We start from the raw sequence: 121,432 nt of genomic DNA, 5'->3' as shown, positions 1-121,432 counted from the left end.
GCCGGAAAGCCTCCGTACGCGCACGAATCCCTCTAATTTTACATTCGTGATCTCCTCGAGATGTATAAATTGTTGTTCTTGTTGTGGTCTTCAGTCCCGAGACTGGTTTGATGCAGCTCTCCATGCTACTCTATCCTGAGCAAGCTTCTTCATCTCCCAGCTGCAACATACATCCTTCTGAATCTGCTTAGTGTATTCATCTCTATGATTTTTACCCTCCACGCTGCCCTCCAATACTAAATTGGTGATCTCTTGATGCCTCAGAACATGTCCTACCAACTGATCCCTTCTTCTGGTCAAGTTGTGCCACAAACTTCTCTTCTTCCCAATCCTATTCAAAACTTCCTCATTAGTTATGTGATCTATCCATCTAATCTTCAGCATTCTTCTGTAGCACCACATTTAAAAAGCTTGTATTCTTTTCTTGACTAAACTATTAATCGTCCATGTTTCACTCCCATACATGGCTACACTCCACACAAATACTTTCAGAAACGACTTCCTGACACTTAAATCTATACCCGATGTTAACAAATTTCTCTTCTTCAGAAACGCTTTCCTTGCCATTGCCAGTCTACATTTTATATCCTCTCTACTTCGACCATCATCAGTTATTTTGCTCCCCAAATAGCAACACTCCTTTACTACTTTAAGTGTCTCATTTCCTAATCTAATTCCCTCAGCATCACACGACTTAATTCGACTACATTCCATTATCTTCGTTTTGCTTTTGTTGATGTTCATCTTCTATACTCCTCTCAAGACACTGTCCATTCCATTCAACTGCTCTTCCAAGTCCTTTGCTGTCTCTGACAGAATTACAATGTCATCGGTGAACCTCAAGGTTTTTATTTCTTCTCCATGGATTTTAATACCTACTCCGAATTTTTCTTTTGTTTCCTTTACTGCTTGCTCAATATACAGATTGAATAACATTGGGGAGAGGCTACAACCCTGTCTTACTCCCTTCCCAACAACTGCTTCCCTTTCATGTCCCTCGACTCTTATAACTGCCATCTGCTTTCTATACAAACTGTAAATATTCTTTCGCTCCCTGTATTTTATCCCTGCAACCTTCAGAATTTGAAAGAGGGTGTTCCAGTCAACATTGTCAAAAGCTTTCTCTAAGTCTACAAATGCTAGAAACGTAGGCTTGCCTTTCCTTAATCTTTCTTCTAAGATAAGTCGTAAAGTCAGTATTGCCTCACGTGTTCCAGTATTTCTAAGGAATCCAAACTGGTCTTCCCCGAGGTCGGCTACTGCTAGTTTTTCCATTCGTCTGTAAAGAATTCGTGTTAGTATTTTGCAGCTATGGCTTATTAAACTGATTGTTTGGCAATTTTCACATCTGCCAACACCTGCTTTCTTTGGGATTGGAATTATTATATTCTTCTTGAAGTCTGAGGGTATTTCGCCTATTTCATACATCTTGTTCACCAGACGGTAGAGTTTTGTCAGGAATGGCTCTCCCAAGGCCGTCAGTAGTTCGAATGGAATGTTGTCTACTCCGGGGGCCTTGTTTTGACTCAGGTCTTTCAGTGCTCTGTCAAACTCTTCACGCAGTATCGTATCTCCCATTTCATCTTCATCTACATCCTCTTCCATTTCCATAATATTGTCCTCAAGTACATCGCCCTTGTATAGACCCTCTATATACTCCTTCCACCTTTCTGCTTTTCCTTCTTTGCTTAGAACTGGGTTTCCATCTGAGCTCTTGATGTTCTTGCAAGTGGTTCTCTTATCTCCAAAGGTCTCTTTAATTTTCCTGTAGGCAGTATCTATCTTACCTCTAGTGAGATAAGCCTCTACATCATTATATTTGTCTTCTTGCCATCCCTGCTTAGCCATTTTGCACTTCCTGTCCATCTCATTTTTGAGACGTTTGTATTCCTTTATGCCTGCTTCATTTACTGAATTTTTATATTTTCTCCTTTCATCAATTAAATTCAATATTTCTTCTGTTACCCAAGGATTTCTACTATACCTCGTCTTTTTACCTACTTCATCCTCTGCTGCCTTCACTACCTCATCCCTCAACGCTACCCATTCTTCTTCTACTGTACTTCTTTCCCCCACTGCTGTCAATTGTTCCCTTGTGCTCTCCCTAAAACTCTGTACAACCTCTGGTTCTTTCAGTTTATCCAGGTCCCATCCCCTTAAATTCCCACCTTTTTGCAGTTTCTTCAGTTTTAATCTACAGGTCATAACCAATAGATTGTGGTCAGAGTCCACATCTGCCCCTGAAAATGTCTTACAATTTAAAACCTGGTTCCTAAATCTCTGTCTTACCATTATATAATCTATCTGATACCTTTTAGTATCTCCATGGTTCTTCCATGTATACAACCTTCTTTTATGATTCTTAAACCAAGTGTTAGCTATGATTAAGTTGTGCTCTGTGCAAAATTCTACCAGGCGGCTTCCTCTTTCATTTCTTAGCCCCAATCCATATTCACCTACTACGTTTCCTTCTCTCACATTTCCTACACTCGAATTCCAGTCATACATGACTATTAAATTTTCATCTCCCTTCACTATCTGAATAATTTCTTTTATTTGATCATACATTTCTTCAATTTCTTCGTCATCTGCAGAGCTAGTTGGTATATAAACTTGTACTACTGTAGTAGGTGTGGTATTCACATTTATCTTGGCCACAATAATGTGTTCACTATGCTGTTTGTGGTAGCTTATCCGCATTCCTATTTTCCTATTCATTATTAAACCTACTTCTGCATTACCCCTATTTGAATTTGTGTTTATAACCCTGTAGTCACCTGACCAGAGGTCTTGTTCCTCCGGCCACCGAACTTCACTAATTCCCACTATATCTAACTTTAACCTGTCCGTTTCCCTTTTTAAATTTTTTAACCTACCTGCCCGATTAAGGGATCTGACATTCCACGCTCCGATCCGTAGAACGCCAATTTTCTTTCTCCTGACAACGACATCCTCTTGAGTAGTCCCCGCCGGAGATCCGAATGGGGTACTATTTTACCCCCGGAATATTTTACCCAAGAGGACGCCATCATCATTTAATCATACAGTAAAGCTGCATGCCCTCGGCAATAATTGCAGCCGTAGTTTACCGTTGCTTTCAGCCGTTCGCAGTACCAGCACAGCAAGGCCGTGTTGGTTATTGTTTCAAGGCCGGATCAGTCAATCATCCAGACTGTTGCCCTTGCAACTACTGAAGTGGCTGCTGCCCCTCTTCCGGAACCACACGTTTATCTGGCCTCTCAACAGTAACCCTTCCGCTGTGGTTGTACCTACGATACGGCTATCTGTATCGCCGAGGCACGCAAGCATCCCTACCAACGACAAGGTCCATGGTTCATGGGGGTGGGGGTGGGGGGGTATCAGTAGGGGAAGCAATATATTCGATACCTCATCCAGAAACGCACCCTCTCGAAACCTGGACAGCAAGCTACACCGCGATGTAGAGCGCTTCTCGTAGAAGGTCTGCCACTTGAGTTTGCTAAACATCTCCGTAACGCTATCACGCTTACCAAATAACCCTGTGACGAAACGCGCCGCTCTTCTTTGGATCTTCTCTATCTCCTCCGTCAACCCGACCTGGTACAGATCCCACACTCATGACCAATACTCAAGTATAGGTCGAACGAGTGTTTTGTAAGCCACCTCCTTTGTTGATGGACTACATTTTCTAAGGACTCTCCCAATGAATCTCAACCTGGCACGAGCCTTACTAACAATTAATTTTATATGACCATTCCACTTCAACTAGTCCCGTACGCATACTCCCAGATATTTTACGGAAGTACCTGCTACCAGTGTTTGTTCCATTATCATATAATCAATCAAAATAGGATCCTTCTTTCTATGTATTAGCAATACATTACATTTGTCTATGTTAAGGGTCAGTTGCCACTCCCTGCACCAAGTGCCTATCCGCTGCAGATCTTCCTGCACTTCGCTACAATTTTCTAATGCTGCAACTTCTCTGTATGCTACAGCATCATCCGCGAAAAGCCTCATGGAACTTCCGACACTATCTAATAATATATTGTGAAAAGCAATGGTCCCATAACACTCCCCTGTGGCACGCCAGAGGTTACTTTAACGTCTGTAGATGTCTCTCCATTGATATCAACATGCTGTGTTCTGTTTGCTAAAAACTCTTCAATCCAGCCACACAGATGGTCTGATTTCCTTAGGCTCTTATTTTGTTTATCAGGCGACAGTGCGGAACTGTATCGAACGCCTTCGGGACGTCAAGGAAAAAAGCATCTACCTGGGTTCCTGTATCTAATATTTTCTGCGTCCCATGAACAAATAAAGCGAGTTGGGTCTCACACGATCGCTGTTTCCGGAATCCATGTTGATTCCTACAGAGTAGATTGTGGGTTTCCAAAAACGACATGATACTCGAGCAAAAAACATGTTATAAAATTCTACAACAGATCGACATCAGAGATATAGGTCTACAGTTCTGCGCATCTGCTCGACGACCCTTCTTGAAGACTGGGACTACCTGTGCTCTTTTCCAATCATTTGGAACCTTCCGTTCCTCGAGAGACTTGCGGTACACGGCTGTTAGAAGGGGGGCGAGTTCTTTCGCATACTCTGTGTAGAATCGAATTGGTATCCCGTCAGGTCCAGTGGACTTTCCTCTGTTGAGTGATTTCAGTTGCTTTTCTATTCCTTGGACACTTATTTCGATGTCAGCCATTTTTTCGGTCGTGCGAGGATTTAGAGAAGGAACTGCAGTGCGGTCTTCCTCTGTGAAACAGCTTTGGAAAAAGGTGTTTAGTATTTCAGCTTTACGCGTGTCATTCTCTGTTTCAATGCCATCATCATCCCGGAGTGTCTGGATATGCTGTTTCCAGCCACTTACTGATTTGACGTAAGACCAGTACTTCCTAGGATTTTCTGTCAATTCACTGAACGCTTCACGCATAGCCCTCCTTACGCTAACTTTGACATCGTTTAGCTTCTGTTTGTCTGAGAGGTTTTGGCTGCGTATACACTTGGAGTGAAGCCCTCTTTACTTTCGCAGTAGTTTACTAACTTTGTTGCTGAACCACGGTGGTTTTTCCCGTCCCTCACAGTTTTACTCGGCACGTACCTGTCTAAAACGCATTTTACGATTGCCTTGAAATTTTTCCATAAACACTCAACATTGTCAGTGTCGGAACAAAAATTTTCGTTTTGATCTGCTATTAGTCTGAAATCTGCCTTCTATTACTCTTGCTAAACAGATAAACCTTCCTCCCTTTTTTTTTTTATTCCAATTAACTTCCATATTCAGGGATGCTGCAACGGCCTTATGATCACTGATTCCCTGTTCTGCACTTACACAGTCGAAAAGTTCGGGTCTGTTTGTTATCAGTAGGTCCAAGATGCTATCTCCACGAGTCGGTTCTCAGTTTAATTGCTCGAGGTAATATTCGGATAGTGCACTCAGTATCATGTCACTTGATGCTCAGTCCCCACCACCCATCCTAAACATCTGAGTGTGCCAGTCTATATCTGGTAAATTGAAATCTCCACCTAAGACTATAACACGCTGAGAAAATTTATGTGAAATGTATTCCAAATTTTCTCTCAGTTGTTCTGCCACTAATGAGGTTGGTAAAACGAGCCCATAATAATTCACATGAACTATCCACTTCTACTTCACTACAGGATAAACTACTACTAACAGCGACAAACACGCCACCACCGGTTGCATGTAATCTATCCTTTCTAAACACCGTCTGTGCCTTTGTAAAAATTTCGGCAGAATTTATCTCTGGCTTCAGCCAGCTTTCTGTACCTATAACGATTTCAGCTTCGATGCTTTCTATCAGCGCTTGAAGTTCCGGTAATTTACCAATGCAGCTTCGACGGTTTACAGTTACAATACCAATTGCTGTTTGGCCCCCGCATGTCCTGACTTTGCCCCGCACGTTTTGAGGCTGCTGCCCTTTCTGTACTTGCCTGAGGCCATCTAACCTAAACAACCGACCAGTCCACTCCACACAACGCCTGCTACCCGTGTAGCCGCTTGCTGCGTGTAGTGGACTCCTGACCTATCAGCGGAACCCGAAACCCCACCACCCTACGGCGCAAGTAAAGGAATCTGCAGCCCACACGGTCGCAGAACACTCTCAGCCTCTGATTCAGACCCTCCACTCGGCTCTGTACCAAAGGTCCGGAGTCAGTCCTGTCGACGATGCTGCAAATGGTGAGCTCTGCTTTCATTCCGCTAGCGAGACTGGCAGTCTTCACCAAATCGGATAGCAGCCGGAAGCCAGAGAGGATTTCCTCCCATCCATAGCGACACACATCATTGGTGCCGACATGAGCAACCACCTGCAGATGGGTGCACCCTGTACCCTACATGGCACCCGGAAGGACCCTTTCCACATCTGGAATGACTCCCCCCGGTATGCACACGGAGTGCACATTGGTTTTCTTCCCCTCTCTTGCTGCCATATCCCTAAGGGGCCCCAATGCGCGCCTGACGTTGGAGCTCCCAACTACTAGTAAGCCCACCCTCTGCGACTGCCCGGATCTTGCAGACTGAGGGGCAACCTCTGGAACAGGACAAGCAGCCATCTCCGGCCGAAGATCAGTATCAGCCGGAGACAGAGCCAGAAACCGGTTCGTCAGACAAACTGGAGAGGCCTTTCGTTCAGCCCTCCGGAATGTCTTTCGCCCACTGCCACACCTCGAGACGACCTCCCACTCTACCACAGGTGAGGGACCAGCCTCAATGTGGGCAGTATCCCGGGCAGACACAGTCGTAGTCCGACCGGGGGATGCGTGGGACGAGCTGGCCTTCCCCGACAAACCCCCATCCGGACCCCCACAGTGATGCCCATTGGCAACAGCCTCAAGCTGTGTGACCGAAGCCAACACTGCCTGAAGCTGGGAGCGAAGGGATGCCAACTCATCCTGCATCCGAACACAGCAGTTGCAGTCCCTATCCCTGCTAAAAAAAAACTGTTGTGTAAAGAATGTCTGAACTAATCTACAGAGAGCACAAACAATTCGACACAAAATTAAAACTGTTATTAAAAGACAAGATTGCCTAGTAAATGCAGTAATGCTGCTACTTGCGCACTGCTCCCACACTGCTCGGCGGCGGAAGGAGACTACGCGATTTTACACTATTCAGGTGCTAAAACGCTATGCTACAACTCTCAAATACTATAACACGCCCAAAATTTATGAATTAAACAATGCAAATACCAAAACACGCAAATAAAGTAAGAATTATACTATGTAACAAATAAGCGAGCTAAGAGTATACGACTTGCTGCTGCAGCTGCTTATCCAACGGCGGTAGGGAGAACACTGTGCGGAACTGTATGTAACGCCTTCTGCAAGTCAAGGAAAATGGCATCTACCTGGCAGCCTGCATCTAATATTTTCTGGGTTCCATGAACAAATAAAGCGAGTTGGATCTCATACGATCGCTTCCTTTAAGGCGACAAAGACGTCATTATCAACATCTCACTGACTTTGAACGAGATCGTGTAATAGGGCTACAAGAAGCTAGATACGCCTTCTGCGATACTGCAGAAAGGCTGAACAGAAATGTAGCCACTATACGTGATTGCTGGCAGTGGTGGTTAGGCGTGGTCACCAGAAGACGGAGCTCGGGACGGCCACGTGCACTACCGAGAGGGATGACCACCGTGTACGGCATATGATACTGGCGCACTGTACTACATCTTCAGATGCAATTTGAGCATCATTTGGCACCACGGTGACACAACGAACTGTTACAAATCGGCTACCTCAAGCACAGCTCCGAGCCAGACGTCCCGAAGCATGCACTCCACTGACCCTAAACCACCCATTTGCGACTCCAGTCATGCCAAGCGAGAGCTCACCTGGAGTGTAGGGTGAAGGTCTAGTGTCGGCAAGTTTCCTTGGCCTGCTCAATCACCAGATCTGTCTCCAGTCGAGCACACATGGGATGTCATCGAACAACAACTCCAGCGTCATCCACAACCAGCATTAACTGTCCCTGTATTGGCCGACCAAGTGCAACAGACATGGAACTCCACCCTAAAAACTGACATCCGGCACCCGCTCAACACAATGTGTACCCGTTAAGATATTTGCATTTAACATTCTAACAGTTAAATCGGTTACTCATATACCAGCATTTCACATTTACAATGGCCAATGTCGCGATTACATTAGCGTGTGATCTTGCAGTATTATTCACTTAAATATGTTACCTAGAAAAATGAATTTTCGAAATTTCGCTACTCCATATTAATAACTTTTTGTGTTGCGATTTACTTTTCCGTCAGCGTACTAACATCATCACATCACTACATTTAAAAAGAATGGTGTTTTCCGAAGAAATACCATTCGTTATAGAGATGTTTTGTGGGTGATAACGGAAACAAAATGACAAGGCTCGAACGCAGGACGATCATTACGGCATCTACTCTGCCTCTATACTCGGTTGCGCTAACGTAGCTGATCGGAGACTGGCGCTCTCATATGGTGTCCACAGCTCGTGGTCCATTGGCTAGTGTTACTGCCTCCGGATCACGGTGTCCTGGGTTCGATTTCCGGCCGATTCGGGGATTTTCTCCTCTCGGGGACTAAGTGTTTGCGTTGTACGCATCATTTCATCATCACTCGTGAAACTGTCTTGACTGTACTGTGTAAAGATTAGGAATTTGTACGGGCGCTCATAACCGCGCAGTTGAGCCCCCCACAAGCCAAATATCATCATCATCATCATCGTCATTATCATCTCGTATAGTGTTCGACAGCCACGTAAAACTCTGAATCTTCTCGCCTTGAAAAAGCTTAAAAAGGGACTCTTACTAGATCAGTATATGTTACAAGTATGTTTTAAAATTGTGCGAAATGAGAGCAAAATTGGTGCCCGGATTGACGTTCATTGTCCGACCGAAAACTTCAGAGACTGAGTTTTCTCCTGGTGTATAAGTGACTGCAGCACATAACTAAGGTTGCAGTTTGAACTGACAACATTAAACAATAGCTGTGCGTTCGACCAGTCAATTGTGAGTAAACAAAACATGTGCGTCCGATGAGTCAACTGTGATGGAGACAGTGTTAAGTAGTGGACGTGGGACTGTACTGAGTCAACATTGCTATGTCATAAATCGCAATAGAGCCACATCCCTAAATCAAGGCCGGCCGCTGTGGCCGAGTGGTTATAGGCGCTTCCGTCCGGAACCGCGCGGCTACTGCGGTCGCAGGTTCGAATCCTGCTTCCGGCATGGATGTGTGTCATGTCCTCAGGTTAGTTAGGTTTTAGTAGTTCTAAGCCTAGGTGACTGATGACCTCAGATGTTAAGTCCCATAGTGCTTAGAGCCATTTTTGAACCTAAACAAGAGTTCAAGACATTCTCCTGAAATTTTTGAATAACGAAAAGTATGTGCAAAGTTTGGTCCTCACACATTGACTTCAGAACAAACCTGACACCAGGTGTTATTTATTTGAAATGCAAAATGAGGACAGTTATTTTCTGGAAAACATCATTACGGCCGACGAGATTTTGTGTTGTCTTTATGAAACTAGCACAGAAGACAAAGTGCAGCAACTCACACGAAGTGTCAACGCTTGGACATTATAAACGAACGACATACAAGGCAGTGTGACGAGCGAGTAGAAAAACAAACAAGGACTTTCTCGACAGTTTCATATGGCTATATGAACATTATATGTATTGCACTAAGGTAGGGGGAGACTCCGAACCCCTGGAGGATTAAACAAACCGTATTAACTTTTCTCTGTTTTTAGTTAATAAAATCTCGAACCTTTTTGGAAAGACGGGGTATGCTTCCATTATCAGTCTCATAATTAGGTACCGTATGGCTAGAACCGGGGTGCCACCGCAATACACGGCCTGGCAAGGGGACCGCACCTACACGTTATCCCCGATGTCCTTGAAATTTATGGTATATGCAGGGCGTAGCCAGAAATGAAAGTGGCAGAAGTGCGAGCTCCAGAGCGCTTAGAAAAAAAAATCGTAGTCAAGGCACAACTACCGCAAATCATTTCCGGTCCGCCCTCTTGCCCAGGTCGAGTGCTGGTATCGGTCACATGTGCCGGAGATAAGGCGCGGTCGCCTGTCGATCTCCTGTAGTCATCTTCACTTCTCTGTGCGATAACGCAGGCTCTACTCGAGCTCTTCGGAAGACAGTCGTCAAGTGTGTTTCTGGAGACAGCCTCTGCAGCAAACGGAGGACGCATCACTCAGGGGACGGTACAGAGAGTGCTTAAGGTGAGTTGCGACTTGTACAATTTGCTTCATAATGACACAGACGACTAGATGTTTACGTCTAATAATGCTACATGAGATTTGGATCATGAAACGATCTTGAGTCTCATGTACCTAGTGATCTCTGCCACAGCTGGAAGTCTAGGACGAGCAGTCTGAGTATGTCGGTGAAGGTTCTCGTACTTCGCCTAATTTTAACGTGGCGGTCGCGAAGTGCAAGGGAAACGTAAAAGATAATAGTTGCTAGTACATGGGATGTTACAAATTTCAAGAGAACATAGAAATGAACAGTTTCAAAACTAGTGTGAAGAAGGTAGCAGCCCCGCAATGTCAATTCTAACTTTCATAATATTGACAACATCTCAAGGAAAATGATGATATCTATCGCAATGATGAATGGAAATCACCGTTTCAATCACTAGTTATCTTTTATTAATAATGAGTGGTTTTCATCTGATTACCATATCATCTACAGATCTAAATTGGGAAAAGAGAAAAATGAGGTGTGACAATACAAACATTACGTAAGTGTAACACTACATAACCACAGATCATCCAAAAAACGCCACAGAATCAGTGAGAGCTCAAGGTGAGTTGCGACTTGCATACTAAGTTTGATCCTAACGTTTAGATGTTTACTTCCAGTAAATATGTAAATAACATATTCTTACTACCGGTATATAGACTATACGCACTGATAATAAATGGAGATAACAAGGATACATAACAATTCACCAACTATTAAAGAGTTTCCACCCAAAAAAAAATTTACAATCGAAACAGAAAACAAATACTTCGTCATTTTCTTACACCTAAAATGGACAATGATAATAACTAATATATATCTGACATTTTCAGAAAACCTACAACTACAGACATTATCTTCAGTAAAAATTAATTCCACACCAGGTTGCATAAATGTGCAAACCATAACACTTATCTCTGGAAGAATAACCAATACAAAATGAAATTACAATACTACAATACACAGCAAGGACACAAAGTCCATCCAAACGTAGTACTGAAACGTTACAAAGACCATACTCAACGTAAATCAGATAACATACATGAAGACGAAACATTGAAAAGAAATGAAAAAACTACATCCAAATTGACATATGTACCTGCAACATACGTGGGGAACATATCACACAAAATAAACAGCTTCTTAACGAATACGAAAATACAACTAGCATTTCACACTACTAGTACCTTACCAACGAAGTTGGTATCACGAAAAAGCGATGGCCCCATCTTTTCTAATTCTGCTATTTACGATATTACCTACGATGACAGCTACAATTTTTAGATCGGGCGAACAGTTTTAGTATCAAATTTAAACAATACACTAGTAAACCAGTAAAGTTTATGCCTACACTTAAAAAATGAAAATCATCGACTTGACATAACAGAAAACGCTCTGAAAATTCTGCATAGGAAAAAGGTCAAACCATGAACATTTTGGAAGAACTGGAAATCTATGCACAGACAAAGATATATCTGAACGACATCCTAAACGGACAGACGGAACTCTAACAAAAAAATTACATGGAAAACTTTATTGACGTTACAAAAAAAGAAAAGGGATAAACACAACACGATAAACAAAAGACAACAGACAACATTAATATCGCACATCCACATTATGCACAATACTTCTGACAAAAACTGTCTTTGACTGCCTAAGATAAAATTTACTTGTAAACATAAAACGCCATTAAATGATCTCTCATTTTACAACTGACAAAAAATACCACCAAATTTCACCGTTAATCCATTATTCTTCTACAGAAAGTAAATACGTGTCCAATTAAGAAGACTGTACATAAAGAACTTACGTTGCAAGATGATTTTTGGACCCCAATACTTCTAGATATAGGTATAGTATTATGAGATAAAATCTCAGAGTACTATTATAATAGGCGTAGAATAAAATGACATATAACCGTAATGCCAACAGGAACATTTGATAATAGAATATATGCCGCAACAAGCTTGTCATGAACTTACGTAATCAACAAGAAATAAGGAATTTGCAGATAATTTTGTCAAAAGTATAAAGAAGAAAATACCGACAATGGTACTATAAATAACATTAAAACATTATCAACTTATTCATACCTAGAAGTGGAAGGGACCGTTTGTCAGTAGTGGTAAGAACGTGACATAAAACTAAGTAATAACAAGCACAGGATGCGATGCACAAGTCAGTCACCAGTACATTGATAGAGAGTAAAAAAAGATTCTTCAGCTTAAAATAATGTGAATTGTCTAAAAAATAAAGAAAATTATTAAAATAAATAATGTCACCAAAATAAATTTCAGCATACATCATGTGAAACAAGATAAAAGTAGAAATACAATGTAGGAAAAGAACTTAACAGTGAACTGGACAATTTAAGTTTTCTGTTTCGTAAAATAGAATGTGCAAAATAAATAAACATCTAATTCGCATTATTTGAGTCCTCCGTCTTTTAAAACGCAACTTGCACTTGCGTTTATTTAAGATTACCATAATACTCAGGAATCTTAATTTAGTCTAAGATAAAACTGAGACAATGAGTCGGGTCATAAAAATAATTATCAATTTTTGCAAAGAGTATACTAAAAATTCGCAAAGAAGCTGCGAGATAGAAGTGTGGGGAAACAGTGTGGCCCCTAGGGTGCACCACACTCGACTTTCGAACGAGGCCTTAATATGTTTATGCGTGTCGCAGCCACAATATGCGTCAGCCAAGGTCCATCTGTGAAACCCGTCCATGTTAGTGTAATGAAGGAGCACTCCAGGCATTGTATATTTACTGGAGAACGCCATCGTAAACGTTTATCAACCCACAACCATAGAATCACTGGTGTCGACAACAACAAGACCGAAAGTTCCTGAAGTCAACAAGTGACGATGTCTTGATGTGCTTGAAGAGTTTAAATTTTATACTGGCAAAAGAAAGGAATGTTAGAAGAATATCAATGAGCAAAATGAATTTTCCAGCAGCACTTATTTTAATATTTGCAGTATATCCACTATAAATCGATAAAATAGGCACTGTATTAGCCATACCTTAAACTACGGTTCCTATAATTCGTAATATCAAATGTGTCGTAAGCGTTGCAGCCGTCTCTTGAACACACTCTATGTGATCAAAAGTATCATGACACTTGGCAGAAAACTACTTACAAGTTCGTGGCGCCCTCGAGTGGTAATGCTGGAATTCAGTATGGTGTTGGCAAATCCTTAGCCTTGATAACAACTTCCACTCTCGCAGGCATGCGTTCAAACAGATGTTGGAAGGTTTCTGGGGGAATGGCAGCCCTTTGTTTACGGAGTGCTGCACTGAGGAGAGGTACTAATGTCGGTCTGTGAAGACTGGCACGAACAGCTGTTCCAAAACATCCCTAAAGTGTCCCGTTGGAACCACGTCAGGACTCCGTGCAGGCCTGTCCATAACTGAGATGTTATTGCCATGTAACCAGTCCGCCACAAGTCGTGCATTATAAACAGGTGCACGATAATGTTGAAATACGCAATCCCTATCCCCGAATTACTGTTCAAAGTCGGGAAGCAAGAAGGTGCATAAGGCATCAATGTAGACCTGTGCCGTGATAGTGCCACGCAAAACGAGGAGTGCCAGACAACTCCATGAAAAACCCGACCACACCATAGCACCACCGCCTCCGAATTTTACTGTTGGCACTACACACGCTGGCAGATGACGTTCACCGGGCTTTCGCTACACCCACACACTGCCATCAGATCGCCACATTGTGTGCCATGATTCGTCACTCCACACAACGTTTTTCCACTGTTGAAGCGTCCAGTGTTTACGCTCCTTACAACAAGCGAGGCGTCGTTTGGCATTTAGCGCCGTCGTGTGTGGCTTATGAGCAGCCACTCGACCATGAAATCCAAATTTTCTCACCTGCCGCCTATCTGTCATAGTACTTGCAGTGGATCCTGATGCAAACTGGAGTTCCTGTGTGATGGTCTGGATAGATGTCTGCCTATTATTAAAACCCCCTTCACCTGTCGGCGGTCTCTGTGAGTCAACATACCAGGTCGGCCTGTACGCTTTTGTGCTGTACGTGTCCCTTCACGTTTCCACTTCACTATCACATCGGAAACAGTAGGCTCAGGGATGTTGAGGAGTGTGAACTCTCGCGTATAGACATGTGACACAAGTGACACCTAATTACCTGGCCACGTTCGAAGTCCCTGAGTTCCACAGAGCGTCCCATTTTACTCTCTCATGATGACTAATGACTACTGAGGTCGCCGATATAAAGCACCTGGCAGTAGGTGGCTGCACAATGTACCTAATATGAAAAACGTATGTTTTTGGGGGTGTCCGGATACTTTTGATCACATAGTGTACATGGCTACACGCCAGACAAATACCTTTAGGGGACACTGCCTAACACTTAAGCCCATATTCGATGCAAGCAAATGTCTCTTCTTCAGAAACGCTTTTCTTGCATTGTCAGTTTACAGTTTATATCATCTCTGCTTCTGCTATAGTTATTAATTTGTTATATGTCCCACAGACGAGTTGAACAATTCATTTATCGAAGTGATGTGGAACGAGTTAGTTCTAATTAGAAATTCGTGCATTAGATATGGAACATTGTCCAATATAAATGATTTTGTGTTAGATTTAAAACTTATCTTGCTACATATCAGACATTTTAGCTCAAAGTGCGAATGATCAAAATTTGTTGTTGCTGCATACTGAACTCCTTTATAAGCTACTGATAGTTTTAATAATGGATAATAAAGCTCATTATTTTCTCTCGTGTTATAGGTGTAGGCATCACTACTCCATTAAAACTGTGGCGGATTATTTATGACAAATTTCATTAGTGATTATATGTATTATGATGGTGCAGGAGAAATGCCTGACTCCTTGAAGAGTTACCTACAAGATGACTGCGTGTGAACACCACACATTACTCTTACTGCTTTGTGCAATCAGTACTTACTTTCTAAGTTAGTATTTACACAAAAAACTTGTTTCATAAGACATTATTGAGTCGCAATATGCAAAATATGAAGGAGATTCATTCGTTAGTTTCCAAGACTAGTCATTATTCCAAGAGCAAATGTAGCTGAACTGAATGGTTTGGACTCCGTAAAACGCTTCTTCCAGTTCGAGTTTTCATCAGTATGTACACCCAAAACTTTGGAGCATTCTAATCTACTTACTGCATCCTGCTCATGTGCTACAGCAGTTGTTGCTATGATTCAGTTAGTTGTACAGAGCTGAATATAGTGTGTTTCCTAAGACTTAAGTAAAAGTCCATATTCATAAACGCAGTAATTCTTCGGAAAACTTCATGAACTATCTCTTCTGGTGCTTTCTCTATAACGGATTTATTATAACACGAGTACCGTCTCCGAAAAGTATCGATTGAGTTTGTTGAATGTTAAGTGGAAGGTCGTTCACGCATATAAGGAATAAGAGTGAATTCAATGTTGAACCATGTGGGACTCTCTTTGTAATTTCTCTAAAATATTTTCCCTTTCAAAAATTGTTTGAATTATTCAACACAACTTTTTGCTTTACGTCTTTTAAGTATGATTCAAACCAGTTGTGTGTAAAGCCATCAATTCCATAAAACTTAAGTTTTTCTAAAAGTATGACATAAACTAATTGCCTTGAAAGATCACAAAGATACGAATTGGCGATATCATTGTGCTTATGGCTTTCAATATTTGGTGGGTGAATGCATAGCCAACGACCTTGCCGCACTGGTAGCACCGGTTCCTGTCAATTCCCCGAAGTTAAGCATTAACGGGCTGGGCTAGCAGTTGGATGGGGGACCATCCGGTCTGGAAAATGGGGTGCACTCAGCAATTGTGAGGCTAACTGAGGAACTACTTGACTGAGAAGTGGCAGCTCCTATCTCGTAAACTAACATATGGGAGAGAGAGCGGTGTGCTGACCACATCCAGAGACGCCTGTGGTCTGAGGATGACGCGGTGGCAGGTCGGTACCGTTGGGCCTTCGTGGCCTGTTCGGGTGGAGTTTAGCTTAGTTTTTAGATGAATGTACAAACATCATTCTCTGTATAGCTGTCCTTCTGGAATCCAAACTGTGATATGCCAAGTAAATTGTTTCTACTTAAATGGGAGACTACTACTTAGACCCGCATCTCGTTGTCGTGTGGTAGCGTTCTCGCTTCCCACGCCCGGGTTCCCGGGTTCGATTCCCGGTCAGGGATTTTCTCTGCCTCGTGATGGCTGGCTGTTGTGTGATGTCCTTGGGTTAGTTAAGTTTAAGTAGTTCTAAGTTCTAGGGGACTGAGGACCATAGATGTTAAGTCTCATAGTGCTCAGAGCCATTTGAACCATTTTTGAACTACTATTTAGTACATTACTTTTGCAAATATTTTACGAAAAGACGTCACTAAGGAAAGTGGACGATCATTGTTTAAAACTGTCGGCATATTTTAATGGTTCAAATGGCTCTGAGCACTATGGGGCTTAACATCTGAGGTCATCAGTCCCCTAGAACTTAGAACTACTTAAGTACCTAAGTAAGGACATCACGCATAACCATGCCCGAGGCAGGATTCGAACCTGCGACCGTAGCAGTCGCGCGGTTCCAGACTGAAGCTCCCAGAACCGCTCGGCCACACCGGCCGGCCATATTTTAATCTGTATGAGAAAATTCCCTGCGCCAGAGATGCATTACATATATCACTGAGGATATTACGTATTAAGTTAGAGCAACTTTTCAGACTTCGGTTTCAGATTCCATCAACATCATGTGAGGTTTTGTTTTTTAGAATTTTTAACATTTCATTATTTTCAGCGAAGAATATGGATGCTACTTCTAGTTACTTCATGTTTTGTGGAATGACCTTCCTAATACATTCTTTTGCTTCTCCAAATGAACCATGTAACGTCATTTTTATTTTTATACTCAGAAAGTGATTTTTGAGAGTACTCGCTACTTGTGAATTATCAGTCACATTTTGTCGTTTAGTTTTACTGTTATGGTATATTCTTCACTGACTATGCTGTCTCTCGTTTGACAATATCCTATATACTATTCAGAGACACTCGTGAAATGGTAGTACGGGAAAATCACCACTTTATCTCTACTTCGGAGATGCTGTGTCTCATCGCTCGTGCGCCAACTATAACACCACGTTCAAACTCATTTAAATCTTGATAATCTGCCTTTGTAGCAGCAGTAACCGAACTAACAACAGCGCCAGACACATGTTGTCTTATATAAGCGACTGCGACGCCATATTCTGCCTGTTTAAGTATCTCTGTATTTGAACACGCATGCCTATACCAGTTTCTTTGGTGCTTCAGTGTAGTTTAAATCTTATTATCCGCGTTATTAATTTCTGTAAGGACGTGCATACTTCTGCACATTTTAATGACGTTCCTTAAAATAATGCAGTATTTTTGTAGTACGCAAATAAATTCGGATCTTGGCTTATTCTTGCCTTTACATAAATTTCACCCTTCCTATTATAAGGTGTTTTAATTAGTTTTGTTATCCATGGCTCACTTGCTTTTTATGAATTTTATTGATTAATTTTTAGGAAAGCTACTGTCAAGTATTGGCGAAAACGCACTGTGAAATAAAATTAATTTGACTACAGCATCTTTTTCTGTATGTACCTCACCCCACACCATCACGTTTACCATATTTTTAAAACACTACATCCTGTTCTCATTAATAAACCTCACCGCTTGTAAGAATTTGGGTCAGGGCTGTAAGATGCCACATTGTCTATTTCCTGTATTTGTGGCATCCACATAGCAGGAATTTGTATGTACTCCACATCCGTTGTCATATCATCCTAGTACGGATCTGTAACAGTAGACTAGGTTAGACACAGATGTTCATATGCATTTTATCAGAAAACATGTATCCGAATCAAAATGCAGTTCTCCGGTACCGTACCAAAATCCGAAATCTGGCACATGTACTCAGTGGTTATAATTGAAATATGTGGTCTAGTGTGGCCTACAATTATCGTATGGCAGCAAAACTGTGTAGATATGTTAATGCGTTAAAGGGAAACCGATTTATGCAGGAAAATAAATTTCGTCCCGTTGTGGCCACTACGTGCAAATCTGGCGCTGTACGCTGTTTGTTTGACGGTATGGCATCCACGCTGTCAGCTGACAAGCCACAACTCAAGTGAACAGTCTCGGTAGCGAGAAGAGGAACAGAGCACGGACAGTAAATCTGTTTTATGTGAACAGCAGCAGTTATGGTATTGCATTGAGAGCATCGCCAACTGAAAGGTCTAAGGAGAGGTCCGGCGTCATTAAAAGGTTCAAATACGACGATAAAGAAATTCGAAAACACGGATGAGCTTGGTGTGGCATCTGGAAGAGGAATTGTTCTATTCCGTTGGAAGTTATTCACGAGGTTACTGTTGCTGTAATTGACCATGCAATGCCTGCTACGAGTGGCGCTAGTTCTCACGAAGTATCACGAGAATTGTCAATAGAACACAAAGTTTTGCGGTCTATTTTACGCCGGTACCGGCAAAAGGTCCAGACTGTACAGAAAATCAAACCCCATGATCCGCAGCAACGCCCTGAATTTGCTCTTCGGTTTCTGGCACGAATAGAAGTTGATACGTGGCCGGGAAATATTCTGTGGAGTGACGAGGCATATTTTGCACTACATGCTGCAGTGAATACACAGAAATACCGGATTTGGAGTTCTGTTAAACAGCGTGATTTGCACGAGGAGTCTCTGCACTCGCCGTGTGTTTTGGTGAAGTGTGGATTCACAGCCATCTTTATTCTTGTTGCATTCTTCTTTGAAGATGGTCTACGTCAAAGTTGAAGTGTGTACGTACATGATGTTTGCCCTGTGTCGAATATTTGCTCGCTATCTCGAATTCTTCGTGCTGTAACTCTACGTAAGTAGTGTTATTATTCAGCAGTTTAGAAAAGTGATACTCATCGGGCTTTTATTTGGCAAACACATACCCAGCTAAATTAAAACAATTTTTATATGTGATGCGCAGTCGCATCCACCCACTTTCACAGTGTCCAGTACGTAGCAAAAAGCCAACCGTTCTGAGATTAGTTCAGCTGAGATTGCTTTAACTAGTATTCCTAAACTCGGTTAGAATCTAGCGACTGACAGTGACTTGAAGAGTCAGTAACACCCACGGTTTACGGGTAAACATAAGGTACCAGTATTATCACTTTCAAACCACGTATACGTAACAGCCTCAATTACGTAACGTGTTATCAAAACTACTGATTTACTGGCAATTCTATTATTTGCAAAGACTCTCAAAAACCTTTTTATCTGTTCTAGCGGAGCTATTCTCTGTAGGAAATCACTGTAATTAATACAAAATCGTACCTTAAATTTAATTTATCAAGCAAAATGTTAAGCGATCGTCGGACTATTCTCATACACTATTGCTCATTGGCGAACATATAGAGACCATTGTTGAAATAACTCGAATTAAATTGTTTTCATATATTTTGTATGTAACTATTTCTCGTGTCCTGTTCTTTAGCGTAAAAAGTATATCTTTTCTTTTGTTGACTTAAATATATGATAAACTTTTACTCTCGGATGCCACTGTTACGTAAATAGTGTCTATGATCTAGAGTTCTTAGTGCTAAAATATTAACGATAATTGGATTTAACTTTTTTTTATCTCACTTTGGAGATACTTCCTATTAAATACGGCCCTTTTTAAAAACTCCTAAGCTTTACCTCTTCAATAAACTCGAGTTCTTTTGACGTAAAACAAAAAAATAATTAATACCTTTGATTCAAAATATTGTTACTCATCACGTGTACTCGCAGAGAGTTTCTCATATGTAAATCTCTTTCAAATAGCCAGAAACTGCACGTGGAATTTGGACGTATTGCTATACATTTAATCAAAAAAGAAGTTTCCAAATACCACGATAAATATCCACACTACTTAAAAGCTTTTGTTTCTCACAGCATAAGTTAACACACACACACACACACACACACACTACAAAATTAGGAGACGAATTTTTGAGTTTTACTTCCCTTACTAGTCTTAGCTATCTTTCTTTCTATTTACTGATAAAAGCTCAAATATCATTCACACATTTCGTACATTCGTGTGATCGAGTGACAAGACACGTATGTCCCCTCCAACGGAATCAAATTATGAAATCAACAAAAAAAAGGAAAAAAAAGAAAGAAAGAAAGAAATCTGTATGTCGCCGGCACTTTAAATACTGCAATTGAATAGTAATTCAAAATTCAAGCATTTCAGGCGTTGGCAATGCGCGGTCCCATTACTTCAAACAAATTACGGAAGTCATTCGTCAAGTATCTCTTAGTCTTAGAATGGTTCCATTTTTCTCACCTTCAGTTCCTTTTCCTTAGACGTTGGTGTGGATCGCTAATTTCACATAACAAGCTGCGTGCATCAGCAAAATAAGACACAGTTCCCAGTCTATGAATCGGTAGTGATTGCCAAACAAAATTTGAATCACATCTACACCTCCACTCGAAAATCACAATAATCCTACTACAACAACCACTAAAAAGGCACCAACTCAGATTCGACCGACATATTTGCTAATACCCTTTCACGTTACTGCAGAACCCCCAAAGTCCAAATAAACTAAATTCCACGGGAATTATTCAGCCTCACAAATACCCAGCTTTTCTGCGCCAGCTTCTAACTCAAATAGGCGATCTCCCAAATCCATGTAACTGCATTCGTGGCTTAATTAATCAAATTCCATCAGGCGGAGTCTCACGGTTGGGAACACTACTAAAGTTCCCAAGCCGTAAAAATTTTGGAACGAGATAACAGCCATCTCTCTCAACAGTTACACTTACCGATCGAGGCAAACTGTTCCCAATATTATCTCGCGTCGGACGATCTACTGTGTTCTGTAGCAAAACGGGCACTCAACTAACCGTCTGACAATGTCAAAATCTCTAAGAACCATCTCACAGAAAAAATCAACGGTTTTTGACTTCACAATAATTTTCACATTGTAGAAAATAACTCTCGAGGCATCGTGTAGCAGATAGATATCTGCGATGGTGCACATCTCTGGACTCTTCCGTTCCCGCTGCCCGGTGTCTGCTTTACAGCACATCTGATGGGCTTGGCAGCTGTTTGTCGATCTGGATACCTACAACTTACATACAAAAATGCTGAGACAACAAACACGACATGATTACATTAAAACCATTCGTACTTCTTCCCTATAACTCGCGTGATATAGCACACATGTGGAGGCGGGAAACGTCTTCCAATGTATGTCAAATGTGACGCAGTACAAAAAGAAAACACCCAGAGGCCCTACCAGGTGTAACGTGACGTCTGCGTGTTATCGAGGCTTCCTTGTATAGTATGTGATTGCCGCTTTGGAAGAGCGAAGCTGCATGAAAACTGTGGGCATAATCTCATGTCACTTGCCCAGTGAAAGATCTGCATAATGCAACTGTCCACAAACTTGTTATCACTAGACGTTTTGCAGATGCATGGCCCGCGAGATCACCTGATCTGGATGCATGTGACGTTTGGTTCTGGGGATGTTGAAAAGAACGCGTCCACCAGGGATACGTCCGGTCTCTACCTGATCTGGAGGCCAGTATACAGGAACACGTCGTCCTACGACTGTACTACCTCGTCGACGTCTCCGGTGCTCATATTGAACGAATTGAGTCAGCGGTGGTTAGTAATAATATTAACATTATGCCTTTCTCACTTGTTTGAACGTTTCTGACCACGTCCCATTCCTAATTCTATACATAGGCAAAAACATTTTTATACGTCTTTCTTGCATTGACAGCTCCAGATTTGCACCTGGCGGCCAAAATCGGACTTAGTTTTTTCCCCAGAGTACATCGTTTCCCCACTAATGCATTAGAATATCTACTGAGCTTCACTGCCATACGACAATTACAGCTTCACTGGACCTCTGTGAGTAGCTGCACTTTAATTATAACCACCCGGTATTAACTGCGACTGCATCTGTGCGATTATTGTGCGTCATATATTTATACTATAAGGTATTCAGGTGCGGACGGATTCCTGTTGTGAGTACGTCACCATGTATTCGAAAGCTATATCTGACGTGAACATTCCATTAGAATGGATAAACTCTGTAAAACGAAACTGTCTTGAAGAGAAATTAGTGCGAGCTGGGAATATGAACTTTAAGAACCCATAGGCTACGGATTTGTTAAATTGTTGGTTTGGCTTTTCTACCAAGGAGGTAACTGCCTTGTCACGAGATGACGCGCACGATATCGTGCGACAGGAGACTTATCTGCTGAAGTCCACTGCAGATACGTGGCCATCGTCTCGCCCTTTGTGCTACGTCCTCCGCTGTTATTGTTATATAACTTCTTCTTATCGACCGGCGGGGAAAATCATTAAGAGCGTGACTCAGCAAACAACTGAGTGACTATTGGCCGACGTAGCGCTAGCCTGCCACTTGCTTCCCGCAGGGGATACTAGTAACCCACATACCAAAGTATGTAAAAATTAAATTTTCTTGAAGCCAGCAAAGGTGTTCCTTCCGTGTAACATTTGTATGAAATGGCCTATAACATAAAACCAGTCAGTGATGAACTCCTGTCACGGCCGTCTGTTCAGGATACGAAATGTTGTTGAACTGCATGCACTCTGTCTCGTAAGCACTGTCGTTGAACACAACACTATGATTTCAAGATACGCAGTACACAATCTCTACGGCATCGACACCCCGTGACATCGAGAGAGCAATGTATGATGTCCTACGCACAAAAGTGGGATCCTAAATTTCTCGTTTGGCACGCTGAAGTGTTTCTTCAGCAACCAGAGCAACAGGCTGCTATGCATTGCCTGTGATGAAAAGTCATATTGAAAGCTATTTCTCTGAAGACTGTCGAATATCTTACATTGCATTTCTTTCTACGTGTCAGTATTTTCTCGATGGTTCTGACTTTCTTCAATCAACATTGGCCTACTATTGACCACGTGAATAATGCTTATAATTCTGTTCTCTTCATTTCTGCTTGATTTCTCTCGCCCTCTTCCCTAAATGTTTCTACTAGAGTAATGTATCTACTTTCTAAAATACATGGTGTTCGGAAATTGCCGTTACAGTCATCCAGTACTTGTAGAAGGGAGTGAGTGCATAGTATTTTGAATACGAACCCATATCCAAAAACGTCGTTCAATGAAGCTATAGAGCGTCAAAGTTGTAGGCACCGGCGGAGGTAATCGTATGTGTATGCACTGTGATTCTGGGATTACGTCACAGACTTTCTAGGATGACACGTACTTAAGCATCCCGTCTGATCACCTGCATCCATTCATGTCCATTTCGCATTCCGACGGACTTGGGGACTTCCAGCAGGCCAATGCGACATCCCACGCGTCCATAACTGCTATAAAGTAGCTCTTCTGAGTTTATACACTTCCGCTGGCCGCCAAACTCCCCAGACATGAACATTATTGAGCACCTCTACGATGACTTGCAGAGTGCTGTTCATCAGAAGAGATCTCCATCCCCTGGTGCTCTTGCGGATTTATGGCCAGTCCTGCAGGATTCACGGTATGAGTTCCCTCCAGCACTACTTCAGACATTAGTCGAGTTCGCACCAAGTCGTGTTACAGCACTTCAGCGTTCTCGCGGGAGCCCTACTCGACATTAGGCAGTTTCTTTGGCTCAGCAGTGTAGATACATTTACAGGCGCAGGCGCCTATAGCTTGGAAGACGTTTCCTAACATAAGTACTGCCGCTTTTATGACTTACAGATGTATCTTTCGTGCCTGCGATTTCACATAATAAAAATATCAAGCGTAGTAATCTCATTACATGAAAGATTTGAGCTTCCAGTCTCTTCTCCAACCTTTGTAGTACATAGATTCATAGATTAAAGCACACGAAATCATCTATCTTCTATCTTCTGGATATGAGCACTATCAGAGGAAGTCGAATGCTTTCCTCGTAGAGGGTTAACGACCAGTGATTAAAGACCACTTCTGAATCTGAATCATACTGAACACTGCGTTTGACCCAGAACATCATATCTAGAAGCTTGTTTTATAATCCAAAACATTGCTGTACTATTCCTCACTTTCATGAAGAGCTCCCGTTGCATCATTCTTCCTCTAAACGAGAAACTGCAAAAAATCAGCAAGAAGAATGTAACGTAATTCTCTAAAATGGTGATGTTCGGGAAGCTGAAAAAGAGACCAGTCATGTGAAAGCCATTTCATTGTTTCACTGTAATTCGAATATTCCCTTCAAAGTCTAGTAAACGAAGGAATAAACAGTGGGGAAAGGACTGAGACAATCACGTACCAATCGGCTGAAAAATATTGACGAGAGTGGTGGTGGTTCGTGTTTAACGTCCCGTCGACAACGAGGTCATTACAGACGGAGCGCAAGCTCGGGTTAGGGAAGGATTGGAAAGGAAATCGGCCGTGCCCTTTCAAAGGAACCATCCCGGCATTTGTCTGAAACGATTTAGGGAAATCACGAAAAACCTAAATCAGGATGGCCGGAGACGGGATTGAACCGTCGTCCTCCCGAATGCGAGTCCAGTGTGCTAACCACTGGGCCACCTCGCTCGGTAATATTGAGGAGAGAGAGTGTTGGAGTTCGAGTGATAGAAGAGAAGAGAGACAGTGGCGCACAAGAAATTATGAAGTAATATTGCTAATAAGTGGAACAGGTTTTATTTATGATTTTCAATACTGCTTTGCTTCTTTGCGTCCCAGCTTAGATATGCACTGTTAAATAATTGTTTGATTTCTGGGCTGTGGCAGTATAAACTCTACCATGATTATTGACGTAGAAGCATTGAGAAGGAACACGTTAATTCTTAATATATAACGATCTTGCTAAGGTTTCAAACTCCTGTGAGTATCATTCTTTCTTTTTTCATCGTTTGCGAATCAAGGCTTCGTTTTAATCTCCACAAAAAGAAAAACAAATGAGACGCACAGACGACGAAACATGTATGGAAACACAAAAAGTTAAAGTCTAACAACGCAGAGATAGAGTCTTTTTAAAAATATATATTTAAAATTATTTTCAAATTTCTCTAAGAAACCTCGCATTAGTGACATTAAACATATTTAGTATCTTAAAATCAATTTCATATTGCAGTATGACGTCTTTAGTTAAGGTTGAGTAGCCGAATAACACAATGGTCAGTTACAAACTTTCTTCGTTGACATTCTGAAGGTATTTGGGTATCTCACTATTGACTAATTATTAAGGTATGCATTTACGCAATATCGCAGGACAGTCGACTGGATAGAAGCTTTCATATCAGGTAAAATTCATAGTGGCATTTTATGGAAACTTATCGAATTAATTAAATACAATATTTTCCAGAGTTGCATTAAAGCTGTAGCTATATTTTCTGGCTTTTGTCTGTACTGTCTCAGAGTTAAGCGTGTTTTTTGTAGCTACTACAAAAAGATATGACCATCAAACTCCACATAAAGTTTTTACAAAGCGTGTTCTTTCGCTGAATAGTTATTGGTGTCCATTAGAACCAATAAGAGCTTTCAGATTACTTTGCCTGCCAATTCATAGCAACACGAGGCGGAAGTATTATAGAAATCTTATAGCTAGGTATCATAATTCAGGATGCTGTCAACTGGAGAGACATGTAGCTTGTCTAAGGGGGATGCAGCTGAGGAAACCAGCCAGTGCACTGCTAGTACGTTTATGGACCTGATGCTGTAGTGTGACAACCACAGATATGTCCATAGGAGCCCTTTGAATTCAGCAGTAACAGAGTGCCAATGCAAACGTTTTAGGTGGGAGATTCTACAGGAATTGCTTTCTGCGTGAAATGAAGCGTCACTTTTAAGCTTCCGTGATCAAAAATATACGGACACCTGGCTGAAAATGACTTACAAGTTCGTGACGCCCTCCATCTGTAATGCTGGAATTCAGTTTGGTGTCAGCGCAACCTTAGCCTTGATGACAGCTTCCATTCTCGAAGGCATACGTTCAATCAGGCGCTGGATGGTTTCTTGGGGAATGGCAGCACATTCTTCACGGAGTGCTGCACACATGAGAGGTATCGATATCCGTCGGTGAGGTCTGGCCCGAAGTCGCTGTTCCAAAACATCGAAGAGGTGCTCTGTAGGATTCAAGGTCAGGACTGTGTGCACGCCATTCCATTACACGGATGTTGTTGTCGTGTAACCACTCCCCCACAGGCCGTGCATTATGACAGGTGCTCGATTGTGTTGAAAGATGCAATCGCCATCCCCGAATTCTCTTCAACAAGGGGAAGCAAGAAGGTCCTTAAAACATCAATGCAGGCCTGTGCTGTGATAGTGCAAAACATAAGGGGTGCAAGCCTCCTCCATGCCATACACGATCACACCATAACACCACCGCCTCCGATTTTTACTTTTGGCACTACACACGCCGGCAGATGATGTTCACAGGACTCTGCCATACCCACAGCCTGCCATCGGATCACCACATTGTGCACCGTGATTCGTCACTCCACACAACGTTTTTCCACTGTTCAGTCGTCTAATGTTTACGCTCCTGACACGAAGCGAGACGTCGTTTGGCATTTGCCGGCATGATGTGTGGCTTATGAGCAGCCGCTGGACCATTAAATTCAAGTTTTCTCACCTCCCGCTTAACTCTCGTAGTACTTGCAGTGGATCTTGATGGAGTTAGGTATTCCTGTGTGATGGTCTGGATACGTGTCCGCCTATTACACATTAAGAACGTCTTCAATTGTCGGCGGTCTCTGTCAGTCAACAGACAAGGTCATCCTGTACGCTTTTGTGCTATACGTATCCCTTCACGTTTGCACTTCACTGTCACATTGGAAACAGTGGACCTAGGTATGTTTAGGAGTGAGGAAATCTCGCGTACAGACGTATGACACAAGTGGCACCCAATCACCGGACAACGTTCGCAGTCCGTGAGATCCGCGGTGCGTTCCATTCTGCTCTCTCACGATGTCTAATGCCTACTGAGGTCGCTGATGTGGAGTACCTGGCAGTAGGTGCCAGCACAATGCACCTAATATGAAAAACATATGTTTCTGGGAGTGTCCAGATACTGTTGATAACATAGTTAATATTGCTTCAATAGGATAGACACATGTGATGATATCATATACACTGTCCAGACACCTGTCAAATGTGTGAAGAACCATCTTTTGCAGCCTGAACCGCTGCGAGACGTGCGGGTTAGAGAGTCAGTGAGGTTCTGGAAGGTACCGACCGAGATGTGGAGCCATGCCGATTTCAGTGCCGTGGCCAGCTGCGCAATGTGTCTCCATTGAGTATCCATGGCGTGAATAGCTCGATTGAGGTGGTCCCGCAGATTCTCCTGGGAGCTTGGTGACCAGGGGAGTACAGTGAACTCATTCTGATGTTTTTCGAAGCACGCACGTACCCTACGAGCTGTGTGACTTGTTTCCTTGTCCTGTTCGTAGATGTCCTGGTAACGAGCAAAGGAAACTTCATATAACAATGGACATCGTCTCCAATGATAGATGTACACTTTTGCTTATCCACTGCACCTCCGGAATTACTAGATCATCAGGGAATGCCATGGAAACTTCCTAGACAAAAACTGTCGCAGGATGTTTGCTTTCAGACATTTCAAGACGTACACGTCAACTGCCATCTGTCTGGTGGAGCATAAAATGGGATTCATCTGAAATGGCCAGCTGTCACCAATCAGTGGGAGCCCATATCCAGTACTGGCGTGTAAATTCAAGCCTTCGTCACTGATCAACAGCAGTGAGCATAGGTACATGAACCATGCGTCTACTGCGGAGGTTTATGCACCGCAACTTTCACTGAACGGTCGATGAGGAGTCGCTGCTGGTAGCCCCTAGGTTTATCTGGGTGGTCAGTTGCTCAACAGCAACACGTTTATTCGTCCATACACAACTACGCAGTCGTCGTTCACTCCTGTCGTCTATGACCCGTAGAGCATCACAATTGCCTCGGCGTCATTTTGCCATGAGCGGTCCACGTAACCACAGTGGCTCGCGAACAATTTACAAACTTAGCTGTCTCGAAATGCTTCCACTCTTGACCCGTAAGCCAATTGTCATGACCTTTTTGGACACCAGGTAAACATCTCCGTACAGTACACGATTTTTATATATTCGTAAAGAGTAGCAAGTATTGTGCGATAAAGAAAATCGTAGTCCGTTTCTTACCTCCCGAAATTAACCGGTGTCTCATATTTGAAAATTAGCAGGAACCTAAGATACTCCGATTAGGCACTGAAGTTTTGTACTTGGCAGACCATATAAACGTAGAAAAATATGAACTAGTTAGTAGGAAAAAACGTTAAATGGGAGCCAAATGTAAAGAGCAGAAGGGGAGATGGACGAATCGTTGAATAAATCAAACAGATGAGTACATACAACTAGAGAGACTAGTCCTCCACACGGCGAAACCCCGTGGAAATTAATCTCCTTGATTTAATTATGCCAACTAACACCTGAAGGCCTACTCAAACCTAACCTCCTGACAATGATGACAGAAGAAGTAGTCGAAAGTTCGAGGTCGACATATATGCAGCGGCAAGAAGTTTTAAGAATTTATGCGAAAATCTCGCCGCAAAAAAAATACGATCTCGAGTGAACTGTGTAATTTATCGTTTACATGTGTTGTTTCCTATGTACTTCTGCAATGTAACTGCTGTCGCAAACGAAATAAAACAATATGCTGAATGAAAACTTAATTATCTCGTGTCTGAGACAACTGTTGCAAGGGAAATAAACTTATACGCTCACTCCTCAGCCGACCTAATGTTCTTTCCCAGTTCTGATAACTGTTACAAGTAAAATTAACATTTCAGGTTACTGGCATGACACCAAGATTTTTAAGTTTCCTCTGCTATTGTGGATAATAAAGGCATTTCCTGACCAATCAGCAACTTCATTTCTTCAAATTAGCTCATGGTGTCAGCATACACAGTATATTTTCCAACCTAATTCCTCATCGTTTGTCATTTATTTTTTCAGTTCTTTTCGAAAACTATTCGGAGCAAATTGAACTTCTCTCGGTCTCGGCAGGAACTGACGTATATACGCGGAAATTACTTTGCACAATATACTGAACGAGCCTTAATATCTTTAAAGTTCTGTAGTCTTCTTCGATGTATTACGCAAACCGTCAATACAGTTCTAAGACAGTATTGTGCAATACTAAATATTGCAATCAGCACGTAGAAAACAGTGCAATAAATATTGAGCATGTGGTGGCCTATGTCTCGTTGATGAGGAGTTGTAAGAGATGGACCACAAACTCGCGTTGCGGAAAAATGGGAAAGGAAAGCGTGTGCTCCCTTTTCAAAGGAACCATCAAGGCATTCAATTTTACTGATTTACGGAAGAGACGGATAACGTAAACCTGAATGGCCGGATCGGGATTTCAGTTGCCCCTCTCCCGGATGTGAGTTGAGCATTTTACCAGTGCGCCACGTCACTCGGTACATGGCTCTATAAAAGCAACACGAAAAGTGCTGGATACCGGTAGGTAACTTGCAACAAGTATCAAGAAATTTATTATTTTGTAGAATACTTTGAAGATCTTCCTGCATATCATTGGCATTCGAATTACAGAAATAGAAGAAATTGTAGGAGAGATTTAATTCGTTTTCAGAAAGTGAACAAAATAATACCCAAACAACGGCATCATGAACCACCAAACGCTGATGTAATGCGTTCTTATTTTGTATCGACAACCTATTTCAGTCAAATCACAATTTTCAAGGCAATTTGATTTTTGCGAGAGTAGTTTGAAAAGTTCTCGAAATCACCACCAGATATCAGCGTTAGCGCAACGAGGTTCCCATGAAATAATACACGAACACTGAGATAACATAAGTCCTAATCTCGTGTAAGACCTCCTTTTTCCCGGCGTAGTACAGCAACTGGACGTGGAATGGACTCAACAAGTCTCTGGAAGGCCCCTGAATAAATATTGAGTCATGCCGCCTCTATAGCCGTCCATAATTGCGAAAGTAGTAGTAGTAGAGGGGTTTTGGGCGCACGACAGCAAGGTCTTCAGCGCCCGTTGAGTAACATAGTGAGACGAGTGTCAAGAAAAATCCCTGAACAGGAATATAAAACGAAACAGAAAACATGGATAACAATCGTTGAAAAACATGTGCTCACCCACACCAAAGCGTGGGATGAAGCAGAGCGTCAGCAGTAAAACATGGATAACACAGGAAGAAAATGATAGAGGGAGCTAAAACAATGTAGCAGATGCAAGTGGCTGGCTGACCGCAAGGAAAAAAGGGGAGGAGTCAGCCACTCTGCAATACACTAAAACCTCTAGCCTAAAAGTTTAGGCTAGAGTCCAGACACATCACAAAACTTAAAAACCCTAGACACACACATCTCATCATTAGTTAAAACAGAAGGCAGATCCCCATCAACTTGTGTTTCTGCCCGTGCATCACGGTATAAAATGCAGTCTGTTAAAATGTGGCGGACAAAGATGTGTACACCACAAGCATCACAAAACGGAGGATCCTCCCTCCGTAATAAAAAGCTTTGTGTGAGAGGACAGTGCCAAGTGTCGCCGCTGCGGGATTTTGCACACGAACTGACCTCTCGATTGTGTCCAATATATGTTAGATCGGATACACATCGGGTAATTCGTGTGGCTAAATCATTCTCTCGAATCGCCCAGAACGTTCCTCAAACGAATCGCGAGCTATGTGAGCCGGTGACATGAACCAATGTCATCCACAACAATTCCATCGTCGTTTGGAAACATGAAGTACATGAATGGTTACAAATGGTCTCCAAGTAGCCGAACATAGCCGTATCTAGTCAATAATCGGTTCAGTTGGACCAGAGGAGCCGGCCATTCCGTGTAAACACAGCCAACACCATTATGGAGCCACCATCTGCTTCCACAGTTCTTTGACGACAACTTGGGTTCTTGGCTTCGTGGGGGCTCCACCACACTCGAACCCTGTCATCGCCTCTTACCAACTGAAATCGGGACTCATTTGATGAGGCCACCGTTTTCCAGTCATCTAGGTTTCATCTGCTATGGGCACGACCCTAGAAGCTGCAGGCGATGTCGTGCTGTTAGCAAGGGCACTAGAGCCAGTCGTCTGCTGCTACAGCCCACTAACGCCAAATTTCGTGGCACTGTGTTAACGGATACATCCGTCGCACATCCCATACCTGTTTCTGAGGTTCTTCACGCAGTGTTGCTTGTCTGTTAGCACTGACAACTCTACGCAATCGCCGCTGTTCTCGTTAGTTAAGTGAATGCCATCGGCCACTGAGTTGTCCATGGTGATAAGTGATGCCCGGAACTGGTATTCTCAGCACACTCTTGACAATGTGGATCTTCAAGTATTGAATTCTCCAACGGTTTCCGAAATGGAATATCCCATATGTCTAGCTCCAATTACCATTCCGCGTTCAAAGCCTGTTAATTCCCGTCATCTGGCCATAGTTACGTGGGTAAAAATTACAGCTCCATCAACACACTACCCTTTTATACTTTGTGCACACGATAGCATTACCATCTGTATATGTGCAAGTCGCTGTCACACGACCTCAAGATGATCGCTTGACCAGAACCGTTACTTGATGAATAATTACCAGCTGCATCAGCTTTTGGTGGTTGGTTATATTATTCTTCAATTTCATTGAAGCTATGCAACGCTGTTTACAGAAAATATTTTGAATGAGAAGATAGTTCTAGTCTGCTCTGATGGCTCTGAGCCCTATGGGACATCTAAGGTCATCAGTACCCTAGAACTTAGAACTACTTAAACCTAACTATCTTAAGGACATCACATACATCCATGCCCGAGGCAGGATTCGAACCTTCGACCGTAGCGGTCGCGTGGTTCCAGACTGAAGCACCTAGAACCGCTCGGCCACTCCGGCTGGCTCTAGTCTGTCAATGATAAGGCAACGTAATGTACGTGGCGCAAGACCGTGATGGGGCTACTGGCTTCCCTCTAGGTGGGGAACAGCAATTCTGCGCCACGGCAGCAGGAGGGGCAAGGTCAGAAGCCTACCGTCCAGAACCCTTTTACCCCCGTAAAGAACCTCGGTGGACATTTGATAACAGGATGAGGCGATCTGGAGCCGTTCAATCTCTATCCAGGATCGAATTAGGGACGTCCGAAGCCTGAGTCGAGTGCTCAGCCTGTTAGACCACCAGAGCCAGCGTTCTGCCCATGGTGTATAACTAACTCTAGAAGTAATTAGAAATTCTGTTTCACACTAACTGGTTTACAAAAGGCTTTCGGCTCAGTTAACCGATAATTTAGGATTAGTCTATTGAAGAATGTGGGCTTTGACGTAAAAGAAGATACTTTCGACTTTATAATAACCAATAATAAAAGTTACTGTGAAAATGAACCCCAGATAAAGAAGGCAAGAGGGCAACAAAACATAGCGCTTTAGGTCAGTACAGATAAAATAGGGCACTAGGGCCTTATCCGTTTGGAGACGCTTCTCACGTTTCTCGGTAATATGTATTTTTAAAAACGTCTTTCTCACCTCCATAATTGCCTGGCATCAGCAATGATCAGCCGACAAGTCGACATAGTCAAATACAACGAAAAGGCAAAATACCTTCGTGTCACGTTAGGCAAAACGCTGACGTCTCATAAACACCTTTCCAGCACAGCTAAGAAGACACAAACACTGGTGAACCTGGCAGATAGTACACCAGTTGCATACCCTGGAGCAAACTATTGCGCACCAGTTTGGCTCAGCAAACCCCATTTGAAGAAAGCTGACACATTTAAATGTATCTCTGAGGACCACTACTGGCACAATCAGATCTAAACCTATATACTGACTTCCCATACAACCGACCATCTGTCCGTCTCTGCTGCGTCGAAAGGCCGTTTTCTATAACCTTTGTAAGCAAATTTCTAAAAGTCAGTCGACGTCTCCTTATGAAAATTTACTCTTGGACTCTAGGAAAGGCCTCAAATCCAGAAGAGCAGCATATAAAGAAGAAGTCCAAAATCTCTACACTGAATTCAACTGAGGTGCACAGATCAACAGATTCCGAGCTGGGGAAGGTACGTCAAATACAATTTGCACAAGTGGGGCTTCTGTATTGATAGTACTTGTGACTCGGTGACATTCAGACAATGAGCCTCATTGTAAATGAGTGTCGTAGCAGATGTTTCCCTGGCAGATCAATAATCTGCATGAAGCATCCGACGAGGTGCTCAACTGGATTCAGTCTTTCAACATCCGAGTATAGTCTTGGCGCGTTGAACGTTACCAGAATATATTGACCAAGCTAAATAGTGAGTATGGTGTGCCTACTAGCCACAGAAAATGTATGCCACACTTGGGACTCGTATTCGAACCTCCTGCGTTCGCATCTAGTTAACGCCACGGAAGCAAATAGCGTGCTCAGATGATATATTAGATTCACTTTTACTCTTGTAGCTCTGGTAACGACGGCGACTTGTTATGACACAGGTCTGACGAAAATAGTTTCATCCATGGCCTTTCAACCATCGCACTCGTTGGTCTGTCAGGTCTGTATAGTAAACAAATTAACGTTAGGTTTCGAAGAGGTGGTCCAACGACAAATGTCGACCCCTAGTGACCTATTCCGGATATGGTTTGCTGTCCTCAATCTGTGGCTAGAGATACCCTGTATCACTCCTCGAAGCTTGCCAATATTCTTCTGTTATACCCTGTACATCGCACTTGATTCCTAGTGGACGTTCGTAATTTGTATAATCCCATAGGTGATGTGCTTTAATTAAAACTGTGCTCAACAAATTAATTTAATTACTATAGAGTGGCTGGATGTAAGCTGAGTCATGTATCAACCAGTATATAAATAAAAAAAGGAGATCACCTGACTATGAAATAAAATAGGATTCTAAATCAAACCAATTTAGTGAAATAGTTCTGCTGTTTAAATACATGAGTGCAAATCTGTTCCCAAGATCTAAAGGAAGTTCAGGAAAGACGACAACACAGAATGAATGATAGCTTAACATTTGACAAGCGATTGTCTTAGCAATGAACGGAAGATGATGCGGACATGACATCTAATGAATCAGCGGTAAAACAAAAAACACGCGATGGCTGCTCAGTGATGGATGGTTAACTGAATGCTTAACGAAAATGTGCATGCTCTGTCGAAAGATAAAGAACGAATGACCCCCCAGACCTCCCACGAAGTTGAAGTTACAAGAATCCCAACATTTCCTCACTCAAGTAGCTACTTGTTGGCCATCAACGGAGAAGTCCTCAATCTACCTGGGAATAAGTGATTCTTGCTCGCTCTCCAGACTAAGTATCGCTTCACATCCTTCACAGTGAAAGATTACCGTCAGACCTTGCCTAGGGACGCCAGATGAAAGTTGATGTCGTCAAGCCCTGAAAGAAAATTGCGCAACGAATAACTGGGGAGGGGAGCTTGAGAGCGCTACCTAGAGAGCGTGCCTTTTCTGTACGATACTAGGCAAGGGGCTGGAGGGCTCACACGCTGATGTGTGGGACCCTGCATTCTATATATTTTATTTTAAGTGAATTCCTTTGACTTCTTTGTGATTTTTAAGGTATGTTAAAGATTGATCACAATTGGTTACCTATTCATTCGACTTTACTGCGATTGCAGCAGTTGTTCCAGTTCACAGATATTACAGTTTTACAGCTTATATGTCGGGTATATTATACACTAATCTGCAAGCACATTTCTACGGGCAAGACGGAATTGCGTTGGCCAAATGTATAACACCGAAGTCTCCCAATAATTTACATCCACTATGTGAGCAGGATAACGGGCAGACTGGGGAGCAGATACATTAACACAGGGGGTCACATTTCCGAAATTAAAGGAAAAATTCATTTCCTTACACAATCCGAAGCTGGAACGAAAAGAATTAGTACAAATATTCAAATACCTCTCTTCCATGCGTGAACATCGAGACAGACGCACTGAGAGCACGTCTGCTCACTTACCCGTCTTCTGTAACACTGCACTACTATGGCGGGCACCCGGAGGTCTTCCTGGGCCCCAGTGGAGGGGATGGGCGAACCACTTGGCCGTGACCAACCTCTCCACCCCAAATCTTGTGACACTGGAACGCCTTTGACTATTACCTTCCTGTGATGTCTCTCTAGTCCCCTACCCAGGAGTGAGGTTGGCACCACTATACTACAGAACTACTTCCCAGCTAAGATTTGGCCACGCTTTACGGAAAGGTGTGAGGAGGATTAGGAAAGTTCATGTGCAGATCCACATTCACGTACAAGAAATGCATAATACACCTCACATATAAATACGTATTATGATGCCTGACACATTTCTTTCCACCCGTCCACATGGGTTCTGTTGCACCCGCGGTCGGCCGCGTCGTGCAATAAAATTGGGGCCAGAGCCTCCTTTGTATTTCTCGGTGCCAGCGAGCAGCGAAACCTGCTGCTTATAGAGCGGAAACTACTGTACCGTTTCAACAGCTTTCAGTGAGCTAGCGAGATTGTTTTATGATGTTCTTCCCAATGGCATGGTATTAAAGGAACCAACAAGCTCCTGAGTTAGCAAGTTTTGCAGTATTAACCTATGGAAATACGCAGCTCTTAAGAACTCTCTCTAGCATCACCTCTCAGCGGTTGAGTTTTCTTAGTAGCCAGTTGCCTGGACTCCACGTTTGGATTTTCTGGAAACTAGCATTTGGCTCCTCCCCTCTGCTAAACTATTACTGTAAACGAATAACAAGTTCACTGCCAATTTTCAACACGTGTCCTGGCTATATCCTAGCGAAGAGTATATCACGAAAACGGAGGTCCTTTGTCAACTGTGAAGGTCGACTGGGTAGTCCTCCTAAATCTGCTACTCGGCCCGAACTCAACTGTTCGCCCACTGTGTTACCTGATTTTCTCAGGAAGTCGGCCAGGCCACACAGAGCGTGAAGTTCATTTTGTGAACCGCTATGCGACCAGCAGCAGGTCGATCACAACACCCAGACTATGCTACGGTTCGCTTGATCTAGCGGACTGCCGCACACGCAGATTACCATAACCTTTGTCTTTGTCACTCACGATCAACCCACCTCCCAGCTCCTAAGCTGCAAGAGTACTTACCTCTGAGAACTTTAGGGGATTTTAGCTACTCGGTTCATAGGCAGAGTTCCTGGTGGGGTTCAACAACATCAACACAATCACATAAATAATTACATGCAACTTCCATCAGTATAAATAAAGAGAAAAGTAAGATATTAACTGGCGTCCTAACGTCCGCGATTACTGAGGTTCATTTCTATAAGCGAGAGCATTTTCAATTGATGTCGGTCAATCTCAAACCAAATTAATTTAAATACGAAAATGGAACGTGAGACGTGTCAGTCCATTAACAGACTGTCACTCATCATCAGCATCTATTTCAATCTCTCCATAATATATTGATCTTATCTGATCTTTCTTCAACGTAATCTAAATAGCAACCACACTGCAAAAATGTTTCTGTACCAAGCAACGGATAACGAAAAGTTTTGCAGTCATTGAGAAACGTGGATGGGATGTCTCAGGTCAAACACAATGGTGAACAGGCGGTTTCAACGGCACATAGACATTCTAGAATTGTCTGGGCCTTCCTCTCGGCGCTTTCAGGGCACAGCAGAGCTGAAATGGACGACAAATGAATTAAGATGCTTTGAAGTCTCTTTATGTTTGTCACTTTCAATTTACGTGTTGTATTTGTATAGTGGGATTCTCGCTCGCATCAGGCACCTTGGCGTAACTGTAACACATTCAGATCTTTAATGTGCATCAACTGTGTTACATCTTAACTTTTGTTAATCGGTGAGGTGGTCAGTTTTCGAGTTTCCGCTTGCCCGTCCGAATAGTAAGGCCTTGGAATCCCTCACACTCTCGTCTAGTAAAACGCTTCGAGCAGTTTCTAATGCACATGCAATTCTTTTTATCAAATTCTTTCTTTTGAGGTGATCTGTTACACCACGTGTTTCACGCACACACACGATTTTAAGCTGTATTATAGCAATCACTATGTTTTAGATGACATAATTATCACTTTAATGAGTGCTGTTGGCAGATGGGATGCACTCAGCCCTTGTGATACTAATTGAGGAGCTACTTGTCTATAAAATAGCGGTTCCGGTCACGAAGGCTGATAACGGCCGGGAGAGTGCTGTGCTGACCACATACCACTCTATATCCGCATCTAGTGATGCCTATCGGCTGAGGATGACACGGCAATCGGACGGCATTATTGGGTTTTCCGAAATCCGCTCGAATGGAGTTGAATTTAAGTGCTATTATTGTAATAACAAATGTTGGATTGTTATATAATTTTTCTAGCGATATTCTTATTTCATGATAGTAATTGAGGAGCTACTTGACTGTAAAATAGCGGTTCCGGTAACGAAGGCTGACAAAGACCGGGAGAGAGATGTGATGACCACATGCCCCTCTATATCCTCATCTACTGATGCCTGTCGGCTGAGGATGACATGGAAATCGCACAGCATCATTGGGCCTTCCAAAGTCCACTCGAATGGAGTTGAATTTAATTGCTATTATTGTAATAACAAATGTTGGATTTTTATATAATGTTTCTAGCGATATTCTTATTTCTTGATAGTTACTTGATTTCTTAATATCTATAGTTTCTGAATTTATTAATAATTGTTTAGCGCGCATCTTTACAGACTGTCTGCCTTCAGCAGGAATACCAGTCGTAGGGCGCCCATATTATAATCAGTGTACACGTTTCTCAAAACTGCAATCAGCAGCAAACTTTGCAGTTTCTTCGCGTGCGCAAAGTAAGCTGGATTAGGTATTGAAGAGAATTGGGGAGAAGAGGAGTTTGTGGCACAACTAGACTAGAAGAAGGGATCAGTTGGTAGGACATGTTCTGAGGCATCAAGGGATCACCAATTTAGTACTGGAGGGCAGCGTGGGGGGTAAAAATCGTAGAGGGAGACCAATAGATGAATACACCAAGCAGATTCAGAAGGATGTAGGCTGCAGTAGGTACTGGGAGATGAAGAAGCTTGTACAGGATAGAGTAGCATGGAGAGCTGCATCAAACCAGTCTCAGGGCTGAAGACCACAACAACAACAACAACACGTAAGCTGTATCTCTCCTACTATATGTTCCTTTATTTTTAAATTACAGTCAGTTAGCCTTACAAATCGTTATTAGGAACTAACCTTTACGTCAAATAGTCTATTTATTCAGGGCATGCTTCTGGATATATATTTTCACGTACTCCGAATACTTCAGGAGGTAGACAGCTTACAAATTGTTATTCATCCAGATCCTCTACTGAATGGCAAGATCGCGTTTCATATTACTGCGTCTTCTAATTGCGCTTTGCTGTTTCATACACGCACCTGTCCTTGTTTCAGATGGGTTACCGAGAGCTAAGTCCGGAGCTGCTGTCAAGAGCCCAGAAGGAGTTGAATGAAGACCCGAAGAGAAGGGACCAGGACATCCAGCACATCAAGGACTGGCTAAAGAAACAACCGCACATCAAGGCGCGTATGGGTGAGTTGAAACTGAAGTATCTATGGCTGACGAAGTGTATTTCAGGCTGATTAGGTTGACCACTTCATATTTAGGCGGAATATTTCACCCTCAATATGTATGTAAATCTCCTCTGTAAAAACTCAGTTAAGTTAATAATTAGCCCATGTAAGGTGTTAGATAAAAGGTAACAAACTACTGGAAACTATTTCTTTGGCCAAAAGCAAATAATCTATGTACAAATAAATATGATTGCAACTTGTCTATATCGAACAGCTGTTACTGAAAACTTCTTTGTCAAGAGCTGTGGATGGAGAAGCAAAACCGAAAAGTAGGGTTTAATTCGGAAAGTAACTTCGAAATTCAATATTCAATATTGCTGCGACAACCAGAGACACAGTGGACCGGTTAAGTATGTCACGAGTGTAAAAACAGCTACAGTGATAGACAAAACAGTGAGTTTGGCTACGTACATTGTTTGTAGCTGTATCGAGTTTCCAGGAGACTTTCATTTTGTAACAACGCAGCATTCAGATGTAGGTTATAATTTTATTTTAAGAATAACCATTTGTTATCGGAAGCAAAGAACCAAGTCCTAGCCGTCTACTTCGACAGTTAGTGAGACTCCACACGCAAAAGATCTGACTTCAAACAGTGTGTTATCAGTGAAAGGTTAGCAATCATGTTTGTATTAGAAGATGATCACCAAAGGCAAAAAATGCCACCAAGAAGGCTATGAGTGAGTGTTTGGTCTAACTGATAAACCGTTCCTAACGACCTACTTGGAAGACTAACTGCTAACATCTAGTTCAAATCCGACAAAAGCAGAGCGAATGTGGTTTAAGTTCAAAGACATCATATACCGAAATATAGTTGAATACATACGAAGTAAAGCAATAAAGCAATAAAAACCCACCTTGGTTTAAGGATAATAAACGGAGAACTTATGGAAAATGGACTAACACACTCTCGCTACAAAAGAAACTAAACTGACATGACAATACAAAATGTAACAACAACTTGAGCATCCCCAAAAGGGTGACGTATAGAGCTTTTGTAAGTAGGCTGTTTAGGTTTTTATGTTCGGAACGCCACGTAGCGCTCTGTATGAAAATCACTGACTGTGGCTGGTTTGCTTTCTTGCAATATTTGCTATTGTAGTGTTGGGCAGTTGGATGTGAACAGCGCGTAGCATTGTACAGTTGGAGGTGAGCCGCCAGCAGTGGCGGATGTGGGGAGAGAGATGGCAGAGTTTTGAGAGCGGACGATCTTGACGTGTGTCCGTCAGAAAAACGAAATTTGTAAGAGCAGATGTCATGAAAATGAACACTATTAAGGTAAATACGTTTTTTTGAGGTAAGTAATTCATGAAAGGTATAGCTTAATGTTAGTCAGGGCCATTCTTATGTAGGGATTATTGAAAGTCAGATTGGATTGCACTATAAAAAAGTAATAATAAAAAAATTGTGTGTCAGTTTCCTATTGATCAGAATAAGTAAAGAGAGAAATGTCTTTGTACGTTCAGTTTTTCTCCGCTATTTGAAAATCAAATAACGTAAGAGGTTTACCATCACTGTCATTCTTAAATTTTCTAAGGGGATGTTTCATACTTTCAACAATTTCCCCTACTGATCTTGGCGAAAGATCTGTCATAGAATCCTAAAAAAGCATTTCATATGCGAAGTCAGTAAGCGAATCCTAATATCCCATTCATTCTCTGGTAGATCAGTCTGGTGTTGAAACTGAAGACAGCAGACATAAAACCAAACTTCTAAATCCTCTTTAAAAATGCATTCATGTATGGGAATACAACCAGGCCAATATTAGGTAGCCGCACGCACACACACACACACACACACACACACACACACACACGAACGAGAGACAGTGAGATAATTTCCCCTCAGCACGAGAAAGGCACCAAGCTTCTTCAGATTTTCTTTTAGATGTTTCAATGAAGACTCAGAAATTAGCGCCTTTCTTTTCTCACACTCATCGATGATCCACAGTGCAGCAAATATTCCCTCAAACCTAGAAAAAAGAGCGAAGGATATTTCTCTCTGCAAAAAGACTAAAAGAACGCATGCACAGAATTACTGACTAATATCGTTAACATCTGTCTGTTGCAGGATCCTAACGTGTATGTTAAACTCTAATGTTACGACATAGGGTGAGCAACAGTAACAGACCGCTCGCCGACGAAACGGTTTCCAAAACATTATAGTCCTTGGATGATCATAACAAAATGCAGAAATATTTGGACAGAAGTTCCATTTAGTTTAATGAATGGCAGGTCTCTCTAAACGTGGTTACGGTGAGATAATTCCTACGACAAAGAAACTAAGGCCTGCAATATCCGATTCCAAGATTAGTAATCATCTGCCCGTGAGAGACACCAGAGAGTAGGCACTCTTTCGCGTGTGTGTTTTGTGTGTTGCTCATAACAGTCTGCTCCGTATGAAAAGGGGGTGGGCTAGCAAAATTAAAGTTGATGATTCGTTTCTAAATTATCTTTCTATGCTTAGAGACAACCATTGTTAAGGTTTTCATGTTACATCTCACCAAGAGTTTGCTAGAGGAGGAAGTAGGCAGTACACCTGGTAACACCTGCTATTTCGGTGACATCTCGTCGGCACAGGGCCGATGAATGATTCGTTGGGAAGCGTCAGCGAACATTTTGTGCTAAAAGAAGTCGCTCCCCACAGTGTGATCTGTCACCTCTCGACGTTTCAAGCAAAAACTTTGAAACACCCAGTACACATTTGACCAAAGGAAGACGTGCTTACATGCGTTACACTCATTTCTGTTTCATCACTTTGATTAGAAGATATTAATGAGATCACTTGGACTTTTCAGTTGTTAGATATGCATGATTCTTTTCGGTAGAATACTCTAAGAGGCTTCATCCACCTGTTTCTGAAGAACTGCCGCTACCAAAGGAAACGTGAAGAACACATCACGCGTTTCCATTTATTTATTGAAACTGTAAGGGGCGATCAATAAGTTCCCGTTCGAGGACGTACAATCAAATATCTGTATGGCAGTCAGGTAAAATCGCCATGGGCGTTGAGGCAATCATCCGACCGACGCTCCAGGTTCAAACCATCTGTTAAAACATAGAGTTCTGCTGCGTGAAGAAGTCCTTAACTGGCTGCTGCACATCCTCGCCCGATAGGGACCCTTCAGGGCCTTTTTTAAGAGAACGAAGGTGTGATAACTACATGGGGAGAGATCAGGACTTGAGCTGGCGTAACTTCTGCATTACGGTACGTGCGATATGGGGACGTGCGTTATAATGAAGCAGAACTACCCCTCAGCGCCCGATTCCACAACGGTGGTCTTCGGTAGACATGCTGCCCCCTACAGATTCTTCATTTTTCGATGGATGTCTACAGGTGTTTGTCCTTCGACAAGGAAAGATAACAGCATGTTGTTCCTTTCTGGACGTGTCTGGTAATAACGTCGCCATAGCGTACGTTTCCCCATTTACCGCACGCAGGTCAAAAAGGCACGAATGCCGCACTAGTCCATCGCCTACATGTCGGTGCTTTTATACCCGCATCTGATTCGTGCTACGTTGCTTAGACGCTGCAGTAACGTTGTAGAAGGGAAACTTTTTTGATCACCTCTTATAAACTATTGGACGTGAATCACTGAACGTCAGTGGTTGCTATTGATGGCTTCATATCTGTTCCCGGGTAATGTAACGCCACTATTGCTTGTGACGGCAGGAACGCAACCACACTAATCTTTAACTCCCTGATTTCAATAGAGTTCCGCTGAAAGGTATAGCCTGCAAGTTCAGGGGATAGCGTAATGGGTACTAGTAAAGTCAAGGATGGGAAAACAGATAATGGTTATTAAAATTTTGCGGTAGAAATAATATTGTCATAGCTTCAGTGGAATAAACACAAATCGCTACTTTACTGTTTCTGCTCATGACTATCCATGATTTCGCTATATCACGTAAAGCGACTATCTGTGAATATCTGGAAAACAGTAATTCATCCATGTAGATCCCTAGCGTTTAGAGTAATCAGCATAGCGAAGAGAGACAAAACAGAAGACAGTATGCCTTCAATGCACACCCCTCAACATACTGACCATTTAACATTTCGCATCAAAAAGAGACAAGCGAATGTACGAAACCGCCCCTACTGTCATATAATAACGAAAATTTGAGAGAGCTACTATAGATTTAGTTCCATGTGTCTCTTGATGCTTCACCACACCACCTCGCGAACTTACGCCACTTTTCTTTCGTTCCCAGGACTATAGAACTCGAAGTACCGTCGAGAAGTATACCGAATACGGAAACGCTGTGATCGATACTGTCCGAAGCAGGGCGAGAATACCATTGCTGCATACCGATTTAAAATAGAGCTCGAATAAAACAACTTTGTGACTGGCAGATTGCAGTAGTAAGGAGCGGTGTTATCGGCGTGCAGCCATTCACACTGTACATTGTTCTGCCTGTACCTGCAGAACAGACAACGCAGTTGGCACGTGGCGCTCGAGAAAGAACTTCAAGATTGAGCAAAAATATGGAACATCAAAAACACGTTACCAAGTCTAATAGGGTGCACAAAAACCATTATCATTCAGAACAGCTTCCAGTCGTCTCGGAATGAATGAGTACAGATTCTGTATCGTTTTCAGCCGAATCTTATACCATTCTCCCTGCAAAATAGTGGGAAGTTCAGGCAACAATGATGAAGGTCGATAGCGATAACGCACGGCTCTCGCCAAAGTAGACCACAAATGATCAACAAAATGGATACGTGGTAACTACAGTGACTAGTGGAGATGCAACAATTCGGCCTTGTGCTTACAAAAACAGTCCTAGACGATGCGAGCTGTGTACACACGGCTCTGTCGTTTTTGAACACAGTCTCACCATTGGGTTTGACCTCATCAGATAAAACGGTCACACAAACCTTTCTAGTAATAGGACATTGTAGAGTTACCATGGGCCCTACGGAACACCACGATATGGTTGCCCAAATCATCACCGAACCACCACCCTGGTAGCAATCACTCTGCATTGCACGCTTGGGACGGTGTACGCCGTACGTAAACTCGACCTGAAGTTTGAAACACACTGGAACAAGACTCATCCGGCCAAACGAAACTCCTCTAATGCTCCATTTTCCAGGTTTTATGGCTTCAGCACTACGTTTTCCTGTTATGGGCACTTGTATCACTGAATTCCGGCTCTTCCTGTATTTCGCAGCTTTGGAGCTCTTCCTGCTGCTTTGGTGCCGACAGGATTCGCTAAAGCGACATTCAGTTCATCGTTGACTTATGAAGCTGTAGTCTTCTTGTATTTCATCACAGTTCTCTTTAATGACCGTCCGTCAAGATAACTCAACACACACTTTTGTTCGCGTTTTGAGACAGCACACGATTTTTTTTCACTTTCCGTGTATGTGGTGTAAATCTTTGATATAGTACCTCTTTTGAAACAACAAACACTTCGGCTACCGAGGATACGAAGCTCCCCCCGCCCCCATAAGACCCTCGACAGCTTGCCCACGTTCGAATTCACGTAGCAGAACACTGTTCTGCCCACTCGCAACGTATTCAGACCATTGCACAGGTCCCGTTCGTGTTCACGTGCAACAACGCAACCTGCAGGCTGGATTAGCATCTATTTTCAAGTATGCATTTCTAGCGGTGCTTCACTATTTTTGTCCAGCTCCTGTATGATTGGCTGGTGGCTGGTCGCTACCATTCGACTCGCTGAAATATCAATCGCAGTGTTAGTTTAATGGAAATATAATTGGTGGTCGACAGCGAAAGGACTGGACTGCTCTGACAGCAATACACCGGCGGAAGCACTGTCGGCTCCCACTGTATCGCCACTTCCGCACGCAAACGACTGTGTTTTTCACTTCTCAAGCAGGAACGCTTTCCGGACACGAATATTTAGCCTATTTCAAGAAAAAGAATTACACCGCTAAATGAAATTAACAATAAATTTTTGACAGAGTTGGAGACATTAAAGAGGTCTATACCATACCGAATTAAATTAAGATTACACGAGCCCGCTTGGTTAGCCGCAAGGTCTAACGCGTTGCTTCCCTAGCGGGAAGACGTGTCGGTTACCGGCACGAATCCACCCGGCGGATTGGTGTCGAGGTCGGGTGTGCCAGCCAGCCTGTGGATAGTTTTCAAGGCGGTTTCCCATCTGCCTTGGCGAATGCGGCCTGGTTTCCCTTATCCCGCCTCAGTTACACTATGTCGGCGATTGCTGTGCAAACAATGTCTCCACGTACGTTACACTATAATTACCATGCAAACATTTGGGGTTACACCGCCCGTGGACGGGGGGGGGGGGGGGGGGGGGGGGTGAAGGGGGTGTCCACTGGGGGCTGATTCGCGTAATAAGTCTGGGTTCGGTCTGGGGCGGATATGGGGTGGGTGAACTGCAGTGGCCTGTTGTGTGGTTGTGAACTACTGAGGACAACGGCGGGTTGAAGCCTCTCCGTCGTTTCTAGGTCCTCGGTTCACCGGTTCAATACACAATACACAAGGTTATACGATGTTCTTAGGAGATAAGGACTTTAAGTTCCTTTTTGTTAAGCGTTACATAGCGGCAAAATTAGAAAAAAACTTCGTCTTCCGAAGACTATAAACAGCACATGCAGTGGAATCCAAACTTCTCACAGGTCCGCTGTGAAGGGCGATATGTTGGTGATCACCGAAGAAATGCATTTGAGTCCACACAATACGGTTTACGAGATATGTCGTGACAAGTTTGGGGCTGTTGACGGAACGGGAAGTTCCACCCGTGCAAAAACATTAAACTAATTCTGGCCGTAATTAAACTTAAGAGCAGAATTTTAAAATGCTTACAGGTGCCGTCTGTCATCACTAAGCATCTATCCCGCTTGATGGTCTATTACCACAATTGGTTGCCCATCTAAGGTCTTCGAGGGGCAACAAATTTGGATTTTCAGAATCGCATATATCTACATTTTAAATGCTATCATAATCTACACATTGAGGCGTGTAATCTTATGGCAGTGAGACAAGTAATGAAATTAGAAGCCTTTTATTTCTCCTGAAGCAGCGTCACTCACAGCGCAGAAGTTATTCAGAATATATCCATTCAGTATTTGAGAATGAAAGAAGTTTGCGAACACGAAGAAACTTAACACAAATTCCAAACCATAACAAAATTTCTATCGCTGACAGTCTCCGCAAAATAATGGTAAGTAAGAAGTTTGTCACTTAATAAATTTTCGCTGTTCATGCTGTAAAACTTCAAAATCATGCATGACGTTTTAATTTATTACTTCTTAACTACTAACCCTATTCCCAACGAATTTTCCAGACAGCTTTCATATATACCATCGAATGTACCTGCACAACTACGTATTTCTCTGTACGACACATATTTCAGGAGATATGACGAACTAAACATTGAGATGTGTCACAACCAAAGCTTTTGCTTAAAACGGAACGATAATTTCCAGATTATCCTCATCCATAACTAAAAACATGATTTCAATCCTTTTCTAAACGTTTTCTCACTTACAAGCTTAACGTCAAATACACTACTGGACATTACAATCGCTACACCATAAACACGATGTGCTACAGACGCAAAATTTAACCGACAGGAAGAAGATGCTGTGATATGCAAATGATTATCTTTTCAGAGCATTCACACAAGGTTGGCGATGGTGGCGATACCTACAACGTGCTCACTTGAGGAAAGTTTCCAACAGATTTCTCGAACACAAACAGTAGTTTACCGGCGTTGCCTGGTGCAACGTTGTTATGATGCCTAGTGTAAGGAGGAGAAATGCGTACCATCACGTTTCCGACTTCGATAAAGGTCGGATTGTAGCCTATCGCGATTGCGGTTTATCGTATCGCGACATTGCTGCTCGCGTTGGTCGAGATCCAATGACTGTTAGCAGAATATGGAATCGGTGGGTTCAGGAGGGTAATACGGAACGCCGTCCTGGATCCCAACGGCCTCGTATCACTAGCAGTCTAGATGACAGGCATCTTATCCCCATGGCTGTAACGGATCGTCTAGCCACGTCTCGATCCCTGAGTCAACAGATGGGGACGTTTGCAAGACAACAACTACCTGCACCAACAGTTCGAGGACGTTTGCAGCAGCATGGACTATCATCTCGGAGACAATGGCTGCGGTTACTCTTGACGCTGTATCACAGACAGGAGCGCTAGCGATGGTGTACTCATCGTGAAGGTCGCATCCGTGTTTGGCGACATCGCGATGAACGCACATTGGAAGCGTGTATTCGTCATCGCTATACTGGCGTATCACCCGGCGTGATGGTATTGCTTACACGTCTCGGTCACCTCTTGTTCTCACTGACGACACTTTGAACAGTGGAAGTTACATTTCAGATGTGCTACGACCCGTGGTTCTACCCTTCATTAGATCCCTGCGAAACCCTACATTTCAGCAGGACAATGCACGACCGCATGTTGCAGGTCCTGTACGGACCTTTCTGGATACAGAAAATGTTCGATTGCTGCCCTGGCCAGCACATTCTCCAGATCTCTCACCAATTGAAAAGTCTGGTCAATGGTGGCCGAGCAACTGGCTCGACGCAATACGCCGATCACTACTCATGATGAACAGTAGTATAGTGATGAAGCTGCATGGAGAGCTCTACATGTACACGCCACCCAAGCTCTGTTTGACTCAATGCCCTGGCGAATCAAGGCCGTTATTTCGGCCAGAGGTGTTTGTTCTGGGTCCTGATTTCGCAGGATCTATGCACCCAAATTGTCAGTTGTATAATATATTTGTCCAATGAATACCCGTTTATCATCTGCATTTCTTTTTGGTATAGTAATATTAATGACCAGTAGTGTATTTAGCACATTAACTCATTTCTGAGGCAGTCCGATGTTTGTAGCTGTTTTATATATGGGAGTTCGAAAGTGTAAAGACTCGATGGCAGTATATTTACTGGTGGAGTTCTATACCAGAAGGTAACTTTTTTACTTTCTTATGTGACTTGTGCAGTAGGTAGAGACTTGAAAAGCGTCGCTCTGTAGTCGTGGAGAGAAGAGTTCTCTGGGGCTACGGCTACCTACAGGCATAATATCGCAACTTTGCGCCTTAAACGTTAGATGCCGACTACTTTAAATCAGACTATAGTACCGCGAGCCCAACGTATTCTGCAGAACGAAGCAAAGATACCACACATACACACACACACACACAAACGATATGAATAAAGTTCCGTTTATGATTCCGACTCTAACCATTGTCGATTTGAAAAGGCAGACTACGCACTTCATGAAAGATTACGACAGGAAGGTATAATTCTGCGTCACCACTTATATTTCCTGCAACACGAACCCATCTAGGATGGATGACTCTGAGGCGGACAACATCTGGGTCGTTAGCGAGTAACCTGTTTTTCTACAGTGTTGGTATCATTAGATGATATTTAAACGAAATGAAACAAATAAGTACAGTTTCATATGCAGATGCTAACAAGTATAATATAAATAATGTACCTTGTTTAAACGAGTTGCAAAGGCCTAAAAAATGGATTGTTAAAAGAAATGTTTAAGAGACTTGGTAGGTTTATCATCTAGGGGTATGTCTGTAGTAACCAGCCTGTCCGAAACACGTTAAAACGTTGTAGTTTTACATAAGCAAAACTTTACAACATTTTCGTCATTCAACTCATTGTTTCCTGAAACTGATGACACATCACTAGAAAAACAATTTTCTATTTTTTTCTGTGTATTAAACACAGTCAGTCAGACTAGACTATTTATTATTTGTTTAATTTTCTGTCACAGATGCATAAAACCTTTAATGGCGACTACTTTCGAAGCTGAGCGTTCATTCTCAAACCATTTGCTGAATTTTTTATATTCAATTGTAACGTAATTCCAATGGAACAGTCGAATCACTTGTTCATACACCGGGTCAACATTGCGTTATTAGACTACTCGTTCACGTATTTCACCCAAGCGAAATCTGTAAACCTGCAGACTAGCAAAGACTTGCTGCACGGCAGGAGACATGTATCTCTCGGCATACGACAGCTGCAGACTTTGCTTGCAGACGACCAGTGGCTGCTGACGTTCCTGCGCGGCTGCAAGTTCTCACTGGAGCGCACCAAGGAGAAGCTCGACATGTACTACACGGTGCGCCGGCACCTGCCAGAGCTGTTCGCCAACCGGGACCCCTTCTCTGCCGACACACAGAAGATCCTCGCAGCCGGGTAAGCGACCGTCTGAACAGGCTTGACGGAGAACTCTCTCACTTTGCTCCCTGTCGATAAGCAGTTTAGCTCCACTGTAATTACCTATTACTAGCTTCACGTATCTCCTTCCCATTAATACTGCACTACTGCCCATGCCCATTAAAATTGCTACACCAAGAAGAAATGCAGATGATAAACGGGTATTCATTGGACAAATATATTATACTAGAATTGACATGTGATTACATTTTCACGTAATTTGAGTGCATAGGTCCTGAGAAATCAGTACCCAGAACAACACCTCTGGCCGTAATAACGGCCTTGATACGCCTAGGCATTGACTCAAAGAGCTTGGATGGCCTGTACAGGTACAGCTGCCCATGCAGCTTCAACACGATACCACACTTCATCAAGAGTAGTGACTGGCGTACTGTCAGAGCCACCAGTTTTCAATTGGTGAGAGATCTGGAGAATGTGCTGGCCAGGGCAGCAGTCGAATATGTTCTGTATCCAGAAAGGCCTGTACAGGACCTGAAACATGCGGTCGTGCATTATCCTGCTGAAATGTAGGGTTTCGCAGGCATCGAATGAAGGGTAGAGCCACAGGTCGTAACACGTCTGAAATGTAACGTCCACTGTGCAAAGTGCCGTCAAGACGTGATAGAGACGTGTAACCAATGGCACCCCATACCATCACGCCGGGTGATACGCCAGTATGGCGATGACGAATACACGCTTCCAATATGCGTTCACCGCGATGTCGCCAAACACGGATGCGACCATCATGATGCTGTAAACAGAACCTGGATTCATCCGAAAAAATGACATTTTGCCATTCGTGCACCCAGGTTCGTCGTTGAGTACACCATCGCAGGCGCTCCTGTCTGTGATGCAGCGTCAGGGGTAACCGCAGCCATGGTCTACGAGCTGACAGTCCATGCTGCTGCAAACGTCGTCGAACTGTTCGTGCAGATGGTTGTTGTCTTGCAAACGTCCCCATCTGTTGACTCAGGGATCGAGACGTGGCTAGACGATCCGTTACAGCCATGGGGATAAGATGCCTGTCACCTGGACTGCTAGTGATACGAGGCCGTTGCGATCCAGCACGGCGTTCCGTATTACCCTCCTGAACCCACCGATTCCACATTTTGCTAACAGTCATTGGATCTCGACCAACGCGAGCAGCAATGTCGCGAAACAATAAACCACAATTGCGATAGGCTACAATTCGACCTTTATCAAAGCCGGAAACGTAATGGTGCGCGTTTCTCCTCCTTACACGAGGCATCACAACAACGTTTCACCAGGCAACGCCGGTCAACTGCTCTTTGTGTGTGAGAAATCGGTTGGAATCTTTCCCCGTGTCAGCACGTTGTAGGTGTCGCCACCGGCGCGAACCTTGTGTGAATGCTCTGAAAAGCTAATTATTTGCATATCACAGCACCTTCTTCATGTCGGTTAAATTTCGTGTCTCTAGCACGTCATCTTCGTGGTGTAGCAATTTTAATGGCCAGTAGTGTACATGTGGCTCAGAACGTTCTTAAACCCCTCATTAATATCATGAGTAGCAGTGAGCAAAAATTTGCAGCTGTACCTTATAGCAACTCTACTTTAGAAAAAGAACAGGACAATGTAAAACTACGGGTGCTAGCATGCAACTGCTGCAGCTACGTACCTACTATCTGAGGATTTCCTCATAATAACAATAATAGTAGCATAGCAGTTACATCCCATGTTAATTTAGAACTATAAGTCCTACGGCTAACTATTTTCTATAGTCAAATTCAAAACTTGTTCAGTTTTACACGAAAAGCCTTTTTTCATCAATTACAATTTTCACGTCATCGTCTGTTCCTAGTATAAACTATGGAATAATAGTGGTGGGTTACAGGCAAAACAGTTTCTATCCTGCGCAAGCATCTAATGAAAGCCACAAATGTGATCCCGGTAGCCTACGATTTTACTCAAAAGAGTCATCAAAATGTAACGATATTGTAATTTTTTCTCCAATAAGGAACAGCCTATGGTGTAATTTAAGGGCTCCATTTCCTTGGCTCCTTCTCTTGTATCACAGATCAGAAATTTAAATCTAAATTTGGGGATTCCTATCGGTTTTCCTCCACAGATTTTAATTAGTAAACTAAACCTACTGTTTATTCCTCATAGAAAAATTACGTCATTTTGTTTACTTACGACAAATATTTTTCCTTAAAAGATTAATTTTATATTCCAGGAAGATTTCAGACTGCAGAGTAACTTTAACTCACGAGAAAATTTTCAATTAGAAAATTATTTTCAATTTAAAAGAAGACTTTTAGTTTCCACAAACGTCCTGGTTGCTAAGATTTTTTTTTCCTCCAATTAAGTTATATATTTCAAGAAGAATCTAATTTTGCTACAAGAGTTTTAGTTTTGAAGACTTCTTAAAAAGGTTTATTATTTCAAGAATGTTTTAGTGAAGCTTCTTGAGAAGACTGCTAAAGACGACGGAATACATTCTGTCTACAGCAAGGTGGACTAGAAAGGGAGGTAGCGGACGAAAACTAAGCTAGAATGGCTTGCTGGGTAGCAGACTGCAAATCGATGGGCCTGCGGATAAATCCTCAGTTAGTCTTAGGATATTTGTTTGTCACTTGTCACTTCTGTCGTCCTGGCTATGATTTGTGAGTGTGTGCAAAATAGCAAGTAGCGCTTCGAACTGAATGAGTCTGAAAGGTCGGAGGAAATGAAGAGCGGGCTCCTACAATGTAATAGGGCCTTTTCTAGAAAATCACTGCACCTACGTCTTTGAAATAAATCTAATCTTAGAATATTATAATTTATACAATCGGTGCCATTTATCTTTTTCAATGTGTCAGTAACTTTCTTTCTATAACATTTCAATTACATGGTGACAGTGCAGATAGGCTTAAACAGAAACCTTACACTTTACTTATGCAGTGACGACACACAAATAAATCGTTTCGTTTGTTCAGAAGGTTTTACTGTAGCAGAACGTTTTAGTGGTTGCTACTGGATGTGAGACTGGTTGTGGTTTTGGAGAAATAAGTTTCCTACTTCGGCAAATATATACTTTGTGACAACGTACATACAACAAACTTATATAATAACGTCAAGCAACTCCACGCTTGTCAGAATAAAAATGTTTCGTCTGTGAAATTAGCATCTACAGCCAGAGAAAATTTACAGTACACACAAACATAAGTTAATCAATACGCCTATGTGCACAGCAGCAACAAACATAAAATCTCAATATGTCCTTTATCCACATCTAGAATTAAATGGCAAAGGAACGATCTCTGCATTCGTCTTAAGTCATTAAGGTAAATCACGGAAGACCTAAAACTGGATATCTGGTCTGGAATTTCAAGCGCTGTCCTACAGAGTGCGAGTCCAGCAAACACTGCACTTCACTCCGTAGAATGTCTCGACTAACACCTTACTTGAAAACTAATTAACATTAGTTCTATACTATTGAGTTACCTCATTTCAAACTTTTGCTGACCATAAACGATATAGTTGCTACCACGCACCTGACGCGGCTACCAAATATGTCTTTTAAAGCACCCGTTTATACCTTACCAAGCAGCAGCAGCTCCAATAAGGACATTAGATGTCTGCGTAAGAGCGAAATGTATCTCTTAGCTCAATCCGCATACTGAAATTTCTTGAGATCAATCGCTTAGTAACTGCAAAAATCTTGCGTAAAACTATGTATGAGAAGAGTTTGATGTAATTCGCGCCTGATTTTTGTTCTTTAACCTCCGTCCATTCAGCCAAAATTTTCAGTGACAAAATTGCACCATGTGACAATAGGTTCAACAGATATTGTACATGTTTTGAAAGTTTAGTTTATTTTTTGGGCCCAGATTCGTTAAGAGTAACAGAAGGAGACGGATTAAAAAACAGCACAGCAGTTTAATTTGTTCTTATCTTGGAAGTTGGATACAAAGATGTCTGTATTGGTGCATAATTGAATTTTAGCAATTTTCCTTTACAATTATGTACGGTGTCTTCAAAGACTAGACTATTTCAGTTGTGCAAGTTGGGAATTGTGTAAAGTTCTCACCTCTATTAGCCTAGTTGTTACATGTACATCTGTTTGAAAAGCATAATGACTTTTAAACAACTACAGTTAGCTTCTGCCTCTAAGTATTGGTTGTTCAAACTTAAACATTGTACTGGGAGTAAAATACTGAAATACTGCATAGTATTCCTGTTAATTGCCACTTTCTTATACCAGTAAGCTCATACCCTCACTCTACAAATAAATATCGTTCTTCCTCGTGAAATCAAACAAAACGGTAGACTCGAAAGTTTCATTTTGTGGAATGAAAACCACGCCTCGGTATTCTACGTGCAATTTTGAATCATAACTTTCGTACAAGTTGCACATTAATAATTATAATACGTATGGCGACCAGTACACTATCGCCCTCCCAAAATAACTATGATTTAAAATTTATTTCATAAATACCACAGCATTGCGTTATGTGCAGATCATCTCCACCAAGAATTTAAACTTTTTGGAGATACACTCTGTACAATTCATTGGAAACAGCTCCGATGTCTTTGTGGGAACATCATTACACAAGTAAGACACTGCTGCAAGACACGATTGTCAACACAGCAGCACTTAGGAATTTGTGTCAGTGTGCTGAAATAGAAAGCGCCAGTGGGTAAAAGGCTACTGCTTATCAGAAATTACGTGCTATTATTCATAGGTAGTCTTAATAGCTAAAGTGGCCTGCTAAAAATTTTACATCTGCTATCTTACCTTGCAGCTACAAATCAGTGATTTGCTGTAACGTATTCACGATACAAATCCTTTCTTTTTTTTGCGGTATATCTGCGCAGCAGTTCTTGAGTATTTCTTCATGTTCTGAAGAGTTGTACCTCTTCAGTTGCTCGCCATCAACTTTTACACCCGAAACGAACACGTTATCAGTGGCACAACATTCTCTAATATAGGACGTCTTTTACAAGAAGGAGGCGACAACAACTTTCATTCTTATGTACTACCATTTGCACTGCATTTCACTTTCATTTATTCAGCTTTCGACTCTTATTTCAGTTCACGTAATGGCTTGAATAAATACTAGTCGAGTACTCCGCTCGAGCAGTCTTAAGTTTTGTATTGTTTAAGCTTAGTCCCAGTCTTTCGGATATTCTCCGCTGGGAGACATTAAAGATGCAGGGCAAAAGCAGAGCAGCCAGGCCTCACTGTCGGGAAATCAAAAGGAGTGCTGTGACGCTTACCTGCTGAAAGCTCCGTGTCATGGGGACCAGACGACGTTCCCTGGATATTCTTCGGCGATTGTTGGCGGGGTCACAGAGTAAAACGATTAACAAATCTTTAGGTCACTACCGCAAATAGTGTGTATCAGGATTGTTGTGGTTGGCAGGAGAGCCAACACCGTGTTACTAGAGGACGCCGAAAGGCACGCGTTTTAGCTCACGCAGGCTGGCGTGAGGTATGATTCACAATATCAGTAGTAACTGATACTGGCGCCTTGCTAGGTCGTAGCAAATAACGTAGCTGAAGGCTATGCTAACTATCGTCTCGTCAAATGAGAGCGTATTTACTCAGTGAACCATCGCTAGCAAAGTCGGCTGTACAACTGGGGTGAGTGCTAGGAAGTCTCTCTAGACCTGCCGTGTGGCGGCGCTCGGTCTTCAATCATTGATAGTGGCGACACGCGGGTCCGACGTATACTACCGGACAGCGGCCGATTTAAAGGCTACCACCTAGCAAGTGTGGTGTCTAGCGGTGGCACCACAAGGATATATGATACTGCTGGAGCGATTCAGCGTGAAGTTTAATATACTGACTTCCCTCCTGCTCCTCTAATACCTTAAAATAAGTGTAAATAAAACTAATCATGGGACTGACATGAACTTCTTTAGTGTTTATAGTTAATGATGGGATTATACTGGCCGACACTGGCGATTCAGGAGGGAGCCGCTTTGCGCATTTTTGACGTGGTGTATGTTGGCGGTCATGACGAATCACTACGTTGTTTTGAGCGATTGCCGTTCGCTTCCAATTTGCTTCTTTACATTTAGTTAAGTCCAATTGTATCTGTTTGCGTCGAATTCATAGAAGGATCATTGCCAGACTGTATTCACTTGTTTGGCAATGAGAACATTTACTTTTGCCTCCTTCCTTGATTTAATGCTTGGGATTTCATACAAAGGAGTTAGCCCAAGACTATTATTTGACTGCTCAATGAAACACAAACTGTTAATCTATGCACAACGGATAAGGCTAGGGAGGGCTCAAGCAATCAAAGAAGTTAGCGGATATTTGTCTTACAATCAAACACTATCTTTCAGTGACTTTAACGAAATTTTTTACTGATTGATTATAATTCATCAATTAGAATAACTAATAATAATTCGTGTCAGAAGTGATTTGGGGGCTTACATTATTGACTACGAAACCACAGATTCTCAGCTGAATATTCAGTTTATTGCGGCATGCAAACCATGGCTCATTTAAAAAAACAGAACATTATTTACTGTCTTTTCTCGCGCTGATGGCACCAATATGTAACGTATCAGTCTTGTAATTTAAAACATGCGTGGGGACAGGGAATGAGCATTGTGTTACTACTGTTCTTTCTATTGCTCCTACATGATCATCATGCTCGTCATTTATTCTCATTCTACTGGAAATGCTTTTAATTAAATTGCAACCGAACGCAGTTACTGACACCATTTGATTTTGACGGGAGCACGCGATAAAATACCGTATTGTAGACCACCGGGTTAAACAGACAAAAATATTCTTAAATTGCGCATATATAAAATTTATTACATCCCACTAAATTCTTCACATGCACTTATTTGTCCTAATATGAATTTCAACAAGAAAGATTATTTTGCAATCATTCAGCAGCCAACACCACAGTGGAAGACAAGGCGGTACACTGGAACTCACCTTAGGCGATCGTTCTTGAACAATAATCAAAACTTTACACGAGACACGCTTAAATTATAGTCTGAATTACCTCAAGAACGTCCTTTGTTCATTGATTTGTGCACTGAACTACATTTCGGTAGTCCGAAATCAATGGCTCTTAAATTTATGTGGATCTCCTATCTGAACTTCACTAAGGACGCAGGTACTCAAGTCTCCTAGAGGAACTACTCACGCGGCAGTGTGGAGACAATGACCAGCAGGCCAGAAATAAAAGATTAGCAATGAATTTCGCACGCCAGTATTTCGCACAGTTCATACCCATAATGTCTAACCAGAAATAGTACTATAATCTGCACTACCTTTCGCTGTACAGTGGCGACAACATGGTTGTATCAAACACATTGCGTGAGGCCCACGCTGCAAAGAAAATTCGTTGCACATTTCGCAAACTATTTTACGTTAATGACACAGGTCAACGATGGAAAAACTTTTGTTGAAAATACCTTTTTCTTATTTTTTTAGGATGGGAAATCCAAATATGATACTTATGAAAAACTGTATCAGTCATCATTTCTTCACATTTTACAGTTAAATTTATTAAATTAAGCGATTTATTAAAGAACTTAACAGCTTTTGTGTAGTTAAAACAATTTAAAAAGGGGCTGTAGGAACTTAGATGACTTTGGTAGCACTGCTGAAAAACATTTCTTGGCATAAAAGGTAGATTTTTTTGTGTGTTTACAGACAGTGTTTTGTTTACTGTCAACCTAACCTCACTTACCCGTTTCCAGTACATGCACTCAGTACAACGTCTAATCGTGATTGTAAAAACTTAGCTGACAGTTTTTGTTATATTTGTGGCGAATTTGTGACTAAAAAACATCAAAGAAACAGTATAGACTTTGTGAAAGAAGTTTATCTATCATACTTTGGATCGAAACTTTGTGGTCAAGAAAATCTTGGGCGCCGCATAAGGTATGTTTATGTGTGTGTTGAAGATCTGAGAAAATGGTCCAAAAAGAAGAAACAGAACCTTTATATTTGCTGTTCATATGATATGGAGAGAGACAAGAAATCATTCCAATTAATGATACTTTTGCAGTCTGATATTACTGGTCATAATTCGAAAAACAAGAAGGTGATAAGCTACCCTAACCTTCCGCCCGCCATCCGGCCAGTAGGGCATGCTGTAGATTTGCCGGTTCCTCAACCACCAGATGATTTAAATTCTATTCCAACAGAAGTATTTTCTTATGTACAATCTGATATAGATGAACTAGATAATGATGAATTCCATTGCAATACAGAAAGTCTAGAGCCCAAATTGTTTACTCAAACTGAGCTTAATAATTTGGTTAGGAATCTGGGCTTAACGAAAGAAAAAGCTGAATTGCTTGGCTCCAGATTAAAGGAAAACAACTCATTGGCAGTTGTAACCAGCATATACATGTATAGAAGGAGAGAGCAGCAATTTTCCAAGTTATTTCAACAAGAAGGTGAGTTAGTGTACTGCTGAGACATTCCCGGTCTGATGAATGAGTATGGTATTGAATACAAAAAGGAAGACTGGAGGCTATTTTTGAATCATCCAAAACTAGTTTAAAGGCTGTTTTATTACACAATGGTACCGAGGCTGCTGGAACACCAACATGATGGGGGACTACTGTTGGTCACTTCACCGAGAAGTTCAGCAAGAAAACGCTACACAAGAAGCTTCAATAAAGAAAAGGGAAAGAAAATACAAACCAATTCTAGCTGACAAGTAAAACTTCTATTAATACATATGATTGTTTTAAGTAGCTTACTGCAAAAACAAACCATGCTTATGTTGGAACAAAGCGTTTCAATGATTTCCCCGTTTATCGTATAGCGTAGGATTTTGTACTACATAATAAAAAGCATATTGCTCGAAAACTATGGCTGATGAAAAAACAAAACTAAGGCTAGATTTGGATTCAGCTCATAAAAATCTTTGAACATCAGCCATCAAAGTAAAAAATGTTTTTCTAAAAAAAATTTTTCGTTGTCCTGTGTTTTTAAGGGCGAAACAATTGATGTCAGAATTCAAATAAAACAAAAAGTGGTAAAGGCACTTCGACATAGACTTTGTATTACTGTAGTCTATTGTGCTCCATGCTCTCGACAAAATACCAAACCTCTAACCACTGAGTTAGTACTAGACGAGGTGATCGCCACATAATCCTGACTATAATTTTGTTGAAAAAGAACGGACTAGCAATCTTAACAGTAATATATCTCATCCTCTTCAACTTTCGAAACTACTTGACGGAGCCCATCACAGCTTCCGTTCACCCTCTGGCCAGACCAGGAAGCAAATGCCGAAAAATGGTGGAGCGCCCCTAACGGTCAGTCTACTCTTCCCTGAGGGCTATCCTACCAGCCCTCGAAGACTCTGCTGCTACGGGTGCATCTTTGTCTGTTTCCCACAACAGTTAAGTTGTCACAAAAATCTAAATAAAGCATGCATATCTTTCCCACAGTCAAAACAAACACTCATTCAATAATTTATAGAAATACAATAAGGATAAGTGAAAAGATGTACATAACGTAATAATTAAATATATCAATATAGTGGCGTCCATGACTTTTCCAGAGTCACTGTACCATACCATACTTACAAGAATGACTAACACTGTCGCAGGATACAATGTGACTCAGTAATGAGGCAAAACCACTAGTTCCGCCTCAGTTTGTCTTCTGCATGTAACTGGTCAACATCGGGAATGCTGCCTGTCCGTATGCTGGATAATACAAGTGGCAGCCAAGTCGATGGAAACCATCTTCATGTTTAAATGCATCGTAATTAAGAAGAGTAATTAAAATAGGGATAACTTTTGGACTTTTCTAATCAATTTGCATAAACTGCTCCAGAAGTGTACACTGCCTGGCATAAATAGTGAAGCATCGAGAAGAGGAGAAAGAAACGTAATGAAACTATACAGGCCGAGAGGGTATGTGCTGTCATTCCAGTGATTCCAAAATTGAGTCATATAAACAAAGAACTTGAGCCCTTTTACCAGTATGATGTTGCACGTCATCTGGCCTGGATGTAAGCACTGATTCTGTTGAAAATGGGGAGTCTTAAAGCTGTTGTATCCACTCCTGAGACTAGCTGGCCCACAGCCGTCATAACTGCTTCATGGTATTCTGGATAGTGGTACTAGGGCGGAGTTGGCGTCCGAGGTGTTCCTACGCATTTTCTTTCCGGGACAGATCTGGGGATCTCACTGACCACGAGAATATCTCAGTATCAGTAAGGAGTTCATGGAGACCAGTGCGATTTATTTATTTATTGCCAAATTATAGACCTGTTACCTGATGTTTGAAACAGGTCGTACATATTACAATTTTCGTTTTTTCATCTTTTTACAGTTTTCTTTCCTTTTGTTTTATCTACAACGTTTACACAGAATGATACTTTTCAAAATAAAAATAAATTAAGGTTGAAATATAAATAAAATTTTTTAAGAAGAATATAAAAAGAAGATAGGATAAATGAGAGATTTGTTAGTACCATCACTTATCATCCCTTATCATTTAGCTACAAAATAGCAGGTCAGCAACTGGAAGCAGTTAATTCCATAAATTATCTGGGAGTACGCATTAAGAGTGATTTACAATGGAATGATCATATAAAGTTGATCGTCGGTAAAGCAGATGCCAGACTCAGATTCATTGGAAGAATCCTAAGGAAATGCAATCCGACAACAAAGGAAGTAGGTTACAGTACGCTTGTTCGCCCACTGCTTGAATACTGCTCAGCAGTGTGGGATCCGCACCAGATAGGATTGATAGAAGAGATAGAGAAGATCCAACGGAGAGCAGCGCGCTTCGTTACAGGATCATTTAGTAATCGCGAAAGCGTTACGGAGATGATAGATAAACTCCAGTGGAAGACTCTGCAGGAGAGACGCTCAGTAGTTCGGTACGGGCTTTTGTTAAAGTTTCGAGATCATACCTTCACCGAAGAGTCAAGCAGTATATTGCTCTCTCCTACGTATATCTCGCGAAGAGACCATGAGGATAAAATCAGAGAGATTAGAACCCACACAGAAGCATACCGTCAATCCTTCTTTCCACGTACAATACGAGACTGGAATAGACGGGAGAACCGATAGAAGTACTCAGGGTACCCTCCGCCACACACCGTCAGGTGGCTTGCGGTGTATGGATGTAGATGTAGATGTGGATGAATGTGACTGACGGTGAATACCTCGGAATGGTTTCTTTGAGCCGTTGACCGCCAGACACACACACACACACACACACACACACACACACACACACACACAAATGGTTATTAGTAGAGAAATAATGTTGCTTATCCTGTTTATTACTAATCCTACGTATTAACTACATTAGGTGCGCATCCATGTACAGCATTTGCTGTTTTCCTGGCTAGATTGCCAGCACTTTTGCTTATTTGTTGTCACATCTCAGCCTCCTCCCCCTGTTCCTCCTCATTGTCACTATTTTCGCTGTCACTTTGGGTATCGCTGTCCATCCTCTGGAGATTTCTGTTACGCTGCACATAGGCATGTCTATAATGTCGTGTCCGCATATACTCTTCATGTGTTGTTTTTGAAATACTGTTTGTCAGTGCGTTTAATTGTGCCCATTTTCTTCGTCTCTTATTGCTGTGCATATATCTATGTCTGTATCTGTGTAATCTAAGTGTAGTGTACGTCTATTGTTCGCGTATTGCCCGCAGAAAAAGACAGAGTGTTCTGGGGAACCTTCTTCCCCGCATATGCATGTAGGTGTCTCCCTCAGACTCACGCGGTTTAAGTGCGTGGGATAAGGTCCGCGCCCGGTTAAGAAGTGTACCATACCGCGGCTGGGATCGATATGTCTCATTCTCAACCGCTCCCCTATGTCAGGGAGGAATTCGTGCAGTCTACGTCCCTTATCACTTACACCCCACTCACCTTGTCATGTATCCAAACGCCAACTTTTAAGGTGACGTATCGTCTCTATGGCCACACCGGTTATTGTGTGTACCTTATCTGGTCTCCCCACCTTTAACCAGTACCTTGCACCTCTGCCCTCGTCTGACGGATGCTTGGTTGGTGACCACGTTCAGTCTATGTGCCCACGTGCTAGCTGAGAACCTGAGTACTGATTTTAAGAGCGCACAGTCGTATGTACGTATGACCGATAGAAGTAGTCTATACTGTTTTGAATTTAGCCTCACCAGTTTGTGTACTATTTTTTCTGCTTTGTCTGTTGTTAGCCTTATGTGTTCGTTGAAATTCGATTTTTCATCTATGTGTACCCCAAGATAGCGCGTAATGCGTGCTCGTTTGATGTTTGTGTCTCCAATTTTAACCGAAGGATTTCTTTGGAGTGATCCATTCAGTAAAGTGTATGTTGTTTTGTTTTCGGCTATCCTGAGTTTGTTGTTGTGACACTACTGAGTAATTGTTTGTAGTATTCCACTGGCTTTCTCTTCTAACTGGGCTCTGTTGTTTGCAGTGACTACAACTAATAGGTCATCTGCGTAGGCGACAATTCCGTCTGACCTATCATCCCCATCCAGAAGTTGTAGGAGGGGTTCGATTTTTATGTCCCAGAAGATGGGGCCGCAGATCGACTCTTGAGGACACCCTCTGGTAATTCTTTTAATTACTTTCCGGCTGTCCATCTGCCATTCGACTACTCGGTCTTTACAGTAGTCTAGAAAACTGTTGTAAAGTAAATGCGGTACCTCCAGATGTCTTAGTCTCTGAAACAGTGCGGGCCACCAAAGTTTATCAAATGCTCCGGCAATGTCAATCATTATTGCCATGGCGTATTTCTGTTTTGTGGTGTTAATTATGTGCAGGGCCTGGTTGATGGCATCATCTATTGATCTGCCAGATCTGAAGCCGAACTGGTATTGGCTCGTACCCGTGAGATCCCTGTGTGTTTGCAGGCGCTTACACAGTAGCTTCTCCTGAATCTTTGCTAGGGTGTTTATTAGGCATATTGGCCTGTAAGTCTTTGGATCTGAAGGATCCCTGTCCGCTGATTTCTTAATAATGACTGCTTTGGAGGTTTTCCATACTGTAGGTACCCTGCCCAGCCATAAGGCATCGTTCAGTAACATTGTTAGGAACGGGGTGATCTGCGGTGCTAGTTTTTTCAGTGTTTCCGAGTGGATACCATCTGATCCAGATGCTTTTTGTTTTTGAGCTCTGAGATTGCTAGCGCACCTCTTCTTGCGCAAAAGGACAGGTGACAGTTGCAGTGTTGTATGGTGTGTGTAGTTTCCTCTTAGTGTTGCATGATATTGTGTGTCTGTATCGATAACGTCGTCAGGGAGCAGTTTGTACAGCAGAACCTCCACTGTATTCCTCCATCCCCTCGTAATCGTGCCGTCATCCTGCCTTAGCGTTCCCAGAACTAGTGCGGTTTTTATCTTCTCTGTCAGTATTTTGTATGGTCTCCCCCCCCCCCCATATATTTTGCTCTGTTTGCGTCGTTACAAATAGCTCCCATTGTTGTCTACGCGTGTTGTATAGGGTCTGTCTGTATAAGTCTTGTGCATGCCTATATGCTTCAATCTTATTCGTCTGTCCCTATCTGCTATCGCTCTTTGATATAATTTTCGTTTGCGTCTTGCGTCTTGTTTGAGTCTCGTGGGTTCGTTGGTCCATGGTACTGGTGAGCAATTTGTGTTCTTTGCTGTCGGTATTGAAGTGTTTTGTGCATGTTGTATTACCTGTGTTAACTTGTGTGCTCTATAATTGATACTTCCATTGATGTTTTCTAGATCGTGTCGTTGGAAAATTTCCGTTAATTTCTTCCAGTCTGCTTTGTGCAACAGCAAGTGTCTGGTGTGTGATTTGGTCATTGTGTTCTGAGTGTGAGTTAGTGTGTATGTTATGACATTATGATCACTACTGGTTATGTTGCGTACAGTCCAGTTTGTTACGTATTCCATTGCTGCATTATTTGCTAGCGTGAAGTCGATATTACTGCTCGTGCCATCGAACCCTGCATATGTTGGTATCGGTCCTTCCGTATTCATTAGATGTAATTGTGTTCCTTGTATTAGATCGGTGATTATGCGTCTTCTGTCATCTGTTCTGTCTGAGTTCCAGAGGGTCCATCTGGAATTAATGTCAGCACTTATCCCTAATTTTTTGCCTCTGGCATACATTACTAGGTCTCTGATGTAGTCTGCGTTCAGCTGTATTTGATGGCTGTATTGGACATACGTGGATGCAATAACCCATGTGACGTTCCCGTTAGTTATCTCTATGGTAACCAAGTGTTGATTGCCTAACTGTGTTACCTTAATTACGTTATAAGTTCTATTTAGAATTACTATTGCAGCCTTACAGTCATTGCTGCCTGTTATTGAGGTACCATATTTTGGTAGACCTATCAGTTGCCCGTTTCTATTATAAGGTTCTTGTAAGCACATGATGTCTGCCTGCATGTCTTTTGCTATTTTAGGGATTTCCTCGCTGACTGTCGTACTGTTTTTTGTATTACGTTGTAAGATAATAATTTTTTGTCTATGTGTTCTGGGTGTTTCACGTGTACAAAACATTTACTCCCAGTCTGTGAGTAATCGAAATATGTTCGTCCGTGTGCTCTTACATGACCTATATATATTTTGTCGAAGTCGAAAAAGTCTGGCCTGCGCAGGCAGACCTGGAGCATGAGATCGAGCAGCGACTCTGCTGATGTAGGAATATTTTCTGTCCGTAGGATGATTCTGTCTGTTTGCTCAGTTACTGGAAAACAGAGAGAATCTCCCTTTGGATGGCACAATCTAAGTAGCATCCGCTGCGCTGTCTGCAGTATCTCTTTTTTCTCTAGCCTACTTAAAAGTAAGTTAAGTTCTAAATTATCATAATTAGGTGCAGATGGCTTGCTTATGCTGCTGGTTTCTGTTGCGGTCTCTGAGGCTGTACTACACGGACTGTGGCTTGGCGTTGGCCGCTGATTGGGAGACATTTTAAGACCTCTTTGGGATGTCACACGGTTACTTTTCGTTTTGTCACACGCTTCTTCAATGCATGCATGATAGAACATTGTCCTGTTGAAAAATTGCACCCCAACAGGGTAGCATGAAAAGTAGCACGAGAGGACGTAAGATGTTCGTGGCGTATTGTTCTACTGTCAGAGTTCATTCAGTATCAGCAGTGACTAGGAATCATAGCTGATGGCTCCCTACGCTATCACAGCAGGAGTAACATCGAGGCGCCTCTTCAAAACGATGGAAGAACGGGACCTCTGCCCAGGTGGCCGCCATACTCTCCAGCGATGGTCATGAAGAGTACTGCAGAACCGTCATTCACCTCTGTAAACGATGCGACGGCATTCATCACACTTTCTGTCCACGGCACCGCACTTGTTAGTCTGACCAGTGGAATGGGATTACAAAGAATGTTGCGGAGACTCCATCACTTTTTCTCTGATGGCAAGAGCGAATGTGGAAGAGCTAAGACGAGCTCGGTGCACAGTATGGCGAACCTCTCTTGTGGCAGTCGGAGGCGGTCACATTTCAGTGCAGTCCAACATCTGGCCATATTCACACCCAAATGTCCCACAAAAGTAGATATTGCACGATTTGTCCTGTCAATCAAATGGAGACCGTCAACGAGGGCCCTTTCAAACTCTGCCAGATGCTGACGGTGCTGTCACATGCGAACATAAGACAACTATATGTCCTTCACAGAGACCACTCAACATATGACGCTGTACACGTCCCTTATCTATCCTACCAGGCATGATAGCAGTATTGAACATGAAGAACACTATTTTTCTGTGCATGTTGTTCTACCAGTCACAAAAAATTGCAACTCTCCCGTAATCATTTACATACGGGCCGATGGTACATATGTCTACGAAGTTACATTCTCATCCAACTATGTCTTCTGCGTGTTTCAATTTGTTTGTCAGGCAGTGTATTTGCGTCCTACAGAAGGCTGCTTTCCGGATAGCCCATGTTGTACACTGACACCAGAGGTTTTTGGGGTTAACTTTGTCAAACGTAATTCTTTACATTTCATAAACCATCGTCCACACGGCTCATAGCGAGTAATCTCTGGGAAGTAGAAATATGTCAAGGGCGTATATTTTATTTAAGCATAATCTAATTCGTGTTGATGATGTCCATGATGAGAATGTTGTTGCCTGCTAATAATTGCCACTGTGCATATCTCCAGGATGTTAACGCGACTGCCACAGACAGATACCCAGGGCAGGCGTGTGATCCTGCTGAACGTGGGGAAACTCCCGGCCGGAACAGTTTCCCCCGAAGCTATCTTCCGGGCCAACTTCCTGGGGCTCGACATACAACTTCTGGAGGACGACGAAGCCATCATCTGTGGTCAAGTGATCGTCCAAGACATGAAAGACGTGACGCTCGGCCACATTACTGCCGTTACACCCTACTTCATGAAGAGTGTCACTACCTGCTTCCAAGTAAGTGAAAGTAACAATCTTCGGACAGCGCGTCTGTATTTTCGCGTCGACTACCATTTGTATCGGTCACGTCCATTGGTCCCTGGAACATCTTACACATTGTAGAGGTTGTTTTTCAGCACCATTTTTATTTTAACTAGTATTTCCTGTCATCTGTCTTTTCTGTATTGCTTCTGCATTTCCCGCACTCCAGTCCTTCTTAGGTTTACATTTTTTCCCCCTCCAAATGGCTCTGAGCACTATGGGACTTAGTGTCTGAGGTCATCAGTCCCCTAGAACTTAGAACTACTTAAATCTAACTAACCAACGGATATCACACACATCCGTGCCCGAGGCAGGATTCGAACCTGCGACCATAGCAGTCGCGCGATTCGGGACGGAAGCGCCTAGAACCGCTCGGCCACCGCGGTCGGCTTTCCGCCTCCCTGGAGGTCCCCATATGCGTAACTTCTAAGGTATTCTACACTGCTGTCCATAAAACTTGCAACGTCATGAAGACGACTTGCACATGATTTGCGTTTCATTTCAACGGCACACCTTTGGGCAGGAATAACACCATCTACATTCTGGATATAAAGAAACATTATGAAGCCTGTTCGTCGTTCGGAAACCGCACTTGAATGGTAGCTGACTTTGAGAAGATCGCGTAATGCCTGGTATGTGGAGGAAGAACGTCATCCACAGAGGTCCCCTAACCTTTTCATCTCATAGGCTACCTGCCAATTTTTCTATTTTGGGTACGGCCCCTGCCTTTCATACACTGATTTTTTTTTTCAAATCCATCAATTTCAGATTTGTTTCTGACAGCTGGAACAGTGCTACTTACTTTTCTAGGTTTCACTGTAGAAGCCAGAGTGAATTTTTTTTTAAACTTGAGTGTTATACATTTATTAATTTAAACAACACAAAATTCAGATCTGTTACAATTAACAGACTGATGCTTTTGGTGGGGAGTTGAGTCGAACCAGAAGCTTCATTAGCAAATCTGGCTTCTATTTAGTTACGTTTAACCTTAAATATCCTCGGTCACAGATTTTCAAGATTGCGAAAAGGAAGAAAGAAAGAAAGATTGGTAACCCTAACCGAGCTAAAACCCTTTCTCACGACAGCTCATAATACAGGGCAAGTAAAAGGTTTGTCTCTCTGAAGCCAGCTGCTGATGTCCATTTCTATGCTGTACCTTCAGTTCTTCTCTTTTCTTACTGCGTATCCCGATCAGTTTTCTTATAATATGATACCACTGCACGTACTGATAATCCACTGTGATATTTCTATAGTTAAAACACCCTCAAACATAGTTTCAATGTCTGTATGAATGTTTTGCTTCATTAGTTACATTCTAGCAAGAAATACTGAAATTATAGTCTTTGTTTTTGTCATATTTAAACTGATACCTTAAAACTGCAAATTAACCTCATTAGATGTAGGATACAAATCTGTTAAATAAGCAATATCTGTTTTGCATTTAATTAAACAGTCTTTCAAAACTGGATCTTTAGCATCTAGAAACAGTCTCAAAAAGTGAGAAAAATCTTGTCAAACATCAGCCTTTTGACAGCCAGCGTACTTCAGTGTGAAAGAATAACTGATCACTGTTCTCGTCATTTTCTTCACATAACTGTGTACATAACGTAGAATTGAATGCGTGACTTCGAATTTTGTTCTTTGCGTTGACGTCAAATTGAAAAGCCTGATGCAATATAGCACCCAGATTTTTAGCAACTAAGGGTTTAGATGGATGTCGCAGTTTATTGCAAGTACTATGGCTACCTTTCGTTTTAAGTGACACGTAAATCCACCATAGCACCTAGATATGTCAGATGCTCCATCTGCTGCCTCTGACACTGTTTGATAAAGGGATCGCTTAGTCTATGAAATTATCTTTGAGAACATTAAATACTGATTCACCTTTGGTGTCTGTTGTCACAGTTCTCGCGATGATAATTTCTTCATGGATTTCTCAGCCCACAACAAAACTAATATATTCCAACAACAATGGTTCATTATCAGGTAAAGTTGATTGATGCTTAAACGAATTCTTTGGACTTTTGAGTATATCATAAGCTGGTTCGTGTGGAACAGTCTTAGCCGGCCGCGGTGGTCTAGCGGTTCTGGCGCTCAGTCCGGAGTCGCGCGACCGCTACGGTCGCAGGTTCGAATCCTGCCTCGGGCATGGATTTGTGTGATGTCCTTAGGTTAGTTAGGTTTAAGTAGTTCTAAGTTCTAGGGGACTGATGACCATAGATGTTAAGTCCCATAGTGCTCAGAGCCATTTGAACCAATGTGAACAGTCTTTAAAACTTGTTCAGTGGCTGATAAAATTGACTGATCTCCGACGTATGTGGCTTTTCACATTTTGCTATGAATAGCGAGATATTGTAAAACGCTGGCAAACCAGCATCATCTCTTTGCGACGTCGAAGCGAACATATTGCGCACCGTGAGCCTCTTTCCAAGGTTTTCTTTCTGTATTTGAATGTATTTTAAATCTTCATTCGTTTTATCAGGGTGATACCTTCTCAAATGATCCTCCAGATTGGATTGTTCCTAACCTACAGACTTCTAACCAAATTGCGTGCTTATGGTGTATTGCCTCAGTTGTGCGACTGGGTTCGTATTTCCTGTCAGAACCGTAAAGTACATGCTAACCGATGGAAATTCATCGAGTAAAGCAGAAGTGGTATTCGGCGTTCCCCAAGGAAGTGTTACAAGCCGTCTGCTGTCCTGATCTATATAAACGACTTAGGAGACATTCTCCGCAGATTTTTTTTTTTTTTTTTACGTTTTCTGAAGATGGTATTATCATTTAGCATCTATTAAAGTTACCAGAATATCAAAAGCAACTTCAAAATTACTTAGACATGATATCCGTATGGCTCGAAAAGTGGCAGTTGGTTTTGAATAAAGAAAAGTGACCATCCACATGAGCACGAAAAGAAATCCCTTAAATTTCGGTTACACGAAAAACCACACAAATTTAAAGGCTGTCAATTCAACTAAGTAACGAATAACTTTAACTGGAACAATCACGTAGATAACGTTGTGGAGGAGGTAAACCTAAAACGGCGTTTTGCCGAGCTCTTAGTAGATGCAACATGTTCGTCCTCTGTTAGGGTGTTGCTGCGCAGTATGGTGTCCTCACCAGAGAGGATTGACGGAGGATGTCGAAAAAGTCCAAACAAGTGTCAACTCGTTTTGTATTATCGCGAAATAGGAGAGAAAGTGCCATGGATATGATAAGCGAGTTGGGGTAACAATCATTAAAATAAAAGCATTTTGATTTGCGTCGAGATTTTTTTCACGTAATTTCGATCAGCAGCTATATCGCCTGAACGTGAAAATATTTTATTGTTACTAAACTACATAATAGGAGTGATCATCGTAATCAAATAATATAAATCAGAGCTCTTACTGAAAGATTTAAGAGTTCATTTTTTCCACGCGCTGTTAGAGAGTGTAGCGGTAGAGAAATAGTCTGAAGGTGGCTCGAAGAACCCTCTTCCAGGCGCTTAAGTGTGAATTGCAGAGTGGTCATGTAAATGTAGATGTATTATCTCACAGCGAAATTGCTTAAAAGTTTCGTTACGACATGCCTAAATGGGTTCCACTTTCGTGGATTCCCATTCTTACCTAATGCACCCGCAATTTTGTTTTTCGCGGACATGAACCTGTTGCAGGTGGTAGTCTATCCCACGAGGTTCAGATCGTCTGCTTGGAATGACTAGTCTGTCAGAACATGTTGAAATTCGACAACGGGGGATCGTGGCTTCTCGAAGCTGCGATTTTCCGTCCAGTCCCATGGTGTTTTGCCCGTCTTGGACGGGATGCCACGACTCTGATGTTAATGTGGACTCTATGCGTTCAGGAGGGTCATATTCAACGCCATGCAGAATCTCGGCTGTCCCAGACGACTAGAGCGGGGATGCCAGACACATTGTTAGGATCGTTGAGTCACGTCACGTTCGGTATCTTGAGTCAGGACATTTGATTGTCTATAGCAAGACAAGTATCCACTTTGGCTGTGCAACGCAGTCTGAATCATCACGAACTGTCAGCGCAGTATATTTTTAATCATTCCTCAGTATGTTATCATCGACGGCGAGTGTTCGTCAGAGATAAGGATATCGTGAGGAGTGCCCCAGCCCAGGGAATTATGATAGGACCGCTATTATTTTCTATATAAACGATTTTGCGGGCTGGGTGGACAGCAATGCGCAGTTTTTTGCTGATGCTGTGGCTTACGGTAAAGTGTCGAAGTTGAGTGACTGTTGGAGGTTACAAGATGACTTAGACTAAATTTCTAGTTGATGTGTTGAATGGCTGCTAGCTCAAAATGTGGAAAAATGTAAGTTCATTTGGATGACTAAGAAAAGCAAACCCGTAATATTCCTATAGGAAAGGCGAATGGTCGACTTCGGTGAGTTGCGAGAATTCTAGGAAAGTGTGGTTCATCTGGAAAGGTGATCACATACGTGACACTTGTGTGACATGTTCTTCAGTGCTGCTGGAGTGTTTGGGATCCGCACCAGATCTGATTAAAGAAAGACAATGAAGCGATTCAGCACGCTGCTAGATTTGTTACTGGAAGGTTCGAACAACACGCATATGTTACGGAGCTGCTTCGGGAACTCAAATGGGAGCCCATGCTGAGAAGGCGACGTTCTTTTTGAGGAGGACTATTGAGAAAATTCATAGAATCACCATTTGAAGGTCCCGGCGGAGATTCGAGTCCTCCCTCGGGCATGGGTGTGTGTGTTTGTCTTTAGGATAATTTAGGTTAAGTATTGTGTAACCTTAGGGACTGATGATCTTAGCAGTTAAGTCCCATAAGATTTCACACTCATTTGAACATTTTTGATATATTTTCCCACGTTCTACTTGCAAGTGCAACAGGAAAGGTAATGACTACTAGTGGTACAGGGTCCCTTCCGCCACGGACCGTACTGTGGATTGCAGAGTGTCAATATAGATGTAGATGCAGTTTCGTAAATCGTATACATAAGCGTATACCACTCTTTTCAACATTTATCTCCATACTCTACCCCTAGTATTCTTCCGATATTTTCTAAAATTTTGATTCATGAACTCTCGTCTTCTTCATTACCAGCTACAATCAGCTGGTCGTCTGCAAACAGTAGACTATATTTACTCTAATTTATCACTTTAAAACCTTTTCTTTTATTTTTGTTATAAAATGTATTTCGACCGGCTTCGGATCGATTGGCCAACATAAAGCTATCTCGGAATTTGGGCACGAAACATTAGTATTAATATCAGACAAAAGCTGTTCAGCGTACCTATAACAATTTTTTGGTTAGTCACTAAATACCGACATTAGTTTTCCTGGCCAATTTTGTTGTGACCACACTATAGCGCCGGCAGCGCGGTTCTAAGCGCTACAGTCTGGTACCGCGCGACCGCTACGATCGCAGGTTCGAATCCTGCCTAGGGCATGGATGTGTGTGATGTTCTTAGGCTAGTTAGGTTTAAGTAGTTATAAGTTCTAGGGGACTGATGACCTCAGCAGTTGAGTCCCATGGTGCTCAGAGCCATTTGAACCACACTGTAGCATGATCATTTGTTTCTTGCCTGTGCCAACATCTGCATCCGTATAACTCCTCGTTAAACAGCAGGTATAATCTGTAATATACACATCAGTCTTTATCCACCACCACTACTGAAATGCGTAACATTTATCGTACCGGTTGTTAGTTTTCTTTCGAATTTCATCTTTATTCTTTATCTTTGCATATCCCACACGTCTTTAACTGTTCTTTAAATACTCATCGCCACAGAAATCGTTACACCCAGAAGGAAAAAGTGATTAGCAGTACCGTTTTCCAAATAATTAAAGATCTCTAATAACAATAAGTAAGAGTTCATTTGCAATGTGTATGCCATACATTTGTTCCCCTATGCATTACACCTCAGAATAAGATATGAAGACGTTATATTTACCACTAAATTCGTATTTCTAGTTAGTTTGGGCAAAATGCCGTCATCTGGCGGGCGTGAAACATAAACAGCTTAGGATAGCATAAAAATTGTGCCGGTTGGTGCAGTGCATTTCGAATTTGAGAATACCATACGTACATGAAATACATGGCCCTTGAAAACCTGATTGCCATAGTTTTATGTTATTCTAAACTGTTATGTTTTTCGCTTGTAAGGTGACGATGTTTGCCGAAACAAATTACAGAAACACAGATACAATCATATAGCAATTCTGATTGTAAACACAAGGCGATTTCAAACTTTAAACAGTGGAAGTTTTGGAAAACAGTCTAAGGCAGTAGTTTCAGTATACTCTCGGACCACCGCGGTCATTCCTCCGACTGAATTTTCTCACGCAGTTCTAGCATGTTTACACGTTTCTGAAACATTTTGGCGTTTGCAATCACCTGGGAAACAAAATAACACACCGCACATTTTCGAGATACAAAGTTACTATTTTATGGAGATTTCCAGGGCTGGAGTACGGTACTACGAGCGATTTTTTTAGCTTTTGACGTCGGTGCGGAGGGAGATGAACAGCGTATAAGCAGATTTATTTCTTTTCTCCGTGAACTTACAGAAATGATCTAAGACGAAATGATGACGAATGACAGCACACTGAGCAAAGTATTTTCAGATTTCTTATCGTTGTCCTTTAGTGATGATCACCCTGTTTGTGACTTGCTACACTGTCATGAACCAATCGAGATCTGAAGCTAACTTCTAAGGCTCGAAACCGCCGATGTGTCTGAAATAATCAACCAGTTCTACATCACAAACTGCAAATGTTTCTCTGCAACTCGTTATGTATGGTATTGTTGGGCGTTATAGTTCTGGCTACTGCAGCAACATAACCTGTAATTCACTTGTAAATTTGTGCAGGATCGCATTTCTTTATCTGTGTGTAACTTGTGCAAACAGTTGTTAATAGATATTGAAATAAGTCCGCTTTGAATTGGAAACTGCTAGATATTTTCTTTCCACTGACAGTTAACAGCACCATAGTGCTGCTAAATTAACAAACTATTTGCAAGAGATAACAATCTTGACTTTAATCGGAGACTTTTTCTGACTTTTTCAGGACGCCTACCCTCTGCGACCCAAGGGAACGCACTTAATAAACGTTCCCCCTGGCGTTGAGAAGTTTATTAGCCTGTTCCAGAGCTTCATGAAGGAGAAGCTGAGACGAAGGGTATGTACAACATCAGTCTTGAACTGTTTTATCCATGTCGCTTTCATACATGGTGGCGATCAGCCTTCAAACTGACACGAAAGAAAGAACTAGAACCCTTCATATTGTATGTAGTTGGGAGCTCCAACGTTAGGCACGTTATGGGGCCCCTTAGGGACTTGTCTGACAAGAAGGGAAAGAACACCAATGTGCACTCCGTGTCAATACCAGGTGGAGTCATTCCAAATGTGGAACGGATCCTCCCGGATGCCTTGAAGAGCACAGGGTGCAGTCAACCGCAGGTGGGTGCTCACGTCGGTAGCAATGATGTGTGTCACTTCGGATTACAAGAGATTCTCTGATTTCGAGCGGCTAACAGCAGTGGTAAAGGCCGCCAGTCTCGCTTGCAAGATGAAAGCAGAGCTCACCAGTTGGAGCATAGTCGACAGGGCTGACTGAGGACCTCTGCTGCAGAGCCGAGTGGACGGTCTGAATCAGATGCTCAGACGGTTCAGCGACCGTGTAGGTTCCAGATAACTTGACTTGCGTCAAACGGTGGTTGGGTTTAGGGTTCCGCTGAGTAGGTCAGATGTCCACAATACGCAGGAGGCGGCCACCCGGCTAGCAGGGGCTGTGTGGCGTGGACTGGGCGGTTTTTTAGGTTAGAGGGTCTCGGGAAAACACAAGAAGGGATTCAGTCACACAGGCCGAACACAGGAAGACCCTAGATACGGGAACCATCGGTATAACAGTTGTAAATTGCCGTAGCTGTGTTGGGAAAGTACCAGAGCTCCGAGCGCTAATAGAAAGCACTGATGCTCAAATCGTTATAGGCACTGAAAGCTGGCTAAAGCCGGATATATGCTCAGCCGAAATTTTTGCGAAGGACCTAACGGTGTTCCGAAAGGATAGGCTAAACACGGTTGGCGGCGGCGTGTTTGGTGCTGTTAGAAGTAGTTCAATTTGTCGCGGAATTGAAGTAGATATTTCCTGTGAGTTAGTACGGGCAGAGGTCATAGTTGGCAACAGGAATAAAATAACAATTGGATCCTTTTACTGACCTCCCAATTCTGATGATACAGTTGCTGAAAGGTTCAAAGAAAACTTGAGTTTGATTTCAAACACGTACCCGACTCACACGATAATAGTTGGTGGTGACTTTAATTTTCCCTCGATATGTTGGCGAAAATACATGTTTAATTCCGGAGGTACGCATAAAATATCATCCGAAGTTATGCTAAACGCGTTCTCTGAAAATTATTTCGAGCAGTTAGCTCATGAGGCCACGCGAATAGTAAATGGTTGTGGAAACACACTTGACCTGTTAGCAACAAATAAACTTGGGTTAATAACGAGCATGAAAACTGATACAGGGATTAGTGAACACAGGGTTTGTCGTAGCGAGACTGAATACTGTAATCCTCAAATCCTCCAAAAATAAGCGAAAAAGCAAATAAAAGTTCACTTGACGCCTTCCTGAGAGACAATATTCACTCATTCCAAATTAATAATATAAGTGTATACCAGATGCGGCTTGAATTCAGAGAAATAGTATCGGCAGCAATTGAGAGATTTGTACCAAATAAATTAACAAACGGCGGAGCTGATCTTCCTTGGTACACCAAACGCGTTAGAACACTGTTGCAAAACAACGAGAAAAAACATGCCAAATGTAATCAGACGCAAAATCCCCAACATTGGCGATCTTTTACAGAAGCTCGAAATTTAGCGCGGACTTCAATGCGAGATGTTTATAACAATTCCCATAACGAAACTTTGTCTCGAAACCTGGCAGAAAATCCGAAGAGTCTTAGGTCGTATGTGAAGTATGTTAACCGCAAGAAACAATCAGTGCCTTCTCTGCGCGATAGCAATGGAGATACTATCGAAGACAGTGCTGAGAAAGCAAAGTTACTAAAAACAGCCCACCGAAATGCCTTCACAAAAGAAGACGAAGTAAATATTCCAGAATTCGAATCGAGAACAGCTGCCAACATGAGTAACGTAGAAGTAAATATCCTCGGAGTAGTGAAGCAACATAAATCACTTAATAAAAGCATCTCTTCTGGCCCAGACTGTATTAACAATTAGGTTCCTTTCGGAGTTTGCTGATGCATTAGCCCCATACTTAACAGTCACATACAACGGTTGGCTGGACGAAAGACCCATTCCCTAGGACTGGAAAGTTGCACAGGTCACATCAATATTCAAGAAAGGTAGTAGGAGTATTCCACTAAATTACAGACACATATCGTTAACGTCAATATGCAGCAGGATTTTTGAAAATATATTGTGTTCGAACATTCTGAAATACCTGGGAAAAAAAACTGTCTATCGACACACAGTCGACATGGGTTTAGAATACATCGTTCCTATGAAACACATGAAGTGTTGAGTGCTATTGGCAAGGGATTTCAGATCGATTCCGTAGTTCTGGATTTCCGGAAGGTTTTTGACACTGTACCACACAAGCGGCTTGTAATCAAACTGGGTGCTTATGGAATATCGTCTCAGTTATGTGACTGGATTTGTGATTTCGTGTCAGAAAGGTCACAGTTGGTAATAACTGGCGGAAAGTTATCGAGTAAAGCAGAAGTGATTTCTGGCGTTCCCCAAGGTGGTGTTATAGGCCCTTTGCTGTTCCTTATCTATGTAAACGATTTGGGAGACAATCTGAACAGCCGTCTTCAGTTGTTTGCAGATAACATTGTCGTTTATCGACTAATAGTGTCTTGAGAAGATCAAAACAAATTGCAAAACGATTTAGAAAAGGTATCGGAATGCTGCGAAAAGTGGCAGTTGACCCTAAATAACGAAAAGTTTGAGGTCATCCACAAGAATACTAAAAGGAACTCGTTAAAGTTCGGTTACATGATAAATCAGTCTAATCTAAGACCCTTAAATTCAACTAAATACGTAGAAATTACATTTACGAACAACTTAAATTGAAAGGAACGCACAGAAAATGTTGTGGGGAAGGCTAAACAAAGACTGCGTTTTGTTGTCAGGACACTTGGAAAATGTAACAGATCTACCAAGGACACTACCTACACTAAGCTTGTCCGGCCTCTTTTAGAGTAGTGCTGCGCGGTGTGGGATCTTTACCAGATAGGACTGACGGAGTACATCGAAAAAGTTCAAAGAAACACAGCTCGTTTTGTATTATCGCGAAATGTGGAAGAGAGTGTCACAGAAGTGATAAAGGATTTGGACTGGGCATCATTAAAATAATGGCGTTTTTCGTTGCGACCGAAACTTCTCACGAAATTCCAATCACCAACTTCCTCCTTCGAATGCGAAAATATTTTGTTGACTGCGACATATATAGGGAGAAACGATCACCACGATAAAATAAGGGAAATCAGAGCTCGTACGAAAAGATATAGATGTTCATTCTTTCCGCGCGTTATACGAGATTGGAAAAATTGAGAACTGTGAAGGTGGTTGGATGAACCCTCTGCCAGGCACTTAAATGTGATTTGCAGAGTATCCATGTACATGCAGATGTAGGTATTTTCCATTTTTATGAGGCTAAAACTTTTTCAGGAGTGGTACATATCCTCAGTGGGTCTTAGTGAAAATTTTGAGTTTATTCAACATGAAAGTCATTTCAGTGGACAGAACTAAAGGTTTGATATTTGCGCTGTCCACCTGTCAAAAGCCTGAATAACAGGGTTTTGCAGCGCAGACCACTGCGAGACTTGCACGAAGATAATCACTGAGGTTCTGGAAGATACCGATAGGGGAGTCACGGCGACTCCAGTGTGGAGGCCATCTGCGTTAGGTTTCTCGGTAGAGGATCCATGGTACGAACAGACTGATGCAAGTGCCCCCAATTGATTCCCTATTACGTTTAAAACCGGAACGTCTGGTGGCCAGGGGAATACGGAAAACACATCCGATGATCTTCGAATAACGCACCCACACTGCGAGCTGTGTGAGACGTTCCATAGCCAGTGGCGTAGCGTGGTTGTAAAGGTTGGGGATACTGTAGTTATTATAGGGAGACAAAATAGTACAATATACAATAATTTAAACAAATGAAACAAAATTCATCAAATAAAATAACAACAGCCACTACTACTACTACTACTACTACTACCACCATTACCAGTACCACCGCCACTAATAATAATAATAATAACTAACTTGTTCAAGAAACGATGACAAACTTGTAGAACTCCAGCAGCAAGAGAAGAGGCACTTATATTTTCTTTTACACAAGTGCAATGCTCCTGTCTTTTCTTTCCACGAATAAGTCTATAACTCGGTCTACAAAGATCTGATCACTGGATAGATCTCCAAGTAGTGTCTTTTCTGTTGCTAACGTGCTCAAACACGACAGTCGGATGTTGGACATTGAATTCCTTAAATAATTCTTCAGTCGTTCAAGAGCCCTCATGCTTTGTTCGCTGCTTGTTGTAGTTGTGGGTAGGGTCAACACCAAACGCAGGAACTTCGTTGTTTCGTCATAAACGGAGTCTAAATAATTGCTGACAATGTACTTTAAGAGGATTCTTGGAGACAAGTGTTTTTGTCTCATCGGCGTTTATGTTACACAGCTGATTTTCAAGATGTTCTTGTTTGAATAAAGGGTACTGTTCTAATAATTGAAGTAGTTTCAACTTTGGGAATCCTTTTTGATAGTTCGTGAAATACTTTTCGTTCAAAGGTTCAACAAACTGAATTTGGGGAACGTCTTGAAACCTTATTTCCATCTGAACAATTTGCAAATCCAGTATCTCGTAAGTTAATGACCTGAGAGATTTCTTTTGACTGTCACAGAATGATAAGTTGCCATTCAAACACAAGCTGCATTTAATCCATTCATCAACGAATGTTTCCGTTCTTAACTGTTGTTTGTTCCTCAAAACATTTCTTATTTCGTCTTAGCAAGCAGTTATACTTGCAGGTTTTGACTGAAGAACATTAAAGAGATGATCAACATAAGCAAAGCACCTTCGGTAGAAGCAAAAGAAGTAGACAAACGTAGGATCATCCATCCGTAGTTTCATTCCCACAGCACAGCTCATAGAGTCTGGATCCCACTGAGAGTCTGTATCATGAAATATATAATTAAGAACACTATATAGCCCTGAGAAATGACTAGATGTTATTGAAACTGCCCTGGAACGAAAGTACCAGCGAGTGTTGCTTGCATGTGGCAGTTTCAATCCTTTCTCAGTCAGCAATACAGTTCGTTTTGATGATTTGCTAAGAAACGAATGGAATACAGTAAGATCGCTTACTAACATGCATACTTGTCGTATGATTTTGCAGGCATGTAACAGTACCAAATTCAGTTGGTGTGTGTAACAATGAATAAACAGCACATAGGGACAGAACTGCTTCATCAATTGTTGTAGTTCTCTTTCTCTGATAGTCATTACTGAAGCGCCTTCATATATTTGACTAACCACTTTTCCTTCGACATTCCATTCTTCCAATACTGCGTGAATAATGTTTGACAAACCTTCAGCAGTTTTATCTCTAGAAATATCGTAAAATCCAACGAATCTTTCCTCAATTTTATCTGCAATATAGTACCTAAATATTATACTCATTTGGCTCTTGCATGACACGTCTAATGTTTCATCAGCCTGAATCGAAATGAAATTGCAGTTCTGAATTTCAGATTTTATTTTCTCATTAACTGCCAGAGTTATCATTTCTATTACATCATTCTGTATATCTGGAGAAGTTCCTTTGAAGGTTGAAGATGATGACAGATGGTCTCGGATTAACTGCTCTCCTTGAGCTAGTAAATCCAACAATTTACCTTTGTTGCTGGAGGATTCGTCTTCTCGATGGCCGCGAAAGGCTAGTTCTTGTTTACAAAGAAATACAGTTGCGTGAATAAGACGAACCAATACTCTCCTGCTGGATGCAACTTGTTTGTTGTATTATATTGCTGTCAGATGAGTGGCTTCAGAAAGGGCGTGCTCAATTCAGATTTGCCCAATAACTGAAATGATTCTTTGTTCTGGAGGTGACGTTTTGATATCTGATGCTTTTGTGCTTTCCTGTCAAGGTTCTTTATTGTACAAATGTCCTCGTTGCATCATTCCTTTTCACCATAAAACAGAAGACATATATAACAATATAATCTGTCATTAACTGCATTCGCAGTCAGTCTAGCATACTTTTTGTACCAGGCTGTCTGAAAAGTGCGTTTTTGTTTGGCTTCACTTAAAACTACACTGAGTACAGGAGTAGGTCGTTTGGCCTTCAATTACCACTTTTTTCGTTCGTTAATGTAGAAAAAGGAGTTCTTAATATAAATTCTATATGGTGTTCAGTTGCTGGCTCACTCATGTTGGCGACACAACGAAAATATGCACTAAAATCAAACAAGAATAACTATGAACACAAACCGCGCGACTGTTCACTTCCGTGTTAAAAGGCAGCATAGAAGCGGCAGAGACTAGTCTCGATACCTGCTGGCAATTGCAGCGCACCGGCCTTCGTGGGAGAGGGAAGTGGAGGGGAGCCGAGAACGCTCAAGCGCACGCAGCCAGGTAAGGGAAGGGAGGCAGAGACAGAGCAGTCGAGTCTCAAGCAGGCAGACACACCAATACTCAGGGTGCGGCGGCGCGGGCTACAAAACTGATGTCTTCGCACATTTAGTGCTCTTAGTAGAAAGTTTTGAATTACTATTGCATCTTTTTTTTTTTTTTTAGCGCGACTACGGGGGAGACTAAGTCTCAAAGTCTCCCCTCACGCTACGCCACTGTCCATAGCCCTACTGGTAAAAGCCATCGTGCCGAGGAAAAACAAACTCAAATAGGGGTGGACATGGTACCCCAAGATCAGGTGCGTACTTGTTTTTATCCACTGTGCCTTCAAAAACGACGATATCACCAAGGGAATGCCACCAAGACACCCTCCGAGCCATAGCCCTCCCTCCTCCGGCCTGGAGCCTTACTATGATCGTTGCAATGTGTTTTATTTCAGACGTTTCACGGCATACACAGCATCGGCCATCTGTCCGGTGGAACATAAAACGTGATTCATCTGAGAAGGTCACTTGTCGCCACTCATAAGAGAACCTCCCCATCGCACGCCCCTCAGATTTAGTTATAAGTTGGCACAGTGGATAGGCCTTGAAAAACTGAACACAGATCAATGTAGAAAACAGGAAGAAGTTGTGTGGAACTATGAAAAACCAAGCAAAATAAAGAAACAGTGTAGTCCATGCGCAATATAGGCAACATCAAGGAACGTGTAAGCTCAGACGCGTCGTCGTCCCGTGATTAGCGTGAGCAGCTGCGGAACGAGAGGTCTTTGGTTCAAGTCTTCCATCAAGTGAAAAGTTAATTTTTTATTTTCAGACAATTATAATCCGTCCGTCCGTCCGATGCGATCACTTTTTTGGGAGTGATTATCACATCCACAAGAAAATCTAAATCGGTCAAGGTAGAAGAATGTTTTTACCCATTCGCCTAGTGTACAAATTAGGTAGGTCGACAACATATTCCTGTCATGTGACGCACATGCCCTCAGCGGTGTCGTATAGGATATATAAGAAGTGTTTTCCTGTGGAGGAATCGGTTGACCTATGACCTTGTGATCCAATGTTTTCGGTTCCCATTGGAGAGGCACGTCCTTTCGTCTACTAATCGCACGGTTTTGGGGTGCGGTCGCAAAACACAAGACACTAAACTTATTACAGTGAACAGAGACGTCAATGAACGAACAGACAGATCATAACTTTGCGAAAATAAACTTTTCACTCGAGGGAAGACTTAAACTAAGGACCTCTCGTTCCGCAGCTCCTCACGCTACCCACGGGACCACGGCGCGACAGAGCTTACCCGTTCCTTTAGGGGGTTGCTTATCATGCGCATGGACTACTCAGTTTGTATATCTGGCTTATTTTTTTCATAGTTACAATCAGCTTCTTCCTGTTTTCTCGATTGATCTGTGTTCAGTTTTTCAAGGCCTATCCACTGTGCCAACTTATAACTAAATCGGAGGGGGGGGGGGGGGGCGCGATGGGGAGTTTCCCTTGCCAGTAAACATCCAGTTGCTGTGCTGGCGTTCAAATGCCAGCCTTCGTCGTCGATGAACAGTAGGCGGCATGGGTGCACGAACGAGACGCACGCAGCGAAGGCCCATACGCAGCAACGTTCGCTGAGCGGTCGTTGAGGAGACCCAGTTGGTTGCCCTTGGTTCATCCGAGCGGTCATTTCATCAACAGTTGAAGATCTATTCGCTTGTACACGTCTCCACAGCCGACGTTCACCACTGTCATCTATGACCCGTCGTGAGCCACAGTTGCCACGGCGCCGGTTTTAGATAGCGTCATTTCCCCTTGCGAGATGTACGTTAACCACGGCGGCACGTGACTTAGTCGCTTCGAAACTGCTTCCAGCCTTGGCCCGAAAGCTAAAGATCATGCTCTCTTGGCCGTAAGATAAATCGCTCGATTTCCACATTAAGACAACAACTGCAGTGTTTTCCGCGTCCCCCAGGCGCGCGTTATACAGGGCTCACCTAACATTACTGCTGGATGTATTTCGTAAACCACATCAAATACTGACGAATCGATTCCATAGACCGAACGTGAGGAGAGGGGCTAGTGTAATTGGTTAATACAAACCATAAAAAAATGCACGGAAGTATGTTTTTTAACACAAACCTACGTTTTTTTTTATATGGAACCCCATTAGCTTTGTTAGCACATCTGAACATATAAACAAATACGTAAGCAGTGTCGCTTGCTGCATTGTAAAATGTTAATTACATCCGAAGATATTGTAACCTAAAGTTGACGCTTGAGTACCACTCCTCCAATATTCGATCGTGTGTGTGGGAGAGCACCGAATTACGTAGGGGTCAAAAGGGAACGGTGATGGACCTTAGGTACAGAAGAGACTGGAACAGTACATTACGTTCACATGCTAACACCTTTTTATTGGTCTTTTTCAATGACGCACATGTACATTACCGTGAGGGGTGAGGTACACGTACACACGTAGTTTCCGCTTTCAATTACGGAGTGGAATAGAGTGTGTCCCGACATGTCATTCCAATAGACGTTCAACGTGGTGGCCGTCATTTGCTGCACATAATTGCAATCTCTGGCGTAATGAATGTCGCACACGCTGCAGTACATCTGGTGTAATGTCGCCGCAGGCTGCCACAATACGTTGTTCCATATCCTCTGGGGTTGTAGGCACATCACGGTACACATTCTCCTCTAACGTACCCCACAGAAAGAAGTCCAGAGGTGTAAGATCAGGAGAACGGGCTGGCCAATTTATGCGTCCTACACGTCCTATGAAACGCCCGTCCAACATCCTGTCAAGGGTCAGCCTAGTGTTAATTGCGGAATGTGCAGGTGCACCATCATGCTGATAGCACATACGTCGACGCGTTTCCACTGGGACATTTTCGAGCAACGTTGGCAGATCATTCTGTAGAAACGCGATGTATGTTGCAGCTGTTTGGACCCATGAAATGAAGTGAGGACCAATGAGATGGTCGCCAATGATTCCGCACCATACATTTACAGTCGACGGTCGCTGTCGCTCTACCTGTCTGAGCCAGCGAGGATTGTCCACGGACCAGTAATGCATGTTCTGCAGATTCACTGCCCCGTGGTTTGTGAAACCGGCTTCATCGGTAAACAGGTAGAACTGCAACGCATTCTCTGTTAATACCCATTGCACTCTATGATTAAAGTCATCAGCATGTAATTGCTGATGTAGTGACACATGAAACGGGTGAAAACGGTGACGATGCAGTATGCGCATGACACTACTTTCACTCAGTCCACGGGCTCTCGCAATGTCCCGTGTACTCACGTGTGGGTTCATGGCAACAGCAGCTAACACACCAACTGCACCCGCTTCTCCTGTGACGGGCCTGTTGCGGACCCGTTTGCGTGCTACGACCATACCTGTTGCATACAGTTGGCGGTAGATGTTTTGCAATGCGCGGCACGTTGGATGCTCTCTGTCCGGGTACCGTTCTGCATACACCCTGCACGCTTCAGCTGCATTTCGTCGACACTCGCCATAGATAAGTATCATCTCCGCCTTTTCAGAGTTCGAATACATCATGGTCACAGTTCCTACAACACTACACTATCACAGACGTTTGGTAACACGGTGTACTGCAGTTGGTCTGCGTGCAGAGATGAATGCAGAATAACAATAGCAGAAAGCGCTATATGCGGACACTGCGACACCTAGACCAAACCACAGCAGTGCACTACAGCCACACTCGTAAACACGGTCGTTATCGTAAACATGTCTCTGCAGATGCTGCTCACCGACCGTGGCCCGTGTTTGTTACAACACGCAACTGAACGTTGGAGGTTTCAAGCGTCAACTTTAGGTTACAATATCTCCGGATGTAATTAACATTTTACAATGCAACAAACGGCACTGATTACGTATTTATTTATATGCTCAGATGTGCTAACAAAACTAACGTGGTTCCATTTTAAAAAACGTAGGTTTGTGTTAAAAAACATACTTCCGTGCATTTTTGTATGGTTTGAATTAAACAATTACACTAGCCCCTCTCCTCACGTTCGGTCTATGGAATCGATTCGTCAGTATTTGATGTGGTTTACGAAATACATCCAGCAGTAATGTTAGGTGAGCCCTGTATAACGCTCGCCTGGGGGACGCGGAAAACACTGCAGTTGTTGTCTAATGTGGAAATGGAGCGATTTATCTTACGGCCAAGAGTGCATGATCTTTAGCTTTCGGGCCAAGGCTGGAAGCAGTTTCGAAGCGACTAAGTCACGTGCCGCCGTGGTTAACGTACATCTCGCATGGCGAAATGACGCTATCTAAAACCGGCGGCGAGGCAACTGTGGCTCACGACGGGTCATAGATGACAGTGGTGAACGTCGGCTGTGGAGACGTGTACAAGCGAATAGATCTTCAACTGTTGATGAAATGACCGCTCAGATGAACCAAGGGCAACCAACTGGGTCTCCTCAACGACCGCTCAGCGAACGTTGCTGCGTATGGGCCTTCGCTGCGTGCGTCTCGTTCGTGCACCCATGCCGCCTACTGTTCATCGACGACGAAGGCTGGCATTTGAACGCCAGCACAGCAACTGGATGTCTACTGGCAAGGGAAACTCCTCATCGCCCCCCCCCCCCCCCCCTCCGATTTAGTTATAAGTTGGCACAGTGAATAGGCCTTGAAAAACTGAACACAGATCAATCTAGAAAACAGGAAGAAGCTGATTGAAACTATGAAAAAAATAAGCAAAATATACAAACTGAGTAGTCCATGCGCATGATAAGCAACATAAAGGAACGGGTAAGCTCTGTCGCGCCGTGGTCCCATGGGTAGCGTGAGGAGCTGCGGAACGAGAGGTCCTTAGTTCAAGTCTTCCCTCGAGTGAAAAGTTTATTTTCGCAACAAACGGCACTGATTACGTATTTACTTATATGTTCAGATGTGCTAACAAAACTAATGGGGTTCCATTTAAAAAAACGTAGGTTTGTGTTAAAAAACATACTTCCGTGCATTTTTGTATGGTTTGAATTAAACAATTACACTAGCCCCTCTCCTCACGTTCGGTCTGTGGAATCGGTCCGTCAGTATTTCATGTGGTTTACGAAATATATCCAGCGGTAGCGTTAGGTGACTCACCCTGTATATACCCCACTGCTAGTGCTTCCACTCGCAGTCTGTGAGTGGCTGTTGCAAATTGACGTCGAACATGGGCGGTAGCCACATCAATATGGCTGGACTGTGTGGAATGACTACTACCCACATGTGACGGGTCATACTGAGTGCAAACGTAAAAACATGAGACTGTTACCAACCCGTTCTTCCTGCTTCGTGCTTAAAAGGCCTGCCCAGACAGAATGCGGCCTGGCCGTCAGGCCTGTGGCCTCGAACCGCAGCCGGCAGGCCGCACTGTTGAATCGCTCGTTACTGTATGGCGGCGGTCACACAGAGTGCCGCTATGAAGCACCGGCAACCGGCCTCCCGCACCGGCCGCCGCCGGGTTGTCACAGATTCGCCGCACGTCGGAGCGGCTGCTTGCCTCTGTTGGCGCACTGAACTGTTCTGTGGTCACACTGGAAGCAGCGGCGTGAGGCGGCTTTTGTCTTGCAGCTCATAGTGCATGCATCGTGGACACAGAATTACTTATAGAGGAGGTGAGACAATACAACTTTTTGTATGATACACGCGATCCTGATTTGGAGGTAGAATACTTTTGCCCTTGATATACTCTTGATAGAAACCTGAATTTTCAGAAATAGTGTTGTCACTGTGATGTCCATAATTTCCAATATCAACTACTGTAAACTCGTAGTATGGATCAACGATCGTCAGGAGAACCAGCGAAAAGAATTTTTTGTAACTGGGATCCACTATCCTTCGTGCATTTTAATCTGATATGCTTTCCGTCTATGCTTCCAAGGCAGTTCGGAAACCCCCAAAGTTCTAGAAATCCTTCTTCAGATTTCTTCCACATCACTGTTGTAGGAATAGGTAAATATCTGGGTTGTAGAACAGTCCCTATTGCCTGGCGCAATTGTTTCACAATTTCTTACACTGTTGAACGTCCTAACCGAAAAGAAAAAGCCATGGTCTGGGCCGGCCGGGGTGGTCCAGCGGTTCTAGGCGCTACAGTCTGGAGCCGCGCGACCGCTACGGTCGCAGGTTCGAATCCTGCCCCGGGCAGGATGTGTCTGATGTCCTTAGGTTAGTTAGGTTTAAGTAGTTCTACGGTCTAGGGGACTGATGACCTGAGAAGTTAAGTCCCATAGTGCTCAGAGCCATTTTGAACTATGGTCTGGTGACTGTCGCCTGTAGTCAAGTACCTGGAAAAGATTAAAATAAATTATGCCGATAGAACGAATAGATAAGTTAACGACCAAAGATGTGTTACTTTAAATTCAATGACAATGTTATGAATACAATGAAACAAAACAATCTGCCGGCCTCGGTGGTCTAGCGGTTCAGGCGCTCAGTCCGGAACCGCGCGACTGCTACGGTCGCAGGTTCGAATACTGCCCCGGGCATGGTTGTGTGTGATGTCCTTAGGTTAGTTAGGTTTAAGTAGTTCTAGGTTCTAGTGGACTGATGACCACAGATGTTAAGTCCCATAGTGCTCAGAGCCATTTTTTTGAAACAAAACAATCTATTAAGTAGAAAGTTCTCTCTAGCGGAAATAGATGTTACTATCGTTTGCTGATTCGTAAACACTGCAGGTAAGTTTATCACTCCACTCGTAACTACGTTGTGGGATAGCACTTTCTTCCACCGAACCTTTCATATGATGAATAAATTATATGAGTACTGTTTAAAGCAGAAAGAGGCCACAAATGGTAAAACTTACCTCAAACAAATAGCAGCTGACGCATCAAGAGCCGCTGCGGCCGGCCGTTGTCTGTGTGGCGTCCCTAGCCACTGACTGGCCCGGCCTCCCGCTGCGCTGTCCGTCGCAGCGACAGGCTGGATTCTGTCTGGACAGGCCTTAGTGGGGTCCTAAGCTTAAAGTGAGCTCCGTCCCACGGGCCAACGCATCTTTTACCTTTCTTATTCCCATCTCACAAAGAGTGCGTCGTGAGTATTCCATATTTTTGCCACACGGGGTTCGACCTCTGGCTCCCTATTTCTCGTGCCCATTAGGCTATTTGATTTCGTCTCCAAGCACGACTCTAGCTTGCACTGCAGACAAGTTTCCACCATGATTTGAGAACGGAGGCTGTCACCAGAGGCGAACCCTCAGGGTGTGTATAAATAGCAACACGAGGAAAACAGAGTCAAGGGAGTACTTGGCGTATCACGCCGCAGTGGTGTACACTGAATTAAATTAATTGAAATGGAGTGAATGGAAATGAAATCAAAAGAGATGCTTTATTATGAAGTGATGTCAGTGAAAACCATACAGAAATTTTGAACATGCATCGTAATGAATATATCATGTCAAATGAAACTCCGCATATCTGAGCGGTTCGCACTGATATTACACAGGTAAACTTATTTATTTAATGCATAGTTTACCCCACAGCATGAAACGTGTTGTTGTTGTTGTTGTTGTTGTTGTGGTCTTCAGTCCTGAGACTGGTTTGATGCAGCTCTTCATGCTACCCTATCCTGTGCAAGCTTCTTCATCTCCCAGTACCTGCTGCAACCTACATCCTTCTGAATCTGCTTAGTGTATTCATCTCTTGGTCTCCCTCTACGATTTTTACCCTCCACACTGCCCTCCATTGCTAAATTTGTGATCCCTTGATGCCTCAGGACATGCCCTACCAACCGATCCCTTCTTCTAGTCAAGTTGTGCCACAAACGTCTCTTCTCCCCAATCCTATTCAACACCTCCTCATTAGTCACGTGATCTACCCATGTTATCTTCAGCATTCTTCTGTAGCACCACACTTCAAAAGCTTCTATTCTCTTCTTGTCCAAACTATTTATTGTTCATGTTTCACTTGCTATCAAGCCCGAGGTCCCACAGGGTTCGGTCTTAGGTCCTCTTTACTGTTCTTGATGTACATTAATGACTTACCATTCCATATTGATGAGGATGCAAAGTTAGTTCTTTTTGCTGATGATACAAGTATAGTAATAACATCCAAAAACCAAGAACTAAGTGATGTAATTGTAAATGATGTTTTTCACAAAATTATTAAGTGGTTCTCAGCAAACGGAATCTCTTTAAATTTTGATAAAACACAGTATATACAGTTCCGTACAGTAAATGGCACAACTCCAGTAATAAATATAGACTTTGAACAGAAGTCTGTAGCTAAGGTAGAATTTTCAAAATTTTTAGGTGTGTCCATTGATGAGAGGTTAAACTGGAAGCAACACATTGATGGTCTGCTGAAACGTCTGAGTTCGGCTACGTATGCTATTAGGGTTATTGCAAATTTTGGTGATAAGAATCTCAGTAAATTAGCTTACTATGCCTACTTTCATTCACTGCTTTCATATGGTATCATATTCTGGGGTAATTCATCGTTGAGTAGAAAAGTATTCATTGCTCAAAAACGTGTAATCAGAATAATTGCTGGAGCCCACCCACGGTCATCTTGCAGACATCTATTTAAGGATCTAGGGATCCTCACAGTAACCTCACAGTATATATATTCACTTATGAAATTTGTTGTTAATAATCCAGCCCAGTTCAAAAGTAATAGCAATGTGCATAGCTATAACACCAGGAGAAAGGATGGTCTTCACTATGCAGGGTTAAATCTGACTTTGGCTCAGAAGGGGGTAAATTATGCTGCCACAAAAGTCTTTGGTCACCTACCAAACAGCATCAAAAGCCTGACAGATAGTCAACCAACACTTAAAAATAAATTAAAAGAATTTCTAGATGACAACTCCTTCTACTCATTGGCTGAATTTTTAGACATAAATTAAGGGAGGGAAAAAAACTAACTTGAGCATTAGTGTCATGCAATATTTTGTGTAATGTAATATCTTGTACAGACATCTTTCATTAACCTGACACGTTCCACATCATTACGAAGTGTCGTATTCATGATCTATGGAAGAAGTATTAATCTAATCTAATCTAATCTAATCTAACTTCCATACATGGCTACACTCCATACAAATACTTTCAGAAACGACTTCCCGACACTTAAATCTATACTCGATGTTAACAAATTTCTCTTCTTCAGAAACGCTTTCCTTGCCATTGCCAGTCTACATTTTATATCCTCTCTACTTCGACCATCATTAGTTATTTTGCTCCCCAAATAGCAAAACTCCTTTACTACTTTAAGTGTCTCATTTCCTAATCTAATTCCCTCAGCATCACCCGACTTAAATCGACTGCATTCCATTATCCTCGTTTTGCTTTTGTTGATGTTCATCTTATATCCTCCTTGTAAGACACTGTCCTTTCCGTTCAACTGCTCTTCCAAGTCTTTTGCTGTCTCTGACAGAATTACAATGTCATCAGCGAACCTCAAAGTTTTTATTTCTTCTCCCTGGATTTTAATACCTACTCCAAATTTTTCTTTTGTTTCCTTTACTTGTTGTAATATGACATTTTAATTAGAATCATCCAAGTTAACTGCTAACAGTTTTATTATGTTTCGTACAATAAACCTGTTTCGACAATACTGTCATTGTCAAGCACACACGCGAATATTATATAGAATGAAATTCATTTCCTTTCGCGATATTTGTATAAGAAGTTAATTGTGAATGTATACTTACATTAAGTTGAGCGAAACATACATCCAATCACTCATGTTTCTTTTCGTCAATTGTCGAAGTTTTTATGATGGTAAAATATTTGGTAGCTAGTTGACAGTTCTCTTTGATACTATGTGCTTACAGACTGGTTATATCTAGTCAGTAGTATTGTTTGTGTTCATAATACTAGAAGGACTCGCTATGTACATACTACAAGAACTGGGAAAAATTATCCACAAGACATACTAACCGGGCAGACCAACTTCCAACATAAATATTACCTAGAAAACTTTATTGATATTTATTTTATTGATATTTAATTGTCATTGGGGCCAGAACTCGATAATAGGAAAAGGAAGAGGAGGAAAAATAGTGAATGAATGTGGACTGGCGGAAAAGAATGAAGTCACGTGGTAGAATTTTGATCAGAGTATAGTTTAATCATCGCTAACACTTGGTTTAAGTATCATTAAATAAACTCGTATACGTGTAAGTATACATGTAAGAGACATGGAGAAACCAGAAGGTTTTACATTGATTCAATAATGGTTATACAGAGATTTAGGAACCAATTTTTACACTGTAAGACATTTTCAGGGGCAGATGTGCACTCTGGCCACAATTTATTGCTTATGAACTATAGATTAAAGCTGAAGAAACTGTAAATTTATGAAATTAAGGAGATCGGACGTGGATAATTTGAAAGAACAAGAGATTATTGAGAATTTTAGAGGGAGCTTTAGGCAACGACTGACCATAACAAGGGAAAGTAATACAGTAGAGGACGAGTGTTTAACCTTAAGAGATAAAATAGAGAAAGCAGCAAAGGAGCAAACAGTTAGACAGATAGTGCCAAGTAGATATCCTAGGATATCATAGAAGACATTGAATGCAACTGATGAAAAGAGAAAATATAAACGTGCACCAAATGAAGCAGGAGAAAGAGAATACAGAAGTCTTAAAAATAAACTGGAAAGAAGTGCAAATTGGCTGTCACAAATGGCTAGAGGATTTAGAAGCATATTCCGCTATGGGAAAGATAGATACCGTCTACATGGAAACTAAAGTAGTCTTTGGAGAAAAGAGGAGCAGTTGCTTGAATATCAAGAGCTCAGCTGAAAAACCATTGCTAAGTAAGAAAGGGAAAGCTGAAAAGTGAAAGGAGTATACAGAGGTTCTGTACAAGAGAGATGAACCCCGAGGCAATATTACATCAAGGGAAATGAGATGGCAACTACAGACAGAGCACTAAGTCGAAACAAGGTCTCCTGGAGTAGATGACATTCCGTCAGATTTACTAGTAGCCTCGGGAGAGCCAGCCATAACAAAACTATTCCATATAGTGTGCAACATGTATGAGACAGACGAAATATTCTCAGCCGTCAAGAAGAAAGTAATAATTAAAACTCCAAAGAAAGCTAGTGCTGATAGGTGTAAATGATACCAAACTACCAGTTTAATAAGTCATGGTTGCAAAATAATAACACTAATTCTACACTAAAGAATAGAAAAAACTGGTAGATGCCGACCTCGGCAAATAGCAGATTGCATTCCTGAGAAATGCAGGACACGCGAGGCAGTGCTAACACTAGGACTTCTCTTAGGCGATAGTTTAAGGAAAGGCAGGTCAATGTTTACAGCATTTGTAGACATAGAGAGAGCGTTTCAAAATGTCGACTACAATACTCTCTCTGAAATTCTGAGGTTATCATGGGTAAATTATAGAGAGCGAAGAACTATTTACAACTCGAACAAAAACCAGATGGCAGCTATAAGACTCGAGGGGCGTAAAAAGGAAACAGTGGCTGAAAAGGTAGTGAGACAGCATTGTAGATATTCCCCGATGTTATTCAATCTGTACACTGAACAAGCAGTAAAGAAAACCAAAAGGAAAATGTGGGAAGTAATTAAAGTCCAATGAGAAAAAATAAATCTTTGAGATTTGCCGATGATACTGTAATTTGATCAGAGACAGCATAAGACTTGGGGGAGCAGTTGAAAGGAATGGACAGTGTCTTGAAAGGAGAATAAAAAATGAACATCTAGATCTACACCTATATCCATACTCATCAAACTACCGTGAGGTGCATGGCAGAGGGTTAGTCCTATTGTACCAGTTATTAGAATTTGTTTCCGTTCCATTCACGTATGGAGTGCGGGAAGAATAATTGTTTGAATGCATCTGTGCGTCCAGTAATTATTCTAATCTTGCCTTCACGATACGCGGTACGAATGAGTTTGTAGTATATCCCTAGAGTAACCATTTAAAGCCGATTTTTGAAACTTGGTTAATAGGTTTCCCCGGGATGGTTTACGTCTGTCTTCAAGAGTCTACCATTTCAATCCCTTCAGTATATCTGTGACATTCTCCCATGGATTAAACAAACCTGTGACCATTCGTGCAAAACGAAGATAATTGAATGTAGTCGAATGCTGAAGGAATTAGATTAGAAAACGACGCACTTAAAGTTGTAGGTAAGCTTTGCAACGTGGGTAACAAAATAACTGATAACATCCAATGTGGAGCATATAAACGGTAGACTGGCAGTGACAGGAAAAGCATTTCTGAAGAAGAAAATTCAAATACCTCGGAGCACTCTGGGACTCAACATCTGAGATCATCAGTGCCCTAGAACTTAGAACTACTTAAACCTAACTAACCTAAGGACATCACACACATCCATGCCCGAGGCAGGATTCGAACCTGCGACCGTAGCAGTCGCTCGGTTCAGGACTGAAGCGCCTAGAACCGCTGGCTTCTGAAGAAAAGAAACCTTTTAATATCAAATACAGACTCAGGTATTAGGAAGTCTTTTCTGATGTTATTTGTCTGAAATGCAGGCATTGGTGGAAGTAAAATGAGAACGATAAACAGTTTAGACAGAAAGAGAATAGAAGCTTTTGAAATGTGGTACTACAGAACAATGCTGAAGATTATATGGGGAGATCACGTAAATGACGATGAGGTGCTGAATAAAATTGAGGAGAAAAATATTTGTGATAGAGTTTGAGTAAGATTAGGAATAGGTCGATAGGACACATTCTCAGATATCAAGGGATCAGCATTTTAATATTGGAGGGAGGTATGATGGATAGAAAATCGTAGAGGAAGCCCAAGAGATGAGTACAGGAAGCATATCCTGAAAGATATACACTGCAGTAATTATTCGCAGATGAAGAGACTTGCACAGGATAGAGTACATTGGAGACCTGCATCAAACCATTCTTTGGAGTGAAGACCTCAACAACAACATGATAAAAGATACGTATAGTGTGTTCTGGGACCCGAAGATTGTCAAATGTAATATCTAAATAGTTTGTAAATAAAAGAAAAACCTTTAAATGCAGTTAACGGTATCATCCCTACTAATATAGGCGAACTTTCAAGTATCGCGACTAATTAATTACTCTACTTGCTCAAGACATCTGAGCACTTTTTACTTTTATTACATGTCACTATATTTTCATTGATTTCATTCCCAACGATCTATTCATTGAAGTTGCACTCAGTTCAATTCGAGTTCCTTCCTTCTTGTGGCCCTTACCAGAACTTAACAATATTCACAAACGGTAATGTAATGCCTTTACGTTTAAATATTTCGTACCAAAATACGCAAGACGGGAATCAAAGTGCGTCACTAACTCCATTAATAACACAATGACTCTCGGAAACGGTGGGCAACGTACAAAACATCGTGCATTTCCTTAGCTAAGCACAGAAGCTAGGCAGAGAAAACAAAAGTCACATCCCAGTAGCCACGGAATGTGGCTAAAATAAAGAATTCAGTTTAACAATTTAATACCCAGCCCCGACACAAGTAATAAACCATTTTGCATTTTCTACAAAAATCTTGAAAGAATATGAGCAATTTTTAAATCTCCAAATATGGAGAACGTGAGATACAATTGTCGATCAGCTCTTCATTAGGCACACATTTCCGTAGTCAGTGCTGAATTCCGCTTGAGATAGTGTAAAAAACGACTTCGCCGGACAGTGAGTAACTGGAAAAGAGTGATTTTGAGCGATGAATCGCGCTACACCCTGTGGCAGTCGGGTTTGGCGAACGCCTAGGGAACATTACCTTCAGTCATTTACCGGGTCAACAGTGAAGTACGACGGAGGTTGTGTTATGGTATGGGAGTTTCTTTCACGGTTAGGGTATATCCCCTTACTGTACATCAGAAAACGCTAAACGCGGAAGGATATGAACACATTTTACAGGCGCGTTAGGTGATTAAAATCCCACGAGCTTTCGTCAGAGCTCTCCCCGGTCATTGTCAAGTGGTAATATTGAGTGCTGTGTCGCCATGGCCGCGTCGTTATATAGCCGCACTGTTGGCTGTGACGTCACTGGTGCTCTCTTCCTCGCCATGTATGCGAAAGCTCGTGGGATTTTAAACACCTGACGCGGCTGGAACTCCGAGAAAATTTTATTTATTCATATCGCCGCGAAACCATGCATTCATACATTTTATAGCATTGTGTACTACGTACAGTAGACAAACAGCTCGGAGACAATTGTTTGTATCTGCATGAAAGTGAACTCTTTCATAAAGAATCATCTGATGCGCAGTGGTTTTGTGAACAGTAATATTCATGAAATTGACTGACCATCCAGAGTGCCGACGTGAACTCAACGGACCACCTTTGGGATCAGTTGGGACGTCGACTTCGCTCCAGGCCCAGCGTTCAAAATCTATACTTTATCTGGTTTCAGCTGCTGAGGAAGAATGGACTGCCATTCCTCCACAGACAATCAGACACCTCATTGAAAATGTACCCAGCACAATTCATGTTGTCATAAAGGCGAACGGTGGACACAGCCCATACTAATGTCCGGATACTTTTGATGAGGTAGTGTATTTTAAGTGCACTTACGAACTCCTGGGACCTCTACTGTTCCTGATCTATATAAATGACCTGGGTGACAATCTGAGCAGTTCTCTTAGACTGTTCGCAGATGATGCTGTAATTTACCGTCTAGTAAGGTCATCTGAAGACCAGTATCAGCTGCAAAGCGATTTAGAAAGGATTTCTGTATGGTGTGTCAGGTGGCAGTTGACGCTAAATAACGAAAAGTGTGAGATGATCCACATGAGTTCCAAAAGAAATCCGTTGGAATTCGATTACTCGATAAATAGTACAATTCTCAAGGCTGTCAATTCAATTAAGTACCTGGGTGTTAAAATTACGAACAACTTCAGTTGGAAGGACCACATAGATAATATTGTCGGGAAGGCGAGCCAAAGGTTGCGTTTCATTGGCAGGACACTTAGCAGATGCAACAAGTCCACTAAAGAGACAGCTTACACTACACTCGTTCGTCCTCTGTTAGAATATTGCTGCGCGGTGTGGGATCCTTACCAGGTGGGATTGACGGAGGACATCGAAAGGGTGCAAAAAAGGGCAGCTCGTTTTGTATTATCGCGTTATAGGGGAGAGAGTGTGGCAAATATGATACACGAGTTGGGATGGAAGTCATTACAGCATAGACGTTTTTCGTCGCGGCGAGACCTTTTTACGAAATTTCAGTCACCAACTTTCTCTTCCGAATGCAAAAATATTTTGTTGAGCCCAACCTACATAGGTAGGAATGATCATCAAAATAAAATAAGAGAAATCAGAGCTCGAACAGAAAGGTTTAGGTGTTCGTTTTTCCCGCTCGCTGTTCGGGAGTGGAATAGTAGAGAGATAGTATGATTGTGGTTCGATGAACCCTCTGCCAAGCACTTAAATGTGAATTGCAGAGTTCTCATGTAGATGTAGATGTAGATGTAGATCAGTACTGACCAAAACTCTGCCGCCACAAAGTATGTATAAACAAACTATCTATAAATAAACAATCTACACTATAACTAAAATTAATTTTTTGTGCTTTTTTGTTGTGTTTTTCGGAAAGCAAAAGAAGACACCACAGAAATGAGTAACGCATTCGCTACAGTATGAGTTGGAATTCCACAACAATTTATTTGAATAGCATATAAGAATGCTGACAACCGAATCAAAATTCTGAAATTTAATCGAAAACTAACAGTTTCGGCCTTCCACCAAAAATAAAATAGCTGTTAATAATATTTTTTGTTGTGGTCTTCAGTCCAGAGACTGGTTTGATGCAGCTCTCCATGCTACCCTATCGTGTGCAAGCTTCTTCATCTCCCAGTACCTACTACGACCTACACCCTTCTGAATCTGCTTAGTGTATTCATTTCTTGGTCTCCCTCTACGATTTTTACCCTCCAATACTAAACAGGTGATCCCTTGATGCCTCAGAACATGTCCTATTAACCGATCCCTTCTTCTAGTCAAGTTGTGCCACAAACTTCTCTTCTCCCCAATTCCAGTCAATACCTCCTCATTACTTAAGTGATCTACCCATCTAATCTTCAGCATTCTTCTGTAGCACCACATTTCGGAAGCTTCTATTCTCTTCTTGTTCAAACTATTTATCGTCCATGTTTCACTTCCGTACATGGCTACACTCCATACAAATACTTTCAGAAATGACTTCCTGACACTTAAATCTGTACTCGATCTAAGAAATTCCTCTTGTTCAGAAACAATTTCCTTGCTATTGCCAGTCTCCATTTTATATCCTCTCTACTTCGACCACCATCAGTTACTTTGCTCCCCAAATAGCAAAACTCATCTACTACTTTAAGTGGCTCATCTCCTAATGTAACTACCTCAGCATTACCCGACATAATTCCACTACATTCCACTATTCTCGCTTTGCTTTTGTTGGTGTTCACCTTATATATTCCTTTCAAGATACTGTCCATTCCGTTCAATTGCTCTTCCAGGTCCTTTGCTGTCTCTCACAGAATTACAATGTCATCGGCAAACCTCAAAGTTTTTATTTCTTCTCCATGGATTTTAATTCCTACTCCGAATTTTTCTTTTGTTTCCTTTATTGCTTGATCAATATACAGATTGAATTAATAAAATTCTTTAAAATAGTATCTCATTAGCAGTTCCCTCTGTAGATTGTCTGAATGGCTGGTTTGGAGGATTGCAGAGATCTATTATACAGTATGCTACAGTAACACAAATGCATTCAAGTGGAAAACAAATAATAATTTTCGTTTTCCCAATACCCATACAGAAAATAAACCCTATTATGTAAGTAACTAGGGAAATTTCTCAGGAAAACGAATAGGTTTTTATTTATTTTCCTAAGAAATTAGGAATGCTGACCTGCACCCACTCATGTGTGTCTGGTTTACGTATATTTCTGTGTTTACAGAGCAGAAAGCAGTGTTGCACATTTACGTAGTTTAAACTATCTGTTTTCTTTTCTACTGATGTATTGATGGATTACTGGAAATATCACACAATTGCAACATATAATTTGCTAACGAATAATATGAACACAAATTCTAGAAGCAAATAACATTGACAAAACTGAAATTTGAAGGAACACGAGAGATACTCAGAAACGTGATTAAAAACACATATTTTACATACATACTGTATTTCAGATGATTATTCACTCGAGCATGGAGACGCTGTACGAACATATTCCGAAGAAAATCCTTCCTCAGGAGTACGGCGGGGAAGCGGGTCCGATCGAGGAAATGCACAGTAAGTACAAAGAATCGTTTAAGTGTTTACACTGAGCTAGTTCGTAATGAGTGATATGTAACGTTACTGTAACTCGCTGAAGAAAAATGTATTTCTGAGCGATGATTGGGATAAAAGGCATTGCACATACATTTATCTAATCGATTATGGATTGTATAATATAACGGGTGTCTGTCCTAACAGTCGTCAGGCGCATTTCGTCCGGTGTTCCGATAGGTATTTGCAGTTTTGTTTTTGCAAAATGGAATCAACCCAAACTAATGCTGCTCATCACGTATTCCATCGACGCCCAGTGTCAAAGAAAAACTCCGCTTTTTTCCTACTACAAACAAAAGATTTTTTAAAACGGAATTTCACGGGCCCTTCCGACCGAGCGGTCCCACATTGATCACGTGCGGTATTTATTTTGTAGATATTTATTAAGCGGGGACAGTAAAACACGAAGTACATCAATTTCTCCAACAGCAAACAGGCAGCACTGCTGCATGGCAACCGTAGTTAGCAACACGCAGGGCACTAATTAGGTCGCACTGCTGAAGTACTGGTTATACTTTTACTGTACCTGTTAACAAATGTCACGCTAGACGAATGTGGGGTCACTCTATCGAAAGGACACGTAAAACTCCGTTTTAAAAATCATTTTGTTTCCAACGGGAAACAAACCGGGGCTTCCCATTGAGACTGGACGTCGCATGAAATACGTTGTGGCAGTATTTGTCTGATCCGACTCCAGAGACGCCGCAGAAAGTAAATGGCAAATATATGCCGAAAATCCAGACAAAATGTGACTGACGACTCTCAGGAGAGACACGCTGTATAATACAGCGCTTTAACACAAATAGTAAAATTTGGAGGGGATGTAGTTTAAACTGAACTTCCAAAATTAATTACGCGATGTCTGCAGCAGAAGACAATTCACTAATACTACAAAAATTGCAGTTGCCCTGTTTCGCAAGGAAGGACACAGACGAGATTTACTGAAACTTTAGACCTAGCAGCCTCCTCCCCGTTACGTTCGCAATATTCACTAAAATTATTACCACACGTATAGAAAAATCATTGGACTTCAGTGAAGCAAAGGAAAAAGCTAGCTTTGGAACTGATGTGACACAACCGACCACCTGCAAGCCATGAACTAAACTACAGAAGTGGTGATTATGTATGTATGAATTGCAACTTTGATTACAATACAGGACGTCTGCCAACAGCCATTGAAAAAAAAAAAAAAGTATTGAGTCATCCGATGTTAGCGCACTGAAGAATATAAATCTGAGGGCTACACATTCAATTGAACTTCGTCGCCGGCCGCTGTGACCGAGCGGTTCTAGGAACTTCAGTCCGGATCCGCGAGACCATTACGGTCGCAGGTTCGAATCCTGCCTGGGGCATGGATGTGTGTGATGTTCTTAGGATAGTTAGGTTTAAATAATCCTACGTTCTAGGGGACTGATAACCTCAGATGTTAAGCCCCATAGTGCTCAGATCCATTTGAACCATTTTGAATCAACTTCGTCAACACGGAGGAAGTTAACTACCGAAGAAAAGAGCACAACTAACGGTGAGACCAATGAACTAGTTGATGATCTTTTTAATTAAGACATTTGAACGCGATGGTTGCGTGGAGAGCAAAACACGAAACCAGATAATTAAAACTGGGTAGAAATGCTTTCGCTAATACATATAGTTTTGAAAATCAAAATTACGGAGGACATCCAAAGTAAGTTAACCGTGAAAGACGACATTTCCACTCTAAACCTTAAGGTACAATTACAATGTGGCTACTTATTTTCGAAATACAGTCAGCTCTCGATAATTCGAAGATTAAGGGACTTCAAAAAAAGTTCGCATAGTTAACAGCTCGATTTAAAAGAAGTTTGACTGATAGAGTTGGATGGAATCATGAAAAGCGGGCCGGCCGCGGTGGCCGTGCGGTTCTGGCGCTGCAGTCCGGAGCCGCGGAGCTGCTACGGTCGCAGGTTCGAATCCTGCCTCGGGCATGGATATATGTGGTGTCCTTAGGTTAGTTAGGTTTAAGTAGTTCTTAGTTCTAGGGAATTTATGGCCTAAGATGTTGAGTCCCATAGTGCTCAGAGCCATTTGAACCATGAAAAGCGGAAATAAAGGGATCCCCTACAAAAATAAAATCACAGTAGTTTCAATAACATTCGCATCTTTCACAAGGATAAGTAAAAAGTAACAGCTACAAGAGAGACTACAAGGAAGTTGATTTCGTTTTTCTATTTCATTAATTTTTATAGACACTGCCTGCCAAAAAAATTGAAGCACCCAGAAGCGGAGGAGGAAAAGGACGGAAACTTCACGGTTTGTGAATATGTGGTGTTATTTCAGTGATGGCAATAATATGGAATCAAATTTACGATGAACTTTGCAGTTTGCGCCCACTTATCAGTATGACGTTGCACCCCTCTGACCTGGATGCGTGCACTGATTCCGTTGGGAAGCATGTCATATATCCGTTGCATCCTCTCCTGATGTAAGCTTCCCCTTGTACACTGCATACTGATAGTGGGACGGAGTTGACGTCCAAATGGCGCCACACATGTTCTAGCGGTGACAGGCCTACGCACCTTGCTGGCACCCCAACACAATATAATGCAGCCAGTTCGCAGAGACGTGTGCGGTGTGTAGACGTGCATTGTCCTGTTAAAAAATAGTACCAATGTACTGTCGCATGAAACGTAACACATGAGGATGCAGTATGTCCCAGACGTACCGTGTGCCAACAGAGTTCCCTGAGCCACTACCATCCTTGACCTAATTTCATACCCGATAGCTCCCAACATCATCACTCCATGAGTAAGAGTACTATGCCGCTCCAAAACATTGGAAGAATGGGCCCCTTGCATGTTTCCATACTCAGGGACGATGCTCATCCAACACAGTACAGAACTGGGGTTTATCGCTAAACATATTGCGACGTCATTAATATTTACTCCATATTTCTTGATCATGACCCCACTCGAGACGAGGCCGTTTGTGTTGTGGTGTTATCGGCAGCCTACGCGTGAGACGGGAATTCCTCGGGCTACTCCAACCAACGTTGCGGGATGACAGAATGTCGCAGGGAGTCAATTAATTTGTAAGCTTTTTATGTAATTTATCTCTGTATGAAATGCCGAATATTCTTTTTCAAAAACTTTCTCCGGTTGTAACGTACCTGCTGAGCAATAGTGTCTGTTGGTTGGCCCTGTATTACGCTTGTGAACAATGTCGTAAAACAAAACTTTAATCTTAGTGATACGCTGAATTTTAAACAATGGCAATGAATTTAATTAAATCCCATAAGAAATTAGTTGTGTATTCAGTGAAAACTATGTAACAGAAACTCAATACTGAAGCACGTTATGAAAGCTACGTAACATGAAGTGCAATACCTGACTTGAAATATAAGCAAAATAAAAACACTGCCCAACACGGAAAAAATAACTGTTATGATTATCTTCAATGTTCACTCTAAATTAATCTCCTTACTTAGCACATCAATTGAAAATTCTGGCTACGCACTGTTTGCTTACAAGAATGCAAAGTCACATGTGTCCTAAAATAAAAGTAACTTAATCTCTTGCTCAGCATACTATTTTGTTGCTTGTGTATTGAAGTTCCCGAAAGCAAATTGAAATCATCAAATGCAGCAGTAAAGTAAAAATAATCTACTCACTACTAAATTTTTCTTTGCTCGTCAGAAACAACCTGTGGCTGCGTGTGTCGCAACGTGCAATGCACACACGACAAAACATTTAAACTTTACTAAGAATGCTGGAGAACAATTTTACTTTAAAGAAAAGCGTTATTGAAAAATTAAACTCTGATTACTGTCAAAACAAAACTGTACAACATAAGGAGACTCTAACAATTATGAAATTCACTTATTACAAAAATTACAGATGTCTACGCCAGTTGTGTTATTCATGACATAATGAAAACAAAATTTCCGAAAATACATCAGTTTTATTTTGGCAACGAATCAGTGATCTGTCTTTAGCACTGGGACTTCCAGTATGCTTGGTGAAGCGCATTTTTTATTCTCATCAGAGCTGAAAATATACCAGTCTACTTCCGTTCTAAGGACGTACCAGTGCTTGTTGGCAGTGGCGAGTTTGCTTCTTCTTGTGTAAGAGCTGCATTGCAAACTAATTCTGTTACTTCGTGATGAACCTACATTTCTTGAAACTGTTCGAAATCATCGCCAAAGTAACATTTTTCCAAGCTTACAAGCTACGGCCATACTGTTATTTTGGACCTTAGTGCTATCTAAGACTATGGTCAAAACTTCTTGAAGTGCAAAATTTTATTCTTTTGAATTATTCATTTTTCAAATGGTTTAATTTCGATATGGTCTTCTCAGGAGGAATAAAATCACATTACAGAAATGTTTAATGTTATAGTGAACTTCGCAAATGTCCAGAAGAAAACAGGATTTTCCGCTTCTAGTTTTTCGTTTCTTTGTTCAGCCTCAATGGCCGCTCACTGGGCAATTCTGTTGTCATCCGCGCCGTTTTGTTGCAGCCATAAGCCATAAGACATAGAAAACATATGCTGTTATCAGCTTTCACTGTTAGTTTGAATTATCGAATTTTTTAAAAAATTACGTGTTTCCACTTCGAAGTATGCGATCTTTATAAATGTTTGTATAGTAACTTCTTCGTCACGACTTCATAGATGCCTAACTTATTGATTTATACATCATATAGACGTATAAGTAAACACAGTTAGTCATTTTGAATCATTGAGGTTCTTTCATGGAAATGGACAACTAGTTCGATGTATCGAGAAATTCGATTCATAGAGGCTGTAATCAGGGGGAGTCTATTGTACTTAACACAAGTTTTTACTTAACACACACTTTTGCTGTTTAGACAGTAATGAGCAAACAGTGACTGCTTACTCATAACAGTGGATTGCGCCCTTCCAGGATATTTCTCATACCGAAATTTGTTAGCTGCGAGACGAGTTCACCGTGCCGTGACTCAGCATTCCATCATCTCATTGCGTGATGTCACATGCCCAGATATGAGTGAAATGTTCTCAGGCCCTTTGCACAGATTCTGTATCTTAACAGGTTTGTTTGTTTCAGCATTCGTTCAGTGGCTTGAAACACACTTACTTCCCGTTATTGTGTGGGATTCTTTACAACTATCAGTTCCACACTGCCGATATCTAAGGTCAAGTTTTCTCGCTTTGTCACGGGATCCTTTTGTCGATTTCATTATCCGGTAGCTTTTCTCCAAGAGGTTCAAAGTGTTTATCAGTCTAAGTACTTTTATCTCGAGCAGCACAACGTGACTTACAAGTAGCAGAGATATTTTGGAAGCTTAGTTCTGAAAATAGAAGACTGCTACTCCAGCGAGCGGTTCTCAAAATGCGGCGCCTCGTGAACTGCAATTTGTTGGAGGCAAAGGGATCTCAGTGCGCTGTACAAAGAGAGTCAGAAGCACAGACAAGCCATGGCTACTTATTCTTTGACTGCTGAATCCGGTGAAGGCATTTTTAGCTAAAGTTTTTCCTGAAGGAAGGTGGAGGAGTGTCTTTCTCTTCATGCTGCTGTCTATTCTGGAAATTATTAAACGCATTCACAGAAAATCTTGTTTGCTGAAGTAAATTTTTATATAACGATCGCATAGCTCCGAACCTCCGAGAAATATCACCTTCTCTGGCTCACTGCATCACCGTTTACTGTAAGCATATTTCTGTACTATACCTGACTCAGAAAATTATTTTTTTCAAATTAAATAAGTAGAGAATTTCCTCTTTAAAATTAATTTTCTGCATTTAAGTTAATTCTAAATATTTCTAATTTATTTTCTAAAACTACGCTGACACGATGTTTCCTCAAAAAAACTGTCACTGAAAGTTTTCAGTAATTCCAAGAAACTAATTATACCCGTAGAAGATATTCCAACAGTAGATTAATATGGTACTACAGGCAGTTCTTTTCGTTTGGGACGTCGTGTTTCAAGAATTAGTTAATATTTTTGTTGTGGCTTTGAATTCTACATCTATTACTCTGCATACCACTGTGAAGTGCATCATAGATGGTACTTCCGATTGTACTACTTAGTATTCTTCCCGTTTCATATGAGTATGGTGGGCGGGAATAATTAGTGTCAGTTCAGTGCAAACACAGTATGTTTCAGTAATTGGTTTTTAAAAACAAGAACCTTTAGGAGCGTACATACGTAAAAGACTAGCGACAGTTTTCTGTGACAATCCTAGTAGTAGTTGTTGTTGTTATAAAACTGTGCGTGTAGAGACAACAACTCCCACATTCAGTGCAAAGAAGCTTCGTGGTTTAATAGCCGTGTTTCAAAGCTGCTACGTAGACGAAGAGACCATCGTCACATGTTCAAGAATAGACAAAACCTATCAGATAAACAAATGCTGAAAGAAGCGAAAATGAGCGAAGGGGGAGGGATGAGATAAGCGTTTAATGACTTTGAAAGTAAAATTTTGTCAACCAATCTGACTAAAACCCTAAAAGGTTACGGTCTCATATAAAATCAGTCAGCAGGTCGAAATCACCTACACTGTCACTCATTGACCTTACAGGCACCGAAACGGAAGATAACAGAGAGAAAATACAGAATTCAGGCTTTCGAAGTTGTTTCACCGCGGAAGATCGGAACACGGCCCCTCGTTTCAGTCAGTCAGTCGTACGAACGTCGGAATAGCAGATATTTGAGATAACCGATCTCACAATAGAAAGGAAACATCAGTTGCTTAGCAGTGGAAAGGCATCACTAGCAGATGAGATACCTATAAGTTTCTACAAACGTTATGCGAAAGAACTTGCTCCCCTACTAGTAGCAGTTTATCGTCGTTTTCTGGAGCAAGCGACTGGGAAGATGCTAAGCCGCTCCTGTTTCCTGAAACAGTCGTAGCGCAGATGCACATATTTATAGGCCAATATCTTTGACGACAATGGGTTGTAGAATTATGGAACATACTTCTTTTATGGTCCAGAATTATGTCGTTTTTGGGGAAGAAAATCTCTTCTATAAAAATCAACATGGATTCGCGAACAGAGATACTGCAAAACTCAATTCCCTCTGTTCCTCCATGACATCCATAGCACTGTAAATAACAGCATCTAGTTTGAGAGCTTGTTTCTTGACTTCAGGAAAGCGTTTCAATCGTCCTGCAGTGCCGGTTATTGAAGGAAAAAAAAACAATATTTTGACTAAAGTTCAGTCTTGATCACACCATTTATGTCTCAATGACCAATGTCATTAGGACATAAATGGTGTGATCAAGACTGAACTTTAGTCAAAATATAATAATCTATTGATCACTGTATTCCAAAAATGTTTACCAAAATTGTTAAAAAAATGAAGCTTACCGATTGTCGGACGAGATTTGTGACTGGATACAAGACTTCCTTGCAGACAGAACTCTACAAGTCGCTCTTAACGAAACAAAATCAATACGTGTACAGGCAATTTGCGGAGTACACCAAGGAAGTGTGATAGGACCGTTACAGTTTACATTTAGTAGAAAGTATCGGATGCTCTTTAAGGCTTTTCGCAGATGATGCGGTCGTCTATAACAAAACTGCGATGCCAGATGACAGTATCGATTTGCAGAATGATGTGCAGAGGATTGATGAATGATGCAGGCTCTGTCAACTGATCATGAACGTAAATAAATGTAACATATTGCGCGTACAGAGGAAAAGAAAGCAACTACTGTACAGCTACACTATTTTGAAAAATCACTGGAAACAGTATCTGTCGTAAAATATCTAAGAGCAACTATCCAGATCGACCTTAAGTGGAATGGAAAATGGAAATGGGAGTTTGGCGTCATTGGCCGGGAGGCCCCTTGCGGGGCAGGTCCAGCCGCCTTTGTGCAGGTCTTATTGCATTCGACGCCACATTGGACGACATGCGCGCCGGATGGGGATGAAATGATGATGAAGACAGCACAAAATCCATCCCCTGAACGGAGAAATATCCACGACCGAGCCGGGAATAGAACCCGGATCCATAGGACGGCAATCCGTTACGCTGACCAATCAGCTTTTTTTTTTTTTGTAATCTCATTTTGTTCGTTATAGTTCGTTGCAATTGTTCGTGTGTTCGTGGGGGACGTCCCCTGACGCCCATTGAAGTTCATTATTGATCCATTCACTCAGATTTTTTTTATTACAGAGGGCAGCTAGCCCTCTGACCGAACACGCTGCGCTACCGTGCCGGCTACCGAGGCGGACACCTTATCTGGAATGACCACATAAAACAAATAGTGTGAAATTCAGATGCCAGATTCTGATACATGCGAAGAATGTTAAGGAAATGTAATTCATCCACGAAGGAAGTGGCTTACAAGGCGATTGTTCGACGACTTCTTCAGTGCTGTTCATCAGTATGGGACTTGATAGAAGAGGCAGAGAAGTTCCAACGGAGAGCGGCGCGTTTCGTCACGGGACCTTTTAGTCGGAACGAGAGCGTTGCAGAGATGCTCAACAAACTCCAGTGGCAGAAGCTAGAGGCGTTGTGCGGCACGGAGAAGTTACTATTGAAATTCCGAGGGAGTGCTGCCTCATACATCTCGCAGAAGGGCCATGACAAGTTAATGCAGAGACTTTCCGCCAATCATTCTGTCCTACGCCCCGTTTGCGAGTAGTACAACGAGTGGGATAGCTTAGATTTAAGTGAGGAATGTATGGGCAAACTCATTCATCCTTGGGAACTAGTTCACTGGTGATGGCTCTTTTTTGGGAACCGTTCATTTTTACTAGTTCACCGTTCATTTGTGCTTGGTATAAGGGTCTTATGAAAAACTGAAAATTAGTGACATAGGTGACTGAAGATGGGAGGCGCCAAGAGGGGTACTTGCCCCCACCCTGAAGTACAGAGTTTTTATTCATAACACTGGTAATTTTCGTGATTCTGCAAAACATATCGTTTAGTCAACTGCTGCGTTATGTGGCTCATCGCAGTGAAATAATATAAGGTGCTGCACGAAAAACTGGCCGCGAATACAGACTGCTCGCCGATTACTCTGGATCTGTTGACCGCTACGAGCAGAATAGCTAAACGTGTAATAATTAGACAGTGAAGAAATAACAAATAAGCTAATGCAAACAACAACTTCGAAACAATAGGTAGGCGACGATGAGCAGTCTAGAACTCGGGGCCGATTTACCTTGCGCCGCCCTGTTCCACTTAAATACTATTGTAGTAGTTTCTCTTTACAAAATGTGACGCCAGACATTCGATTATGGAACTTCATTCGGTTGTAAGTGGGTCTGCCTTCCATAACAATGAACTTGCTCTTTTACCTTGAATTAAAAAAACGACGCAAAATGGCCACTCGTGTGTACCGTGCCGACTTCCTGTGCATGTGTAATAACAAAAAAAACTTGCTTTATCACAAATATTTCTTCTACTGTGTATCGAAATAGTGGAGTAAGCTGATATGCGCCCGCCCGGTTGGTCGTGCGGTCTAACGCACGGCTTTCCGGGCGGGAGAGAGCGCCTGGTCGCCGGCACGAATCCGCCCGGCGGATTTGTGTCGAGGTCCGGTGAACCGGCCTGTCTGTGGTTGGTTTTTAGGCGGTTTTCCATCTGCCTCGGCGAATGCGGGTTGGTTCCCCTTATTGCGCCTCAGTTAGCACTATGTCGGCGATTCCTGCGCGAACAAGTTCTCCACGTACGCGTACACCACTATTACTCTACCACACAAACATAGAGGTTACACTCGTCTGGTGTGAGACGTTCCCTGGGGGGTCCACCTGGGCAGGAACCGCACAATTACCCTGGGTTCGGTGTGGGGCGGCGTAGAGGTGAAGTGGACTGCGGTAGTCGCCGTGGGATTGTGGACCACTGCGGCTGCGGCGGGGACGGAGCCTCTCCGTCGTATCTAGGTCCCCGGTTAACATGCAATACAATACAATTCAGGCTAAAATGTCGTTTTGTTACCTGAAAAGATGTATCTATTACATACCACGTAATTTCATGTAACTTTCGTAATTATAAAATACATTTTAATTATTGGTCATGGACGCTGAATAGAATACGAAAAGAACCAGAAGTTCAGAGTTCAAAAAAGGTTTGAAACAGATCTAGAATGGGGATGCACAGTGAACGAAAACACAACTCCATACTGAACTAACTACGAGCAGCCGACAGTGGAACTGCGAGGAGTCGAACCGCGAAGAAGGACGAGTCCGGCCGAACGAGACCGATACCGAGACAGACGGGAACGGGACCGAGGCTGGAACGATACAGGCCGATGTGCCGTAGCGGGCACGAGACCGGCCGTTTCCCGTTCCCGGGAACCACAAGTAGAAAGCCGCGACCGAAGTGAACTATGAAAGTCTGTTCCTTAGATTTCGTTCATCCATCGGTCGTTCCGTTCATCTTGATGAACCGTTCATTTGGACCAGTTAGTTCGCGAACGACTCATCTCTAGTCGTGAGGACGTCATTATATTAATTATAGAATGCACAGAGATATTTAAATAACCATTCTTCCCGCGCCCGATACATCAATCGCCACTGAAAGAAGCCATAATATCTGGTACATTGTTAAGTACCCTCTCCCAAGCAGTTCACTGTGGTTTAAAGAGTATAGATGGAAACCAAGATAACAGATGCATGCACAAAGTAACAACACTGACTGCATGCAATTATTTGCCTGTAAAACAAATCGACAATTGCACCACTTGTCAGAGTTGATAAAGTGCTGCTACGTACTGCAAGATCAGAGAGACATTCAGTGGACCTGTTCTACCACCCACTTCTCCTTTGCATTATACACTGTCCAGATACAGCAATGTGATCACCTGTCAAAAATCTGAATAACGACATTTCGCAACGCAGACTGCCGCGAGACGTGCAGGGAGAGAATCTTTGAGGTTCTGAAAGGTACCGACAGGTATGTAGATCCATGCCGATTCCATTGCTGTGGCTAGAGCTGCGCTACGTTTTTCGATTGAAGATCCGTGGCGCTTATAGCTCGATCGAGGTGGTGCTACAGATTCTCGATTGTGTTTAAATCTGGGGACTTTGGTAGTCAGGTAGTACGGTAAATTCATCCTGGTGATCACGCACGTACACCACGAACTGTATGACACGTTGCATTGACCTTCTGGTAGGTGACATCCTGATGAGGAAAAACAAACGGCATTAGCGGTGGATATGCATACTTGTGTTGATCAATTGTGCCTTCCAGAATGACGAGACCATCCTGAGAACGCAACGAAAGAATTGCCCAGATCATAACGCTGGTTGCAGGATGTTTGCCTTCAGACGTTTCACGCCGTACACGCCAATGGCCATCTCTCAGACGGAGTATAAAACGTGGTTCATTTGAAAAGGTCAGTCGTCGCCACTCAGTGGGCATTCAGCTGCGGTATTGCCGTGCATATTCGTCGCTGATAAGGGTAGTCAGCATGAACCATGACCTGTCATCTTTGAGAAGACAATGCTGGTTCATCTGGGCGGTCAGTTACTCAACGGCTGCACGTCAACTCGCCTATACACATCTCTGCAGGTGTTGTTCAGCCCTGCCATCTATGGCCCGTCGTGTACCACAGTTCCCTCGGCGCACTTTTCGATAGCGTCATTTTGCAATGGGCCGTGCACTTTAAGCACAGCGGCACGCGAACAGTTTACAAATTTTCCGTTTCAGAAATGCTCTCACCCTCAGGCCGAAAGCCAATGATAATGCTCTTTTGGATGTCAGATTCGTTGCTTCGTAACCGCATTCTGACAACGACTTCAGTGTTTCACGCGTCCCTTCGACACGGTTTATATACTCTCCACTGCTAGTGCTACCACCTGCCACCTGTGAGCGGTCATTCCACGTTGACGTCGAGCGTAGGCGGTGGTCCAATGTGCCTGGACAGTGTATTAGGAGGCCCTCATCAATGATGACTGCAGTGATTCAAAAATTTTAATGCTCTCTCAATGCATTGTGCGTTCTATTGTACCGCGAAAGGGATGTGGGTGGTACTGCGCAGTTTCTGCCGAGACCGTGAGAAATTCAGTTCGCTCCGAATGATTTGACGTAAAGAATTGCCAAAAGTAAACGACAAAAGAGAAGGAATTGGTTTGAATGATGTACATGAAACCAGCTTGTGGTGCGTGAGAAATAAAATTCATGATTTATCAGGGAACGCTACGTACCTCGTTGTCCAAAATAATAGAATAAACTGTAGGTCATGGAACAACGGCCTAGCTGCAGTGGACACGTCAGATCACCGAAGTTAAGCGCTGTCGGGTGTGCCCGGAACTTGGATGGGTGACTATCCGGGCCGCCATGTGCTGTTGCCATTTTCCGGGGTGCACTCAGCCTCGTGATGCCAATTGAGCAGCTACTCGACCGAATAGTAGCGGCTCCGGTCACAGAAAACCAGCATAACGAAAGGGAGAGCGGTGTGTGGACCACACGCCCCTCCTTCTTCGTTGATCCATTATGGATCGTGGGACGACGGGTGGCATGGACTTCTTGATGTAATAATTTACTAACAGTCGTATGTTGGTAAATTACTGCATCAAGAAGTATACGCCCATCCTATCCGCATCCCCATTTGAGGATGACACAGCGGTCGAATGGTCCCGATGGGCCACTTGTGGCCTGAAGACGGAATGCTTTTAGATCATGGAGTCATGTAGCTGTTGTCATAACTGCCTAATAAGGTCCGATCAGCTGTCCAGTTAGCGTGTAGTTTTATTTATTTATTTATTTATCCATTTTGTATCAGTCTTCAAGCTCAGACATAAGATCAGTAAGTTTTTATTCCTCATGATTGTTTTATTTCCTTTGAAACAACTATTACAGCAACGAAATACATAGAAAACAGTGCACTTACATGATGAGTTACATAGTTCTCTTTCTAAATTTGTAATTAGTTGTTCTTGTGGGTTACGAATCTATGTTCGTGAACTGAAATGTTCACTGGATGCTTTTCAGACTTGTTTCATCAGTTCCACATAATGTCTACTTGCGTTTTGCAAAGCTAGCAACTTAAGAACAACGTATGCGACTTCCAGATCGTCCAGCGCTGACAGGTACATTAGTAATGATCTTTTACAACTCACAGGCAACTCTATCGCATAATATGAATGGTCCAGATAGTCTACCGCCGGCTTGTATTCTATGAAACGACCTTTTACAAAACGTAAAGAAATTTTGGTCGTATGCAAAGGCCGTTAATGGCACAAAAGATAGCATCCAACTAATTGTGCATGAGACAAACACTGAAATTCAGGGTAGCAAAGCAAAAGCAGACATGCTTCCTTTACAAAGGAAAACCAATGCGAAATACTACAATTTACTTCTCTTGCCCAAGAAAAGATGAGTGAAATCAATGTTAGTTGCAATGGCATTGAAAAACAACTGAAATCATTAAAACTGAAGCTCCAGGGCCAGATGGAATCCCCATCAGATTCTATACTGAATTTGCGGCTTAGTTAGCCCCTCTTTTATCCATAATCTGTCGTAGATCCCGCGAACAAAAAGCCGTGCCCAGAAGTTGGAAGAAAGTACAAGTCATACCCGTCTACATGATGGGTAGTAGTCGTGTTCCTCAAAACTACCGTTCAGTGTTCTTGATATCTATTTGTCATAGAACCTTACAACACATTGTGAGCTCAAACATAATGAGATATCTCTAACAGAGTGACCTCCGTGCCAACCAAAATAGATTCCGAAAGCATTGATCATACGAAACTCAACTCACACGTTTCGCATATGACATACTGAAAGCCTTGGATCAATGTATCCAGCTAGAATCAGTATTTATCGATTTCCGAAATCCATTTCGCTCAGTTCCACATCTATGCTTATTATCAAAAGTGGTAGGGACAACGCAGCAAGATATCGTGAATGAAGAATCATAGACGGCGCTTTGGAAGAGTGCAGCTGTGTGGGAATCACTGTTTTCATTCAAGATGGGGAAGCGCTTCATGTCGCTTACCCAGGGAGAGAACTCGGTAACGCAACATTTCACGAAGGTGTTATCTCCAGGGATTTTCCAAATGTATGGCGTGCAACATCACCCGATCTGAATCCATGAAATTTCTGGCTCTGGGGAAATGTAAAAGAACGCATTAACTAGCGGCACGTTTGATCTCTACCTTACTTGAAGGCCAGTACGCATGAACACGTTGCTTGTACTCCACCGCAGCTACCGCGACCAACTACCGATAACCCAGCGAGGTGGCGAAGTGGTTAGCACAATGGACTCGCATTCGGGAGGACGACGGTTCAAATCCGTGTCCTGCCATCCTGATTCAGGTTTTCCGTGATTTCCCTAAACCGCTTCAGGCAAATGCCGAGATAGTTCCTTTGAAAGGGCACAGTCGATTTCCTTCTCCATCCTTCCCTAATCCGACCTTGTGCTCCGTCTCTAATGACCTCCAACTACTGATCACTTCGTTTTATGGACGCAGCATATCATCAACGTCTCCGGTGCTCATAGTGAACAAATTAAATAAATGTCAGTTAATAATGAAATCAACGTTATGCCTTTCTCACTTGTTTGTCCTTTTCTGCGCACGTCCCGGTTCTAATCAAACACATATGGATACCTTTCTATACGCTTTCTTGCATTCGCAGTGCCATGTTTGGAACTAATTTTTTTCCAGCGTAAATTGTATTTACGTTATTGCATTAGAATATCTACCAAGTTTCGCAGTCATACGATAATTACAGTCCACAATGAACTTCTTTGAATAGCTGCACTTTAATTACAGTCACCCAGTACATGCAGCTCCCTGCCCAAAACTGCACCAGCTAAAACTGTAAACTTTACGTTGATGTAATGACGTGTAATAAAATAAAGTAAAATAGGAGTTATTTGTGACGGGACCGATCACAGCCTTTTTTTAACACATTTCTTTCCCGATTGCTTCTTAGTTACTCTGATGATTATTCTGAAATATTTGTCTTGCTTTTTAGTCCTAAGTTCAGCTTGTTCGTTCATGTATTAAGGTCTCATTTTAGAGTTCTCTCTCCTTGTGATAATATTTGACACGTTTTCTAGTGATATAACTACGCAACAACAATGTTTTGCTGTCGTGTCTCAGGTTACTACCCACTATGTGACGACTTTGCTTCATTCCAGAGGCCTGGAAGGCTAAGGTGGAGAGCTACAGCAGCTTCTTCAAAGAAGACGCGCAGTTCGGCGTGGACGAATCGAAGAGGCCCGGCAAGCCCAAGACAATGACCGACCTCTTTGGATTGGAAGGATCCTTCAGGCAGCTATCGCTCGACTGAAATGCCAGCGGACGTGGTCCCCCACACACCCCATCGTGTTCGTGCATCATCTACTATTCATTAACACAAACATATTTTAACGAAGAACTCAGGAGTTGAGGGCACAGCTATGTACACGAAAACGACCTTACTTGAGCAATCAGATTCGAAATCTTACTGATGTCAATAAATTTTTCTTTCATTGTCAAATCGCATGGAGGTGGAGGAGGAACAGAAAAAAACCGGGACACAGACATCATTTTCTCTCTGAATCGTCTCCTATTGACAGAATTTAAAATTTTCAATTAAACGTCCCACCAAACACGTTTAGTTACAATTTATTATGGGTGAGCTTAGTAGAAATTACTTTTACTATTGTCTAAGCTTTCTGTTTTCGAAAATATCTCGATTGTAAAAACTTCAAAATATACTGTTAATGTAATGATAATTTTGTAGCTTTTAAGTTCCACAACTAAATCTCGTGAGCAGTAATTTCCTCAACTTCTGTGTACAGTAAATTAAGAAAGGTCTGTTAGTGCTGGTCGTCATTAAAACTGCGTGAAAGGTAGCCTGTTTAAGCCCTTTTGGACATTGAAATCTGAAAGTTATAGTCAGTTAAATTTGATTTATGGTAATGGCAAAAACGACCGTTCCCACTTTACGTAAGCGTCAATAAATATGTGTTGATACTACTGCTAAGGATTGTTTCTTAAATCTTCTGGATTTTTGAAATTTACAAAACAATATCTTAAGTACTCAGATCACACGGCCTTCATAGTTTTTCAGAAAAGTAACAATGTAGCTTCAGATGCTCTTTTGCAACCGCTATTATGACTAACTTGTCTGCTAGAATGAAATTTTGTTGTTGTGTGCTACATCCTCTTGGTTTTCCAGAGAAGTTGTGCGATATTTTACAGGAAAATATAAATGAGAGTTAAGTGCAAAACCTAAGCACTCGGTCAATAATGGGAATAAGGTTCTTTCTCAGTGTTGTGCTCTCACTTGATTGTCTATGTCAATGTAATTATCGTGTGTCATTTCTGTTGCATCTACTGTTAATGAATAAAAAAGCAAATAAATTGTGTCAGCATTGCATTAACTCGTTTTCTTTGTTTTAAGTTTTTTAAATGTTGTTGTTGTGGTCTTCAGTCCTGAGAGTGGTTTGATGCAGCTCTCCATGCTACTCTATCCTGTGCAACCTTCTTCGTCTCCCAGTACCTACTGCAGCCTACATCCTTCTGAATCTGCTTAGCGTATTCATCTCTTGCTCTCCCTCTACGATTTTTACCCTCCATGCTGCCCTCCAGTACTAAATTGGTGATCCCTTGATGCCTCAGAACATGTCCTAGGCGCGCAGTCCGCAACCATGAGACTACGGTCGCAGGTTCGAATACTGCCTCGGGCATGGATGTGTGTGATGTCCTTAGGTTAGTTAGGTTTAAGTAGTTCTAAGTTCTAGGGGACTAATGACCACAGCAGTTGAGTCACATAGGCTCAGAGCCATTTGAACCTTTTGAACATGTCCTACCAACCGATCCCTTCTTCTGGTCAAGTTGTGCCACAAAAGTCTCTTCTCCCCAATCCTGTTCAATACTTCCTCATTAGTTACGTGATATACCCACCTGATCTTCAGCATTCTTCTGTAGTACCACATTTCGAAAGTTTCTATTCTCTTCTGGTCCAAACTATTTATCGTCCATGTTTCACTTCCACACATGGCTACACTCCGTATAAATACTTTCAGAAATGACTTCCTGACAGTTATATCTATACTCGGTGTTAACAAATTCCTCTTCTTCAGAAACGCTTTCCTTGCCATTGCCAGTCTACATTTTATATCTTCTCTACTTCGACCATCATCAGTTACTTTGCTCCCCAAATAGCGAAACTCCTTTACTGCTTTAAGTGTCTCATTTCCTAATCTAATTCCCTCAGCATCACCTGACTTAATTGGAGTACATTCCATTATCCTCGTTTTGCTTTTGTTGATGTTCATCTTATATCCTCCTTTCAAGATACTGTCCATTCCATTCAAATGCTCTTCCAAGTCCTTTGCTGTCTCTGACAGAATTACAATGTCATCGGCGAACCTCAAAGTTTTTATTTCTTCTCTATGGACTTAAATACCTACTCCGAAATTTTCTTTTGTTTCCTTTACTGCTTGCTCAATATACAGATTGAATAACATCGGTGAGAGGCTGCAACCCTGTCTTACTCCCTTCCCAACCTCTGCTTCCCTTTCATGTCCCTCGACTCTTATAACTGCCATCTGGTTTCTGTACAAATTGTAAATAGCCTTTCGGTCCCTGTATTTTACCCCTGCCAACTTTAGAATTTGAAAGAGAGTATTCCAGTCACAATGTCAAAAGCTTTCTCTAAGTCTACAAATGCTAGTAACGTAGGTTTGCCTTTCCTTAATCTTTCTTCTAAGATAAGTCGTAAGGTCAGTATTGCCTCACGTGTTCCAGTATTTCTACGGAATCCAAACTGATCTTCCCCGAGGTCGGCTTCTACTAGTTTTTCCATTCGTCTGGAAAGAATTGGTTAGTATTTTGCAGCTGTGGCTTATTAAACTGATTGTTCGGTAATTTTCACATCTGTCAACACCTGCTTTCTTTGGGATTGGAATTATTATATTCTTCTTGAAGTCTGAGGGTATTTCGCCTGTTCCATACATCTTGCTCACCAGATGGTAGATTTTTGTCAGGACTGGCTCTCCCAAGGCCGTCAGTAGTTCCAATGGAATTTTGTCTACTCCGGGGGCCTTGTTTCGACTCAGGTCTTTCAGTGCTCTGTCAAACTCTTCTCGCAGTATCGTATCTCCCATTTCATCTTCATCTACATCCTCTTCCATTTCCATAATATTGTCCTCAAGTACGTCGCCCTTGTATAGACCCTCTATATACTCCTGCTTTTCCTTCTTTGTTTAGAACTGGGTTTCTATATGTGCTCTTGATGTTCATACAAGTGGTTCTCTTTTCTCCAAAGGTCTCTTTAATTTTCCTGTAGGCAGTATCTATCTTACCCCTGGTGAGATAATCCTGTTACATCCTTACATTTGTTCTCTAGCCATCCCTGCTTAGCCATTTTGCATTTCCTGTCGATCTCATTTTTGAGACGTTTTTATTCCTTTTTGCCTGCTTCATTTACTGCATTTTTATATTTTCTCCTTTCATCAATTAAATTCAATATTTCTTCTGTTACCCAAGGATTTCTACTAGCCCTCGTCTTTTTACCTACTTGATCCTCTGCTGTCTTCACTACTTTATCCCTCAAAACTACCCATTCTTCTTGTACTGTATTTCTTTCCCCCATTCCTGTAAATTGTTCCCTTATGCTCTCCCTGAAACTCTGTACAACCTCTGGTTGTTTCAGTTTATCCAGGTCCCATCTCCTTAAATTTCCACCTTTTTGCAGTTTCTTCAGTTTTAATCTACAGGTCATAGCCAATAGATTGTGGTCAGAGTCCACATCTGCCCCTGGAAATGTCTTACAATTTAAAACCTGGTTCCTAAATCTCTGTCTTACCATTATATAATCTATTTGATGCCTTTTAGTATCTCCAGGATTCTTCCATGTATACAACCTTCTTTCATGATTCTTAAACCAAGTGTTAGCTATGATTAAGTTGTGCTCTGTGCAAAATTCTACCAGGCGGCTTCCTCTTTTATTTCTTTGCCCCAGTCCATATTCACCTCCTACGTTTCCTACTCTCCCTTTTCCTACTACCGAATTCCAGTCACCCATGACTATTAAATTTTCGTCATCCTTCACTATCTGATTAATTTCTTTTATTTCATCATATATTTCTTCAATTTCTTCGTCATCTGCAGATCTAGTTGGCATATAAACTTGTACTACTGTAGTAGGTGTTGGCTTCGTATCTATCTTGGCCACAATAATGCGTTCACTATGCTGTTTGTAGTAGCTTACCCGCATTCCTATTTTCCTATTCATTATATTCTCTTAAGTAGCCATAAGAAAATTTCATTGCTGACCATTTTGGATATCTGCATAATACTGACTTCTCCTTCATTTTCTTCAAAGAAAAACACCTGACTCCACTATATGTTTTTCTTCACCTGACGGTAATAGGAAGCCCCTCCCCCCCCCCCCCCCCCCCACACACACACCCTTTATCGCCAGGTATGCATGCCCTTGCTCCATGAAGTTGTATAGCATATGCTGAATTCAGTTTTAAATGACATACATGTGAACAGAACTATTAGTTCCACTTTCTTTGCCGGCCCCGGTGGTCTCGCGGTTCTAGGCGCGCAATCCGGAACCGTGCGACTGCTACGGTCGCAGGTTCGAATCCTGCCTCGGGCATGGATGTGTGTGATGTCCTTAGGTTAGTTAGGTTTAAGTATTTCTATGTTCTAGGGGACTAATGACCACAGCAGTTGAGTCCCATAGTGCTCAGAGCCATTTCAACCATTTTTCCACTTTCTTTGTGTTGGAACATTGCTCAAGTCCATCTCAACTTACAAATATTAAGGTATACACGTGCCATCAAAAGAGAAACTTCAGGCACAGTCAAACTATAACAACAAAACTTGAACAATAAAAATCAGCAATGTGTGAGTAAAAGAACCACTAATGAGTAATGCATCCTCCCACTCTCGTCAGGGAAGTTGTTAATTGCTTCTGGACATAGCTCTTCAGCAGCCTGGAGTCATGTGGAAATTTTGGTTACTAATAAATAAGGTACTCTACCCTTCATTGCACTTTGTCACCTTCTTGACTTCAAGTCTCAAAAACATTTTGTACAAGTCACAAGTATTAATTCCCTGCACAAGTCTCCCTCTGTTAAGGGGGATTAATAGCTTAAAATTATTTTCTCGATGGTTTTGTAATCCATAACTGGCAATCTTTTGTATGGCCTACATACCAAACCAGCTTATATATTTCAGGACAGAAGCAGCTCCTTCTGGTGAGACTTTCTCACCTGGTCACATCTCTTTGTGTGACTCTGGTTCACAGCCTGTCTGGAAAGAGACTCACATGCTGTCTGGAGAGATACTGACAAAGCAGCAAGATGGCACACTCTGGACTTGGCCCTCAGACTGGCAAGATGTATTTTCTTCTCCCTCCTCCTCCTTTACTACTTTCTAGGCCTTGATCCATCTAAACTGTGTCATAATGATTCCTCCAATGGAACACCACAACACACAGTACGGTGCATGGCAGAGGGTACCCTCTACCATTACTAGTCATTTCCTTTCCTGTTCCACTCAGAAATAAAGTGAGGGGAAAATAACTGTCTATATGCCTACACATGAGCCCTAATTCCTCATATCTTATCTTCATGGTCCTTACCAAAATGCATGTTGGCAGCAGTAGAATCATATGGCAGTCAGTTTCAGATGCTGGTTCTCTAAATTTCTCAATAGTGTTTCTCGAGAAGAGAGTCGCATTCCCTCCAGGGACTCCCATTAGACTTCCCAAAGCATCTCTCTAACATGTACATGTTGTTCAGACCTACTGGTGACAAATCTAGCAGCCCACCTCTGAACTGCTTTGATGTCTTCTTTCAGTTCGACCAAGTACGGATCCCAAGTAAATCGCTGAGGTGGTATTACACAAAAAGACTTGCACTAGGCTGCTGAAATACATCAGTCTCCCAACCAGTAATGCCATGTTATCACTTCAATTATAGATTGAAAATAATGATTGTGTGCTCCACAAACTTGACCTTGTGAAGCCCTACAACAATATAGCCTTTTGTACGTTATTTATTTTTTGCCATTTTCCATTATTTATTTGTAACCAGAAGTAGATCTCCCAGAAAATCCGCAGACTGCTCTCCATGAGTCATCACTGCTATGGACAAAGCCTACAATAATGTAAAAGGGAAATTTGTGTGAAAGTCTTATAAGAGGATGGGATAAATTAATGGAAGGGTGCAACAGAATCCAAGAATTGTATCACAGTGTTGGAAGGTTTAAGAGGGCCGTGAGGGTGGATCATTCTCTAAAACAAACTACTGGTTCTAGAAGAGTCTTTCTCTCTGCTGTGGTATGTCTACTGTTTTCTATACACTGTACTAGAAGTCAGGTCCCATATTATCATATTTTATTTGGTTGTGAAGCATCAGCTGGTTCAGTTTAGTAGAACTAGAGAAAGAAAAACTGTTAAAAGATAGGAAGAGATGATGTACAGCATCCAAATATTCTAGCAAACAGTGTTTGTTTCTGTAAATGTAATACGTAACTTGTTTATGGTAACTTGTTAAATCTTACACCAAAACTATTTTTGTTTACAAAGAGCAGTACAAGGACAACAATTGCCATACATTTATTATATCAGTAATGCATGCATTCCGGTGAAATTCAATGAATGCATCAGTTTTTTCATTAATTTTCTCTATGTAATTTAGCATATTTGGAAAATATTTCAGTCATGAACAGAACAAGCTACCAGATTTTAGTGATGAGCGTTTTCACTGAACACACACTGATCGTATAATGAAGACTTTCACAATCAACTTTTCAGTATCTGGTGAATCTTTCAGGTTGTACGTTCATGGTCCATGAAACATTTTCCTTTTCTGGCATTTCAACCAGAGGTGAGTTGGACATCTTCAGGGTTGCTTCTGGTTCCAGCAAGCATTGCTGACTGACGGACGAACATTAGAGAGTGACAAAAATACCGTAAAATGATTTTAGAAGTTTATAAGCTATTGGCATAGGTAATCCCTGTCAAAGATCAAACTTAGCTATGAAACTTATCTGTTGATGCTGTAGAAATACTGTCCATATATCATTACGTTTCATGGCTTCTTCGTTTCTGTTAAAATTGTCCCCATGTGTACGTATTTTGATAGTTTCTCTGTATAGCCATTGTAGATGGTTTCCTGGCTAAAGAGCATGCTCTGCTGCGGGTGATTTGCCTAGGTTTCCTAGTGAAAATATTTTTGTGTATCTTCTCTTTGTAGTTCCAGTGTAGGCCTGAATACACATCCATAGAGTTGTATATATTTCCACAACCGGCATGGAGGGGCATTTATCCTTCAGAGATGTAAGGAACTGGGAACATCTCAAGGGCTGTCCAATACAGCTGTGGATGAAGGCAGACTCAAGGCAGAGGAAGCGCAAAGAATGATTAATGTGTTATATTGTCCCTTGTCCCATGCTAGCTGGTGGAAGTCGTGGTTCAACGACCTTCCAATTGTTATTGGTTTAAAGTGAATATACAGGTTGGACGGAAATTCCCGTTACAAACTTCTAGAACATGTAGAGGGTAGTGAGTACAGATCATTTTCAATAGGAACCCCTGTCTGGAATCGTATCTTTTCCGTGCTGCTACAGTTTCAATTCAGATGTGTACCTCGTCAACGTCTGCTCAGGACAAGAGAAACGTCTCAGAGTTCCCTGTCCTATATGCAACAGGGTAGACACGATGACGTGTCCTACGTCACACGATCCCCAGATGTCACTCATTGTCCGCTTTGCTGTGAGGATGAGTCAATACCTGTGCATCACCGATAGAGGAAATATGGTGCAGTACACGTTTGCGGAACACACAGACATACTCCTTGTATATGGCGAAGCTGGAGGTAACGGAAGAGCTGCTAGTCGGCATTATCACGAACGTTCCCCACACCGTCACACTCCATCGCACAAACTATTTGCTCAAGTTTCACAACGGCTACGAGTAAAGGGTACCTTCACCGTGAGGAGACAGGGCTGTGGTGCTCCACGGCGACGCCGCACTCCCGAATTTGAAGGTGTACAGCGTCGCATTGAAGATAGCACCTCAACGAGTTCGCGAACAATTGCGCGTGCAATGGCTGTTAGTCACAGTGCCGTCTTGGACTCCCTGCATGAGCAACAATTACATCCGTACCACTTACAAAGGGTACACGCTATGGGTCCAGCAGTCTTTCCACAACGCGTCGCCTTCTGCACATGGTTCCTGCACCGTAGCATCGACGCGCCCCTGTTTCCACGTCGACTTCTCTTCGCAGATGAATGTAGGTTCACAAGAGATTGTGTTCTGTATGCTCGAAATAGCCATGTCTGGGCGGACGAAAACCCTCATGCCACGCATGTTCAGGGATTTCAACACAGATTTGGAATTAATGTGTGGGTAGGTATTCTGGACGGTCATGTGATTGGACCATACCTCCTTCCATCCAAGCTCATGGGTTCCACATACTTAGTCTTCTTACGACTGGTACTGGACCCATTCTTGTAAGCTGCGCTATTGAATGTCCGTCAGGAAATGTAGTTTCAGCATGATGGAGCACCACCTCACTTCTCACTGCCTCTCCGGAGACATCTCAACAGACGGTATGGTGAAAGATGGATAGGCCGTGATGGTCCAGCCGCGTGGCCGCCACGATCGCCGGATTTAACTCCCATGAGATATCTCTTGATGGGTCGTAAAGAAGAGCCTAATTTATGAGACACCTTTAGAGACAGAGGAAGATCTGCTGGCAGGAATCTGGCTGGTGCATAAGACATTGAAGAGATACCAAGTGGGACAGAGAGAGTGTACCGGAACATGCTTTGGAGGTACAATCTGTGTAACAATGTTGGTGGTCGCCACATCGAGCCGTTGTTGTAATGCATCTGTACGTTGCGATTGGTGCCGTAGATGCAGGGTTCTTGCTGTTGACGACTAATGAAACGATAAAGTGTAAGTTGTCATGCACTTGTGTAAGTAATAACGAAACGAGTCAGTATACTTTTCAAACGGTTTGCAACACTTGTACTGGGTCATACCTAAGCACATTCCTCACTTAGGTGTGCATGAGATAAGTATCTACATCGAAACTGTCGAACAACAGTAACGATAGAATATGGGATTCGATAACTTCCACACGGCTGTAGCGGGAATTTCCGACCACTCTGTATATCGGGAGGTGACGAGTTTCGCCTGCGCGAGCGAAATATTAATTCTGTTACTTAGAGTTGCTCGATGGCGAGTGAAGAAAAGTAAGAAAATTGGAATTTGGCAGGACTTTGTTACGCGTCGGGATAACGAGAAGACGTGTAGGAACTAGGAAGTGTGTGCAAAGAAACAGTCATTGTTAGCCCCTATATTGCATAGTTCGTGTTTTTTGAGATTCACAAGCGATACGTAATGTTAACGTGGTGTTTGTTAACGGCCATAATACAGTCTGTTGCTTTTCAAAGGTAATTCCGCTTATTTAATTTTGATTAGAGGATTCTGTGATGAACTATTATGTACTACTACAAGCTTGTATAGTACTTATAGCATTTGGTGGTCGGTGTTTGCTGCAGAACCTGCTTCAATAACACGGTCCAAAACATAGAGAAGGTTTTCTCTGCTAAAAAGAACTCATTTTACTCGCAGACAATCATCGAATGACCAAATGCTTGCTGGCCTTCGTGGTCTCGCGGTTCTAGGCGCTCAGTCCGGAACCGCGCGACTGCTACGGTCGCAGGTCGAATCCTGCATCGGGCATGGATGTGTGTGATGTCCTTAGGTTAGTTAGGTTTAAGTAGTTCTAAGTTCTAGGGGACTGATGACCACAGATGTTAAGTCCCATAGTGCTCAGAGCCATTTGGACCATTTGAACCAAATGCGTATGACACTGTTTTAATTCGAGAAGATCCTATAGAAGTTTCCTTTCTCTTACATTTCAAGAATTTTACAGGTAACCGTCGGAGTCGTCAGCTGCTTCTACACCATGAGAGTAATTTGTCTACATCTACGAAATTAGGTGCATTGTGGGGTCGTCGAAGCCATACGGAATATAGTGCTTCACAGATATACAAACAGAGACACTGCAAAGCTAGTTCAATAACAACGAGCTTTACCAGCTTGAAAATATATTACCATCTTGAAAAACGTTAATTTCTTCCTTTGAGCAGTAAATATAGTAACGTATAAACGCCACTAGTTTTGTTAAACCAGAGGCTCCTATAAGCGAAGAACTGCTCCGATAACAGATGGTGCATGCTATTAACAGCAGGTGCCAATGATGTTTATAAAAATTATCTCAAGGAACCACAATATACTTAAGGTTAATGCTGATATTACTGGAGAAGA

The 121,432-nt window shown here is 42.2% G+C and overlaps 1 protein-coding gene across 1 annotated transcript; it reads left to right on the top strand.

The window, feature by feature from the left end:
• Positions 1-10,108: 10,108 nt before the first annotated feature.
• LOC126284343 (alpha-tocopherol transfer protein-like) lies at positions 10,109-112,504 on the top strand. Its single transcript, XM_049983197.1, has 7 exons — positions 10,109-10,232; positions 38,585-38,723; positions 48,781-48,940; positions 65,033-65,291; positions 72,366-72,476; positions 96,086-96,188; positions 111,279-112,504. Exons 2-7 carry the CDS (start codon positions 38,585-38,587, stop codon positions 111,428-111,430), a joined length of 924 nt encoding a protein of 307 aa, XP_049839154.1. The 5' UTR covers positions 10,109-10,232; the 3' UTR covers positions 111,431-112,504.
• The last annotated feature ends 8,928 nt before the right edge of the window (positions 112,505-121,432 follow it).

The sequence above is a fragment of the Schistocerca gregaria genome, chromosome 8 (assembly GCF_023897955.1).
Source record: "Schistocerca gregaria isolate iqSchGreg1 chromosome 8, iqSchGreg1.2, whole genome shotgun sequence".
Lineage (NCBI taxonomy): Eukaryota > Metazoa > Arthropoda > Insecta > Orthoptera > Acrididae > Schistocerca > Schistocerca gregaria.
The sequence above is the reverse complement of the archived record's forward strand: the minus strand, read 5'-3'. Positions and strand labels throughout refer to the sequence as shown.

Excerpts from the sequence above, each read along its gene's own strand:
- LOC126284343 (XM_049983197.1), top strand. The coding sequence starts at position 38,585 with ATGGGTTACCGAGAGCTAAGTCCGGAGCTGCTGTCAAGAGCCCAGAAG. Across the intron at positions 38,724-48,780 it reads GCACATCAAGGCGCGTATGG|ACGACCAGTGGCTGCTGACG; the intron begins GTGAGTTGAAAC and ends CTTTGCTTGCAG. Across the intron at positions 96,189-111,278 it reads TCCGATCGAGGAAATGCACA|AGGCCTGGAAGGCTAAGGTG; the intron begins GTAAGTACAAAG and ends GCTTCATTCCAG.